Source organism: Peromyscus leucopus, chromosome 4 (assembly GCF_004664715.2).
Source record: "Peromyscus leucopus breed LL Stock chromosome 4, UCI_PerLeu_2.1, whole genome shotgun sequence".
In the NCBI taxonomy this organism is placed as follows: Eukaryota; Metazoa; Chordata; class Mammalia; order Rodentia; family Cricetidae; genus Peromyscus; species Peromyscus leucopus.
In genome coordinates this window covers 10948556-11088230 of record NC_051066.1, presented here as the reverse complement: position 1 = coordinate 11088230, position 139675 = coordinate 10948556, and the positions used below count along the sequence as shown (strand labels likewise).

Sequence of the window (139675 nt, the reverse complement as noted above, 5' to 3'; positions counted from 1 at the left end):
TTTCCATACAAATATAAAATATAAAAGCGCCTGCATTCTTTCCTGCCCAAAGCCAGACTCATCCCTCTTTCCTGAAAGGCCCATTTAAGGTAGAGGTTTCTGGCACTGCATGTCTGGCCTTGGTATTGGATAAACTGCTGGTCTCGGGGGACCATCTTGGCCACCTTGGGACCTTAGGCCATATCCCCGGCCTTCTAGATGCCAACAGCTCACCCCCCACGGTGAGAACTGCAAATATATAGGGTGAGGAGACATTCTGTTTGATTTTGTTGTTGTTTGTTTGGGGGGGTGGCTCTTTTAGGCAGGGTTTCACGTAGCCCAGGCTAGCCTCCACCTCCAGAGCTGAGATTATGAGTATGCACCACCACATCCAGCTTCTGGGGTAAAACATCTTCACATGGGTTTTCCAATAACAAATTCATATTCTTTCTTTCTCTCTCTATCTCTGCGTGTCTCTCTTTCATGCTGTTGTTTTGCCTTGTTGAGACAGGGTCTCATGTAACCCAGGCTAGCCTGTGTGATCTGAAGACGCCTTGAGCCTCTACTGGGCCACCACAACTAGCTTTTGTGGTACTAGAAATAAACCCCAGGGCTTCGGGCATGCTAAGCAAGCACTCGGCCAACTGAGCCATGGCCACAGCCCTTTATTTTGTTTGTTTGAGGCAGGGTCCCACTATGCAGCCCAAGCCTGGAACTCACAGAAATTCTCTGCCCCCAGGCTACCAAGTGTGACCACCCAACTCCAATGACTGGTTCTTGTGGACTCCCTCTGGGCCCCATGGAAGTCCTGCCTCACTCCTGGATCATCAGCGGCATCGGTTCAGGTTGCTGCTTTGGACTGAGTTTGTATTCCCCACACATATTCAGCAGCCTCTTCCACTAAACACGATATGAATGAATTTCCTGTGAGGCGAATTTTAACCCCGAGCCTTTCATCTAGACTATAACAGGAATAGATCGCTGCTATCAGAGGGAGCCGCTGCGAAAAGAGGCCGAGTGTAATTGCTTCAAAAGCAGCGGGCCCTGGAGGCCACATGCCAGCAGGTCCCCTCTGACACTCCGCTTGGATCCGGCTCAGCCCCATCTCTGCTCCTCTCGGTGAGATCTTGTCCCTCGTGGTCTCTCAGCCTCCCACTTGGCCCCAGTGGGATTTCCCCACATGCTCCCTTCACCAATGTAGACAGCACCTGAGGCGGGGCCCAGACCCTCAGTGGGAATGGGTAACCTCCGCACTTCCCAGTCCTTGAAGGATCAAAAACCAAAAATGGACACCTTCCTCGCATGGCTGCCAGACAAACAACAGGACACAGGCGGCAGGTGAGGAGGAGCAGTGTCCATTCCTTTTTCCTTTTTTAGAGGGAGGTCCTGATAAAACTTGTCCTTAGCTCAACTCAATAACTCCCAAGATGAACTTACTTCCTCTAGCATCATTGGCGTCCGTGGATGAGTGTGCAATATGGTGATTTGGTCTCCATATACTCTGTGAAACAATTACCACAATCCAGTAACTAACATACCCACCGCTATGGGTATGTGCATTTATACACATCTGAGCATGTGTGTGTGTGGTGCTTGTGAGTGTGTGTTGAGCATATGTGTGTGTGATGCTTATGAGTATGTACATGTGTGTGAGGGTGTATGTGCATGCATATGTGTAAACATATATATGTACTTATATGTAAGAATACAAGTGGTGCAGGCACATGCACAGGCATATGTGTACAATACGTGTGTGTACATATATGTGAACATATGACCATGTGTACAAACATGTATGTGTGCATGAGAAGGCAAGTGTTGCAAGCACAGTTAGACAATCAGAATCTACTCCACTACAAAATTCAAGTGAGTCTCAATACTGTCAACCACACTCATGTGGTATGTGGTAGAGGCCCAGAAATTATTTGTTTTATCACAAGAATCTGTACCCATGAAATTTGTCAGTTAAAATGGAATCATTTGTATCAACCCTCACCAATAAATAAATAAATAAGAAATAACACTTGTCGGTATGCACAAGGCCCTGGGTTCCATCTCCAGCACTGAAGAAAAAAAAACCATAAATAAAGCAAGAGGGATATGAGGGAGGAGTCTTATGTGTGTTTACCTATGACCACACAAAAGAATAGCACCTAAGTCCATCTGTGAGGACATCTGTCCAACATCTGCCAGTCCAGCAAGAGCTGAATTCAAGTTACACACACACACACACACACACACACACACACACACACACACACACACACGCTGTAATAGATCTATTTTTATAAACAAGAGTTGAATTCAAGTTACATACAAGCATGCAGTAGCAAATTAAGATTACCTGTGTAGGGCTCAGAGATTAAGAGCACCAACTGCTCTTCCAGAAGTCCTGAGTTCAATCCCCAGCACCCACATGGTGGCTCACAACCATCTGTAATGAGATCTGGCACCCTCTTCTGTGTACATAATAAATAAATCTGGAAAAAAAAAAATACCTGTGTAGCTGGGTGGTAGCGACACATGCTTTTAATTCCCAGCACTCAGGAGGCAGATCTCTGAGTTAAGAGGCCAGCCTGGTCTACAAAGTGAGTTCCAGGACAGCCAAGGCTACACAGAGAAACCTGTCTCAAACCAATAATAATAATAGTAATAATAATAATAATACCTATGTATCCATTTTTTTTTAACTATCAATCCTTTTCGTTACAAGGAGTCTATTTTATTCTGTTCTGTTTTGTTTTGTTTTCTTTTCTGAGACAGGGTTTCTCTGTGTAACAGCCTTGGCTGTCCTGGAACTCACTCTGTAGCCCAGGCTGGCCTCAAACTCACAGAGATCCGCCTGCGACTGCCTCCTGAGTGCTGGGACTAAAGGCGTTCGTGGGCCACCGCTGCCACCACCGCTGCCGGCTTCTTTCCAAGTTTTTTTTGTTTTGTTTTGTTTTGTTTTGTTTTTCGAGACAGGGTTTCTCTGCGTAGCTTTGCGCCTTCCCTGGAGCTCACTTGGTAGCCCAGGCTGGCCTCGAACTCACAGAGATCCGCCTGGCTCTGCCTCCCAAGTGCTGGGATTAAAGGCGTGTGCCACCACCGCCCGGCAAGTTTTAAGCTAACTTTTGTTACAGATGTTACAGATTTTAACCACACCCAGTAAGTAAAATCCTGAGATAAAGAGAGTTTAACCAGTGATCTTAAAAGTTTGTCAGGCAGAGCCAGGGGGATCTCTGTGAGTTCAAGGCCAGTCTGGGCTACCAAGTGAGTTCTAGGAAAGGCGCAAAGCTACACAGAGAAACGCTGTGTCTCAAAAAACCAAAAAAAAAAAAAAGTTTGTTTGTTTGTTTGTTTTTGTTTTGTTTTGTTTTTGAGAGCAGAGAGCAAAGTGTAGAGAGTGATAAGAGACTTGGAAAGCAGAGAAGGCTTAGAGCTAAGAGACTTGGTATCATTTGCTTATGAGGTGGCAGAAGTTGTTACAATCTGCAAGAATTTGGAAATCAAGTATGCTGTTTTGTGGCCATTGAGCTGTGTGAGGCCGAGCCATTTGCAGGAAAACATCTAGGCTCAACGGATTCCCTCTGAGGAGGAGAAGAGATTAGAGGAGGCAATGGGTCTCTAACAGGAACTCACCAGAGGGAGGATTCCAAGTAGAGGCCTGGAGGCCTAGGGAAGCTGCATGATGTACCTGGGGGACTTAAACTGCATGCTCCAGCAAGGTTAGCAGGACAAAGACGGAGCAGGCAGCTGGGAGGCAGGGGGAGGGGGGAGGCGGGAGGGGGGGGAGAGGGACGGGCGGGGGCGGCTCCAGGAGGGAGATGGAGCAGAAGCAGCAGAGTGAAGGGATGGGCACTAGAGACAGAGTAAATTCTAGGAGGGAGCTGAGGACATGGTGGGAGGGAGGCTCCCGAGCCAGGGAAAGTTTATAGGGGTGGCTGAGGAGAAAAGCTGAAAAGAGCCATGATACCAGCATGGACTCTGAAATGTGTAAGTACTTGTGACCCTGAGGGAGCCTGAGGCCAGCAGGAGCTTTGGTATGCTAATAGGAACCATAGATAACCATTTGTCCCTTCTGCCAGATAGGGGAATGACCTCCTTGGGTAGAGGGGAACCAGCTTCACCAGTTCTGAAGAATGCTGGCTTTTTTTTTTTTTTTTTTTTTTCTTATTATTATTTCGAGACAGGGTTTCTCCGTGTAGCTTTGCACCTTTCCTGGAACTCACTCTGTAGACCAGGCTGGCCTCGAACTCACAGAGATCCACCTGGCTCTGCCTCCCTGGTGCTGGGATTAAAGGCGTGTGTCACCGCGGCCCGGCTTGGCTTTTTTCTAACTGCCAGAAATGCTCCTGTAGTCCAGGTAGAGCCTATTTCTGGATATTTGGGCTGCCTTTGGAGTTTTTAGAACTGCAGTTTCCGTTGGACCTAACAGAGGTGAGCCCTTCATCTTAGCGGGCTGCAGGGTGGGTCTGAGGGACTCTGCCACTTTAAACAGGCCCCACCTCCTTAGCCAGTGGGGTGGCTCATGCCTTTGATCCCAGGACTTGCAAGTTCCAGGAGAGCCAGGGCAGCAAAGGGACCCTGTTAAAAAAAAAAAAAAAATTTAAAAATTAAAAAAACAAAAAACAAAAAACCTCCTCCCCGGCCCTGTAATCAGCATCTTTGAGCCCATAGTATTCTGACCTTTGAGTCTTCATTTCTGTGGGTTAGGAAACAGACACTGTAGCGAACTGTCAACACTTTTACAATTTTTATTGAAGCAGAATAGTCTTGGGCTCAGAGTGGGCATCTAGAATACCCCCTCTCTGTCACCAGCAACCCAAGGTCTCTGCCCCTGGCAGAGGCAGCCCGGCTTCAGTCTGGCCTCACACATTCCCCGGGGAAGACACCTCCCCTCCACACTAAGCCTCAGCTCTCCACCACTTTTTCAGCATCCTCCCAGGAGCGTGGGATCCACCACCAAGGAAGGGCCTTTGGGGTCCCAGCTGCTGCCCTCACCCTTCAGAAGGACTAGCTGCAAGAGTCACTAGGAGTACTGAGCCTGTGCAGTGAGGACTCGCTGTGTGCCCTTGACTTTGGGCCACAGCCTTGACTCTGTTGCAAATGTCTGCTCCCTCCTTCACTGAGCCTCAAAGACCAAGGCCTTTGACTCGGTGGGGTCTGGATTCCTCAAGACATTCTCTAAGCATTCCCTCCTCTCCTCTGTCTGTCCCAGAGATTCGTCCCTCAAGTCTCTGTCAACCTGGAGCCCAAAAGCCAGACCAGCTTCGGGCTAAGAAGGTCCAGCAGAGCCAAGTGCAGTGGTGAGCACTTCTCTTTTTTCTCTCCCTGAGACAGGGTTTCTCTGTGTAGCCCTGGCTGTCCTGGAACTCAGTCTGTAGACCTGGTTTGCCTTGAGATCCACCTGCCTCTGCCTCCCAAGTGCTGGCATTAAAAGTGTGTGCCACCACACCCAGCCTAGTGATAAACATTCTTAGACTCAGCCCTTGGGAGGTAAAGGAGGTTGAGACTACCAGGTCATCCTAGGTGTGTGGTGAGTCTCAAAATAGAATGAGGTAAGGAGAAGAGTAAGGATAGTGAAAAAGGGAAGGAGGAAAGAGGAGAGAGGGAAGAGCAAGAGAGGGAGGAGGAGGGGAAGGAGGACTGAGAAGAGGAGGAGAAGGAGACACCTGGCCAACTCACAGCAGGAAGAGCTCTTTTTTCTCTGGCTCCTAAATAAAGAATGTTTGGTTGGAACCTCCAGCTCGCCCCATTTCTGTCTCTCTCCAAACCCTGCCCACTCAGTCTCCAAACAAAGGAAAGGCACCGCAAAACCCATTTTGGCATTCTTGGTAGCTCCTCCCCTGAAGTTGCCTCCGCCCAAGTCCCCACATAAAGCGCTCAGTTTGGACCATACAACCCACCTTGTAGCAGACACTGTCACCACCCTTCACCTGCAACCTATAAAGTCTCCTGCTCTAGTTCAGGGGTACAGCTTCTCTGGCCTCCATCTCTGGGACTGGGGAACCCATCCGGGAGTCGCTTTGCTCAAATTAACCTCTTGTTATACCTTTTCAGTTCGGCTTGATCTGGCTTACTGCAACAGTGGAGAAACCTATTATGGGGGCTGGGGGGTGTGAAGGGGTAGAAAACCTATTAGAGGAGTTTGAACAAAGCTTTGCTGCCTCCAGCTAGGCCAGGTCAGGGGATCCCAAACCAAGCATCAGCTATGAAACTGGCTTCTCTCTTTGGCGTCACTTCCAAAGGCCCGGCTTTCTGCTTTGCAGTTTCGGATGGAGCAGCTGCTTCTTCAACAGGTCAGGAGTAGAGGGTAGCTAAGGCAAGTTTAAGGAGTGGATGAAAACAGGTACAGAAACACTCCAACACTCCATGGCCTTAGGCATCAGACTGAGCCAGGACATTCTCTCTGAAGAACAAAAGTATTTTGTTTTTTTTCCAGAGATAGTTTGCACCACATTCCTGTCCATTTCTGTCCTTGATGGCAGAGACTGCAAGTACTGTCAGTGCCGGGGGATGCATGAAGGTCTGAGCAGTGGGGGCCTCTTCCCCCTCTCCAGGCATCTGTCTCTGAGCCCTTGGTTGTTTCCATGGATGCTGAGATAAGCGGAGAGTTTCCACTGTGCTAGAGAGTACCGAAAACCCACAGCACCAGGAGGCTAATTGCTAGTGGACGGGGCAGAGTTCAGGAAAGCCACACCTCTACGGATGGAGTGCAGGGCTCCTACTGGTCCCGACTTGCCCATGACCACTAGGACACACACCAGGCTGGCTGGTCACCCTCATTGTGCTTCCCAGTGGTGACTGGGTGAACCTTCTTCACTGGGTTCAGAACACGGCTATGAAATGCAGCAGGTGCCACCACATCAGAAGATGTCCCCACTCAGTGAGCTTTAATTCTGAGCCCAAAGCCCTGCCAACACCTCCATGGCCCTCGGCCCTCATCCTGGGTGCCCCTGGCAACTTGGATATGTGGAGAACTATATAGTACCACCCAGTCTAAGAAGCCTTGGTTCTCCCTTAGAAGGGGACACACAACACCATGGAGCAAAACCTAAAAACCACTAGGTGTTGCTGGTTGCTTTTTACTCTTTCCTCATTGTTCTTTGGGGGGCCCGCCACCCAGCTCCCAAATAAATACTCGGAGGCTTATTCTTAATTATGACTGCCCAGCCTTAGCTTGGCTTAATTCTAGCCAGCTTTTCTTAAATTATCTTGTCTATCTTTTGCCTCTAGGCTTTTATCTTTCTCTCTTTCTGTATACCTTCCTTCACTTCTTTCTCCGTGGCTTGCTGTGTAGCTGTGTGGCTGTGTGGCTGTGTGGCTGTGTGGCTGGGTGGCTGGGTGGCTGGGTGGCTGGGTGGCTGGGTGGCTGGGTGGCTGGGTGGCTGGCCCCTGGAGTCTTCCTCCTTTTCTCTCGTGCCTCCTTTTTATTTTCTCTGCCTGCCAGCCCCACCTATCCTTTCTCCTGTCTAGCTATTGGCCGTTCAGCTCATTATTTCACCAATTAGGTGAACAGGCAAAGTAACACAGGTTCACAGAGTTAAACAAATGCAACATAAAAGAATGCAACACATCTTTGCATCATTAAACAAATGTTCACAGCATAAACAAATGTAACACATCTTAAAATAATACTCTACAACAGGGTGTGGTGGTGCGCACCTGTAATCCCCAGCAATCAGGAGGTAAAGGCAGGAAGAGGAGTTCAAGGCTTGCCCCAGCGACGTGGAGGCCAGCCTGGGCTACAGGAAATTCTGTCCCAAGAAACAAAGTGTGTGTGCAGGAGAGAGAAAGAAACTAGAAAGAAAAGGGAAGTAAGATAAGAAAAGAAACATGGAAGGAAGGGAGGCCCAGGCTGGCCCCCTTACACTCCTTGCCCTGAGATCCCTGCACCCTGATCCATAAAATTAAAATTAATTTCTCCCTCAGCGAATGCCTTCAGGCTTCCAGCTTCCAGCCTTGAGCTGAATAAGCTTCCTCTCTCTCTCTCTCAATTACCCCACACCAGATATTGTGTTATAATAATAGAAAAGAAGTCAGGCGACCTTCGGCTCCTTTTGTTCTGGAATGGCCCTGCAAGGATCAAGAGAGTACAGGCCTCCACCCGCCCTTCCTTGACCTCAAACTAATCGCTGCAAACTTCAGAGTCACTTTACCACCCCATGTTTCAGGGTGTAGATTTTTGTCTTATTTCTCTCATACATACACAAACAGTGCCTTTCCCAATAATCTTCCTCTTGAAGGAGCGTGGAAATAGGATCATCTTCATGCAGGGCGTGGGGGGAGTGTGTACTTTCTGCTTTTCCCCTCTGCACCCTGCTCACCCTCCGTGAGTGGAGAAGCATGCCTCTGGGAACTTTTCCTCATCACGTCTGCCATCGGCATAATCCTGCCGGTTACAATCCTATTTTGGGTTTTCATACGTAAGTCATACAGTCTTAGAATGCCTGACACATTTTCCACAGCCTCTTCCTCTGCATGGAGTTTCAGCAACGTGCCTCAGAGTTCTACAGAATTAACAAAATCTTTGCCTAAAATAGAGAGCGCGCCAGCTCCTGCCAGAAACTCGGAAGTCAAAGATCCGGCGGCGGCATCTGCTTCATGAAGCTGGGAGGGCAGTAGGGGACACAGCCCAGCTCAGCAGCCCTTGGTGGTCAGAACTTGGCCTGTCACCAGTGCCAGCACACACGTGAGACTGTCTCACTCCAACAGTCCTGGGCAAAGGGTCACTGCGTGTGGTGTAAAGGCCCAGTAACCTCAGTGGGGGGCTCTGAGGGGCTGCCATTAGCTCTGGAGTGCCAGGCATCTTCAGTGGAGGCCTCCATGGTGTCAGCATGACATCAGGGCTACATGCCTGATTGCTTTTGCCTGAGAGTACCCATACCCAGTCCCTCCTACTTCCCTCTCCCCTGTGTGGAGACCTCCTGTGGAAGCCTTCCCGTGTGCAGACTTGCTATATGGGACCGCATATATGTCCCAGAGGTTGTCTTGCTCTGAGAAATACCATTTCCTCTGACCTTCATCCCATTGGCTTACCCTGCACAACTCTCATGCCTCTGGAGAGGGACTACTGCTCCCTATTCTGACCCCTCCAGGCCCCCTGAGCTGCCTCACACCCAGATCTCAAAAGCCTAGCTGGGAGGGCAAGAACCACACTTCACAAATATCAGTTAATAAGAAGCAAGGCTGAGCCGGGCTGTGGTGGTGGCACACACCTTTAATACCAGCTCTCGGGAGGCAGAGGCAGGTGGATCTCTGTGAGTTCGAGGCCAGCCTGGCCTACAAAGCGAGATCCAGGGCAGGCACCAAAACTACCCAGAGAAAGCCTGTCTCAAAACAAACAAGCAAACAAACAAAAAAGGAAAAAAAGAAGCAAGGCTGGAGAGATGATCGGTGGCTAAGAGGGGCTTGCCGCTCTTCCAGAGGACCCTAGTTCAGTTCCCAGCACCCATGTCAGGCAGCTCATTACCGCCAGAGTTCCAGCTCCAGGAGCCTCTGAGGGCATCTGCACTTACATGCAAATACAAACACACACGTATACACAGAAATAAAAGTTTTTAAATATTTTTTTAAAGGAGAAGATGCAGCAGGGCCTTCATCCAATTTATTTTCTTCAAAGAGTCAATGAGCCAGGCGGTGGTGACGGACGCCTTTAATCCCAGCACTCGGGAGGCAGAGCCTGGCAGATCTCTGTGAGTTCGAGGCCAGCCTGGTCTACAGAGCGAGATCCAGGACAGGCACCAAAGCTACATGGAGAAACTCTTAAAAAAAAAAAAAAAAAAGAAAGAAAGAAAGAAAGAATCTTGCTTTCTTCAGTAGCTTGAAATGCTACTTATAAATAGACCATCTGAAAGTCAAGTTGTCTCCTAAAATTAAAAGTAATAAATTGGGTAAAATGCTGGTTAAAAAAAATCCCAAAATCCCAGGACTCGAGAAATAAAACTGAACAAAGGCCTACAAAGTCATTTCTAAAGTAAAAGTTCTTTAAAAAAAAAAAAAAAAAAAAAAAACATTTTGCAGTCTAGGGAGATAGCGCAGTAGGTACAATGCTTGCCTTGCAAGCATAAGGACCTGAGTTCCAGTCCCAGGACCCATGTAAACAAAGCAGGGTGTCGGGCTGGGGAGACGGCTCAGCAGTCAGGAGCACTGGCTGCCCTCCCAGAGGCAGTCCATGTGGATTAGTTCTTAGCACTCACAAGGTGGCTCAGAACTATCTGTAACTCCAGTTCAGAGGATCCAACAGTCTCTCTGGCCTCATCAGGCACTGTGCACATACGGTACACAGACACACATGCAGGCAAACACCCATACACATAAAATAATTAATTAAAATAAATCTATTTTTTAGTGGCAGGACATGATAGAACATACTTGTAATCCAAGTACTAAGGAGGTAGAGACAGGAGGATCCCCAGGGTTCCTTGGCCAGCCTGGTCTAATTGGTCAGCTTCTAGGCCAATGAGAGATCCTATCTCCAAAGGGGTGGAGGATGTTCCTGAGTTTGTCCTCTGGCTAACACATGCAAGCACACATACATGCACACGCAGGCATAAATCAAATTGAAACAACTAAAAATTATTTTGCAGGAACAGAATTTCCAGCCAGGGGTGGTGGTGCACACCCGTAGTCCCAGTGCTTGGGAAGTGGGGGCAGGGGGATCAGAAATGAAAGGCCATCCTTGGCTACATAGCAAGTTTGATGCTATGCTTGATCTTAGCCAAAATGCTAAAAAGCAATACATAACAGCCATAAGGGCTAACCTGGGCTCGATGAAACCCTCTCTTAAAGCACGCACGTGCACGCGCACGCACGCGCACGCGCGCGCGCGCACACACACACACACACACACACACACACACACACACACACACCACCGCAAGAAGAATAGATTTTCAAAATGAATCCAGTTGATGAGAAGCATCTCCAACCTGGGTAAAAACAGGCTGATCCCTTCTGTGGCATCAGAGAAAACAAGTGCCACCCCTACCAATTTCTCCCTCATAGGTGGATGCATCTGTATGCATGGCTATTCCCTTTCTTTCTCTCTCTCTCTCTCTCTCTCTCTCTCTCTCTCTCTCTCTCTTTCTTTTTTCATGGTTGCAGAATTGTTTACTAAGTATTTGAAAGAACAAAATAAAAATGGGTAGGAAAAGTATTTCTTTGCAAAACCTTTTAAAAGACTAAAGAAGTATACAAGCTGTATATCATGATGCATACCTGTAATCCTAGCATCTGGAGGCAAAAGCAGAAATGTTATGGCAAGTTCAAGATCAGCCTGGTTGACATAGTGAGTTCCAGGCCAGGACTATATGGTGACACTCTATTGAAAGAAAGAAAGAAAGAAAGAAAGAAAGAAAGAAAGAAAGGAAGGAAGGAAGGAAGGAAGGAAGGAAGGAAGGAAGGAAGGAAGGAAGGAAGGAAGGAAGAAGTAAATTAGACATTCAGTTAATTTTTCTCTAAAACTTTTTTTTGGTTTTTTGTTTGTTTTATTTTTTGAGACAAGGTTTCTCTGTGTAGCAGTCTTAGCCGTCCTGGATCTTGCTCTGTAGACCAGGCTGGCCTCCAACTCACAGAGATCTGCCTGGCTCTGCCTCCTGAGTGCTAGGATTAAAGGCTTGGGCCACCACCACCTGGCCTTTTTTTTTTATTTCTTGAGAATGGACTCTCCACAGAAGCCCACACAAAATCAAAATAAATAAATGAACATATAAAAAAAAACACATGATTTTTTCTTTTCTTTCTTTCTTTTTTTTTTTTTTTTTTTTTTTTTTTTTTGAGACAGGATCTCACTATGTAGCCCTAGCTGGACTGGAACTCAGTGATCTGCCTGCCTTTGGATAAATAATGAATACATACATAAATGTAATTATTTTTAATTAAAAGGGGTTGGAGAGAGGGCTCAATGGTCAAGAAGACTGGAGTTCAACTCCCAGCACCATCAGGTGACTTGCAACGGCCTGTTACCTGGGTCTGGAATGTTTGACACCCTCTCCTGGCCTCTTCCAGGACCTGCACATGTGTGCACATACTCATACACATGCATACGTAAATAAACAGAAAACCTTTAATTATTTTTTTCTTTAAGACAAGATCTCACTATGTAGCTCTGGCTGCCCTGGAACTCGTCATGTAGATCGACTAAGCTGACCTTAAACTCATAGAGATCCACCTGCCTTTACTCACCAAGCACTGGGATTGAAGGCGTGCACCACCATATCCAGCTCCTTTAACATTTTAAAATTGAAAATAAAGCATTTTTCCTGTTTATGGAAGCAATGCTGTTCACAAAAAAAACTACAAAACACAGACAAAAAAGCAATCACTCTTGACTTTGTTGCTATTGCGACTTAAATGCCTCTGCTATAGACGTGTTCAAGACTGAGATAGTTGTTTGGATCTTTTTTTTCTGTCGTGTTTTAACACACCAACTCTAGAGAACACCAGGTGCTTTTCAAATCACAGCCCACATACAGACTGTTACCATTTCCATTCCAGAGGTTTGGTTCCATGTTTGCATGTCTGTGATGGGGTAGAACACTGTTGAGGGACAGCATGACAGAACAGTCACTCAGCGTATGACGGTCAGGTAGAAAGGGGTGGGTGGGCAAGGCTCCACAGGTCAGAGCACATGCACACGGTGGAAGGAGAGATCCAATCCCTGCAGGTTGTCCTCTGACCCCTGCGTGCATGTCATGGCACATTCACACACACAAAACGGCATGTGGTGGTGGAGAGAAGTCTCAATGGAAAAGTCCTTAGTGTATGAACATGAGAACTGGTATTCGAGTCTCCAGCATGCAAGGAAAAGCCAGTGGGTGTGGAGGCCCCCCTCTAATCTCAGCACTTGGGAACAGGAGAGAGAGGGAACCAGGGCAAACCTGCTACCTAAACTAGCTGAATAGGTGAGTTCCGGGTTCAGTGAGAGGCCCTGCCTCAGTAAACAAAGTGGAGATCAATCCATGAAGATGCCAGATCCTACACACACCTACACACACTTGTGCCTGCATATGTGAACATGCATACAGATACATATCACACACATTTGTGCAGGGGGAAAAAATGGATTGAGAGTATAAATATTTTTTATTTGAAAAGGGTCCTGCTATGTTGCCCAGGATGGCCTTGAACTGGCAATCTTTCCTTAGTTTCTCTAAAGCTAGTATGAGCCTCCATGTCCATCTTGTATGCATGAATATTTATGTACTTTTTGCTGAGCGGTGGTGGTGCACACCTTTGATCCCAGCACTTGGGAGGCAGAGGTAGGGGTGTCTCTGAGTTCAAGGTCAGCCTGGGCTACAGAGTGAGTTCCAGGACAGCCAGGAACTGAGAACCCTGTCTCGGGGGGAAACTGTATTTGCATTAAATATTTTCATCTTTTAAGCTATCAGATATGAGATCACGGCTCCTGGTTTTAAGAGTTCATAGAGTATAAAAGACAACACAAACCCGCCCCCAATCTCATCCCACTCTCCACTGCAGGACACTGTCCGGAGCCCATCATGCCATTCACAGCAGACTGCACCCTAGGCCCTGGGATGAGGCTTCCCTTTTTCTGCCACACAGTTTTTGCACATGACTGTGACCCTGGAGCCTCTCATCCTGTCAGGGCCCAAGACAAGCCCCCTTCTTTAGAACAGAGTCACTGCAGCCAGAGTGAGTGCCACGTTTTTCCACCTTCTTCCCATCAGTCACCTCTTAGGGATATTTACACTGACAAGCAAGGAACAGCCTTTGCAGCTGTGTGCCTGGGCAGTGCTGTGTGCTCGGTCAGTGCTGTGTGCTTGGTCAGTGCTGTGTGCTTGGTCAGTGCTGTGTGCCTGGTCAGTTCTGTGTGCTCGGTCAGTGCTGTGTGCTTGGTCAGTGCTGTGTGCTCGGTCAGTGCTGTGTGCTTGGTCAGTGCTGTGTGCTCGGTCAGTGCTGTGGTCCTGGGCAGTGCTGTGGTCCTGGGCAGTGCTGTGTGCTCCGTCAGTGCTGTGTGCTCGGTCAGTGCTGTGGTCTTGGGCAGTGCTGTGGTCCTGGGCAGTGCTGTGTGCTTGGTCAGTGCTGTGTGCTTGGTCAGTGCTGTGTGCTTGGTCAGTGCTGTGTGCTTGGTCAGTGCTGTGTGCTCGGTCAGTACTGTGTGCCTGGTCAGTTCTGTGTGCTCGGTCAGTGCTGTGGTCCTGGGCAGTGCTGTGTGCTTGGTCAGTGCTGTGGTCCTGGGCAGTGCTGTGGTCCTGGGCAGTGCTGTGGTCCTGGGCAGTGCTGTGTGCTTGGTCAGTGCTGTGGTCCTGGGCAGTGCTGTGTGTTCGGTCAGTGCTGTGGTCCTGGGCAGTGCTGTGTGTTCGGTCAGTGCTGTGGTCCTGGGCAGTGCTGTGGTCCTGGGCAGTGCTGTGGTCCACCATGGAGACGGAATTCCGCATGTAAAAGCAAAGAGCCTTTATTATCTTCAAGCTCTGAGCTTGGTCTCTCTGTCTGTCCGAAGCAGCAGTTGAGAGCAGAGAGCCCAGAGCCCAGGCTGGGTGAGGTTTTATCATAGCAGAGGTTGGGGTGAGAGGATCCTCAGGGTTCAGGACCCTGATTGGCTGACATTTGTCTAGGTACAGGGAATGTTTGGAATGTCAGGTATTTCCTCTTAGATGCAGGCCCCACAGGGTGGGGTCAGCTTACGGCTCTTCCTGGGTCCAGGTGTTGCCTGCCGGAAGCTGTGTCTGGGCCTCAGGTATTTCCCCTCAGACGCAGGCCCCACTGGGTGGAGTTGGCCAGAAGCTGTGTCTGGGTCTCTAAGCCTGTCATGGCAGCTGTTGGTCAAGCTCTTTTGGGGCTCCCCACAGTGATGGCCCATGTCTTTAATGCAGGCACTCTGAAAACAGGCAAATGGGTCTCTGCACATTTGAGGCTAACCTGGTTTATATAACAAATCCCCGCCCCTCCCCCAGCAGAAGTGTCACCAGTGAGACCCAGGAAGGAAAGGGGGAGGGGCCAGAGAGATGGTTCGGCAGCTAAGAGCACTTGTTGCTCTCACAGAGGAACTGGGCTCAATTCCCAGCACCACATGCTCACAACCATCTGTAACTACAGTTCCAGAGGATCCCATGCCTTCTTCTGGTACTCCTCGAATACCAGGAAAGCAAGTAGTGTGCTTACACATATATGCAGGCAAAACACACATACATATAAAATAAAATAAATGAATCTTTAAAATCTTTAAAAGAAAGACAGAAAAGGAAAAACCCCGCTCGTGGAAGCATTAAAATGCCTTTGAGTTTCCTGAACCTCCAACCCCGCCCCAATTCCCCAAGCTTAGAAATATATTTTTGTTTGTTTTTCGAGATAAGATTTCTCTGTATAGCCCTGACTGTCCTGGAACTCACTCTGTAGACCAGGCTGGCCTTGAACTCATTGAGATCTGCCTGCCTCTGCCTCCCGGGTGCTCGGATTAAAAGTGTGTGTGTGTGTGTGTGTGTGTGTGTGTGTGTGTGTGTGTGTGTGTGTGGTGGCACACTTACTTGTACAAGGCATGGCAGCACTTACTTGTAATCCCAGTACCAAGGAGGTAGAGGCATGAGGATTAGGAGTTTAAAACCAGTCTAGGCTATTTTTAATCTCAAAAATAAAAAAACAAAAACAGAGTGGAGGTGAAGGGAGGGGTGAGGGGAAAGGGGGAAGGAGCCCTTCTCTGGAACAAAGTTTCTGGGGTTTTCTCCAGACAGATCCCTGGCACTCACTAATCATTTCATCTGCTCTATCAGATAGGTGGGTGCCCAGGGCCCAGGGTGGGCCTCGTTTGCTCCCTGAGATTGCCATAAACACAGTATCTCCAGACTTGTCTAAGCAAAAGAAAACTAGGAAGCTTTCTGAGTCACGTGGTCAGAGTGTGCCAGGGAGCCAAGGAATTCCACTCTATAATCCTGTGTTGGTAGAAGCTAGTTCTACCCCACCTGTTCCACCAGGCCACCAATGTGAATGTGGGGCAGGTCACCCTGCATGACCCCGGGGTGTTTATCACCTCCTCAGTCTCAGGGTCCCTATCTCTTAGTGTGGTGTGAGATCTCGCCAAGGTCGAGGTAGGGAGCATTGTGCACAAACATATAGAAGCAGTCTGCAAAGTTAGAGGACTTGGGCAGTCCAGAAGGCATGGACGACACAGGACCCTGGCAGAGGGCCCTAAGTGTCCAGCGCAGAAGTGTCTAGCGCAGGCGAGCTAAGCGCAGTCCGGAGCTGGATGCAAAACGTAGGCAGGAAAGCACACCTCGGCTGGCTTGAGGATAGGGAGGGTTGGGCTGAGCAGATGCCATGCACTCGGGGGGCCACTGGATCTGGACCAGCACAAGGCAGTTTAAGAGGTATGTGCCAGGGTCCAGCGGCCCTCCTCCTGCGGTTCACGGCCACGCCCCTCGCCGTGGCCAACTTGCCAACGCGCGCGACCTCCAGCACCCCTGGGCTGTGCGCGCTCTCGGCGCCGGGCGCTGCGCCAGGCCCGGGTGGGAGGACAGGAGGGTCCCCGCGCAGGCTCGGACTCCCGAGGGCTCCGCGGCCGCTTCCGCGCTGGCCCGTGCGCTCCTCCCGCGCGCTGTGCGTGTCCGAGCGCAGGCACTCGCGGTGCAGGTGGGCGCGCTCTCGCGGGCGGGGGTCCGGCCGGGCCGCGCGCCTCCCCCGGAACTCGGCCGTGCCATTCCCATGATGCCCAGCCACCGGGCACGGCTTCCGGAGCGCGGCCACCACCGCCGCCGCCGCCGCCGCGGGTAGGTGGCGGGAGGGACGGCCTGGGGGGAGGGGGTCGCCCCGCCCCTCGCCGCGCCGGCCCCGCCCTCCCCTCCCGCGCTTCCCACGGCGTGCGGGGCCCCGGGGTCCCCGCGGGACTCCGCGGTGGCTGCGGGCGCCAGACCGAGGGAGGGCGGGGCGCGTGTGTCCGCGCTTCCCCGCGCTCCGGGCCGGGCGCCTCCAGGGACGCGGGGCGCAAGGCGGGCAGCTGGGCCGGGTTCGCCGTGCAGGCCGCGGCGGGCGGGCTCCGGATCGGGTCGGTGGCTGGGGCTAGTCGCTGCCATGGGCGAGGGTCGCGGCCCCCGGGAGGCGCCTCCCGCGCGTGCCTGGCGCTTGTTGCGCCCTGCGTTCCTCGAGAGCCAGCGGGTGCAGGTCGGGCCCAGGTGAGGCTCAGGTGAGGGGCGGGCTCCGGGTCACCGAGGCCTGCCTGGCCTTCAAGGATTCCTTCTCACCCTGCCACGGGAAGCTTCGAGGCCCCCGGATGCCCTAAGCCTGGGATCCCAGAAAAGGACTTCGGGGATGGATAGGTGGGGGCACAGACCAGTCGGAGGCCCTGCCTCTGCCTGGAGAAGGGTTGGCATTAACCTGCTCAAGACCAGACTGCCACTCCAGCTGCCTCTCAGGCAGCGAGATGAGCAGTCAGTCAGTGCTCAGGCAGCCGTGGGAGTCTGTCTCGGCTTGCCTCCACTCCGCACAGGGATGGCAGACACAACAGTTTTACTGAGGGCTGAATCTTGTCAGCACCTCTGGCTCCCAAGGACCAAATATTACCTACACCTACTTCAAGTTGGAGTACAGGGCCCTCTGCATCATAACTTAAATGCCGAGGCCATGCTGGGGTGCTGGGGCTTATTGTACCTACAGTCACCCTGGAAACCTGATTCCCAGAGATGCCAGTTTAAAGCTCCAACCCTGGCTTCAGCTCATGTTTCTAACTCTCTGCAGTTCATGGTTCTCCAGAATGACAGCTCCCAAGATTGACGTAGACCAGGTAGTTGGACCAACAACCGTTAAGACTGTCGGAGAAGCCCAGCTCTGGGTCCATCGTTATAAGCTGTGAACAGGTGAGTGGAGATAAACTGATCTATCTCCCCAGCTCTGCACCTGGTATAGTGGTGGCCCTCTTGTTAAGACATTAATGTTACCCCCCACACACACACATCCTACCCCACCCTACCCCACCCCACCCCACCCAACGCACCTTTTGTTTCGTTTGCTTTGGTCTGTTGAGACGGGATCTCAATAGACCAGATGCTGTCTTTGAACTAGATAAGGAAACAATGCTAGCCTTGGACTCTGATCCTCCAGCCTTCACCTGGAATTACAGGCATGCACCACCACACCCTGCTTGATTCAGACCCTTCACAGTCAAGCTGCGCACAGGTTTCGTGATTTCCGTAGGACTGCTCTGGAAGGGAAAGGTGTAGCCAGTGAAGGAAGCCCTTTCCCCATTTGTTCCCACTGCCGTGTGCCTGTGGGGGTCTCGGGAAGGCAGTGTCCCCGGAGAGTAGGACTGTGGTAGACAGAGGCCAGGATGGGAGCTCTGGTAGCCACTACAGGAAAGCGCTCCCCACCCTGTGGCTCTCACCCAGAAGAGTGCTAAATCAGACACAGTAAATGTAAATGGTGTCCGAGCAGGCTTTCCTGAATTTGTTTTGAGCCTTTCTTTACATTAACAACATATCATGACAGGAAAGAAAAGAATAAGCTGTCACCAATTTCTAAACTAGATGCCACTGATTCTCTATGATACCAGCAGTAAAAGCTGATTTGTTTGTTTGTTTGTTTGTTTGTTTGTTTGGACAGTTGGTCTTACTATATATAGCCCTGGCTAGCCAGGAACTCACTATGTGTAGACCAAGCTGGCCTGGAACTCACAGAGATCAGCTTGCCTCAGCCTAGTGTAAGTGCTAGGATTAAAAGTGTGCATCACATGCCCAGCCCTCACAGCTGATTTTAAAAACTGGTGAGAGATGCTTTGAAATGTAAGAAGATCAGTGAAGACCTCATCCCTGAAATCCTGTGGAACATCAGCCTGCACTTGAGAATTTCAAGTAATTGCAGTAGATTTTGTATATTAGTTTAACCTTTGAAGCACACATTGTTAATCGCCCATGAGTTGCAGCTTCATTTGCAATGACCTCTAATTAGTTGCCTGTCCCTCTGAGCAGATTTTAGTCTGGATGGCCAGCCCCGCCTCTGTGGGAAGGGAATTCAGTATGTGTGCAGCACATCTTGGCCTGTCAGAAAGGCAAGTGCAGATGGATCAGCTGCTGGACAGGACAGAACATGGAAGCAAGGCCAACGACAGGCCAGGCCTACCATCCCGCTCTGGGTTAGGGGTGGAGACAACCTTCGATGCCTTCTCTCGGGAGCTCAGGTCTCTTTGTCCTTCAGCCTTGTAAGTGCTCTCCAATCTCAGGGAGGCAGAAAGGAGATCAAAGGAGCCTGAAAGAGATAGAGAGCAGGCTCAGAGGTTAAGAGCACTGGCTGCTCTTCCAGAGGTCCTGAATTCAATTCCCAGCAGCCACATGGTGGCTCACAACCATCTGTAATGGGATCTGGTGCCCTCTTCTGGCCTGCAAGGGTACATGCAGGCAGAACACCATATACAAAATAAATAAATAAATCTTAAAAAAAAAAAAAAAAAAAAAAAAAAAGGAGCCTGGAAGAATTAAGAGCTATTCAGAGCAGCTGGTATTTTTTCAAGTGACCCTGTGCCTCCTTCATTAGTCTCCTTTTTGCAGGGATTCTGAAAACTGGTCTTCAGTGTTCTTGACACCAGGCCACCTGACGTGTAGAGACCTGGCTCTGACCACACAGGCTTGTGTCACTTTGTTTCACAGCGTCCCCTCCATCCAAGCTGATGAGCCCATGATCTGTCTACATGTCACACAGTCCTTTCTCCAGACAGATGCAGCCTGCTCCTAGACCCAGACCCACCCATATGATGGAACCGCCAATTAGTTGTGACCACCCAAAAGTTAGGACAACTTTCATGCTGATTAGAGAAACTTGATGTCAGCCTATGACAATCTCTGTCACATGTTTGACATTTTCATACCAACAATGTAGTGAAGGCAACTCTGAAGAAAAGCTTGAGACAGTGCTTTTTTTTTTTTTTTTTAAGATTTATTTATTTATTATGTATACAGAAGAGGGCGCCAGATCTCATTACAGATGGTTGTGAGCCACCATGTGGTTGCTGGGAATTGAACTCAGGACCTCTGGAAGTGCAGTCGGTGCTCTTAACCTCTGAGCCATCTCTCCAGCCCGAGACAGTGCTTTTTGAGTCCTTCACAAGGCACAACTTTGGTTAAAGAACATATTGGTCATTTCCAGAAAGAATCTACCCACGAAGTCCAACTTAGCTAGGCATGTGGATAGTCATTCTTTTTAAAATACACAGAAGCATTTAGAGACTGCAGTGGCTTCTGGTGACACTGGGCGGTAAAGACACCTCTTCTGTCCTCTTAGAGAAAAGGTGCAAGCCTGGAGGGGAAAGGGAAGGGCCGCTGGAATTTGCAAACACTTTTTTTCCCCGAGTCTTCCACCCTACAGGATGGAAGTGACTCCTAGTACTGCTGGCGAAACAGGTCTGAGAGGCTTGCAGGAGCCCCCCAGCCAACGAGACATTCGGTTGTAGCCCCAGGTGTGTCATCTCTTGTGGTGGCGTGGGTGGTTGCTGGTGTTACCACTTAGCTACAGCCTTCATTACGTACGCTCTCTTTGCTTCCAGGATGTGACATGGGCTGACCCACAAGCCCTGCCTCCCAGCCCCCAGCCTGCCTGCTAGGATGTTCCTCATGAACGCCCCTCCAGTGGTGGCGCTCCAGTCCAGATGGGAGGCCTTCGGCCAGCCCAGGAGCTTCTGCTTTCCTGACTGCTTCTCCGAGTCTAAAGAGGACGCCTCCAGGGCCTCAGTGAGCGCCAGGGTACAGATGCTCATCAGCACACTGCAGAGAGACGAGGCTGCCCTGGGCATGAGCCATGAGCGTGTGACACAGAGAGGACAACGTGCAGAAAGGTGCCGGGACACCAGACTGGCCCCCAAACCTGCTGTGTGCAAAGAGCAGCCAGAGCTCCCTGCCTGTGGTCTTGTTGCAGACTGTAAACCCCTAGAGAAAGATGAAGCTGGGAAGCAGGGCCCCTTGGAGCTGGATTCTGACAGCGATGACTCCGTGGACCGGGACATCGAGGAGGCCATCCAGGAGTACCTGAAGGCCAAGGGTGGGGCTTCTGAGCCTGTGTCCCGAGCAGCCCCTTGTGTACCAGAGCCTTCCCACAGCTGCACCCTACCCATCCCATGTCCCCCACAACTCACTCCTGACTCAGGTAGTGTTCCTGTGGGAGCCAGTGAGGACCCGGGCTCCACCTCCCCAGCTAGCATGAGCAGCGAGGATTCCTTTGAACAGAGCATCCAAGCTGAGATAGAACAGTTTCTTAATGAGAAAAGACAGCATGAAAACCCAAAGTGTGATGGGTCTGTGGATAAAAAATCAGATCCAAATGAAAGCCCTGCCAGACTTAGAGGGAACCGAGAGACCACATCCAGGGCAGCTCTGATAGGAACCTGTAAGGAGTTCATCTTCCGCAAACCTCCCAGGTTAACAAAAATGAGCGTGCAGCCCAGAAACTTACGGCCGAAGGTCACCGCAGAGCCTGAGACCCTGGTGAGCACAAAGCTGACTGCCCACAGACCAGAGGCTCCCCAGAACAGGGGCGGGGTGAAAAGGGGCATGCCTGCCAGGCGAAGCAAGCGCATCAGAAACTTGGCCCCAGTGCACCAGGCATCTGACTCCAGCAGTGACGATGGCATCGAGGAGGCCATCCAGCTGTACCAGCTAGAGAAAACCAGGAACGAGGCCAGTGGGGACCCACCTCCGAGAACCCAGCTCAAAGAGGACAGCCCTGGCCGTGCTCAGCCAAGTGCCTTGCCTGAAGCCCACAGGAGGCCCCCAAGCAAGAAAAAGCTAGCAGCCCCAAAGGTTACGGACACCACCCTGGGGGGACTCCACCCTGACCCCCTCTCGAAGCTCCTAAAGGATTCGAGAGCCTCCGGACCTCCAGGACACACAGCTGCCAAGAGCGAAGCTGTGCACCAGGCTTCATCGTGCCTCGCGGACACGTCCACCGAGCTGATGTGCGCAGAAGCCATCCTGGACATTTCCAAGACCATCCTGCCAGCCCCGGTGGAAGGCAGTGACAGGCCTCCATCCGTGAACCCACTCTTCTGTCCCCCACCGGTACCTCCCCGCTCTGAAGGTGACAGCAGCAACATTGACAGTGATGACAGCATAGAGCAGGAGATCCGGACATTTTTGGCCCTCAAGGCACAAGTAGGGAGTCTGCAGCCAGCCCAGGGCCCACTGTCCCCACCCGGCCCCGGTGGCCAGACCGGCATCCCCAAGTCATCTCTTACTAAAACACCGGATCTTCCCCAGGGCTGCAAACGGAAGCGGAGAGGTGGCAGCAGCACTACAGTGCCCAAGAAAATAAGGGAGGGTAGAGAAAGTGCCCAGGACAGTGACCACATCCAGGGGAAGGGGCAGCCCGGCCATGATGGTTGGGACCCTCCCAGCCAGAGCAAAGTCACAGAGGCCCCAGGAGGAGAGGCTGAGGCCAGGGACCATCCTGTCCCTTCCAGGACAGCTGCACTCAGTGATGCACAAGGCCACGGGGGTCTCGGGAAAGCAGGCGAGGGGAAGAGTGCGGGTGAGAAAGAGAGCTCTGAGGATAAGAGCAGTTCTCTGGACAGCGATGAGGACCTGGACATGGCCATCAAGGACCTGTTGAGATCAAAGCGGAAGTTCAAGAGGAGGTGCCGAGACCCCCGGGCTGCGTGGAAGAAGGTCAGATTCGGCACCGCAGAGACTCGGTGCGGAGAGAGGCTGAGCAGCCTCCCTGGGGACGGGAAGGACCACGGGCAGCAGGCCCTACGGAGCTGTCTGTCCAAGTGCAGAGGGGACAACAAAGATGGCCTGGGAAGAGGCCCAGTCAGCATCTTCAGCAGCGTGGCAGAGAGGGTGAGGCTGGGTGGCACAGCGGGCGAGGATGCAGCCCCGGCCTTGCTTCCCAGGAAGAAGAGTCCAGAAGGGATTCCTGCCTCTAAGGACGCAGGAGCCAGTGGCCGCCCTCCTTCTGTCCCCAGCCGTCTGTCTGAGGACAGCTCAGTGGACAGTGATGACAGCATCGAGCTGGAGATCAGGCGGTTTTTGGCAGAAAAGGCCAAGGAGTCTGTACGCAGTTCAGAGCCTCAAGGGGGCCCTGCCAAGCCAGAGGTGCCCTGCAGGAAAGAGCCAACCCCAGGGCTGCAGCCTGGAGTGTGCACCCGGAGCCAGAAAGCCAGGGCAACCCCTCAGCTGGCCGAAGGAAGGAGAGGCCCAGAGAGAGCTCGGACCCAGGCAGCTGGCCTCTTAAGCCAGACTGGGAAGGGCACCTCTCGTGCTGAGCAGGCCCCTCGCCTCCCCACTGCCCTGGGCCGAAGTGAACCAGCGCTGCCCAAGAACACCAGCAGGAACAATTCTGCCAAAGTGTCTCCGCCAAGCAGGAAAAGTGCCGGTGTGCACAAGGACCAGAGCCCCCGGGGGGCGCACACTGCCATGGCAGAAAGTGTTTTCGGTCAGCTGTCCAGTTGTGCCAAAGTGGGTGCTGAGGCGGGAAGTGCTGGGGGGGCCTTTCACCTGAACTATGGCAGCCAGAACTTGCTGACCCCCAATCCTGGACCCCAGGCTGACCTCACCCTCCCCTGGAATGACTTTGCACACCAGAGCAGGCTGTCCAGCCCATGGGCACTGAATCCCGGACCAGGCACACTGTGGACAGGGGTCTTCGGGGCTGAGAAAGAAAAGGGGGCCACATCAGAGGCCGGGGGCCCATCTGGCCTCTCCTCAGGCCCCAGGAAGGGCCTGCCCTTCCTCTCCACCCAGCTCTTCCACTTCGGGAAGAGTGTCTCCTGGGGGAGCAAACAGGCTGGCCTCTTCAGCCCCAGCCTGGGCCTGCCTCTACAGGGTCCAGCCTTCTCGGCCTTCAGGGAGACCCCGCCTGGCCACAGCCCTGTGTTTGGAAGCTCACACTTGCTTATGAAGGACAGTGGGCACTGGCCAAGCCGGAAGGCTCAGGGGGCCCTGAGACAGCACGACAGGAGGAATTCTGGCTCTGAGGACAATGTCCTAGACCTGAGGTATCGACACAGGGTTGACAGGGAACACCAGGACCAGGAGGCCTTGGGCAGTGATGCCAGCGAATTCAGTGACACCTCTGTGGAGGATGGGGGCAGCATGACAGTGAGCAGTAAAGGCCTCAAGTTGTGACAGGCATGTCCTGACTCTCTTGTCATAGCTGTGGAAAGTTCTGTGTGTGTTGGCAGCATGGGGTGGAGGTAGGGGCTGCTGACCATTAAAGAGCAAAAAGAAGGGTCCCTTCTGCGCAGCCCCCTGTATAAATATGTACACTAATCTCAAATGACATTTTTATTTAATGGATGTGTCCTGGTACATATGGTTTTTGTAGGGTTTTTTTTGTAAATTATTTAAAGTAGTGTAAGAAATACTTTTTGAAAATGTCACTCGATCTTGCAGGGTGTTCTTAGCTGCAATTCTCTCTGGTCTCCATGCATGTGTGTAGATGAGCAAACACTTGGTTCTCACCATCCTGTGAGGGTCAGAGACAGAGGCTGGATCTGTGGGCCGTTTGCTGGTACAAATTTTCAGGCAGGCCTGGAGACGGCAGCAGCAGCTGTCTACCTCGGAAGTGTGTCAGGACGCCACTGGGACAAGGGTGCTTCCTGAAGACTCTAGCCCCTGGCCAGAGGCTGTCTCTGCTTCCTGTAGTTGTGGCCGGTAGCTAGAAAACACTTCAAAGCACAACAGCCAGCAGATAGCTAGCCAGTCATCCCCTGTCTAGTGTGGGAATCTGGCTGCTGGCTCTGCAGCTCAGCTGAGCCCAGATCGTCCAGTATCCAGTTGCTGGGACATTCTAGCATCCCTATAAACCTCTTTATACTGAGAGAGTTACTGGTTTGCTTTTATTTGTGGCTCTAAAAGGTGATTCCAAATGTTTGTTTTGACTGTCCTGTTCTTGATGTATGTGTGGGTGGAGGCCATGAGATGGTTTGGTCCCTGAACACCTTAGTCACCTGTGATGGAGAACCCCAGCCCTAGAAACAGTGGAGACAAACCCTCCCCACACCAGCCCTGTAGGACTCAAAACCCAGTTGTATGTGACCAACGATGACACCAGCAGCCTGCATGGCTTTTCTGCAAACCCTGCTTCTACACAGGAGAAAGAAGGGCCTGGCCAGTGCTGAGGCCAGGCTGCAGGCAGCAGCGTTGGGTCCTGGAAAGTTAGCCAGAGTGATACTGCCTTGGTGCTGAGGTGCCAGTGGCAACTTGGGGCTGAAGATGTGCTGGACCCCAGATGTGAGGGTTACATCTGTGTTGCGATTATCTCCCTGTCACCCCTGAGTCATGCAGCTCAGTGTACTGGGTTGCTGTGGCTCTACTTTGTGGCTGGATTCTGTTGGTGTTCTAACGTGGAAGTGAGTTTTCTATTTTATGCACCAATTCACTTCTGTGCCCAGATGCTGACACATACTCCCACCATCCTCAGTGTCTGCCATGTTGGAGCTGTGACGTGCACAGGGCTCTGTGGTCCTGTCTTGCCCCTGAACGGTCTGTGTATAATAAATTCCATGTGCATATTATATTTGTTCATGTGTTTCTGGGAGAAACAGCTTTGTGTCATCCGTGTTCCCACTTTAAATTTTTAAAGAGTGCTTTTAACCCTTGAAAACAAAAAGCATCTTGTTTTGTATGTAAGACCCATTGGGTTTTTGTTTTTGTTTTTCTAATGAATAAACCAAGTACTATCCACAAATTAGGTTGTCCTTGTTTTGGGGGTAATGACATCACCACCTAAGGAAAGGAGCTTCACCCCGCAACATAGCATCTCTCAGTCCTGTCCCTGCTCCCTACCTGTGGATGGCACTGGTCCAATCTCCTGAACTCAGGAGCAGTTGGCTGTGCTGTGTGCAGCAGAAGCTGTTCCCGGTTCTAGGGAGGACAACACCCTTGGGTTGAGGGCTGTGCCATCCATCAGCTGTGGCCAGCAAATCGCACGTGCACATTCATGTCTTAGTTTCTTGTCCTGTCCCTGTGACAAAAATACTCTTAACAACATGATAAAAATGCTCTTGACAAAAGCAGAACTTCAGGGTTGATTCTGGTTCAGTTCAAGATACAGTCCTTCACAGCAGGAACGGCCAGATGAGAAGAGCTGGTCACATCACGTGCACAGTCAGGAAGCGGGGGTAGGTGCCCCTATGGTGGCACGAGTGGTTTTGTGAGGAGGCTTGCTCTGCCTTGTTCTGTGTTGCCTCTGCATGTTCTCGTCCAAAGTGAGGGCCTTGCAGATGCCCAGGAGATACCAGGGCCTTGATATGGAATTCCTAGGCTCTAGAACCCTAAGCCAAATAAACCTCCATTCTCTATAAATTACAAGCCTAAGATAATTTGTTATACCAACAGAAAATGGAGTAAGCCTGTCAGGTGGCTTACATGAGAAGTATTTGGGCTTTTTGTCTTTCCAGACACTTCCTCTATTTAACACGCGCTGTCCACCTTTGTACTCTCATCAGCTCTCCCAGCAAAAGCACTTTATTGGACATGGCCAATTAAAGCAATTCAGTGCCTGGCCACAGTGCCAGAGTGAAACCCACACAGCCCACGGGCAAGCTTAGTCCCTGTGCCAACCCACATTTTGTTTGCCAGCTGGCAGTTCTGGCCCAGGCCCCACATTCCCCTGGGATTGGAAGTGGGGACTGTCCAGCACACAGGTTTTTTCAGATGTGCTGGTTGCTGAGACAAATCCTCCTCATCACACGGCAGGATGAGAGCTCAGTCACTCTGGGCTCCGCTCAGCCTCTGGCTTTATCTACTGTGGCACTGTCCACCTGCTCTTCAGGATGGTTGCTGTGAAGGCATTCCCTCTTTTCAGCACCTGGTTGGTGGGGCTTTTTTCTTTCAACAGAAGATAGAGAGGGGCTGAGGATGTAGCTTGGCTGAGTTTAACCCCCAACATCACATAAACCTAGTGTGGTGGCGCATACCTGTCATCCCAGCATTAAAGAGACGGATAAAGAGTCAGAAGTTCAAGGTCATTCTCAGCTATGTGGAATGGGGAGAGGCTAAATATAGCAAGGCCAGTGGCATTTAAAGAATACTTTTAATGATTGTTAACCTGTTTTCAGCAAGACATGGTGGCACACACCTTTAATCCCAGCACTTGGGAGGCAGAGTCAAGTGGATCTCTCTGAGTTCAGGGCCAGCCTGGTTTATACAGTGAGTTTCCAGGACAGCCGGGGCTACATAGTGAGACCCTGTCTCAACAAGCCACAGATTGATTAATTCAGGGGCTAGAGAGATGGCTCAGCAGTTAAGAACAATACAGTTCCTGCTGAGGAACCAGGTTCGGTTCCCAACACCCAAATCAGATGGCTCACAATCTCCTGTAACTCCATTTGCAGGGGCTCCTCTTCTGTGCTCTTCAGGCACCTGCACTCATGTGGCACATACAAACTCAGAAAGGCACACGCGTGTACACAAAGAATAAGTTTAAAATTTTTTTTATTTATGATGTGGTGGCTATTCTTGTCAACTTAAGTGAACTACAATCCAGAAACGGCAGGCACACTTATGAGAGACTATTTTTGCTCAGTTTAAAGTAAGTGAATCCACTTCTAGTCTGGACCTTTGAGGTAGGAAAACACACATCTTTGATCAGGATCTTGAGGGAGGAAGACACACCTTTAATCTGGGTCACACCTTCTGCTGGAAGCCTATATAAGGACATGGAAGAAGGAAGCTCTTGCTCTTGACCTGCTTGCTCTCGCCAGGCACATCCATCCCTTCACTGGCATTGGCACCTACTTCTTCAGGACGCCAGCATATACAGAAGACCAGCTGAGACACCCAGCTTCGTGGGACTGAGCAGCTGCTAGATTCTTGGACTTTCCCTTTCACAACTAGCCATTGTTGGATTAGCTGGACTGCAGCCTGTAAGTCATTCCAATAAATCCCTTTTTACATATGGAGAAATTCATCGCATAAGTTCTGTGACTCTAGAGAACCCTGACTAATGCACATATGTATAGGTTTTGTCTGCATGTATGTCTGTGCACCACAATGGTGCCCTCGGAGGCCCTAGAGCTGGAGTTACAATTGTAACTCACTGTGTAGGTGCTGAGAATTGAATCAGGTACTCTGGAAAAGCAGCCAGTTCCCTTAAGTACTGAGCTCTCTCTCCAAACCCTAAATAAAAATAGTTTCTTTTTGGAGACAGAGTCTCTCTGTGTACCCTGACCATCCTAGAACTGGATACATAGACCAGGCTAGACCTGCCTGACTCTACCTCAGCCTCCCTAGTGCTGGGATTAAAGGCATGGACCACTACTGCTGATATCCCTAAATAAATCTTACAAAATATGCCAGATGTGGTGGTGCATGCCTTTAGTCCCGGCATTCAGGAGGCAGAGGCAGGTGGATCTACATGTATTTGAGGACCGCCTGCTCTACAGAGTGTGTTCCAGGACAGCCAGGGCGACACAAAGAAACCTTGTCAAAAACAAAAAACAACAACAACAATAACAACAAAAAAACCAAACCAACAACAACAACAACAAAACCCTTTTCAGCTGGACACCCAGCAGCCTGTTGGTTTTCTACCTCAGAAGTCTGTAGATTCTGGCTTTAGTCTTGGCTCATAGCCTTTTAATTAAACTAATCAATTTTTTTTCTAGAAAGCATTTCCATTCCAAATTAGACATTAAGACTGTTGCGAAATGTTTACTTTATGCATTAATAATACTGAAGGAAAAAACAGGGTGTTTAATTTCTGTGAATAAAGCATTAATGACAGTGTGTAAGGATTTCTTCTTTCTGATGGCCAAATTTCTTGTAGTAAGAAAACCTTATACATGGGAATGAAGTTTAAAAAAAAATTCAGGAGTAGAGAGATGGCTCAGTGGATAAAATATTTGTCGCCCAAACCTGAGGACCTGAGTTGGGAGCTAGGCACGGGGACATGCACCGTTTTTTTTTTTCCTAAAACACCAACATCAAAGACTTTATGAGCTTTACCTTGACAAACTTTGGACTTGGGGAACCTGTGGTCTCATGTCCTCAGTTCTCCCTTGGTCTTTGGAGGCAGGGTCTCATGCAGCAGAGGAGGCTGGCCTGGAAGTAACTCCTGACCCTCCTGCCTCCTTCTGGGATGTTAGGGGGCACCACTGTGCCCCATTTATGAGGTGCTGGGGATGAAGCCCGGGCCTTTAGCATGCTAGGCAAGGGACATGCACCTTTAACTCTGGCACTAAAGGACAGATGCCAGTGGATCCCCAGGGTTCATTGGCCAGTCAGTCTAAGCAAAACATCAGACTCCAGGTTCAGTGAGGGAACCCCATCCCAAAACACATAGTGGAGAGCAATAAAGACATCTGATGTCAGCCTCTGGCATCCACACATCCACACATGGCACAGTCCAGCCACATATATGTATACTCAGGTGCAGGAGCACACACACATAAAAAAAAAAAAATCTGCATCAACAAGATGGCCAGCATGTATTTGCTGTCAAGCCTGAGCAAAAAAAGAAATTGAGAACTGTAGAGATGGCTCAGTGGCTAAGAGCACATACTACTCTTGTGAAGGACCCAAGTTCAGGTCCCAGTACCCAGATAGAACACAGTTCATACCTCCTGTAACTCCAGAAAATCTGACAGCCTCTTCTGGACTCCCCCCTACACACACACACACACACACACACACACACACACACACACACACACAATTTAAAAATAAAATCTTAAAAGAAAAAAATAAAATGATCAGAGAGGGCCTTTGTGTAAACCAGTATTTCCAATCTGGGAAGCTAAGTGAGGTCATGCCTGAATGGTACTTGGATGGGAGATTTCTGACCTCCACAGTTATTAACATTGGCTATCATTGCCAACCTTGGTGCGTGGCATATGTCCTGCCCCTTACCCTCATTGTGACTGGAGAATGCTCACTTGACATTTGTACTACCAGTTGGGGCACCCCAGACTCACTGGGGACCTTCTAGGGTCTGTGCAGATGTTAGCCTAGTATAGTCACACACACACACACACACACACACACACACACACACACACACACACACGGCAACAGCTCACAAATAAAGACACTTTGTGGCACTAGCTGTCACACCCTGCATTTCAGACCAAGATCTGAGTTCCAAGATGTGCAGTTGCCTGCTGCTCCAGGGCAAAGATGAGACAAGCCAGAAATTGAGGCTGTGGCAACTGTTTTAATAGCAAATCCTGCCATCAGCATCTTTCCTGTGTAAAATACAGAACGAAGGACATTATGGCCCTATTTGCATATTTTTCTCCTCCTGGAAGGAAAAGCATTTTCTGAGAAGGCAGTGAGATCTGTGCCTTTAGAACCGGGCACTTGTTAAGGATCAGGGGCAGCAGTGATCCTCCCCACAGCAGCACTGAGTCAGGAGACACCTCCCCCGCCCCCCCCCCATGGGCAGCCAACTCCCTTAGTCACAGATGGATGGCCTGTTGACATTGTAACTGGGGTGAAAGTTAAGGCGGTCATAGTGGGTGATGTAATTGTCAGGGCCTGTCACCACGCTCTTCTCCAAGCCGACATTAAAAGTATTATTCAAGAACATTCCAGTAGCTGAACATTCTCTGGAAAACTTATTTGAAGATGGATAAAATACAGTCTAGAAGTGAAAAGAAACAAGAGAATTAGTGGTGCGTGACAATACTCAAGCAGCTAGACTGGTATTTTGGAAGAAGAGTAATTTATTCAAAAATACAGCCTCTGTTCCTAGGAAGCACAGAAATCTGAGTGGGCAAGATGGCCTCTTTTGCTCCAGTCATCCCAATTTGTGCTTAATATGTCTACTATAAGTAGCAATGCCTTGTTTGCATACCGCATGGACAGCAAGAGAAGTTACAGGATCGCCTGTGTGCAACACCTCCACACCTAGGTGTGACAACAAGCGTTAACCTGGGCTCAGGCCAGAGGGACACCCCTCCCCACACACACACCAAGGTCTACTCTGCCATCTGTGCCACACTGGGCAAGTCACAGGGCCTCTGTAAGTTTCAGCTTTTTCTTCTATGAGTAAAGTCACATTGCAATACTCAAATAAAATACTTAAAATTAACTTAGGAAGAGAAAAAGTTAGGGATGTGGTGGCCCATACCTTTAATCTCAGCATTCAAGAGGCAGATCTCTGTGAGTTCAAGGCCAGCCTGGTCTATATAAAGAGTTTTAGGACAGTCATGACTATATAGAAAAACTGTGTCTCAAAGTGTGTGTGTGTGTGTGTGTGTGTGTGTGTGTGTGAGAGAGAGAGAGAGAGAGAGAGAGAGAGAGAGAGAGAGAGAGAGAGAGAGAGAGAGAGAGAATATATATATATGTATGTATTCTGAGCCTCACTCCTGGAGTTCCAGTCCCATGAAGGACAATGGACAATTCCGAGGCCTTGGCCCTTGGCTGGGGGTGCTGGGTAACAGTGGTCAAAGCAAATTGCTCCAGTCAGGAGCCATGATGGAAGAGAGGGCTGACTGGATCTCAGGATCCCTCTCAAGGGTGTACCTCCAATGCCCTGAAAACTCCCATAAAGTCCCACATCCCAGGAGCACACACTAGTAACCCTGCCTTTAACACACAGACCTTTGGGGTCACTCCTCCGAGCCATAGCAGTGGGTTCCTGTCCTGGCTGTGAGTGGAAACCCTCTGTAAAGTGCTTTAAAGAGTCCAGAGCATGCACCACCGTCCCAGTGTAGGGGAAGGGGCTGCTCTTCAGAGGCCTGAAGCACTCAGCGCTTGCTGAGAGTGTAGTGAGGCCACTGTGAGAAGAGGAACCGGAGTGAGAATCAGCCTAGCTAGACAGAATCATTAGAGATAGGGAGATGTCTGACATGTGCAAACTAACCTCCACCATGCAAAGAGAAATGATTTCAGAACATTTTTCTTCTTCCTCTCTTCCTGCCTTCCTTTCTTTTTCTCTCTTTCTTTTTTTCTTTTCTTTCTTTCTTTTTTTTTGTTTTTTTGTTTTTTGTTTTTTTGAGACAGTGTTTCTTTGTGTAGCCCTGGCTGTCCTAAAACTTGTAGCAGGAATCTTAAAAGTTCTTATTAATAAAATCAAACCTGAAGCTGGGAGGTAGTGGCTCACACCTTTAATCCCAGCACTTGGGAGGCAGAGCCAGGTGGAACTTTGTGAGTTCGAGGCCAGCCTGGTCTACAGAGCGAGATCCAGGAAAGGCGCAAAGCTACACAGAGAAGCCCTGTTTCGAAAAACCAAAAAATCAAACCTGAGGCCAGTTATTGGGGTGAATGCTGGAAGATCAGAGAAGCAGAACAAGCCACAGCTACCTCACCCTTGCCAGTTCCTCAGCTGATCCTGTTTCCTGAGACTGGAAGCTTCTGAGTCCTCATCCAAATGGATCTCAGCTGAACTGCTGCTAGAAGCCTAAAAGCTTAACCAGCCAAATGCTTCTAGTTCCTGGTCTTCATGCCTTATATACCTTTCTGCTATCTGCCATCACTCCCTGGGATTAAAGGCTCACTTCTTGGGATTAAAGGCATGTGTCACCATGCCTGGCTGTTTCCAATGTAGCCTTGAACTCACAGGATTTCTACCTCTGGAATGCTAGGATTAAAGGTCTGTGAGTGCCACCATTTTCTAGCCTTTTTATCTAGTGGCTGTTCTGTCTCTGACCCCAGATAAGTTTATTAGGGTGCACAATATTTTGGGGAACACAATACCACCACAGAAACTAGCTCTGTAGACCAGGCTAGCCTCGAATTCACAGAGATCCACCTGCCTCTGCCTCCCGTGTGCTGGGATTAAAGGCGTGCACCACTACCGCCCAGCTCAGAGCATTTTTCAAAAGGCAAGTTTGAGATCTCCAGGAAAACTGAACATAAAGTGTTCAGATCCCATCCCAATGTACACAGCTCCCCCATTGTTAGCACGTTGTATTGCAGGTGTACCTGCATCAGAGCCAATACTGCTGCTTGGCTGTTCACTAACAGCACCAAGAACTCAGGGCCCCCCTCTTGGCCCTTCATATTCAGTACCTTTTGACAAGTGTACAATGACACATATCCATCACTGCCGTATCGTAGAGAATAATACTGAGAGCTGCTCACAGCGTGCAGTGTACTCAGTCAGGAAGCTGAGCAGCCAACCCCAGAGAACAGGACTGTAAGAGGCAGGGAACAGCCACCTCCAGACTTGCCCGATACCCTTGGCTTGTGGTCCATTGCCTGCTAATCTGAGTGTAAAACGCCATTGTTGACCAGAGCAGCATTTTCTTAGTGGCCTTTTAGTAAAGCTAAAGCAGAAACTGGGGGTGTAGCTTAGCTGATAGAACACTATGTCTAACATAAGCAAAGCCCCAGGCCTTCATAAAACAGGGTGTGGTAGAGCACATCTTTTTTTTTTTTTTTTTTTTTTTTTTTTTTTTTTTTTTTTGGTTTTTCGAGACAGGGTTTCTCTGTGTAGTTTTGGTGCCTGTCCTGGATCTCACTCTGTAGACCAGGTTGGCTTCGAATTCACAGAGATCCACCTGCCTCTGCCTCCCAAGTGCTGAGATTAAAGGTGTGCACCACCACCGCCCGGCTAGTAGAGCACATCTTTAACCCAGCACTTGGGAGAGGGAGGCAAGAAGTTTAGGAGTTCAAAGCTATCTTCAGCTACATGGTGAGTTCAAAACTATCTGGGACTAATTTGAGACCCTGTCTCAAAGGAAAAGATAACGGCACTTATTGCCAACCTTGATGACTTGAATTGGATCCCTACTCACGAGGAGACAGAAGAACCAACTCCTACAAGTTGTCCTTCGACCTGCGTACATGTGCCATGGTGCATCACACACAAAAATGAGTAGAATGAAATTTAAGAGTGCAGAAGTGGCCAGGCGTGGTTGTGCACACCTTTAATCCCAGCACTCGGGAGGTAGAGCCAGGCAGATCTCTGTGAGTTCGAGGCCAGCCTGGGCTACAGAGCGAGTTCCAGCACAGCCAGGGCTACACAGTAAAACCCTATTTCAAAAAAAACAAAACAACAACAACGGAAAGCAACTGCTTGGGAAAATGACCTCCAACATCCTCATTCCAAGTGGGAGCCCTGGTGATCTGGGGATGCTCACTGACTCCTTTAGTGCTTTCCCTGGATCTAAGTGACTTCAGTCACAGTGACATCATCTTGCAAACTCAGCTCTGACCAGTCCTGCACCCGAATGCAAAAAGCACACCTCACAGCACAAAACAAATCTCAGAGAACACTTGGTTTCATTGACTTGCCTCTGGGTGCCCATGTGAAGAAGTGCCCGCCTGTCTGAGGGTGGGAGTGACTGTAGAGCAGGAGAAGGACAATGCAGACGCAAGTTTACTTGGACTTCTCTCTTTCTACAGTTTTGCTTCTAAATGTACTCTATGGTCTCTCTGCCCTGCCCTGTTCTAACATGATTTGAGGTGCCCCGAATTTCTAACGGGGTCCCAACCTCACAATTCTGTTCTTCTAGATGGCACCTCATCCTGGCATGTCTGGCTTGCACGTACCGGCATCTCATGCACTGTGGGTGCTCTGCTCCCATAGGTTTGGTTACTGGTCCTGTACATGGAGACAAGCTCATTGGTCCTGGAGAAAAAGAGACACTCTGTTTCTCACTCATACTCATTCTAAGCCAGCAAGTCATAACCTGGAAGAATCTTTGGTTGATGGAGCTTTTTTTTTTTTTTTTTTTTTTTTTTTTTTTTTTTTTTTTTTTTTTTTTTTTGGTGATATCCCCAGAGGCAATATCAATACCAATAGGGCACCCACTGTGGGCGCTTTCTCCCAGCAGGCCTGACCCCGCCCCCCGCCCCCAGCCATGGCTCCTGCCCTTCCAAAATAAACCCCAGAGCACCCAGCCAGCAAATGCTGGAGGTAGAGGCTTCGGTGGAGCCTTGGTCCAGACTGCCACTGCCAGGTGTATAGCTACCTGGGGAACAGCATCTCAGCTTCCAGACCCTGTCACCCAGCAGTCCCTCCGCTTCTGAGCCCCAACCCTTACAGAGGCCAAGCTTCAGTCAGGTGGAGAGGAGGAAGGAAATCCGGTTTGTGGAGCTGTGGTCTGTGACACAGAGGCCACCAACTGGACACCACTCTACTTCTCAGTCTGAGGCCCCAGCAAGCTGTCCTCTTGCTTGTGGGGAGGGGTTGGTAGTGTGCCTGCACACTTCACAGAAGTCAAGAAAGCTTCCATCACTCGCAAGGGCACCAGGCTGCCCTGTGAGGTGTACAACTTTCAGAGGAGCCTCGAAAGCGAAGAGACACCCCCCCACACACACACACACACACACAACCTCATAGCCACACACATTCACTCTTACGGTTGCTCAGACAGCAGGTCCACGACTCGCCTAGTAATGGTGACACAAGAAACAAGGTCCACTTCTGGCTTCTTTTGACCTCAGCGGCCAGGCACTTGGGAGTTCACACGCATGGCCAAAGCTAGGGCCACCTGCGGCCCCCTACTGCTTGGAGGAGGTAACCTCAGTCCTCACCTGTAGCCACGAAACCACCCCGGGTTGTTGAACCTGACTGGGAGCTGCTCGCTCACGCGGTAGTAGTCGCTCGTCTTCTCTGGGGCGGGCTTAGCCTTGGGCTCCACGGGCTCCGTGCACTCTTGGGGGTTTTCTTCAGACATTTGACCTCCACAGGAAAGTAGCCCCCGACTAGTAGTCAAAGCTGCGGCGGCGGCAGCAGCGTCCTGTTGCTAGGCAACAATGTCACCTGACCGGGAGGAGGGGCCGTCCTTTGTAGGCTGCTTGCCCCTGGAGCTATAAGCAAATCTAGAATCTTCCAGAGGGCGAATAACAAAGGGGACAGTGAGGAGTTCTAAGCGAGGCTGTTGCGCGAAGGAATCCCAGGCTTCATGGTACAGCCCCTCTGGGAGTTCCCCTGGCCTTTTTCTGGGACTGTTGAACATCCTGGGATCATCTCAAAATGCAATAGGAAGCATATCCTGGGCAAATGAAACCTTAGGACCTGGGACTTAACCAGCAAATATGCAGGAATTAGGTGCTTCCAAACTCTACCTGAGCAAGCACTTACTGGTCTGTGGTTTACTGTACTTGCCAGGACTTCTCCTTGGCCTCCGTCACCCTATGCTCCCCACAACTCAGCCTAAATTTAGACGTGAAATGTTGCTAAATTTAGGAAATTCTCCCAGGCCAAACACTATTGAAATATAAAAAATGATCTTGTGAGCGGTGCACGTATTTATGGCATAGTAGTAGTGCATTCCGGGAGGCAGATCTCTGAGTTCAAGGCCAGGCTGATCTACATAGAGAGTTCTAAGTCAGCCAAGGGTACATAGTGAGTCCCTGTCTCCAATAATAATAATAATAATAATAATAAATAATAGTAATAATAATAATAATAATACTTTTGAAACAAACGATAAAAGCCACTCGGGTCATAGTGTGGTGCACACTAATAATCCCAGCACTCCAGACAGAGGCAAGCAGATCTCTGTGTCAGGCCAGTCAGGGAGACTTTGGTTCATTGTTATTGTCATTCTTTAAAGTAATTTGGGGCTGGAGAGATGGCTCAGCAGTTAGGGGCATTTGCTCTTGCAGGAGACCTGGTTCAACTCCCAGCGCCTACAAGGTGACTCACAAACATCCTTAACTTTAGTTCCTGGGGATCAGACACCATCTTAGGATCTCCACGGGCAACAGGCACTCACAGGGTGCGTTTACATACATGTAGGCAAAGTACTCACACACAGAATAAAAAAACCTGAAGCAAATTTTAAAGAAAAAAAATGCAATTAAAAACCAAACAATAAGCTAGGCGGTGGTGGCGCAAGCCTTTAATCTCAGCACTCGAGAGGCAGAGGCAAGCGGATCTCTGTGAGTTCAAGGCCAGCCTGGTCTACAGAGCTCCAGGACAGCCAAGGCTTCACAGAGAAACACTGTCTCGGAAAAACAATAAAAACCATTTTGAACTAGAAGGTCGCCTCCTCCTGACCGGTTCTGAGAGGACACTGTAATTTCACCAGGAGGAACGAGCAGCAGGTAAGTGTCCACTGGTCCTGGTTTAGTACCACCTCCCAGCCCGGCACTGGTGGCCAGGTTCAGCACAGACTTCTACAAGGTCGCGCGCAGCGGGAGCCGGCGGCTGTCCTCCACGCCTGCAGGCGGCGCTGCGGCCCCGCGCGCTCCGCGGAGGAGGCGCTCTGTTCGGCAGGAAGAGTCTCTGCGGCAGCTCTGTCCACGCGCCAGCTATGGCCCCTGCTCCGGCCGTGCTGACCCGGCTGCTGTGTGCAGGTGAGCACAGAGGATCTCCGAGACGGGAGGGACCCTGGGATCCGAGGGAGGAGGACAGGGACATGAAAAGGGCGTGGCCCCACCGGCTCTCTCCCCGCAGGTGTATGGCGCCGGCCAGATTTCCTGCAGAAGGCGGCCCCGGGCCTGGCCGGGCTAAATGGCAGAATGGTGACGGTAGCCCAAGTCCCCGTGGTCAGCGAGCCCCAGGACGGCGACGGTAAAGGCCAGCGGCTGGAGCTGGGCGGGGGGTGCAGAATCGTGGAGGGGGTGTCATTGCGGGATCCCCGAAGGAACCCTGTGCTAATCTCTCTAAGTGCGGTGGGAGGGCGCATGGCCCCCTTGTGGCCTAGTAGCTCCCGAGACCAGTGAAGACTAGTTTTGGATCTGTCTACCTTGCTGGTCTCCTGGCGGGGCATTTGAGGGCACCAGAAGTCAACGAGGCTCGTGTCTCTTTCTCTTCTATCTGTGGAGACTAAGGGAAGAGGGATGACCCACACAGAATCTTCGGTTGATGGTGGTGGTCCACAGTGCCTCTCTTCCCTCCCTTTTCAGATCCCCAGAGCAGGATCCTAGATGTGCCACTGCAGCATTCGGACTTCTTCAATGTCAAGGAGCTGTTTTCTGTGAAGAGCCTCTTCGACGCCCGAGTACACCTGGGCCATAAAGCTGGTTGCCGTCATAGGTAGCTGGCACGGGCAGTGTGGGCAGAGCGGTGGGATCGGGTCCAGGTTGGAAGTGAGGACTGATGGGAGCATTGACAGCAACGCCAAGTGCAGTGCTAGTATTGATGCTGTTCCTAGACATGGTGAAAATTGAGGGTCATTACAGGCTGGGGACCCCTGAGTTTTGGCCACCCCAGCGGAGAGGTCTTGCTACATAGAAATGAAGAGAATAGTACTAGACAGAGTGCCCTGCCTGAGGTCCTGTTTAATATGTGGTTGGTCCTCACACCATAGGGGAAAGGTGAGACAGGTTGAGCCACACACCCGATGCTCACTGCCCAACTCCACAACACTGTCCTCATCTCTCACTCACCAGACAAGGTGTAGTGGGGAGCAGTTGAGTGTAAATAGTGCCTCCTAGCCTGTAGTGCCCTCATAGATGATCCTGAATTGCTGATGGGGGTCTGTGGAAGGAGAACAGTAGCTCTCTGAACATTGTCCCACTCACCTTGGGTTTTTTTTCTGGCAGGTTTATGGAGCCATACATCTTTGGTAACCGCCTGGGCCAAGACATCATCGACTTGGAGCAGACAGCCTCGAATCTACAGCTGGCCTTGAACTTCACGGCCCATGTGGCCTACCGCAAGGGCATCATCCTGTTTGTGAGCCGGAACCGGCAGTTCTCTCACTTGATTGAGAAGACAGCCCAGGACTGCGGGGAGTATGCCCATACCCGCTACTTCAAGGGTGGTTTGCTGACTAATGCACACCTCCTCTTTGGGCCCTCAGTCCGGCTGCCGGACCTCATCATTTTCCTGCACACGCTCAACAATGTCTTTGAACCCCATGTGGCTGTGAGGGATGCTGCCAAGATGAACATCCCCACAGTGGGCATTGTGGACACCAACTGCAACCCATGCCTCATCACGTACCCTGTCCCTGGCAATGATGACTCACCTCAAGCTATCCATCTCTTCTGTAAGCTCTTCCGGACAACCATCAACCGAGCCAAGGAGAAGAGGAGGCAGATGGAGGCACTACATCGGCTGCAGAGTTCCAAGGGGTCCGAGGGCAGTGGGACGTCTTCTGTACCTGATAAGAGCCATTCCCCATGACAGGAACCCCTGCTCCCACAGTAGATAGCCAAGCCTATTCTGAGCGGGAAGTTCCTTATTCAGCCCTGGCCCATTCCCCATCTTTAGCACCAGAGTCCTATTATTTCCAAGATTTGACCACCCCAGAGTCCTGAATTAAACCTTGTCTGCCTCTTTTCTGGGAACAAACACAAGTAAAGTATATATCCAGATCCATTAAGACTTGGGCATAGCCAGCCAAGTGGAAGGCACTGTTTCTTTTGTCAGGAAGCTCTTGTGTCCACCTTAGAAGTAGGTCTATATCAGGTGGGTTCCATTTGGTCTCTCTTTTCAGTTAAAATTAATACTTCATTCTCTGAAGGAAATTCTAAGACAATCCTGATGTCGCTTGGGGCCCCCAATAGTTGCCTCTAGATCTGTGACCAGACTTGAAGGCTAAGCAGGCTCCTAGAGGGGAGAGAGAGAGTGTGGCCCATGAGGTGGTGTACAAGGACTAGAAAGTATAGTCCCCAAGGAGGTGCGTTCCACTACTAAAGAACTTAATGGGTTTGCTAAACCAGTCAAGCAGAAGTCTGGGGAATATATGTGGGGGTGGATTTTAAGGGCGTGGGATAGTGGTGGCAGGAACATAGAACTGAATCGGGCTGAGCTGATTGATATGGGCCCTCTGGAGAAGATCTAGGTTTATATGGAAACTTACACAGTTAAAGAAGGTGTCAAGTTTGCTTGAAAGTCACTGTTGGGAACACAAAGGTCCTTGTGCCCACAGATCACTGGGGGAACCAGGAATCTTAATCACACAGGGTTATCTTCTCAAAGAAGGGAATGAATACCTGTTTCCCATGCAGAAGGAAGGCTGCGAGTGGATATTGTGATGATTGGTGACCTTCGCTCCCTGTAGAGCCAGACCTCACCCAAATCCCTCAGAACGTTTATCCCAGACTCTCCCTCCCTAGACCTTTATTTTTAGCTTTTTTTTTTCCCTTCTGGTTTGGTTTGGTTTTTTCAAGACAGGGTTTCTCTGTGTAGCCTTGGCTGTCCTGGAACTCACTCTGTAGACCAGGCTGGCCTCAAACTCAGAGATCCACCTGTCTCTGCCTCCCAGAGTGCTGGGGTTAAAGGCGTGCACCACCACTGCCCAGTTAGCTTTGTTTATCAGTCAATAGAACTCATCTTTAGGGGAGATGTCAGGTACTTTATAGCCTGGCAACCTCTGTGCTGTGTGGGTCAGAGCCCACACCAGATCTAGGCCCTCAAGCTATAGAAGCCATCTTCACAGTCACGTGTACTTTGGAGTTTCGATGTAATTATGACTCCTTGTGCATTGGGGATTGTATTACACCAGGAGGCCTTTTTCCAACATTGTACCATGTTTAAATATGCCTACAATAAACCACCTGCTGTCAGACTATCTAGAAGTTTAAGCCAGCCACAGCTAAGTCGGGCTGAGCTGAGTTTCCCTTCTTGCCTTTTAATGTTTGTTTCTCTGCAGGTCACGACACTTGCAGGGGCCCCCACAGTGTACTGAAAAGGAGTTGGAGTTGCCTGATATCCCTTGGTTTAGTGTTGATAAAGGGGTTTTCAGGTTCGGGGAGATTGCAATGCTAGAGTGGGTGTGCTGTGTAAAATCTAATCCTCCCCAATGGGAAGGCCCAGAAGACATGCCCTTCACTAATCCTACAAGACAAAATGGTGAGAGGGGCACCCGCACATTTAAAGAGCTTTGCTGTCTCACTTTTCCTTGTGCCCGACCTTAGGAGATGCTGCCACTCGGTTGGATGAAGTAAATGCAATAGGTTTGCTGGGTGGTCTGCCTTTAATCCCAGGACGTGGGAGGCAGAGGCAGGCAGATCTCTTGAGTTCAAGGCCAGCCTACAGAGCAAGTTTCAGGACAGCCAGGGATACACAAAGAAACCCTGTCTTGAAAAAAGAAAAGAACAGAAAAAAAAAAAAAAAAAAAAAAAACGAGTTTAATTGGGCCCCGAAGTAGCATGGGCCAGTGGCAGCACTTAGTCGCCAAAGGCAAAGTGATCATAGTTATCTTAAAGAGCAGAACAGACAAAACATTGTCTAAGGGGTTGGGGATTTAGCTCAGTGGTAGAGCGCTTGCCTAGCAAGTAAAAAAAAAAAAAAAAAAAAAAAAAAAAAAAAAACATTGTCTGACCATAATGGCCTGACCTGTATGGTCAGCACAGGCCCAGTGAACTTTATGGTGGCATGATTTGGATGGCTCTTTGGTACTAGCTAATCAATCATGGTGCTTCCAAGCATTAAATAGATAGGAAACCTACTGGATTTTTGTTTAATCTGCATAAGCAGAAAAACTCTCAAATGAAAAGAAAGGCTACATTGGATCATGGCAAAAGTGATTCGTGGCCCATGAACCAATTTCCAGACTTGAGCCAGTTTGGAGACCCAGAATGAAGGGATGGCCAATTTCTTTTGAGGAAGGACCTTGGTAAAATACATAAAGGTTTTACTTGTAGCCTTTCCCCGTTCCTCCCTGCACAGGGTACTGCAGCCTTTGACAGGGTAACTGCGCTGGGGGCAGGAAACAGGCTTTCTAGGGTCTGTTGGATACTGGTTCTGAACTGACTGCAGGGGTGGTTATCTGTGCTTCACCCCTGAAGCACTGCCCCTAGTAGGCAGCAACGACGAGGAACTGCTTCATTAATTGCCACTATAATTGACAGTGACCCCAGTAGATCCCAAGAAATACTGTGGTCCTCCAGTTAAAGTAGGGGCTTATGGAGGTCAGGTGATTAATGGAGTTTTGGATGAAGTCCAACTCACAATAAGTCCAAACTAAACTCATCCTGTGGGGTTTTTTTTTTTTCTTTTTCCCCCCCAGTCCCAGATGGTATAACTGGGATAGATACACTTAGAAGTTGGCAGAATTCTTACATTGGTTCCCTGACCTGTGGGGTGAGGGCTATTATGGTTAGAAAGGCTAAATAGAAACTTTTAGAGTTGCCTCTTGTAGGGAAAATAGTGAATAAAAAACAGTATTACATCCCTGGAGGAACTGCAGAAATTAGTGCCACCATCAAGGACTTTAAAGATGCAGGGGTGGTGGTCCCCAACACATGTCCCTTTAACTCTCCCTCCAGACAGTGCAGAGGACAGATGGATCATGGAGAATGACAGTTGACTATGGAAAACTCAATCCAATAACTTAATTTCATTTGCTGTACCAGATGCAGAGTCCTTACTTGAGCAGATTAACATATCTCCCAGTACCTGGTATGCAGCTATTGATTCAGCAAATGCCAGCAATTTGCTCTCCATTAGCAAGGCCAACAGTGTACCTTTACATTTTACCTCAAGGATATATTAACTCCCCAGCCCTGTGACATAACTTAGTTAGAAGGGAACTTGATCATTCTCTTCCACAGAAATCACATGGGTGCACTAAATTGATGACGATATGCTGATTGGACCGAGCAAGCCGGGGGTAGCAACCACTTTGGACTCATTGGTAGCACATATGCACATCAGAGGATGGGCAACAAATCCAACCAAAATTCAAGGTCCTACCTCTGTGAAAGGAGTCTAGTGGTGGGGTACATTCGGAGATATTCCTTCTAAAATAAAGAATAAGTCATTGCGCCTGGTCCCACCCACCACCCAGAAAGAAGCACAACATTTAATGGGCCTATTTGTATTCCGGAGACGGCACATTCTGCACTTGGGTGTGTTACTCCAGCCAATATACTAAGTGACTCAGAAAGCTACTAGCTTTGTGTGGGGCCTGGAACGGGGAAGGCTCTTCAACGGTCCAGGGTGCTGTGTAGGCTGCTCTTTCACTTGGACCATATGATCTAACAGACCTGATGGTACTTGAAATGTCAGTGGAAATAGGGATGCTGTTTGGAACCTTTGGCAGGCCCCTATAGGTGAATCACAAAAGACCATTGGCATTTTGAAGCAAGGCTACTATCATCTTCAGACAATTGTTCTCCCTTTGAAAGACAGTTCTTGGTCTGCTATTGAGCCTTAGTGGAAACTGAATGTGGTAGTTTGAATGAAAATAACCCCATAGCTCATAGGGTTTGGCACTATTAGGAGGTGAGGCCTTGTTGGAGTAGGTGTGGTTTTGTTGGAGGAAGTATGTCACTAGGAGATGGATGGGCTTTGAGATCTCACAATGCTCAAGCCAGAGATGGGACATTCTCTGCCTGCTGCCTACAGATCCAGATGTATAACTCTCACACTGCCATGCTTCCCACCATGACAACAATGGATTAAACCTCTGAAACTGTAAGCTAGCCTTAATTAAATGTTTTCCTTTATAAGAGTTGCCACAGTCATGGTGTCTTTTCACAGCAATAAAACCCAAACTAAGATATCCCTTTGAAAGACAGCTCTTGGTCTACTATGAGGCCTTAGTGGAAACTGAACTTTTGACAATGAGCCACCAAGTTGCCTTGGGACCTGAACTGCCCATCATGGGCTGAGTGTTATCTAGCCCACCAAGTCATAAAGTAGGATCACAGGGCAGCAATATATCATCAAATGGAAGTGGCATATATATGATAAGGCCCAAGCAGGTCCTGAAGGAACAAGCAAGTTACATGAAGTTGCTCAAATGTCTAGAGTTTCTACTTCCATTACAATACTGTCTGCTGCCAAGCATGCACCTCATGGGGTGTTGTTCCCTATGATCAGCTGACTGAGGAAGAGAAGACTAGGGCCTGGTTTACTGATGGTTCTGCACATTATGCAGGCACCACCCAGAGGTGGACAGCTGCAGCATTACAACCCTTTCTGACACAACCCTGAAAGATACTGGTGAAGGGAAATCTTCACAATGGTCAGAACTTTGGGCAGTGCACATAGCCACACATTTGTGAAAGGAGAAATGACCAGGTGTGTGATTGTTCAGATTCATGGGTGGTAGCCAATAGATTGGCTTGATGGTCAGGGACTTGGAAAGAGCATGATTGGAAAAATGGTGAGAAAGACATCTGGGGAAGAAGTTGTAGATAGATCTCTCCAAATGGGTAAAGGATGTGAAGATACTTGTGCCCCATTTAAATGCTCATCAAGAGGTGACTTCAGCTGAGGAGGAGTTCAGTAATCAAGTAGATAGGATGACCCATTCTGTGGACAATCAGCCTCTTTCCCTGGCCATCCCTGTCATTACCCAATGGTGGCAGAGATGGGGGTTATGCATGGGCTCAACAGCATGGACTTCCACTCACCAAGGCTGACCTGGCTACAGCTTCTGCTGAGTGCCAGATCTGCCAACAGCAGAGACCAACACTGAGCCACAGATATGACATCATTCCTGGGGTGACCAGCCAGCGACCTGGTGGTAGGATGATTATATGGGACCACTTCCTCTGTGGAAAGGACAGTGCTTTGTGCTAACTGGAGTAGATACTTATTCTACTTATGGATCTGCCTTTCTTGTATATAATGCTTCTGCCAAACCACCATCCGTGGACTTACAGAATGTCTTACCCACTGTCATGGTATTCCACACATTATTGCTTCTGACCAGGAACTCACTTTACAGCCAAAGAAGTGCAAGAGTAGACCTACAATCATGGAACCCACTGGTCTCACCATGTTCCCCACCATATTGGTGCAGCTGGCCTGATAGAAAGATGGAATGTGCTTTTGAAGACACAATTACTTTACCAATTAGGTGGCAGCAGCCTGGAGGGCTGGGGCAGAGTTCTGCAGAAGGCGGTATATGCTTTGACTCACCGTCCAAAATATAGTGGAGTTTCTCCCATAGCCAGAATCCATGGGTCCAGGAACCAAGGAGTAGAAAGGGGAATAGTTCCACTATCACCTCTAGTGACCCACTAGGAAATTTTTCCCTTCCTGTTCCCACCACCTTAACTTCTGCTGGCCTAGAAGTTTAGTTCCAGTGGTGTGGTGCTCCTGCCAGGAACCACAATGAACATTCCACTGAAGTAGAAGCTCAGATGCCCCGCCAGGTGTTCAGAGTTGCATGGGCTGCTCAAAGAAGGAGGGTCACCCCAGAATATAATTTTAGGCTCTCTGGCAGCAGAGAAGAACAGTTTCTGTGAACTGAACATTGAACTTCCATTCAGAAACATATTTATTGATTGTAGACAAAGGCTGTGTTTGGGGTACAAGTTCCTCAGACCAAAGCCCCTTTGATCAATTCTGTATGTTCTCTGAAGGAAATCATCACACCCCTGCAACCTTTAGTCCTTACTGGGCACTGTTTGCAGTACCAATAATTCAAGACCTCTGAATAGTCTTGTGACCAAGGTCATGCATGGATGGAAAACCCCTTCAGAAAAACAACTCTTTAAATCATAGAAAACAATCACTGTTCTCTACTATGATTTCTTCAAGGTCTAGGTACCTTCAACAAACACTAATACATTCAACTGTTACCCTAGATACAGTGAGAAACAACTGTTTTTTTTAATTTTTTAAATTTATTTATTTATTTATTGCTGAATGCCGTTTATTGAAGGAGGGAGGAGGTCTTAAATACAGGCTTACAGCACAATGGGAGAACCCCAGAGGGCAGAAGTTTGCTACCGATGTTTTACAATCTTGCATCTAAGCTGTTAATGCCCATTATGCAGGATACACAGACAAGGAACTTCCCTTAAGCATTCAGGAGGGTGGAACCCAACAGGGAATTAGCATAGGGAGGATATCAAGGTCAAGGTCAGCAAGCAAGGCAACAGTTACCCAAAACGGGGCCAGGGGCCTACAGGTCCCCCTTTTACTAGAAAATGAGCTTCTGACTTAGGTTGTGTGGGACATCAGCAGGTCACCTTACCCGTCATGGAGATGCCTGTCCAGGCCACACAGGTGCTGTCTTAAATTGGTGAGTGCCCCCCAGGCATTACCCATCTCTGAATACTCATTATCATACAGGCTCAATCGTGTGTGAGCTGCAGAGTTAACTTCTGCCAAAGATCTCAAAGTGGTGCTGGGCTTGCTGGGCTTGCAATCTGTGTGTTCGACACAGAAAAGACAGAGGTCCTAACCCACCCATAGCCAGTAGGCTAAAGGCAATTGAGCCATTCCCTTCCTTAATGAACCTTATTGCAAATTGGAGTCCTTGTAAGATGGTATCCCAAAAGCAAATGGATCTTGAGTTTATAAATTTATAATTTTCAAAGCCAATCAAACTGTATATAACTATTGAATTAAATTTATCATGCCCAATAGAATGAAAATTAACTAACTGTGGTAGCTACTTTTGCTGCCAGGGTCTCCACTGTGCTAACTGTAGTAACCAATTATGAAATGGTAATCCCAGAAACAGTAGCAGCGGTGGCCGCCACTGTTATAACAGCAACAACGGCAGCAGCGATGTCAAATTCTCTTCTGGAGCGTGTGGGCAGGAACTCCAGGAACACAAAACCGCCAAGGCCCAATTTTCTTGATCCCAGCATGACTTAAGCTGGTAGCTCTGCAAAAGAACAACTAAGAACCATAAAGAAAAACAGGCAGCTCACAGGGAGCATAACTAATGGTCTTATAATGTTTACATTTAGACTCATAACTTTTAAGGTATCTTCAAAGGGGGCTAAATGAATTTCAGGAGGCCAATAAATGTTGCACAGAGCCACTCCTGAAAAGTAGGTACTACACCAGCTTGAAGAAGATGAAAAGGCTTAGCTAGCATGCTACTGTTAACAAATGGAGGTCAGTGACCTTCAGGGTTATCCTTATTCTCTAAGGTGTCTGGGTAACACATTCTCAAACATACTTGAAAAAGCAGTTACCATACATTACCTTCTGTAGAATCAAACTGCATGGCTATAGTTCCTAGGTTTATGTTAATTCTTGCCAAGGCTGGCCATATTGGGCTCTCAAATCCCATTGGCATCAGAAGGGGGAGAGTTTTTCACAAAGGCCCAATAGGTCTCTGCCATGTTGGGCTTCAGCAGCAGCCACAGAGAACACACAGCACTCAGGAACCCAAAGAGGAACCTCATTGTCCTGTGGAAAGACATAAACAGAACCCCGGGCCCACACCAACACCAGATCAGGTATCCTCCAAGTGCCAGTAGAAAGATCCTTCCATCACTCCAGGGGGTGATTTGCAACAGGAGCCCTCCAGTGCTTATCTGCAGCGGATACTCCAGCAGAACCCATCGATAAAAATTTTAAAATATAGCCGGGGCGGTGGTGTCGCACGCCTTTAATCCCAGCACTCGGGAAGCAGAGGCAGGCAGATCTCTGTGAGTTCGAGGCCAGCCTGGTCTACCAAGTGAGTTCCAGGAAAGGTGCAAAGCTACACAGAAACCCTGTCTCGAAAAACCAAAAAAAAAATAAATTTTAAAATATATAAAACAAGGGAAAGAATAGAATGTGGAGAGGAATGATGAGTCCCTAGCTCCCCTTTTTACTTTAGCAAAATGTGTTTGTTTGGTTTTTTTTAATAGTTCAAATTTTTCTTTCATTTTTTAATTAATTAATTAATTATTCTATTATTAGCTTGATGCAGTATAAATTCTTATCTTAATAGTGAAATGTTTCATTGAGGCTTGCTCAGTAATTGAGTAAAACTAAAACTTATTATAAGCCATAGTCATCCTAGGGTCCCCTATGCTATATATAGCCTCCATGGTTCTGAGGGCTGCAGTCTGATTATTCTTTATTTTATATCTAGAATCCACTTATGAGTGAGTACTTACTATGTTTGTCCTTCTGGGTTTAGGTTACCTCACTCAGGATGATTTTTTTTCTAGTTCCATCCATTTGCCTGTAAATTTCATGCTGTCATTGTTTTTCTCTGCTGAGTAGTACTCCATTGTGTATATGTACCACATTTTCTTTTTTTTAAAAATATTTATTTATTTATTTATTATGCATACAATGTTCTGTTTGCATGTATCCCTGCAGGCCAGAAGAGGGAGCCAGATCTCATTACAGATGGTTGTGAGCCACCATGTGGGTGCTGGGAATTGAACTCAGGACCTCTGGAAGAACAGCCAGTGTTCTTAACCTCTGAACCATCTCTCCAGCCCTGTACCACATTTTCTTAATCCATTCTTCAGTTGACGGGCATCTAGGTTGTTTCCAGGTTCTGGCTATTACAAATAGTGTTGCTATGAACATAGTTGAGCATGTATCTTTGTGGTATGAATCAGCATTCCTTGGGTATATGCCCAAGAGTAGTATGGCTGGGTCTTGAGGTAGTTCGATTCCTAATTTTCTGAGAAACCTCCATACTGATTTCCACAGTGGTTGTACAAGCTTGCATTCCCACCAACAGTGGAGGAGTGTTCCCTTTGCTCCACATCCTCTTCAACATTGACTGTCATTGGTGTTTTTGATCGTAGCCATTCTGACAGGTGTAAGGTGGTATCTAAGAGTCATTTTGATTTGTATTTCTCTGATGATTAAGGATGTTGAGCATTTCTTTAAATGTCTTTCAGCCATTTGTGATTCTTGTTTTGTGAATTCTCTGTTTAGCTCTTTAGCCCATTTTTTAATTGGATTGTTCAGTATTTTGATGTCTAGTTTCTTGAGTTCTTTATATACTGTGGAGATCAATCCTCTGTCAGATGTGGGGTTGGTGAAGATCTTTTCCCATTCTGTAGGCTGTCTTTTTATCTTATTAACCATGTCTTTTGCCCTGCAAAAGCTTCTCAGTTTCAAGAGGTCCCATTTATTAATTGTTGTGTTCAGTGTCTGTGCTGTTGGTGTGATATTTAGGAAGTGGTCTCTGGTGCCAATGCGTTCAAGAGTACTTCCTACTTTCTCTTCTGTTAACTTTAGTGTAACTGGATTTATGTTGAGGTTTTTGATCCACTTGGACTTGAGTTTTGTGCATGGTGACAGATATGGATCTATTTGTAATCTTTTACATATTGACATCCAGTTATGCCAGCACCATTTGTTGAAGATACTTTCTTTGTTCCATTGTATAGTTTTGGCTTCTTTGTCAAAAATCAGGTGTTCATATGTGCATGGATTAATGTCAGGGTCTTCAATTCGATTCCATTGGTCTGTATGTCAGTTTTTATACCAGTACCAAGCTGTTTTTGTTACTATAACTCTATAGTAGAGCTTGAGGTCAGGGATGGTGATGCCTCCAGTGGTTGTTTTATCATACAGGATTCTTTTAGCTATCCTGGGTCTTTTGTTTTTCCATATGAAGTTGAGTATTTTTCTTTCCAAGTCGGTGAAGAATTGTGTTGGGATTTTGATGGGGATTGCATTGAATCTGTAGATTGCTTTTGGTAAGAGTGCCATTTTTACTATGTTAATCCTACCTATCCATGAGCATGGGAGATCCTTCCATTTTCTGATATCTTCTTCAATTTCTTTCTTTAGAGATTTAAAGTTCTTATCAAAAAGGTCCTTCACTTGTTTAGTTAGTGTTATCCCAAGGTATTTTATATTATTTGTGGCTATTGTAAATGGTAATGTTTCTCTGACTTCTTTCTCAGCCCTTTTATCATTTGTGTATAGAAGGGCTACTGATTTTTTTGAGTTGATCTTGTATCCTGCCACTTTATTGAAGGAGTTTATCAGCTGTAGGAGTTCCCTGGTAGAATTTTTGGGGTCACTTATGTATACTATCATATCATCTGCAAATAGTGAAAGTTTGACTTCTTCCTTGCCAATTTGTATCCCTTTGATCTCCTTTTGTTGTCTTATTGCTCTAGCTAGAACTTCTAGTACTATATTGAATAAATATGAGGAGAGTGAACAGCCTTGTCTTGTTCCTGATTTTAGTGGTATTGCTTTGAGTTTCTCTCTGTTTAATTTAATGTTGGCTGTTGGTTTGCTGTAAATTGCCTTTATTATGTTTAGGAATGTTCCTTGTATTCCTGATCTCTCTAAGACCATTATCATGAAGGGGTGTTGGATTTTGTCAAAGGCTTTTTTAGCATCTAATGAGATGATCATGTGGTTTTTTTCTTTCAGTTTGTTTATATGGTGTATTACATTGACAGATTTCCGTATGTTGAACCATCCTTGCATCTCTGGGATGAAACCTACTTGGTTGTGATGGATAATTGTTTTGATGTATTCTTGGATTCAGTTTGCCAATATTTTGTTGAGTATTTTTGCATCAATGTTCATGAGGGAGATTGGTCTGTAATTCTCTTTCTTTGCTGCATCTTTGTGTGGTTTGGGTATCAGCATAATTGTAGCCTCATAAAAAGAGTTTGGTAGTGTTCCTTCTGTTTCTATTGTGTGGGACAATTTGAAGAGTATTGGTATTAATTCTTCTTTGAAAGTCGGGTAGAATTCTGCACTGAAACCATCTGGTCCTGGGCTTTTTTTGGTTGGGAGACTTTTGATGACTGTTTCTATTTCTTTAGGGGTTATTGGTCTATTTAAATGTTTTATCTGGTCTTGATTTAATTTTGGAATGTGGTATCTATCCAGAAAATTGTCCATTTCTTCCAGATTTTCCATTTTTGTGGAGTACAGGTTTTTGAAGTATGACCTGATGATTCTCTGGATTTCCTTGTTGTCTGTTATTATGTCTCCCTTTTCATTTCTGATTTTGTTAATTTGGGTGCTCTCTCTTTACCTTTTGGTTAATTTGGCTAGGGGTTTGTCTATCTTGTTGATTTTTTTCAAAGAACCAACTCTTTGTTTTGTGAGACTTCCTCCAGCCTCCACTGCATTGGATGTATTGGACAAAGTCCCTGCCTAGGCTTGTATATCCAGAATTAAACCTTGCTTTTGCTAGGCATGCTAGTCTTTGGTGGTCTCTCTGGGGGTCACGATCTGGGCACAACATTTTCGTTAATTTTTTTTTTATTGTTCTCTATTTCGTTGATTCCACCCCTCAATTTAATTATTTCCTGGCGTCTATTTCTCCTGAGTGAGTTTGTTTCTTTTTGTTCTAGAGCTTTCAGTTGTGCTGTTAATTTATTGGTATGGGATTGCTCCATCTTCTTTATGTGTGCATTTAGAGCTATGAATTTTCCTCTTAGCACTGCTTTCATAATGTCCCATAAGTTTGGGTATGTTGTACTTTCATTTTCATTGAATTCTAGGAAATCTTTAATTTCTTTCTTTATTTCTTCCTTGACCCATTGATGTTTCAGGTGGGTATTATTCAGTTTCCATGACATTGTAGTCTTTCTATAATTTTGTTGTTGTTGTTGAAGTCTAACTTTAAGGCATGGTGGTCCGATAAGATACAGGAGGTTATTCCAATTTTTTTTTTTTTTTTTTTTTTTTTTTTTGGTTTTTCGAGACAGGGTTTCTCTGTGTAGCTTTGCGCCTTTCCTGGAACTCACTTGGTAGTCCAGGCTGGCCTTGAACTCACAGAGATCCACCTGCCTCTGCCTCCCGAGTGCTGGGATTAAAGGTGTGCGCCACCACCGCCCGGCCCAATTTTTTTGTATCTGTTGAGATTTGCTTTGTGACCAAGCATGTGGTCAATTCTTGAGAAGGTTCCATGGGGTGCTGAGAAGAAGGTATAGTCTTTTCTTTTGTGTTAGGATGGAATGTTCTGTTAAGTCCATTTGAGTCATAACATCTGTTAGGTCCTTTGTTTCTTTGTTAAGTTTCAGTCTGGTAGACCTGTCTTTCGGTAAGAGTGGTGTGTTGAAATCTTCTACTACTAATGTGTGGGGTTTGATGTGCAATTTAAGTTTTAGTAATGTTTCTTTTATGAATGTGGGTGCCTTTGTATTTGGGGCATAAATGTTCAGAATTGAGACTTCATCCTGGTGGATTTTTCCTGTGATAAATATGTAATGTCCTTCCTGATCTCCTTTGATTGATTTTAGTTTGAAGTCTATTTTATTAGATATTAGGATAGCTGCACCAGCTTGGAGAAACAACTGTTATATTCTACTGTTTAGCCTAGATACAGTGATTCTACTAGATTCCCACTACATTCCCCTAGCCACTTTGGGCTTCTGATGCCCTTAAGCCAACAGGTTAAGAAAGGCCTAACAGTGTTAGGAAATATGATTGATCCACATTGTCATGGGGATATTGAATTGCTTTTCCACAATGGATGTAAAAAGGATTATGTCTGGAATGCAGGAGATCCTTTAGGGCATTTCTTTGTGCTACCATGTCCTGTGATTAAAGTCAATGGTTAAAGTCAAACTAGAACAGGCAGGCTGACAAGGGGCACAGACACCTCAGGAGTGAAGGTATGGGTCACTCCAGGAAAAGAGTCAAAACCTGCTAAGGTTCTTGTCAAGGGTGGAGGAATACAGAATGGATAGTAGAGGAAGGTAATTATAAATACTAGATAAGACCATGTGACCACTTGCAGAAACAAGGGATATAATTGACATGAGTATTTCTGTTGTAGTTTGTTAAAATGTGTTTGTGGGCTGGAGAGATGGCTCAAAGGTTAAGAGCACTGACTGTTCTTCCAGAGGTCCTGAGTTCAATTCCCAGCAACCACAGGGTGGCTCACAACCATCTGTAATGGGATCTGATGCCCTCTTCTGGCCTGTAGTCATATATGCTGTATACATAATAAATAAATCTTAAAAAAAAGAATGTGTTTGTATAGATATTTTTGTTTTCTTTCTTTGATTAATCATTTAATGTAACATCAATTAAGAGAATATCAGTGGTTAATGTAGGGTAAAAGGGGCCAAGAAAAGAACACCCTGCCCCTGACTTGACCCCAGGACCAGGGCTTGAAATCCCACCACGTGGAATCATACCAATCCCTGAGATCCCTGAGCATGAAATCCCACCAAACCCTGAGCTTGCCCTAGAATCAAGGCTACAAAACTCCACTAATCCCAAGCCACCCTGGAAAAGCTCTTACCCCCTCCCCACCTACCCCCAGAAATCCTATAAAAGCTCTGTACCCTGTTCAGTTTGCTGCTGCTTCTTACCCTAGAGGCAGCCACCCTCCTGGATTTTTCCTTCCCAAAAAATCTTGAATGAGGGTTGGTGTGCAGTGTGACCCTTTTGTCAGAGCAGAGCCCAGCTGTAACAACTTTGCCAGAGCTGAAGCCTGAGCAGAGCTGTAACACTTTCTACTCTGCAAACTTTCCCCTAGTGAAGCAGAGCTGTAACACTTTCTACTCTGCAAACTTTCCCCTAGTGAAGCAGAGCTGTAACACTTCTCCAGAGCAGACAGAGCTGTAACAACTTCACCAGGGAAACCCTCCCCTGCTGGAGCAGAGTTGTTACACTTGTATTAGAGAAACCTCCCTGTCCCCTATCCCCCAACAGAGCTGTAAGTTGTTACACTTACAGTGACTTTGTGGTAATCCTTGATTCCCAAATGCCAGAATCAGATAGTTTCCATCCAAGCTGCAACAATTACAGTTATCATATTTAGTTTTTGAGATACAAAAGAATGTTCCTCAAGGTATATTGCTACCTATTCTAAATTTTTGTTGTTGTTTTGTTTTTCTTTTTCTTTCCTTTTTTTTTGTTTGTTGTTTTTGAGACAGGGTCTCTCTGTGTAGCTCTGCCTGTCCTAGAACTCACACTGTAGACCAGGCTTGACTCAAATTCACAGAGATCCACCTGCCTCTGCCTCCTAAGTGCTGGGATTAAAGCCACCACCACTGGCTATTCTAAAATTTATAATGTGTTTGCAGTTATATGAAGGATAGTTATATCATATTAAGTTTAATTATGATACAAATTTAAGGTCAATTTTATTGTACTGTATGTATATTTCTACTCTTGTTTAAAGTATTATGTTTATGCTACTCATTTAAAATTGTAATATATAATTAAGAAACACAGATTAATAGTCATCTATGATAATCAAACTTATACTCATGTTAGTCAAGTTTTCTAGGTATACATAGATGCATTTCAGTTAGGTAGGTAATCTTCAAACACTTCAAAGACCTACAGAATATGGCATTTAAAATGTTTTAAAAACTTAGGCAGGGCAGCAATGGTGCACACCTTTAATCCCAGCACTTTGGAGGCAAAGCCAGGTAGATCTCTGTGAGTTTGAGGCCAGCCTGGTCTACATAGCAAGATCCAGGACAGGCACCAAAACTACACAGAGAAACCCTGTCTTGCAAAAAAAAAAAAAAAAATTTAGACTGTGGGTGCCATGGGCCCTGGCCCCCGACTATGAGTGGCTGCTGCCTTGCTTGCTGACTTTTACCAGGTGTCCTCCCTATTCAGATTCCCTGCCGGTGTCCTTCTCACCTAAGCATCACCGGAGAGCTTACCGGAGGTTCTTTGTTCCTACATCCTGCTTGTGGTGTAAACAACTTAGGTGCATCCTGTATTTGGTGTAAACAACTTAGATGCAAGAATGTAGAACATTGGGTCTAGAATGTAGACCATTAGTAGCGAACTTCTGCCCTCCGGGGATCCTCCATTTGTGTTGTAAGCCTGTATTTAAGGTTTCTTCCCTCTTTCAATAAACGGCATTCAGCATTCAGTCGTGGCGAATGACTCGCTGTCTCTTGTCTCTATTTTTAATCCGTAGCCCTTCGCTCGGACATGGTGAACGAGTATCGGTAATGCGGGCGTTACCGCTACAAATGAAGGTTCCTACCGAGATCTGAGAAAGAAGGACCAGCTGACGGACACTCTTGGAAGGCCGGCTGGCATTTTAAAGAAAAAAGGAAACAAAGGTAAGAGTGAATTGAAATGGGTGCGGCTAGCTCACAGTCACTCCTCGTGGAACAATTAATTGGACTGTTGAGGCGGCAAGGCACTATCATTAAGAGCAAGATGGCTAAAGATTTTGTTCAAATCCTCCAGAATGCTAGTCCTTGGTTTCTGGTCTCCGGAGGATTTAATATACCAGATTGGGAACAGGTCAAGGTTGACTTACAGAAATATTTGCATAAAGAAGGGCCTGATTCCGTATCCTTAGCTACTTTTTCTTTGTGGCGCTTGGTTAAGGATGCATTGCTTAGTGATGATATTGAAGTCCAAGAACACTTAAATGAAGCTAAAGCTGTGTTGGAGGAGTCTCAGATAGAGGAGGCTCTCAGAACCCTTCAAACTTCTGATGTTTCTGATTCGGCAGAGTCGTCTTCCGATTCTGCAGAGTCATCTTCAGAGGGTGATGATGTAGAAGTCAGATCAGAAAAGGATGCTAGATGCCTAAGAGGGAAATCACAGATTTCTAACAAGGATAGACCTCCAACCCATAACCTTGACTTTTGCAACACGGAGGTCCTTCCTTTCGCATCCATGGAGGGATTGACGGGGGGAGTTGCTTACCCGGTTATAGAGACTCAAAATGCTCAAGGGCAGAGACAAAGGGAGCACAATCCTCTAGATTTTAAAAGCATCAAACAGCTCAAGGAAGCTGTAATGTCATATGGGCCCCATGCTCCTTTTACCACCGCTATACTTGAATCTTTTTCTGCCTTAAATTGCACCCCTAGCGATTGGATGCAGTTGTGTCGCACTGCTCTCTCTGGGGGGGGATTATTTAATTTGGAGGAGTGAGTTTCAAGAACATTGTCAAACTACAGCTAATAGAAATGCTGCTGCAGGCTTCCTGGCTCGTAATCTTGAGATGCTCACGGGTACAGGGCAGTATGCCACTTTACAAGCACAGATTTTGTATGATCCCTCAGTTTATGCACAGATTAGTGTGGCCGCTCCCAGAGCGTGGAAAGGGCTGCCTAATAAAGCTGCTGGTGAACAACTATCTAAAGTCATTCAAGGGCCGTCAGAACCATTTGCAGAATTTGTAGATCGCCTGCTTCAACTAGCAGGGAGAGTATTTGGGGATGTTGATCAAGCCATGACCATAGTAAAGCAACTGGCCTTTGAAAATGCCAATAAATATTGCAAGGAGGCCATTAGGCCTCATAAAAATAAGAGCTTAAATGATTATCTTAAACTATGTAGAGATATAGATGGGCATCACATCATGGGACAGGTAATGGCCTCAGCCATGAAGGGGATTAATTCTGGAGGAAACCGCCCAAAAACCTGTTTTGGATACAGCCAGCAAGGTCATGTTAAGAAAAATTGTCCTGGAGCCCAAGCAACGGCAAAGACACCTGGACTTTGCCCGCGATGTAAAAAGGGGCATCACTGGAGTAATGAGTGCTGATCTAAGGTTGATGCTCAGGGAAATATGTTACCGCCGTCGGGAAACGGGCAGCGGGGTCCGCTCCGGAGCCCCCGAAGCCAGGTGTACGGAGCCCTGGATACACCTGTCCCATCCCCAGTTTCCCACCATCCCATCCAGTTAATTCCTCGAAGGAATCCGTTTTTGTCCAAGACCTTATCAGAGGCACCCCTGGAAGTGCAGGATTGGACCTCTGCTCCTCCACCAGAACAGTATTAACACCTCAGATGGGTCCCCAGGCTCTCGGTACTGGAGTTATGGGTCCACTACCTACAGGGTCTTTAGGACTGATTCTGGGCAGGAGTAGTGCTCTTATGCAAGGTATTAGAGTAATTCCAGGAGTGATAGATGAAGACTCTGAAGGAGAAATTAGAATTATGGTTGAGGCTGGTAAAGGGGTGACAATTATTCCCCAGGGTGCTCGCATAGCACAACTGCTTTTGATGCCCTGCTTTCATACTAATAATCCTCTTCTTAAACCACACAGAGGTGAGGGTGGATTTGGCTCTACGGGCCCTCTAGCATGCTGGGTTTCTACCTTAGAACAAAGACCCATGCTAAATTTAAAAGTTAATGATCACAGTTTTCGGGGTCTTTTAGATACTGGCGCTGACACTTCAGTTATTTCTTTAAAACATTGGCCCGAAGCTTGGCCCCTTAAAGATTTTACCTCTCACCTACAAGGTATCGGCACAGCTCAGACGCCATTACAGAGCAAGCTACTTTTAAATTGGAAGGATGAGGAAGGTCATGCAGGAACTTTTCAACCATTTGTGCTACCTGACATTCCAGTGAACTTGTGGGGACGGGATGTGTTGGATGGCATGGGAGCGGTACTTACTACACAGCATGTACAACAGATGCTGAAGAGTCAGGGCTACTGCCCGGGCAAAGGCTTAGGGAAAATGTTGCAAGGAGACCCGCTCCCTGCAGCAGACAAAAACTGTATCACTAGGGGTCCTGGCGATACTAGAGGATTAGGGTCTTTTCCATAGGGGTCACTGCACAGCAGCCTTCAATAATACAACTGATAAAAATCACTTGGAAGAGTGATGACCCTGTATGGGTGGAGCAGTGGCCCCTTACTAAGGAAAAATTGGAGGCTGCGTATGCATTGGTTAAGGAGCAGTTAGATGCTGGACATATCATTCCTTCCATTTCACCTTGGAACTCACCTATTTTTGCTATTAAAAAGAAATCAGGAAAATGGAGGCTATTACAGGATCTTAGAGCTGTAAATAAAACCATGCTTCTCATGGGAGCAACACAGCCTGGCTTGCCTGCCCCTGTGGCAATTCCTAAGCATTGGCACTTAATTGTGGTTGACTTGAGGGATTGTTTCTTCACCATTCCTTTGCATCCTGAGGACAGTCCTCGCTTTGCTTTCAGTGTTCCTTCAGAAAATCTTAAGGAACCTTATCAGAGATATCAGTGGGTGGTATTGCCTCAAGGAATGGCCAATAGCCCTACTATATGTCAAATTTATGTGTCTTTGGCCCTAGCTCCAGTTCGAAAAGCTTTTCCAGGTGTTTATATAATTCACTATATGGATGATATATTAATGGCTGCTAAAGATAAAAAAACTTGTTTTTGATGCCTTTTCTTATTTACAAGAGGTTCTTAGCTTGGCTAATTTACAGATAGCCCCAGAAAAGGTACAGGTATCTTTTCCCTATCATTATTTAGGTCATGAATTGTTACGCACGGGCATACGCCCACAAAAGATTACTCTGCGTATGGATCAGCTACGCACACTTAATGATTTCCAAACCTTTCTGGGAGATATTCAATGGCTTCGGCCCACTTTAAAAATTCCAACAGGTCAGCTTCGCCCCTTGTATGATGTCTTAAAGGGCGACCCTGACCCTTCATCTCCCCGTAAATTAACAGCTGAAGGACGTGTAGCCCTACAACGTGTGCAAGAGGCCCTGGAACAGGCTCACGTGCAGTATATAGATCTTAATTCTCCCTTATTGTATTTGATATTTTGTTTTACTCATTCACCTACTGGAGTGTTTTGGCAAACAGGTCCTATTTTATGGGTACATTCCCCAGCTTCTCCAGCAAAAATCATCACTCCTTATCCACAGGCTGTCGCTCAGATTATATTTAAGGGAATCAAGATCAGTGTTCAAACTTTTGGTAAGGAGCCAGATATTGTGGTGACCCCATACACCCAGTCTCAAGTAGCATGGTTGCAAGCTAATGATAATGATTGGGCCATATTGACATGCTCCATGCAGGGTCAGTTTGATACTCACTACCCCTCCAATGATGTGTGTCAATTTTTTAAATTGCATCCTGTTATATTTCCCAAGATAGTACAAATGACTCCTATTCCTCAGGCCCGTGTGGTATTTACTGATGGCACTTCACGTGGTTTTGCTGTGGTGGTTTCTGGTAACATAGTAAAGAGAATAAAAGTCCAGGGCACTTCTGCCCAGGTGGCAGAGGTACAGGCGCTGTTGCTTGCTTTACAGATGTTTTCTGATGAGAGTGTAAATATTTATACTGATAGTCAATATGTGGCACATGCCATTATGCCTTTGGAAACAACAGCCTACATACCATCCATTTCTTCCATTCATGAATACTTATTGCAAGTGCAAGGACTTATATGGTCTCGCTCACATAACCTTTATGTGGGCCATATCAGAGCCCATACTCAATTGCCTAGACCTCTAAGTGAAAGTAATCAGAGGGCTGACGCCATTACTCGTATGGCTGTCACATTAGTCTGTTCTGCCTTTGATAAGGCTACTTCAGTTGCATCAGCGTTATCATCTTAATGCTGGATCTCTCCGTTATCATACAGGCATAACCCGGGAACAAGCCATCCAGATAGTTAAATCATGCCCTATTTGTGTGGAATTTTTACCCGTTCCTCATTTGGGAGTTAATCCTCAAGGACTTTTACCTAATCATGTGTGGCAGATGGACGTCACACACGTGCCTTCCTTTGGAAAATTACAATATGTCCATGTGTCTATTGATACATATTCTTCTCTAATTTTTGCTTCTGTCCATTCAGGGGAAAAGGTTAAGGATGTAAAGAATCATTGTCTTCATGCTTTTGCTTACATGGGAGTGCCAAAATGCATAAAGACTGATAATGGTCCCACCTACAGTAGTACGGGATTTTCAAAATTCTGCCAAGATTTTTCTATTGTTAATAAGACTGGTATTCCTTATAATCCTCAAGGGCAGGTTATAGTAGAACGCTGCCATCATACCTTAAAAACTTATATTGCTAAAGTAAAAAGGGGGAAGCTAGGGGCTCATCTCTCCTCTCCACATTCTATTCTTTCCCTTGTTTTATATATTTTAAATTTTTTATCGGTGGATTCTGCTGAGTATCTGCTGCAGATAAGCACTGGAGGGCTCCTGTTGCAAATCATCCTCTGGTGCGATGGAATGATCTTTCTACTGGCACTTGGAGGGGACCCGATCCGGTGTTGGTGTGGGCCCGGGGATCTGTTTGTGTCTTTCCGCAGGACAATGAAGTTCCTCTTTGGGTTCCTGAACGCTGTGTGCACCCTGTGGCTGCTGCTGAATCCCAACATGGCAGAGACCTATTGGGCCTTCGTAAAAAACTCTCCCCTTCTGATGCCAATGGGGATTGAGAGCCGAATACGGCCAGCCTTGGCAAACATTATTGCAAGCCTAGGAACTGTAGCCATGTGGTTGGATTCTTCAGAAGGTAATGTATGGTAACTTTTTCTAAAACGTTGAGAATGTATCACACCTTGAAGATTAAGGATAAATCTGAAGGTCAATGAACTTCATTTGCTAATAGTAGCATGCCAGCTAAGCCTTTTTTGCATTTTGCAACCCCCCTCAAGCTGGTGTAGTACTTACTTTTCAGGAATGGCTCTGTGCAACATTTATTTGCCTCCTGAAATTCATCTAGCCTTTTTGAAGATACCTCAAAATTTGTGAGCCTGAATGTAGCCATTATTGAGGCCATTAGTTCTGCTCCTTGTTTGCTGTTTTTGTTTTCTGTTTTCTTTATGTTTCTCAGTTGTTCTCTTGCAGACCCGCCAGCCTAAGTAGTGCTGGGATCAAGAAAAATGGGCCTTGGTGGTTCGTGTTCCTGGAGCCGTGTCCATGCCAATGGACCATGGCAGCTAGACACAGATGATGCTCACACGCTCCAGAAGAGACTCTGACATCGCTGTTGCCGTTGTTGCTGTTATAGCAGTGGTGGCCACTGCTGCTATTGTTTCTTTGATTGCTATTTCATAATTGGTTACTACAGCTAGCACAATGGAGACCCTGGCAGCAAAAGTAGCTACCACAGTTAGTTAATCTTTCTTCTTATTGGGCATGATAAATTTAATTCCACTTTTATATGTTATAATTGGCTTTGTAAGTTGTAAATTATTAATACTCAAGTTCCATTTGCTCGGGATACCACCTTACAGGACTCCAATTTGCGGTAAGGCTCGTTTAAATAGGGAATGGTTCAATTGCCTTTAGCCTCCTGGCTATGGGTGGGTTAGGACTTCTGTTGGTCTTTTCAGTGTCGCACAGATTGCAAGCCCAGTGCCACTTTGAGATCTTTGGCAGCAGTCACTCTACAGCTCACGTGGTTGAGTCTGTATGATAATGAGTATTCAGAGACGGGTAATGCTTCAGGGGCGGCCATCAACCTAAGACAGAGCACTTGTGTGGCCTTGGCAGGTGTCTCTATGACGGGTATGGTGGTCTGCTGACGTCCCACGCAACCTAAGTCAGAAGCTCATTTAATAAAAAGGGGGGACCTGTGGGCGCCATGGGCCCTGGCCCCCGACTGTGAGTGGCTGCTGCCTTGCTTGCTGACCTTTACCAGGTGTCCTCCCTATTCAGATTTCCTGCCGGTGTCCTTCTCACCTAAGGATCACCGGAGAGCTTACCGGAGGTTCTTTGTTCCTACATCCTGCTTGTGGTGTAAACAACTTAGGTGCATCCTGTATTTGGTGTAAACAACTTAGATGCAAGAATGTAGAACATTGGATCTAGAATGTAGACCATTAGTAGCGAACTTCTGCCCTCCGGGGATCCTCCATTTGTGTTGTAAGCCTGTATTTAAGGTTTCTTCCCTCTTTCAATAAACAGCATTCGACATTCAGTCGTGGCAAATGACTCGCTGTCTCTTGTCTCTATTTTTAATCCGTAGCCCTTCGCTCGGACATGGTGAATGGGTATCGGTAATGCGGGTGTTACTGCTACATTAGACTTTCCTGGAAAATGAGACACACCTGCTCCTGGCAGCATCGATTTGCTTCAAAGAGGAAGATGGGCATTGAAGATACTCCATATGGAGTTTATCTTCTTCTTGGCAGAACTGGCATTTGAGCAAGAAGCTGTTCTTGCCTAGACTGATTGACAAAATGTATAGACTGAACAAGCAGGACCCATGGAGAAACGACCACTAAATTTTGCCAAAACAAGGCAAGATGGTCCTTCAGGTTCCTGCTTCACAGAAGAGACTGCCAGACATTCTGCAAAACACAGGGAGAAGCAACTGTAAAACCCTAAGGCTATAGGTTGAAGAAGGATACCCCAATGTTGCAGAGGAACTTTGAGTGACTATCCAGGCTGCCAGCTATCTCTGTCATTTCAGATTTTTGGAAGTTGCTTACAACGCTCTTCCTGTTTACTTTAGGTAATATTATATTTTTCTGGAGTCTTTGATGTAGTTGAAGACTAGATAGTTATAATTATAATTTTCCTTGGTTATAATAAAAGATCAGTTATATATGAAACTTTACACTCACAAATATAGGATAGATGATAGAATATTTTCCTTAATTTTGCCAAATACAAATGAACTAGATATTGTAACTGTAATTATTGCTTGATAACTGTTCTATTATATGTAATTTTACTATGTTAAAGTTAAAACCTTCCTTTTTGACTAGACAGAAAAGGGGAAGTGCTGTAGGATGTCTTTCTGTATGCTGTGAATATGTGTTGCTGTGACTGGTTAATAAAGAAGCTGCTCTGGTCTATAGTGAGCCAGGTGATAGCCAGGAAGGAAATCCAAGGAGAGAGATAGGAAAGAGGAGAACGGTGGAATGAGAGAGATGCCAGCCCGCCACCCAAGGAGCAGCATGCCAGCTCACTGGTAACGCCACAGCCGTGTAGCAAAACATAGATTAATAGAAATGGGTCAATTTAAGATGATAGAGCAATCTAGCAAGAAACTTAAGCCACTGGACATACAGTTTGAAATTAATATAAGCCTCTGAGTGATTATTTTATAAGCGGCTTTGGGACCACAGGGCTGGGTGGGGACTGGAGAAACTTCTGACTACAGATTGGCATGGTCACAGTCTGTAAGTCTGAAAGAGAGGGATAACTGGTTAATATACTTAGGTATAGCCAAAGGGACATGTCCAGGTCAACAGCAGCAAGGTCACTTGAGGTTTCCTTTATACAATTTTGCTTATCAACCTCTCTTATTAAAGTAAGAGGACCTACCTTCATGACTCTTCAAAGCAACAGTGATCATATAAGAGACTATGCCTCAATTTATAAAGTGGAGTGCAATGGAGAAAGACTCCTCATGTTAACTTTGGGTTTCCACATGCGCGCGTGTGCGCGCGCGCACACACACACACACACACACACACACACACAACCTATACATGTAAAACACATACACATGCACACTACACACACATACATATACTAAGATATAAAAGGTACACATGCATATGTATATTTCTATATTCCAAGAGAGAGAAGCAGAGCAGGAATTTTAAACACATCCACTTGCTCATGGTAGATATGTTCCCTTCATCCTGTATCTTGTTTAGTTCTTTTTGGCCCTCATGCTGGTTACCTTGAACACTTCCATATCTTCCCAAGTACCAGTTTAGGTCACACATGTGCTCCAACGAGAAGTCCAAACGCACCTGGAATTTCTCCCTCCCACTTCCTAAATGCACCTGCACTTTCTCCTTCCCACTTCCTAAATGCACCTGCACTTTTCCCCATAGCCTTTCCTTTTCCTCTCAGTGTAGATATATTTTTAAGTTATGGGAGTCTCCTTTATCTTTCCTCTCTCTTGTTTGTCTTCAGCCCTCTCCAGGCCTGTAAGTGTATAGCACTGAGGGGAAATGTTAGAGCTCTGAGGGGAAAGGCAGTCAGGAGCCAAGGAATACCACAAAGTCACAGCAAACCTCACACAAGAAATTTATTGGGAAAGCCACAAGATGGTGTGCTGCGGGCTGCAGGAATATATCATAAGAACTCAGCTGGTTATGGCAAAGTCACTACCTGGAGGGATCAAGGAATTCCTCCAGAGGAAGCCAAATTCCAAGGAGCTTTTGGTGTTATTTGGCTTGCTATATATCAGCTGTCTTCTGTTATGAAAATCATGTGTGCCTTCATAGTTTTCCCAACTGACTTTTCCCTAAGAAGGGCTAACAGTGTGGACTGATCACTCTCTGGATATATACCTTCCAGGTATTTGGAGAACAGCCTCAGGAAAGGCTTTCTCTAGAATCAGATATCACCACTCTCAAGGACTAGCAGTAATAACAGTCCACATGAAAGTCTCCTGATTTAAGGCAAATTCCACAAGGAGACACTTCCTAGGTCAGGTGGACGTTAAGTAATAGCTTTACACAATTTAGCTCAGACCCTCCTTTCTTACAACCTTACTAACTTTATAGACCTTTAAATCCTTACCTAACCACTTCTAGAAATATTTAGATAACTTTCTGTGCTGACAGCTATGCTCAGCCAGAACCCCAGTTCAAGCCTCCCTGTAATTATCATCATGGGCAGCATTTGGCCAGGTCCATCCCCAGATGGAGTAAAATGCCTTATCAGAGATACCTCTGTACTCTCTAAGAACAGACTTAAGCATCCAGGCTACCTGTTTGAGAAGGCCTGATGGATATGCCAATTAAGCCTTACTTCCTCCTTTCCCAAATCTTACCTCCAGTTCCAGCTCTTCCTTTAACTATCACCAGAGGCATCTAGCTGTACACAGGTTGCCTAGCAACTGAGCACACTTTCCCCCACTGTGCAGAAAAAAAATGGCAGATAGCTCGGACAGATAGGAGCCACAGGAAAAAAGAAGACAGTTTTGTTTTCTCCCATTGACCTAGCAACTTATAGATTCTTAACATTTTCTATCAATCACATTTAAGATTATAGTTGAGCACATAAAATTCCTCTTCTTAGATATTACCTGAATTTAGCCTTTAGTTAATTCATTTCCCCATTGGTCACTTCCCTTTTGGGTTGCAAATGATAATTAACGGTTATTGCCTCCCTGTGTGATTCTTATCACCCCTCCATTTGACCCTGGAAGCCTGGCTTTGCACTGCTAAGGGAATACTGCTTGTAAAGGTATATATACCAGGACTTCCAGGGCACGGGAAGGACAGAGAAGAAAAAAAAAGAATGGAAGAACTAGATGGGTAAGAACTTGAGAGGAACAAACTGAGACGGGGAAGAACTAGGTTGAAGGGCTAGAAGAGAGGACTAGAGGAACGAGATGGAAGATGAGGAAGAGCCAGATGGGGAAGAACAAGATGAGGAAGAAGGAGATGGGAGAGAAGGAGATGGGAGAGGAACTGATATGGGAAAGAACAAGATGGATGAGAACCTAGAAAGGACAGAACTAGATGAAGGAATTAAGATAGAAACTAGAGGGGACAGTAGATAAATATAGAGAGAAATCAGGCAAGAAAGGAGATAAAAATGAGAGCAGATTATAAGCTTGTAGAGAGAAAACTGACAGAATAAAATGTATGAACTAAGGAATTTCATGTACATAGATTAATTTCTTTTCTTCAAAGATTAATTATCAGCTGGTTGTAGATTCTTCCCAGACCCTGGGAGGGGACTATCGAGGGGCTGGACTCCCATAGTCCCCGATAAGGGTGGCTGCTTCTGCTTAAGAGAAAAGCAGCAAGAATGAGGGAGAGGCTGGGCCATGGTGGTGCATGCCTTTAATCCCAGCCTGGTCTACAAAGCAAGATCCAGGATGGGCACCCAAACACCACAGAGAAACCAAACAACCAAAAAAAAAAAAAAAAAAAACCAACCAACCAAACAAACAAACAAAAAAAACCCACACACAAAACAAAAAAAGAACTGAGGGAGAGGCAGGCTTTATATAGGATTTCTTGGGGGTGCAGTTTTCAAGGGTAGCAATTTCCAGGGTGGAGATTGGTGGGTTTTCAAGTCCTAAGCTTGGGCTTTTTACTCTGTATGGCGGAGCTTGGCAGTCTGCGTCTCAAGGGGCTGGGTTCGGTGGGCGGAGCCCAGCAGTTGGAGGTCCTCAGGGGCAGGGCCTGGCCACTCCTGTGCCTCAAGGGGCTTCCATTCCCCCTTTTTGGTTTACTGTTGATAAACAATCGGGGGCCAGGAAGGGAGCAATGTTATCTTTAGATGACTTCTTGCTGAATGGGGGAATCAAAGTTCTAGGAGCAAGCTTGATCTACTGTAAGGGTATAATTATGAGTTGCAGGCCTCTGGCTCCTTATCTAGCAGCCGGTAATCCTGTAATAGCAACTGCTTAGAAATCTGGTTAGAAATCTTTTGGATCTGTTGTTGAAGAAACCTAAACAAGAAGTTTAAATATTAAAGTTTAAATAAGAAGTTTAAAACAACTTTAGGGGACTGGAGAGATGGCTCAGAGATTAAGAGCACTGACTGCTCTTCCAGAGGTCCTGAGTTCAATTCCCAGCAACCACATGGTGGCTCACAACCATCTGTAATGACATCTGGTGCCCTCTTCTGGCCTACAGACATACACGCAGGCAGAACACTGTATACATAATAAAAAATAAATCTTTAAAAAAAATAAAATAAGCCGGGCGGTGGTGGCGCACGCCTTTAATCCCAGCACTCGGGAGGCAGAGCCAGGCGGATCTCTGTGAGTTCGAGGCCAGCCTGGTCTACCAAGTGAGTTCCAGGAAAGGCGCAAAGCTACACAGAGAAACCCTGTCTCAAAAAACCAAAAAAAAAAAAAAATAAATAAAATAAAATAAAACAACTTTAATATTATCCACACTCAAAAGACATTGAATCTCTGCTAAACTGAATCTGGTGACCAGGAAGCCCTGAGATGAATTTCGAGCCCTGCCCATCAAAGCAGCCATGGCAAGCTGTGTTAGTAGTAGTGGCTGGTGGCAGAGAAAGCAAAAATAAAACCAATAAACACAGAACACAAAAGCTCACAGGCTCAGAGGAGCCCAGTCAGAAACAAAACATGTGCTGGCCGCCATCACTCACACCATCAACTGAGCCTGGCCCATTTCTGTCTCAGCTCCCACATTTGCCCCAAGACTCATGGACACAACAGAGAACACAAACGCATCCACACAGACGAAACTCTCCAAACAACAGGACCAGGAGGGCAGGGAAGGTATGCTTTTGCCCTGGATGGGAGTGAAGGGGTTTTGTAAAGGTTGGATGATGAGAGGAGGATTATGTTTGGCTAGAGGGAGTTTTGCCTTAGATAGGAAACATCTAATCCAGTTGCTTTAGGGTGAAATTCTGTCCTTCCTCAGGATGGCTGGCTTCTTATGCTCTTGGATTCCTTCTTCCTCTCTTCTCGACCACCCCTTATACGAGCCTTATGAGACTCATCTTCCAGATTTAATTTGTCCTTCTTTCTCTATGCTACAGAAAAGGGATATGTCCTCGGGGTCCTGGGTCACCAACTGGGACCTTCCTTCGGTCCATTGCATACTTACAGAAAAAAATTAGACCACACTATCCAAGGATGGGCACCTTGCCTACGTGATGTGGCCACAGCTGAGCTTCTTCTTTTTTAAAGATTTATTTATTTTTATTTTATGTACATTGGTGTTTTATCTGCATGTATGTTTGTATGAGGATGCCAGATTTCCTGGAACTGGAGTTACTACAGACAGTCCTGTGTCACCATGTGGGTGCTGGGAAATGAACCCAGGTCCTCTGGCAGAATAGCCAGTGCTCTTAATTGCATCCCCTTCCCGAGTTCTCTCTCTTCAGGTAGCATTGGTAGAGGATATTGCCCTTACCTTTATGCCCACATCTCAACATTTCTTTCTTTCGGTTTTCTGGGAATTTTTTTTTTTTTTTTTTTTTTTTTTTTTTTTTGGTTTTTGGTTTTTTTGGGGGACAGGGTTTCTTTATATAGTTTTGGTATCTGTCTTGGAACTCACTCTGTAGACCAGGCTGGCCTCGATCTCACAGAGATCTGCCTGCCTCTGCCTCCCGAGTGCTGGGACTAAAGGCATGTGCCACCACCTCCTGAGGTCTCAACATTTAAAACTGACTCAAGCTGCTGATTTGACTTTCTTAAGGAATGTATGGATCATTTCTTACTGCTACCCATCATATTTGGCTCCAAGTTCTAGAGTCCCTCTGCTCTTCAGCTGCTTCTTCTCTCCACCTGCTCTAACCATCCACCTCTCCTTGCCTACTTGGTAAGTGTCCTCTCTGGCTCCTGGAGCCTGCTACCCCTCCAGACCCCCACTACATGGCTGACTCTCCAGTTACTAAGACACTTGCTCCTCTCCCTCTATTGGAACTTCCCTGTTTCCCCGGCCTCCTCCCCCTAGGAGCTGCCTGCTAAGTCCTGCAGCTGCCTTTAGCTCTTCCTGTTTTCTGTAACCCTGTCCCTTCCGTCTCTCAGCTCTGTTCTGGAGTCTCACAGCTTCTCTATGCCCTCCTGGGCTTCTCTCTTGCCTCTCAGCTCCCACTTGGAGCTTATAAAACTCCCTCCGGTGGAGTTCATTTTACCACTCTTCTGCTCTTCCTCCACAGACTCAGATTTTATTTAAGCCTCACTGTTACTATAAATGGCTTGGCCTCAGTACAGTTCAATGGCCAAAAGCGGCCTGCTCAGTTTTCAACGGTGGCAACTTGTGCCACCACACAAACTATTTCTTCCTATCTACACCTGTCTGGGGTAGCACTTACAGATGGATGTTTCTCATCCACGAGAGCTCCTCCCCTCTAACCAGCAGCCTGTCCTAATAGGGATGGGAAAAAACTCTACAGCAGGCTGTCAAAGGCTGATCCAGGGGGGCTGGAGAGATGGCTCAGCATTTAAGGTCACTGACTGTTCTTCCAGGGGACCTGGGTTCAATTCCCAGCACCCATATGGCAACTAACAAACTGTCTGTAGCTCCAGTTCCAGGGTCTGACACCCTCAGACATACATGCAGGTAAAACACCAAAGCACATGAAATAAAAATAAATAACTTTTTTAAGACAGGCTGATCCAGGTTCCTATAGCGCCCTTATTCATCTCTTCTTCGTCTGGGCTTACTCCCCTGCCTGTTTTCTCTATTTTTGTGATAATTCCTGTCTTGAAAACAAAAATCATAAAAGCAGGGCTTATTAAAGGTAGGATTTAAAAAACAATGCTTCTTTAATAAGGTATTAAAGCTGAACCTCCATGTACTCATATACAAAAACATACCTTGTGCTGATGGCCGAACTTGGTAACATAAGAGTCACCTAGGAGCCGGGCAGTGGTGGCGTACCCCTTTAATCCCAGCCCTCGGGAGGCAGAGGCAGGCCGATCTCTGTGTGTTTGAGACCAGCCTGGTCTACAGAGCGAGATCCAGGACAGGCACCAAAACTACACAGAGAAACCCTGTCTTGAAAAACCAAATAAATAAATAAATGAAAGAAAGAGTCACCTAGGTGCTATCAGTTTAAAAAGGGTCATGAAGAGTCAGGGGGAGCAACTGAGACTTGGCATCGAGTGGTAGGACTGAAGTTCCTCAAGAGATCCCAGGAGAGGTTATTGGTAAAAATGCAGCCCAGTTGCAATGAGAGTCTGGAAAAGTGTGTAAAGGTCTGAGGATGTGAACGCTTAAGGAAGTTCTGAAGGTATAAGCCGTTATCCTTTCAAAAGTGATTTAAGGTAATGAAAAAATGTTTCAGATTTTTCCCCTCTATGCTATTGTTATATTAAGATTTCAAAGTTCAGGAAACCCACCAGGCACGATCAAAATACAGAGGGTACACACACACCCCACTCTCTCAACCCCTAGGTATAGACACAGTAGACGAAGTGGTCCAACATTCATCAAAGGTTCTTACCTCCCTACTGTCTCCCTTCTTCTATGACACTGATCCTACCTCTATGCTCAATGGTCACTCCATCTCTTGTATCAGACCTTAATCTCCGCATATCAGCTACTAAATAACACCCTGCCTTGGTCGTTTTGGAGAATGCTGGTCCTGGTCGTGTGTCTTTCCCCGGGTCAAACTCACGACCTCCATTCCTAGCTTCACACATTGAACTATTAGAGTCTCTCACTTCGCTGCTCATTAGCGGCTCTGAGCTTCAGGGCTGAGGCACAGGTGCCAGCGCTTGAAGCTGCTTTGTGACTCTGAGCAAATCCATAACCTCTCTGGAATCCGATCTTCCCGCGCATGGTTTCTCCCCTCCTGCGCTCCCTCCTAGCAGAGTCCTCTGTATCCACCGTGCTTGGCCGATACTTGATCAGACGTGTCAGTGGGTCCTTCCTGGGACCCTGGGGTGGACAAGGGAGGCCTTTGCCGGAACCGAGAGGCCGAAGAAGGGAGCATGGCCACTCGACGGAACCGAGGAACAGACAGGGCCTCCGGGAGATTCTGAGAGCCGCGGTCAGGTTCAGAGTCCCTGGTTCTCCCCTTCTTGACTACCTGGAAGTAAATTTTCCTCCAAAATCGTGTCTCACATCTCTGCCTACACGCCGCCCTGTGTTCCAGGAGCTGCGATCCCTGCCTATGATCTGGTGCTCTGCATTCTCGGCCGGGATTTAGAAGGCTAGAGAAGACACCGCGGGGGTCCATGAACTCTCCCCTTTCGGCGAGTGCCGGGCTGAGGCCAGTGGGCGGGGCTCGAGTGTAGCTCAGCAAGCAGAGGGAGGGCGTGGGAGGGGCGTGGATGGGTGGGTGTCAGGCTTTGCTCCGCCCCAGAGACTAGGCGCTCAACAGTGTTTGCTTTGCCGGGCTCCACCCTGTGTAAGCACGCAGCGAGCTCCGGGCAGTCACCCAGTTCCTGGTTTCCGGGTTGGGATATGTTCCTCCTTCCGTCCTAACGGCAGTCTGCCCAAAGAGAGTGATTCTGTACCTCCAAGGACAGTCTCGCTGAGCCCTGCTCTGCCCCACCCGGTCCTCGCACCGCACCCTGCCGCCGCCGCTGAGGAGGAGGTGGAGGCCCTGGAGCCAGCCCAGGGCAAAGTTCAGGTGCGCGTCTCAACCCCAGTCTCGTGGAATTGAATCGCCTCTTGGACTTGCAGGGTTTGCACCTGGACTTAGGTCTGCGAAGCAGTTCTGTCCAGCTTGAGCCCGAGGCTAGTAAGGCGAGATAGGGAAACAGGTCCCAGAGGGCGAGAGAGGGGACGGGTTTGCAGGGACAATGAAGTGCGCAGAGCCCTAACCCCCAGGACCCCAGACCTGGGAGCTTTCTCCGATGTCGGGTCCACCACACTCTGTGGCCCGTAGCTTCCTCATATCTTCCCCTAACCCTTTGGCGGTGGATAACCACTAGGCACGAGATCTTTGAGAGGAAGAGGCTGAGTGCTTTTTGCTGTATCCTACAGAACCCAGGCCCCGCCTCCCCCAGATGGCCAGGAATTGTTTCAGGAAAAATTACAAGAACTGAGGTTGTACCCGCCTCTCGAAACCCCCAGAGACCACCAAGGAGCGGGTTTCTGATGCAAGCACCCAAGGGTCTCTTTATTGTCAGGTTCATACCTGGGCTGTAGACCTATGCTCCAAGGCATCGGATGGAGGGAAGATGTGGCGGCCCAGGCTCAGGGGTTGGGGGATTTTAAAGGAAAAAAAAACACACACAAGCCGGAATTACATGCCTTGGTGGTTTTTGGGATTAGGTAGAAGGGATATGGGGCAAGGTGATTTTTTTTTTTTAAACTATTGGTCTAGACTTTCCATGTGAAACCATATTTGAAACTATTGGGTTGGACTTTCGGTGGGAAATCCAGCAGGATTATTTGGGCTGCTCAGCAGGATTATCTAGATACCTTCAAGGGTCATAAATCTCAGACAAAATGTCTACAGGAGCATCTGGATCTTGTTAAACTTTACTGCCCTATATCTGTTCGAGTTGTCATAGCACGTTCCTGAGATTATTCCTGGAACTGAGTACAGCAGGCAGTCTAAGATGGTGGCCCTTCCCTAAGATGGAGCCTGTAGAGTCAAGTCTAGGCCTACACAAGGTCACTGGGGATGCTGTCCCAGTCTGATCCTAGGTGGCCCTTTACTTACTTTTGCTGATGGGATAGAGCCTACGTACAGACCACGGCCTGGGGAGACATCCCAGCTGCCACTGAGCACTGAGGTATTGTCCCTTAGCCTGTGGTCAACTGAAGGAGGAAAATAATTGGAGAATTTCTTTGCAGGAGTTTCTGAGAGGCAGACTTGGAGCCTGAGCGACCTGGGAGGGAAGTGTCTGATTGGCCAAGGTCCTAGGGCTCACTAAAGTTTCAGCACCCGGTGATGGCCCGCCGAAGACTGGCCCTGGGCCTGGCATTCTGCCTGCTCACTAGCACAGGTCTCTGGATCTTGTGGTGAGTTTCCTTTTGGAGTCTCTTCCCTGCCCTTCACAGCTTTCCTCACTGCCTCTGCATGTCACCCCTAAACCTTGATACTCACACAGGTCCCATCAATCTCTTGGGACTCAGGATCCTCCAGCCCCCACCAGTCTAGTTTTGGCTTTTGTGTTTTGCCTTGATTTAGCTTCCTGGCCTTTAACTTACCATGTTTTCTGCCTAGACAGTTCAACCATGTTGCTAAGGAACCCTGCTCACGCTCCTAAGTCACCCCTCCTGATGGCCTTGTGGGGGGCATCTGCATGTCTCCTTACTGTTTGTGTGTGTGGGACCTGGCATCAAGGACATAGCCGTGCCATGAGTGAATGCCCACATGGACAGAAGGACAACTACACACGAAGCCCTGTGCTAGGTACAGGCTGTCAACAGCCCTAGGGTGACAGGGCTTCCTCCCACATGCACCACTGAAGGTCTGTGCTCCTGATAAAGCGCACCATGGCAGCCTCTAAGACAGAGTGGCATTAACAGGCACTTTCTCTTTCTAGGGGATATGTCAGGGACTGGCTGCTGGTCTCCTACGTGCCTTATTACCTCCCCTGCCCAGAGTTGTTGTAAGTATGGGGTAGAGGATTTGGGGGCTGTTGTTTAAATCTTAGATGGTCTTTTAATAAAAAAAAAAAAAAAAAAAAAAAAAAAAAAAAAAAAAAAAAAAAACCAAACAAACAAAAAAAACAACCCAGGACCATATATCAGAGCGAAAGCTGAAAGATCACAGAATCAGAACAGCCAGCCACTATTCTTACCTCTACGAAATCCTCAGCCTAAATAAAGTGAGTTCCTGTTTCCTCATGCCTTATATACCTTTCTCTGCCCTGCCATATTGCTTCCTGGGATTAAAGGTGTGTGCCACCACTGCCTGGCTCTGTTTCTCTCCTATACAGGATCCATCTCATGTAGCCCAATGTGGCCTTGAACTCACAGAGATCCAGACGGATCTCTGCCTCCCAAGTGATAGGATTAAAGGTGTGTGTGCCACCACTGCCTGACTTATATCTAATCTAGTGGCTGGCTTTGTCCCCTGATCCTCAGGCAAGTTTATTAGGGTACACAATGTATCACCACAGGGGGCAGTGTGGGCTGACCATATTTGAAGAGGCAGGAAAGCTGCTAGGATGACATTGTCTGAGGGCTTCTTACAGCTGCCACAGACATTCAGGGAACCTGAGATTTCAGCCTTCAAGCCCCCTGCTGCCCTCAGCATGCTGCAGCTTTAGACATGCTTGCACAGCAATGGGTCTTGCGTGTTGCTTGCTGTGCCTGTGAGATGGGATGGTAGAGATGCCTTTCCTGACTGCTGCGTATGATAGGTTGGTGTCCTGGTGCACAGACGGTGGTCCTAAACAGTCCTGTTAGAAAGGAACCTCTTGCTCCATTTTGTGTGGCTGAAGGGGCCTGAGTGGCATCGGGCTAAAGCCTCCCCCACTTGGTGAACCTGTTTGCCAGCTCAGAGTGAAAAGATGGGCCTTGTGAACTTTTGTTTCCTAGCAGCTAAAGACAAGTTAAGCATCGGGACTATAGGCTATTTGATAACACGCATGTTTTATTTTATTTGTTTATTCACTGGGTTTTTTGTTTTGTTTTGTTTTTGTTTTTGTTTTTGTTTTTGAGACTAGAACTTGCTCTGTAGACTAGACTGGCCTTGAACTCAAAGATCCACTTGCCTCTGCCTCCTGAGTGCTGGAATTAAAGGTCTGCAGCCACCACCACCTGCCATAACACATTTTTTATTAAAAACAAAATATAGTAGTGTTTTAGTCCTTATTCAGATGTTTATAACAGGATACCACAATTCTGGCCCAAGGTCAAGAAGCTGCCTGTGCTGGATTTGTTGACTTTCTTGCTGGCAAGGTTCCAGGACAGACAGGGCATTGTATGGTGAGAGCCAGAGTATATGTGTGTGTATTTTTGGTCTCTTTGTCTTAATTCCTACCTATCCTAGAACTCTCTAAACCAACCTGGCTGGCCTTGAATTTACAGAGATCCAGCCTCCTGAATGTTGGGATTAAAAGTGTGTACTACCAAATCTGGCTTTTATTATTATAATAATTATAATTATTTATTTTTGTTTTTTGAGACAGGGTTTCTCTATGTATTCCTAGCTGTCCTGGAACTTACTTTGTAGACCAGCTGGTCTCAAACTCACCAGGCTGTCTCAGTCTCACAGAGATCCACCTGACTCTGCTTCCCAAGTGCTGGGATTAAAAGCATGCACCACTACTGTCCAGCTATTATTATTTTTTAATGTGTATGGGTGTTCTGCCTACATGCATGTCTATGTACCATGTGCTTGGTGCCCGCACCCGCAGACCAGAAGAAGGTGTCAGATCCCCTGGAACTGGAGTTGCAGGTGGTTGTGAACCACCATTGAACCCAGGTCCTCTAGAAGAGCAGCCAATTCTCTTAACCACTGAGCCGTCTCTCTAGCTCCTATACAGGGTCTTATGTAGCTAGAGTGTCTGTCTTAGTCACTGTTCTGTGGCTGTGAAGAGACACCGTGACCAAGGCAAAAAAAGAAAGTATGTAATTGGGGTTCTTGCTTACAGCTTCAGAGGTGAGTTCATTACCATCATGGTGGGGAGTACGGCAGAGTCCAAGTAGACACAGTGCTAAGAGTTCTGCATCTTGATCTGTAGGAAGAGAGACTGGGCCTAGCATGGGATTTTGAAACCTCAAAGCCCCCCCCCCACACACACACTTCCTCCAACAAGGCCACACTTATATGACCCCATAGGGGCCATTCTTATTCAAACCACCACACTGTCCTACTTAGGTTTCTATCTATTCCTGTAATAAAACCAGCCAGGAGGTGGTGGTGCACACCTTTAATCCCGGCACTCAGGAGGCAGAGGCAGGAGGATCTCTTTGAGTTCGAGGCCAGCTTGGTCTACAAAGCAAGTTGCAGGACAACCAGAGCTGTCACCCAGAGAAACTCTGTCTTGAAAAACCAAAACATCATGACCAAAAGCAGCTTGGGGAGGAAAGGGTTTATTGGCTTGCATGTCCTCATCATAGTCCATCATGAAAGGGAAGGCAGGAACCTGGAGTCAGGAACTGAACCGGAGGCCGTAGAGGAACGCTGTTGACTGGCTTGTTCCTCATGGCTTGCTCAACCTGCTTGCTTGCTTGCTTTTTCCTTTCTTTTTTTTTTTCAATTAATTTTTTTTCCATCTTACATACCAACCACAGTTCTCCTTCCCTCCTCTCCTCCCATCCTTTCCCATTCCCCCCCACTCCATTCCTCAGAGAGAGTAGGGCCTCCCATGGGAGTCAACAAAGCCTGGCACATCAAGTTGAGGCAGGACCAAGCCCCTCCTCCCTGCATCCAGTCTGAGCAAGGTGTCCCGCCATAGGGAATGGGCTCCAAAAAGGCATTTCATGCACCTGGGATAAATTCTGGTCCCACCGCCAGGGCCTTTTCTTTCTTTTTTCAAGACCGAGTCTCACTATGTCGTCCTGGCTGTCCTGTGACTCAGTAGACCAGGCTGGCCTCAGATTCAGAGAGATCCACCTGCCTCTGCCTCTCAAGTGCTGAGACTAAAAGTGTGTGCCACCACTGTTCATCCTGCTTTCCTGTACCATCCAGGGCCATCTGCCCAGGGATTAATCAGTCATTAATCAGGAAAAAGCCCCCTTAGACTTACCTATAGACCAATCTGATCGAGGCATTCTCTCAGGTGAGGTTCCCTGTTCCAAGACAACCTAGATTGTGTTAAGATGACCAAAAAACTAACCACATTAGCCCTGAACTCTATACATCTGAGGATGGCTCTGAGCTCCTGATTTTTTGCCTTTACTCCTGAGTGCTGAGATCATAGAGCTGTGCCACCATGCCAGGCTCATCTTTACCTCCATTTTATTGCCTTTAGATGCTTAGAAATAGGAAGTTCTCTTTTGACAAATGTGGCTAGGCTGACGGCCTGTGTGGTAGACAGGCCGTCTCTCCCTGAACTGTACTCCCAGCCTCAGAGTCTGTATTCTGTGGGGATTGTCATTCCCCACTGTAGCTAGAGCATGTCTGGACTTGTAGGAAAAATGAAATCACTGTCAGGCTGCACAGTATGCTGGGTTCTGGTGCAGCGTCCTCTTCCTGATTCTGACCGACGCCTCAGAACCCCTTCATTTTCTGAGCAGGGACCCAGCAAACGGAGTTCAAAGAATGGCAATTAAAGAGTAGAGGCAAGCCGGGCGGTGGTGGCGCACGCCTTTAATCCCAGCACTCGGGAGGCAGAGCCAGGTGGATCTCTGTGAGTTCGAGGCCAGCCTGGGCTACCAAGTGAGCTCCAGGAAAGGCGCAAAGCTACGCAGGGAAACCCTGTCTCGAAAAACCAAAAAAAAAAAAAAAAAAAAGAGTAGAGGCAAATCATGAAGGGACAGATACTATGCGAGTTCACTCAAGAGTGTTTTGAAGATCTTTCTGGAATAAGCGCTCCAACACCAATGAGAGTGGAAGAGAGGAGAAGCCTCCAGGGGACCGAAGCCAGGACAGCCCCTGAAACGCTTCTGCCCCAGACCCACTTTATATTCTCATTGTATACTCCAAAACCACAAGGCAGGCTGGGCAAGCAAGCAGGATTTTATAGAAGCATGTGTGGCAGTCAGCAGGTGGTTAAGGCCACGGCCCAGTGTTCTGATTATTTCTCCAGGTCATTGTGTTTCAGGTAGCCTTTCAGGTAGCGAGTGAAGTCATGCCCGGCAAATAGACGGTACAAGCAGGTACTTTAAGTAAATCGCTAAATAAATCTATAAATCAGAATCTAATAACTGGTCTTTTCCACCTTACTCTACTCAGGAGGAAGTACCAAATAGAGGCAGAAGCAGAGCGATGGCTGGGCCTCCATGGGCAGGCCCCCAGGCAGCTATTGTTTGACGGATCCAAGTTTAGAGTGACAAAGAAAACGATCTTTTTGTTCTAGAGCTTTCAGGTGTGCTGTTAAGTCACTAGTGTGAGATTTCTCCAACTTCTTTTTTTTTTTAAAAAGATTTATTTATTATGTATACAGTATTCTGCCTGTATGTGTCCCTGCAGGCCAGAAGAGGGCACCAGATCTCATTACAGATGGTTGTGAGCCACCATGTGGTTGCTGGGAATTGAACTCAGGACCTCTGGAAGAACAGTCAGTGCTCTTAACCACTGAGCCATCTCTCCAGCCCTCTCCAACTTCTTTATGTGTGCATTTAGAGCTATGAATTTTCCTCTTACCACTGCTTTCATAGTGTCCCATAAGTCTGGGTATGCTGTACTTTCATTTTCATTGAATTCTAGGAAATCTTTAATTTATTTATTTATTTCTTCATTGACCCATTGGTGCTTCAGGTGGGCATGATTCGGTTTCCATGAAATTGTAGGCTTTCTATAGTTTTTGTTGTTGTTGAAATCTAACTTTAAGTCATAGTGGTCTGATAAGATACAGGTGGTTATTCTAATGTTTTTGTATCTGTTGAGATTTGCTTTGTGACCAAGCATGTGGTCAATTTTTGAGAAGGTTCCATGGGGTGCTGAGAAGAAGGTATATTCTTTTGTGTTAGGATGGAATGTTCTGTAATTATCTATTAAGTCCATTTGAGTCATAACATCTGTTAGGTCCTTTATTTCTCTGTTAAGTTTCAGTCTGGTAGACCTGTCCTTTGGTGAGAGTGATGTGTTGAAATCTCCCACTACTAGTGTCGGGGTTTGATGTGCAATTTAAGCTTTAGTAATGTTTCTTTTACAAATGTGGGTGCCTTTGTATTTGGGGCATAAATGTTCAGAATTGAGACTTCATCTTGGTGGATTTTCCCTGTAATAAATATGTAATGTCCTTCCTGATCTCTTTTGATTGATTTTATCGTGAAATCTATTTTATTAGATATTAGGATAACTACACCAGCTTGCTTCTTAAGTCCATTTGATTGGAAAGCCTTTCCCCAGCCTTTTACTCTGAGGTAGTGTCTGTCTTTGAAGTTAAGGTGTGTTTCTTGTATGCAGTAGAAGGATGGATCCTGTTTTCTTATCCATTCTGTTAACCTGTGTCTTTTTATAGGTGAGTTGAGACCATTGATATTGATGGCTATTAATGACCAGTGATTGTTAATTCCTGTTATTTTTTTGTGGTAGTGTTGTGTTTCCCTTCTTTGGTATTTGTTGGTGTGGGATTATCTATTGCCTGAGTTTTCATGGGTGTGTTTAATTTCTTTAGGTTGGATTTTTCCTTCTAGTGCTTTCTGTAGGGCTGGATTTGTGGATAGGTATTGTTTAAATCTGGTTTTGTCATGGAATATTTTGTTTACTCCGTCTATGGTGATTGAGAGTTTTGCTGGGTATAATAGTCTGGGTTGGCATCTGTGGTCTCTTAGTGTCTACATAACATTTGTCCAGGACCTTCTCGCTTTCATAGTCTCTATTGAGAAGTCAGATGTTATTCTGAGGTGTCTGTCTTTATATGTTACTTGGCCTTTTTCCTTTGCAGCTCTTAATATTTTTTCTTTGTTCTGTATGTTTAGTGTTTTGATTATTATGTGGCAAGGGGATTTTTTTTTTGATCCAACCTATTTGGTGTTCTATAAGCTTCTTGTATCTTCATAGGTATTTCTTTCTTTAGGTTAGGAAAGTTTTCTTTTATGATTTTTTTTTTTTAAGATTTATTTATTTTGTATACAGCATATATGACTGCAGGCCAGAAGAGGGCGCCAGATCTCATTACGGATGGTTGTGAGCCACCATGTGGTTGCTGGGAATTGAACTCAGGACCTCTGGAAGAGCAGTCAGTGCTCTTAACCTCTGAGCCATCTCTCCAGCCCTCTTCTATGATTTTTGTTGAATATATTTTCTGTGCCTTTGAGTTGGTATTCTCCTTCTTCTATTCCTATTATTCTTAGGTTTGGTCTTTTCACGGTGTCCCAAATTTCTTGGAAGTTTAGTGTTATGACTTTTTTGGTTTTGGTGTTTTCTTTTTTCTTTTTTTTTTTTTTTTCGAGACAGAGTTTCTCTGTGTAGCTTTGCGCCTTTCCTGGAGCTCACTTGGTAGCCCAGGCTGGCCTCAAACTCACTGAGATCCGCCTGGCTCTGCCTCCCGAGTGCTGGGATTAAAGGCGTGCGCCACCACCGCCCAGCTGGTTTTGGTGTTTTCTTTGACTGATGAATCTATTTTCTCTATTGTGTCTTCAACATCAGAGATTCTCTGTTCCATCTCTTGCATTCGGTTGGTTATGCTTGCATCTGTAGTTCCTGTTCGTTTAGTAAGAAATTCTATTTCCAGCATTCCCTCAGTTTGTCTCTTGATTGTCTCGATTTCAATTTTCAAATCTTGAACTGTTTCCTTCATCTGTTTAATTACTTTTTCTTGGCTTTCTTTGATTTCTTCCAATTTTTTGTTTGTTTTTTTCTTCCATTTCTTTAAGGGAATTTTTTTTTTCCTCTTTAGGGGAGTTTTTCATTTACTCTTTAAGAGTCTCTATCATCTTCTCAAAGTCATTTTTAGGATTGATTTTTTTTTTCCTGCTGCTTCTGCATTGGTATGTTCATGTCTTGCAGGTGTAGAAACACTAGGTTCTGATGTTGCCATATAGGTCTTTGTTGTGCCTGTATTTTTGCACTGGCGTCTACTCATCTCTTCCTCCGCTTGGTGTAGGCGGTGTCTGTGTCTGAAGGTGCCTCTCTTGTTCTAATTGATAGTCTTCGTCCACTAGGAGTTCTTGGTCGAATTGGTGCTGTTGGGCTCTGTTTCTCCAGGAGCAGCTTAGTCCAATCAGTGTTAGTGGGTTCTGTCTCAGGGAGCAGTTGTTCCCAGTTGGTGTGGGGTGGGCTTATGGCTCCAGTGGTTATTGGTGTCGCATGGAATGGTTTTCTTGGTGAGGGGGCAGGGAAAGAGGCCGATGTCTGGTCCCTGGGGCTCCAATGGCTGTTTCCTGTTGGTGTAGGGTGGGCTTATGACTCCAGTCGTTGTTGGGTTCACAGGGGCTGTTTGTTTGTTTGTTTGGGTGTTTTGTGTGTGTGTGTGTGTGAGGGGGCAGGGAAAGGTAGCTGCCTGGGTGCTGGGGCTCTCTCTGATGGTTGGGGCCTAGGGGCTAGAGACCTGGTCTGCTGGTCTGGAGATGGGCCTTTCCTGTTCCCTGTTGGTGTAGGATGGGCTTATGACTCTGGTGACCTGGTTCGGTGACTGGACGGCTCCTTCTCTTGTGTTCTCGGGTCGAGTTTTGCTTGCTCACCAGCTCCTCAGCTGATCTTGTTTCCTCAGACTGCAGGCTGCAGGCTCCTCAAACCTCTCCCAAATGGGTCTCAGCTGAACAGGTTGATCAGTAGGGCAATTTCACCAATGCCTCCAAGTTGTTGGGCTTAACAGGATCGGCCACTGGGCCCCGGATTGGCCTTGGGCAGAATGTACAGGTCCGTTCTGGCCAAGTCCCACAGAGACGGCTCCTTCTCCGAGTGAGCTTCAGAGGTTTAGTCCATCATCATCATAGTGGGAAGCATGGTGCTGGAGGGGCTGAGAGTTCTACAATTTGATCCACAGGCGGCAGCAGCAGGAGTCTCTGGAGTGACAATTCATTGATCCAAATCTTGAGGCAAGGAGTAAGAAAACATTCCTTTTTTTTTTTTTTTTTTTTTTTTTTTTTTTTGGTTTTTCAAAACAGGGTTTCTCTGTGTAGCTTTACACCTTTCCTGGAACTCACTCTGTAGCCCAGGCTGGCCTCGAACTCACAGAGATCCGCCTGCCTCTGCCTCCCGAGTGCTGGGATTAAAGGCGTGTGCCACCAGTGCCCGGCTGAAGAAAACATTCTTGACACAGGTAATAGTGCTGGCTGTGCCACCATGCCAGTGAGCTGTGCACTTGAAAATGATTACAATAGGGCCGGTGAGAGCTCAGTCAGTCAGGTGCTCTCCTTGCAAGTTTGATCTCCAGAATCTGAAAAGAGCGGCTTTGGTGGTATATACTCCCTTATAGTCCCCATGCCGAGGAGGCGGAGACAGGTAGATCTCTAGGGCTTGCTGCTAGCCAGCCTAACCTATTAGGCAAGTTCCAAGCCAGCAAGAGACCCTGTCTCAAAGAAAAGGTAAGGTAACCTTCCCTTGAGCCCACATGCATCATCTCTGGTGTGTTTTACTTTTTCCCCCCCCAGTGCCTTTTTTGCTTAATCTTCATGTTTAAGCCTCAATGTCCTGAACAAATCCCACTCTCTCCCGTCTTTGTCACCAGCAACATGAAACTGCGGTTCAGGCAGGAGAAGTTGTTCCAGCCCGTGACACAGTAAGTATACCATTTCTCCCTAGATCCTGGCTCCAGGAGTGGGGGCCGCCTTCCTCACACGGGCCCTTCTTGATTACAGGTTGCAGTACCCTCAGCCTAAGCTGCTAAAACACAGGTAGGTGTCAGGGAGTGACCTGGTAGCGGCAGGGAGGGGAACCAGAGAGATTCCGTGAGGCTAGAGGATGGTGGAGGTACCAGTAGTAAAGGGGCCTTGGGCCCCAGAGTGTCAGGGAGCTGAGCTCCACCTGCCGCTAGCCATGTGACCTTAGGCAGTGGCCATCTGCTCTGAGCTTTACCTTTTGAGGAGGTCATAATATTACCTACTTTGTAGGAGGCTGGAATAGTAGACAGTGATACTGTGGTGCATGCCTTGGATAGGAACTTGTCCCCAGTGGCATATTCTGTCACCTTCTGGGTACCCCCTGGTCTGCAGTGGGAGAGCTAGGACCCTCTAGAGCAGTGGTTCTCAACTTTACTAATGCTACAGCCCTTTACTACAGTTCCTCATGGTGTGGTGACCCCAAACCATATAATTATTTCGTTGCTACTTCATAACTGTAATTTTGTTACTGTTAGGAATCATAATGTAAATATCTGATATGTAACCCCCCAACCCCAAAGGGGTCGCGACCCACAGGTTGAGAATTGCTGCTCTAAACATGTGCCCATGCCAACTCCTAGACTTCCCAGTCCTAGCAGGAGATAGCTATTATCCCCACTTTCATATGGGGAAACTGAGGCCCAGCAACATGGCCAAGATGCTACCTAGGCTTCTGAACAGGGAGGCTTCCATGGCCTGAGCCTCCCTCATGCCAGACCCACAGAGCTGCTGACACTTACTCCCTGGTTGGCACCCATCATCTCCGAGGGAACCTTCGACCCAGAGCTTCTGCAGAATATGTACCGGCCATTGAACCTGACCATTGGAGTCACCGTGTTCGCTGTGGGAAAGTGAGTAGTGGATTAGATCGGTGGGGCTGGGTCCCCTGGAGCCACTGGGGTTTCTGGTCTAGGGAGAGGCCGGCCTGGCCAAGTGCTGTGCAGTGTTGTGGGAGAGCTTTCTGATGTAAGGCCTCACCTACCATGGGAAAGGAGGAACGAGAAGCCTAGGTGAGGAGGATGGAGAGAGACTTTGTCCCCCCTGTCTCCCCTGGTTCCTACCTGACCTTCTCTTTAAGCCCACCTGGGACCGTGATTGGGCCCCAGGACTTAAAGTATTGGCCAGATAACAACTGGACCTCAGAGGTCAGGTGACTCCTTGTCTTTGGGATGGAGCCATGTCATCCACTGTGCTATCTGTCCCCAGCATCACCTTCCCTGGATTCTGTCCCATCTTTGCTTCTCAGCGACTTTCATCCTCCTGGTATTCAGTATTTGTGCATATAAAACGGTCACCTTTCTAAGCAGATCGCTAATGGTAAGATCAAAGATCACAGGATACCTACAACACTGTCTGGCATTAGTAAATGCTCTTACCTCTAAGCCGGTTGACCTCAGTTTGATCCCTGGAACCCGTTCATGGTGGAAGGAGAGAACTGACTTCTAAAAATTGTTCTCTGACCTCTGCAGGCACATCGCATGGCATGCACACATACAAATCAATAAATAAACAAATAAATAAATGTTTTTAAAAAAATGTTAAGGAAGCACATTAGTGTTATAGAATATTATTTTAAGATGTGATACTTTTGTTTATGTTGCATTTGTTTAGCTGTGTTACTGGGCCTGTCTAAAACACCTGATAGTCTAATAAAGAACAGGCCAATAGCAAGACAGGAGAAAGGATAGGTGGGACCGGCAGGCAGAGAGAATATATAGAGGGAGAAATCTAGGAAGGGGGAGAAGAAAAGAGATGGAGGAGTGAAGAGAGCTAGGAGCAAGAGAAGGAGGGGGACTCCAGGGGACAGCCACTCAGCTACACAGCCAGCTACGGAGTAAGAAAGAAAGTTGTTTATGAATAGAAAAGGAAAAGCTCAGAGGCAAAAGGTAGTCAGGCTAAGTTAAGAAAAGCTGGCTAGAAACTAAGCCAAGCTAAGGGTGGTCGTGCATAATTAAGAATAAGCCTCCATGTGTGATTTATTTGGGAGTTGGGTGGCGGGCCCCCCAAAGAGAAAAAAAAAAAAAGAGCAAAAACAAACAACCACATTCTTTTTTGACTTCTTAAAAGTTAAGGCATTCCTAAAGTATATAGGCTGATTTATTTCAACAGTCCCTCTTTCAATTCCAGGTCTCTTAGCAGCTGTCCTTTTCAAAAATCAGAAAATTCAAAATTAACACAATAACATACAGGACCCAGACTTCCTGTGTATTTCCCATCTTATGTGGCTTTTTTCTTTTACTGTCTTTAAAAACTTTGTTATTTTTAAACTATTTCTATTTATGACTATCCAGACCCTTTTTCTTAAGCCTACACACATTGTAAAACACACTGGAACCCGTTTAGAGGTTTTTCCGCCCCGATCTCTTTTTGCATATCGTTTAGCCTTTTTTGACTGCACAAGCCAACTTTTAAACTGATAAGGTACACCCGGATGGTACACCATGAGCGTCTCTCAGCTGGCTCCGCCCACTTCTGGGGTTGTGAAAGACAAGCATAAAAACTTGCTACCAGGCCGAGGTTTGTCTGACCAGGAACTGCATTCAACCTTGAGTTCTGAATGCCTATGCTTGTACTGTGGCAGGCGTTTTTACTTAGCTTCTTGTTCCTGCTTAACGTACTAGCTGCTCAAGGGTCCGATAACCAGCAGAAACTGTCTGGCGGTATACTTTTTTTCAAGCCCTTCATGGAAATAAGGTCCCACATTGGGTGCCAGAATGTTGTTTGTTGTTTGTTTTTTTTTTTTTTGTTTTTTTTTTTTTTCTCTTTGGGGGAGTCTGCCACCTAGCTCCCAAATAAATCACACATGGAGGCTTATTCTTAATTATGAATGTCCAGCCTTAGCTTGGCTTAGTTTCTAGCCAGCTTTTTGTTGTTGTTGTTTTTGTTTTTTGTGTTGTTGGTTTGTTTTAAGGTTTATTTATTTATTATGTATACAGTGTACTGCCTGCATGTATTCCTGCGCACCAGAAGAGGGGACCAGAACACATTATAGGTGGTTGTGAGTCACCATGTGGGTGCTGGGAATTGAACTCAGGACCTCTGGAAGAGCAACTAGTGCTCTTAACCTCTGAGCCATCTCTCCAGCCTCCCTAGCCAGCTTTTCTTAACTTAGCCTGACTACCTTTTGCCTCTGGGCTTTTCCTTTTCTATTCCTAAACATCTATGTTTCTTAAACCATTGCTGGCTGTGTAGCTGGATGCCTGGCCCCTGGAGTCCTCCTGCTTCTCTGGCTGCTCGATCTCTTCACTCCTTCATCCCTTTTCTTCTCCCCTTTCCCAGATTTCTCCCTCTATATACTCTGTCTGCCGGCCCCGCCTATCCTTTCTCCTGTCTTGCTATTAGCCAGTTCTTTATTAGACCACCAGGTGTTTTAGACAGGCATGGTAACACAGCTTTACAGAGTTAAACAAAATGCAACATAAACAAAAGTATCACACCTTAAATCTTCTACTCCACATTAGACACCAGGGAAGACAGCTCAGTTGGTAAGGTGCTCTCCATGCAAACATGAAGGCCTGTGTTCCATCCCCAGCACCCACACGAAAAAGCCAGACCCCATAGCCCACGCCTGTCATCCCAACCCCAGGGATGCAGACAGAAACGTCACTGAGGCTTGCTGCCTGGCCAGCATTGCCAGATTGGTAAGGTCCAGATTCATTAAGGCCCTATCTCAGTGACATTTTCTTTTCTTTTCTTTTTTTCCAGTCCCCCCACCCCCCAGCTGAGGACGGAACCCAGGGCCTTATGATTGCTAGGCAAACACTCTACCACTGAGCTAAATCTCCAACCCCTAAGGCCCTGTCTCAAAAAAAATAAGGTGGCAAGCAACTGAGGAAGATGTTTAACCTCTGGTACACACACACACACACACACACACACACACACACACACATACGATAAAGGATCTGTCTCATGGTTGTCACACACTGAGTATCCCTGATGAGAAACACTTCAGCCCGAGGTGTCTCCCAGTATAGATTTTAGAATTTGTGTTGACTTTAACAATTATGAATCTTAATCCAAAACTCTGAAGCAGGGCTTTCAGATGAGGCGTATTCAACTTTAACAAGGATTGTGGGAGGTTGACAGATGAGGACCCTAAGGTAAGACCTGAGTGACTTCTTGAGGTAGGGAAGTGAGATGTAGACTCCAGCACATACTGGGGACGCGGACAGTGATGGACAGCAGTGGTTGACAGAACTGTCATCCGCAGGTACACCTGCTTCATCCGGTCCTTCCTGGAGTCAGCTGAAGAGTTCTTTATGCGTGGGTACCAAGTACACTACTACCTCTTTACCCATGACCCTTCAGCTGTTCCCAGAGTCCTGCTGGGCCCTGGTCGGCTCCTCAGCATCATCCCCATCCAGGGTCACTCCCAATGGGAGGAGATCTCCATGCGCCGGATGGAGACCATCAGCAAACACATTGCCCAGAGGGCCCACCAAGAGGTGGATTACCTCTTCTGTCTCGATGTGGATATGGTCTTCCGCAACCCTTGGGGTCCCGAGACCTTGGGGGACCTAGTGGCTGCCATTCACCCAGGCTATTTTGCAGTACCTCGCCAGCAATTCCCTTATGAACGCAGGCAAGTTTCTGCTGCCTTTGTTGCAGACAATGAGGGGGACTTCTATTATGGTGGGGCAGTCTTTGGGGGGCGGGTGGCCAAGGTGTATGAGTTTACCAGAGGCTGCCACATGGCCATCCTGGCGGACAAAGCAAACGGCATCATGGCAGCTTGGCAGGAGGAGAGCCACCTGAACCGCCGCTTCATCTGGCACAAGCCGTCTAAGGTGCTGTCCCCGGAGTACCTCTGGGATGACAGGAAGCCTCGGCCCCCAAGCCTGAAGCTGATCCGATTCTCCACAGTGGACAAGGACACCCACTGGCTGAGGAACTGACAGTGGAGCTGAGACCCACCCCATGCCAAGCCCAGCCCTGCCCGCCTCAGTCTCCCAGGGGAGTCCAGCCAGGAGAATGGGTGGAGAGAAGGTGTAAACTATGAGGGGCTGTGCACCCACCGTCATTGAGTGTTCCGGCATGAGCGGGTGGGCAAGAGGGAGGCCAGAGCTTCAAAAGAGACAGGGCCTGGCAGGCCTCCTCACACCCACCCGAAGAACGGATGTGCCTTCCCAGGAGAGGCCTGGACTCCAGCCCTTTTCACAGCGCCTGGAGGCCTGCTGCCGTCACTTGTTTCTTACTGCTTTTTAATTTCGTTTTGATCTGCAGTGTTGGGGATCAAACCCAGGGCCGTGCAGGTTGAAGGGAAGTGCTCTGCCCCAAGCCATCCCCAGCTTGGCCTGCTGCCTTTCACCTGCACTCTAATATCCTCATCCCAAGTACCGCGCCATTCCCCTAGCCACGTGTGTTCTTCATGCAGGATCCCGGAGCTAGCTCCGAAGCAGGCCAGCCTTAGGTTCCTTCTGGCCACCTGCATCCCATGATGTGCCTCACTCTCAGGGACTAGATGTCTTCTTTGTGACACAGTTTGTGGAAGCTTTCAATAAAGATGGTGTGTACTAGGTCCCGGTCATAGTTTCACCTGCACAGTGGACTACTGTTTTGCTAGTCAGGATAGTTCTGGGGGACACAAGCAGATGACTTCAAACAGTTCATGTTGAGAGGGTTGGTTAATGTTTATTCTGGGAGACTGAGCCAAAGCTGGCTGCTCCCACAGACCTTGCTCACTCCGGTTCTGGGAACCTGGGTGAGGTGGGGTCCTGTGGACAGATGTGCCACACCTAGAGGGCAGCTGTGCTCATCAGCTTTATTGTGCGCTCTGTCCCCTCTGTATCCATGGCCACTATGCCCACCTCATGGGTATGGGGCTCCAGGGTGGTGGGATAGACAGGCTAGGTTCAAAGGGTGCTAACAGCCTGGGCCCAGAGGAACCTCAGAACATGGAAGCCAGGCAGAGATGGAATTGGACATGGTTGAGAGCTTGGTTACCTAATACATACTTCCCTAGGCAGGAGTATCTTGTCAATGGAAGGAAGTAACATAATGGTTTGAGTGTACACCCTGAAGTCATGCAGGTACCCCATAACCCGCCCGTCCCTGGCAAAGCTGGGGGCTCAACCTGAGCCTGTCTTTTTATACCTTGTTATTGACCTGCCAGGCAGGGGTGGTCATAAGAGTGGGCAGGCAGAGTCTCCAGTACAAGGGCACAGCCTGGCAGAGAGGTCTAGAGTCCAGAAAAACCCTTAGGGCTTCTAGACAGAGGCTCTGGAACAGACCCTAGCTCTGTCCTCGGTAGGGAGCACCTCCTTTAAGGAGTTGCTCTTTGGAACAGGGGGTTCTGGAAATAGAGGCCAGAAAAGGCCTCTGGAAGACAGGCCTGAGGCAGCACTGGCCAGCAGGGGAGATGAGGGAACCTTTATCTCTCCAAGGCTAGCTTTGCGCCCATGTCCAGCCAGTGTGGTACTGCCTTTCCCGGGGCCAGCTGAGACCTTCATCCAGTTCTTAAATCTAGATTTATTTATTTATGTATACAGAAGAGGTTGCCAGATCTCATCATAGATGGTTGTGAGCCACCATATGGGTGCTGGGAATTGAACTCAGGACCTCTTGAAGAGCAGTCGGTGCTCTTAACCTCTGAGCCATCTCTTTCGGTTCTTATTCAGGGCATGGTCCCACACACCAGCTAAGAGACTGAACCTAACTTATAGGAGCAACCCACCATCCAGAATGGGAGCTGCTCCAGACAGAGCTTGGCCCACTCTCTGAGGGTGGCCAGGGAGAGCTCCAGCGAGGAGTCCTCAGCCTCTGTGAAGAAGACACAGCTTTGAGGTTTGTAGAGTGGTAGGTACCACAGTTCCAGGACAGAGTGAGGTTCTGTGGGCCCAGAAGCTTTAAAATCACAAGAAACAGGTGAGCAGGCCAGTGGTGGATTAAGCACGTGCCTTAATCCCGGCACTCGGGAAGCAGAAGTAGGCGGATCTCTGTGAGTTCAAGGCCAGCCTGGTCTAACCAGGGCTACACAAAGAAACCCTATCTCAAGAAAGAAAGAAACCAGTGAGCAGCTTGGTGATAGCTCAAGGTTAGGTAAAGTTCTTCCATGTAAGCACAGGACCTGAGTTCAATACCCACAACCCATTTGTCCTAGTCAGGGGTAGTATTGCTGTGGTGAAACACCATGGCCAAGGCAACTTGGGAGGAAAGGGTTTATTTAGCTCACACTCCTGTATCACTGGTCATCATGAAGGAAGTCAGGACAGGAACTCAAGCAGGGCAGAAACCTGGAGGCAGGAGCTGATGCGGAGGCCATGGGAGGGTTCTGCTTACTGGCTGTGGTGGTTTGAAATAAAATGGCCCCCAAAGGCACTATTAGGAGATGTGGCCTTGGAGGGGGTGGGTTTTGAGGTCTCATATATGCTTAAGCCAAGCTCAGTGTGACACACAGTCCACTTCCCGTTGCCTGCATATCGACATGCAGCAGCTCCTTCTCCAGCACCATGTCTGCATGCTCCCCTCCATGATGATAATGGACTAAGCCTCTGAAAATGTAAGCCACTCTCATTAAACATTTTTCTTTTATAAGAGTTGCTGTGTCAGGGCTGGAGAGATGGCTCAGCAGTTAAGAGCACTGGCTGTTCTTCCTGAGGTCCTGAGCTCAATTCCCAGCAACCACATGGTGGCTCACAACCATCTGTAATAGGGTCTGGTGCCCTCTTCTGGCCTGCAGGGATACATGCAGACAGAACACTATATACATAATAAATATTTTTTTTAAAGATTTATATGTTTATTATGTATATAGTGTTCTGCCTGCATATATCCCTGCAGGCCAGAAGAGGGAGCCAGATCTCATTACAGATGGTTGTGAGCCACTATGTGGTTGCTGGGAATTGAACTCAGGACCTCTGGAAGAGCAGCCAGTGCTCTTAACCTCTGAGCCATCTCTCCTGCCCCAATAAATAATCTTTAATTAAAAAAAAAAAAGAATTGCTGTGGTCATGGTGTGTCTTCCCAGCAATAGAAACCATAACCAAGACACTGGTCTTCTCCTAATGGCTTGTTCATCCTGCTTTCGTATAGAACTCAGGACCACCAGCCCAGGAATGGCCCTACTCACAATGGTCTGGACCCTCCCCCATTAATCACTAATTAAGAAAATGCCTTACAGGCTTGCCTACAGCCAAATCTTATGGAGGCATTTTCTTAATTGAGGTTCCTTCCTCTTAGGTTGATTGTGTCAAGTTGGCATAAAACTATCTAGCACACCATGTTTTGCTTTGTTTAAAACAACAACAAACAAGAAAAAGCTGGCCCATTATGTGTGACTGCTGAGGCCATTTCATTAAACCAATAACATTTCTGACTGAATTCTAAAGACTTAGCCGTATACCCAAAGGTAAGTGTGGCTCTCACCCCTCACCAAGGCAGCTTCTTTCTGCAGCGGATGAAAAGCACCACAGAAAACCATGGCTGGTCAAAATGCAGAGAACTGATCATGGGGTGCCCAGCCCCAGTTGATATATCTAAAACACAGCCTCTCCACCTAAGGCTCAGGGAGCATCACAAAGAGGGCACGGAAAGCCTGGAAGAGCCAGAAGGCCAGACCAGCACATGGGTCGGGATGGAGGTCTGCTTCCAGAGAGTGTCTTTTCTGTTGGACAGAGAAGCAGCACCCAGAAGAATCTCAACAATATTGTTGTCTAGATGAGACCTAAAAAATGCCACCACCTATTGGCATGCCCACAGGGATGGGAAATTCTCACAGGCTTCACCCCTAGAAAGAGAACTACAGGTGATTGACAGTTGCTGGGGGAGGGCAAACCAGTCTTCTTCATGGACAAACTCCTTGATAAGGCAGCCAGTCTGAGAGATTAGCCCTAAACACCTGTGAGCAATATTATATGAACTCAGCAGACTATTTATAAACTGTGTGTCTGTGTGTGTAATAATTATAATGAAAGAATAAGCTATGGCTTTGAGGAGTGGGACAGACATGGGAAGGATCAGAGGAAGAAGAGGGAGGGAGAAAATGATATAAATATAGTGCTCATATGAAATTCCCAAAAAGCAAAATTTAAAAGGCCAGCTGTGGTTGAACACGTGTAATCCTAGCACAGGGAAGCTGGAGATGATCTCTACTCTGGAACCCACCAGCCTAATTGGCAAGCTGCAGGCCAATACAAGAAACTATCTTTAAAAAGGTGGATAGTAGCTGGGTATGGTAGGGAACACCTTTAATCCCAGCACTCAAGAGGCAGAGGCAGGTAGATCTCTGTGAGTTCGAAGCCAGCCTGGTCTACAGAGAGGGTACCAGAACAGCCAGGGCTGTTACACAGAGAAACACTCTCTGGAAAAACCAAAGTGGGATGGGGACATTGGATAGTGCCTGAGGAACAACACCTGAGGTTGTCCTGTGCACTCCCCTTCACCCTCCCCAAAACAGACAAAATGACAAATGCTTACAAAGTTTAACCACAGAGCCCCTGCTCCAGGTTCAAACACTCTGTCCCTTCGTGGCCAGCAGCATCCATCATCATGGCTGAGCTTAAGGGACCCGATCACACAACTCTGCTCATGCTGCTCCCAGGCCAGGCCTGCTAGTGGACAGACAATTTCCTGGGAATTGTTCCTGATGGCACATCTTCCTGGAATCCTGCCTTGATTTCTGCTACTCTCCAGAGTGGGTGCTTTTCTGCTTCCCCATAAATTGTCACCATGCAGCATCATTTGCAGGCTTTTATGCCCCTTCCCAAGCACTGACCCCTCCCTAGGCAGTGAGCTCCAAGACATCAGCTGAGCTTCCCCTGGTACCTGACATCCAGCACTCAACGGTCCGAGTGAGATGAGAGGCAGCAGAATAAAAACCAGTTTAGGAGTTTGTTTTAGGACCCGGGCAATGTTGGGCAGGTCACCCACCTCTCAGAACCCCATCAAATGGGGTGAGGGCTAGGAGACTTGGCACCTGCCCTTCTTGGACTTTGACTGCTCCGGCCCTGGGCCATCCAGGCAGTAGACTGCACTTTGGAGGAGGCACAACTGCTTATATCTCCATGAGCCACTGGAGGGCAATGAGGCAGGTGCTTGGGATCCACACTGGGGTAACAGTGCCCATTCAACCCCTCCGGCCATCTTCTCCAGGATGCCTTGGGTCTGAGGAGACTGGACAGGGTTCCTGGTTCCTGGACAAGGCTCTGGACCTATAGCCTGCAGTAACCCTCAACTGCTTGCCTGAAATCACCAGGCACTCCAAGCCCTAGCTCCTCAGAGTCCCCATCACATCTCTGTGGTTGCTATACAGCATGGCTTGGGGGGCCTGTCGACCTGGGTTCAAAACCATAGTTGGACTTCACTATGACCTGTGACAGGTAGGGTCATGGGTGACTTCTGAAAGTCTTTTTCTTTCATTGAAAGTTGGTTAGTGGGCAGGAATAATGGCTCAGAGGTTGAGATCACTGGCTGCTGTTCCAGAGGACCCAGGGTCAATTCCCAGCACCCACATGGCCGCTCACTACTGCCTGTAATTCCAGTTCTAGGGGACCAGACACCCTCTTTTGGCTTCCTTGAGTACTGCATGCACAGCGGGAAATGTATCAAGCACATAAAAAATAGTAAAACAAATTTAAAAAGAAAGTGGATTAGTAATTGCCCCTGTGTGTTTTAAAATAAAACAGGGATATGGAGGGCCTCCAAAGGCTCACACAGAAGATACCCTAGCTGGGGAGAGGCCAACACGGAACGGAGCGATGAATGATGCTTCTAAGTCTCCCAGGCACAGTTGGATGTGGTTACGAAGGCTGATTAGCTGTGAATGTTGTTGCTGCTGCTCATTATATTGAGGCTTTTTGTTTGTTTAAATATTTTATTTATCTATTTTGAGACACTGACTCACTCCGTAACTCTGGCTGGCATGAAACTCTCTATGTAGACTACGATGGCCTCCAACTCAGAGAGATCTGCCTGCTTCTGCCTCCCAGAGCTGGCATTTAAGGTGTACACGCCACATCCAGCAAGATTTCTTCTTATTTAGGTGTATGTGTGTATGTGTCTGTGTGAATGTGTGCTGGTGCCTATGGAGGCCAGAAGAGTGTTAGAGCCCCAGCAGGGGTCCTGGAAACTGAACTCGGATTCTCTGAAAGAACAGCAAGTGTTCTTACCAGCTCAACTATCTCTCCAACTCCTAAAATGAGGCTTAATCCTGATTGCCCAAGGGCTCCTTAGTAGCAATGACTCCCCACACCCCAACACCTGCTTACCCCCAGATACAAGGACCTCGTTTTAGGCTCTCTCCTAACCCTCGCACAAGCGAGGGACATGGAAGGGAAGGGATAGGAAAGATGGAGGTCCGGGGAGGGACCTGATCTTCCGGCTAGTCTCAGAATCTTATTTGACACCAGCCATCCACCAAGCTGAGTCCTGCAGGTGGCGTAGGGATACCTGGGTGACAAAGTGTCCAGGCTCTCCATGTCCACTCAGCCTCAGCACCCGTGACGGTGATTCTAAACCCTGCCAGGGTGGCTGAGGGACACAAGAGACCAGTCCAGCGGAGCACACGGTGCGCGGCGCGTGCGCGCGGCGAGGCGGGGTCACGTGCGCGCGCCGGCCGGCACCGCGCGCGCGCCAGACCGACCTCCCTGCGCCCTGGTCCCTTCGCGTGCGCCCCGCGGGAAGGCAGGCCGAGCGCGTCCCCGAGCTCGCGCGCCGTGGCCCGCCCCTCGCACCTGCGGGCGGCTGGGCGGGGCCGGGGCGGGGTCGCGCTGTCCCCGCCCACCCGTCCGAGCCCCGGGAGCTCCGGCGGAACCGAGCAGCGAGGCCTCAACGGCCGGGAGCGCGGCGAGGCGAGGAGCGGCGCAGACAATGGGAGCGGCATTGGCGAGGGCCACGGAGCCCCGGGCCTGGCGGGGACCGGAGGCCGCGCCATGAGCTCCGCAGCCGGACGCCCCGCTGCGCCGCGCGCGGGCCGAGGCGAGCGGCCTCTGCGAGCCCTGGGCCGCGCCCTGGGACTGGCGATGAGCTGCCGAGGCTGAGGATGATGGTAGATTGCCAGGTGAGTCGGCGTGGGGCCCTGCAGCCGTGGGTGTGAACGAGGCCCGCGCACACCCGGAGAGAAAGCGGGGCCGCGTCCACGCAGAGCGTGCATTTACGCTGTCCCGCGTCCAACCTGTCTTAGTACAATCGGGAAACTGAGGTCTGGAAAGAGGCACGCCAGGTGGGCGGAGACGAGCGGAGAAGGGAAGGCTTCCGGCCTCTTGGGTCAGAGCTCCACCGCAGCGTGGGGTTTGCTTTGGGAATGAGATCTCCTGAGGTCCTGGGGAACACTGGCCACCCCCTCCATGTGGAGCCCACCCAGGCACAAGCGCACACCGCTACTCACTCTAGAAAGATCCTACAGACTTCCTAGGTTTCAGAGGAGGGCGGGACAGTGAAGAGGTGGTGAGATGGAAGAAGGAAGAGGCAGGAGGCAGCTCTGTCTTGGGGCTGAGGCGTCCAGTCTCCTAGCAACATTGGGGGTGCCCATTGTACGGGAGGCGCTGGTGGACAGAACGACGCTAGGATTCCCAGGGTCTGCTTGACAGAGGCCATCTTCAGACCAGCCTGTAGGGCAGGGCGGAGGTCCTTAGTGTAGAGGGGGCTGCAGAGAAGACCTCGGTTTCCTCCTTTGCAGATCGGGGTGTTTGGTTTTTGTGATTCCCCCAGGATCCCACGGGCTTGTGGAGTGTCTGTTGGCTTTGGCTTTCCTTCGGTGACCCATTACCCATAAAGGTTCTAGGAAAATGCCTTCCCCCTGGTGGACTTGCTGAGCAGAGAACAAGCAGCCTGAGGGTTTGAGTGACTTAAAGGCCCGAGTAATGCAGAGGGCGGCAAAAATCTAGACCATTCCTCCAGGGTCCAGGGACAAGACCACCCTCGTTGGAGTACGTGGTCCTTATTTGAAATTGGGGTCAAGTTATTGCTTAGATTGAAAGAAGAGGCCTCCTGACTGAGCCAGAGCCATCAGAGGGAAAGAGGGGCAAAGTGAGGCTTCTGAGGTCTTTGTGGTAACTCCTGGAACCTACAGGTCCTGTTCCTTCGCCCAGCTGGGGCCTGGGAGACCTGCTACCTTGACAACATGCAAACAAAAGGTTGTGTTTTGTTTTCTGGGTTTCTTGCCTGGGGCTGTAGTGCTGGTACTGGCCACCGGGCGGCAGCAGTGTCCGTGTCCTCAATGGAGTGACGGGAGCCTGGGGACAGGGTTCCCAGTCATACTTGTGTGTGTTGTCTGTTCCACTCTTCCAGGCCTCCCATCAGTAGCACCCCTGTCCTCAGGGTGAGCTGAGGGGAAAGGCTCCAGCTTCCCCTTGTCTACTCACTTAGCGCCTTGCATACCTGAACTCCGACCAGTGCTTGCCTTGCTCCTGGGCGTGGCTCTAAGAGTGATGGCTGTAGGCCCTGCCCCCTGGGAACTCCTAAGTGCGTAGGAGGAGAAAGAAGCAGAGGTTCTGCTTATCCTCCACGGCGTGACAGCCTGCCCCTAACTCAGAGCTAACAGCTCCCAGACCTTGGTAGTAGTAATCCCTCCGGGTTTTAGGTTACTGGACCCAGGCTGGTTCAGCTGGGAAAAGCCACCTCGGAGCTCATTCTAATGTGATTGTCGGGATGCCATAGGGCCTCAGTTCTATGTCGGCCATGAGAGCCCTCTGTGGGTTCTTTGCCATGTGGGCCTGCCTTTCCGTAGGACAGCCCATAACATCGGAACCCGCTTCCTCGGAGTCCGGCAGGGAAGATGGAGGACCAGGAGGAAGCACAAGAGAAAGCCAGTGAGTCAGAAGTCACGTTCTAAAGAGAATATTGGTAGTGACCTTGCAGTTGCAGTATTTGTTGGTAGAGGTCTACCTGATATGTAGGTGGAGCAGAAGACCTAGCATGCAGGCCACTGGGAGGTTTGTGCCAGGTTATGGCATTATCTTATTTTGCTTACTTGCCAACCACCCAGTGAGTAGACTAGGAAATGAGCCTGTCCTTAGAACCCTACCCCAGAACCAGGCTTGTTTGGGTTTGTGTTCCTTGGCATTTCCCATCCCCACCCATACTTCTTCTACCTCTTCAGTCTGTGCTCTAGTCACAGATGGCATCAACCCCCAATTGTCACGGGCGTCATCTTACCTGTATACAGTCAGGTTGATGCCAGAATGAGCCCCCACTGCTCACAGAGGGACTAGAGAGGCCCTGGGAGGCACAATGGCTACCCCAGGAAAACACAAGGGTGACCCACAAGGCCCTAAACCTCCTGAGCTTCAAGGACTAGGGATATGGAAACACAGAGGTTGATTGGCCCAGCATCCAGGGTGGCTGTGAGCAGCAGGAAGCTCCTACCTTCACCTGCCATTGCTTTCCTGTTTCCCATCACCGCCTGCCACACAAACACACACACACACATACACACACACACACACACACACATACACACATACACACACACACATACACACATACACACACTCACACGCTGCTGTCACTTGATTTTCTTTTTCTAGTTTTCATGTATGTGTGTTATGCATGTATTTTATTTGTTTGGTTTTGGCGAGGGGTTTTGTTTGTTTGGTTTTGAGACAGGGTCTCTCTACATAGCCATGACTGTCCCGGAACTCACTATGTAGACCCCAGGCTGGCCTCGAACTCAGAGATTTTCCTTCTGAGTGCTGGGATTAAAGGTGTGCGCCAATACACGTGTGTTTGCATGTGTGTAGATTTATTTCTTATGTATGCAGTATTCTGTCTGCATGTATGCCTGCGTTTATTCCTGCAGGCCAGAAGAGGGCGCCAGATCTCATTTCATATGGTTGTAAGGTTGTGGGAATTGAACTCAGGACCTCTGGAAGAGCAGTCAGTGCTCTGCTGTTTTCACTGAGGCAGGGTCTCAGTTACTATGGCTGGTCTTGCTAGCCAGCTTGCACTGGAGATGCCATCTCCACCTTTAGAGGCTAGATCTATATAGATAGGTAGTCACACCCTTTAACATTTGCCTGGGTCCTGGAGATCCAATCCCGTCTGGTACTCTAACCTCCGAGCCATGTCCCCAGCTTCTGACTTCTATGGACGTCTGAACTTGAAGTATCAGAGATGCGTTCATCCATTTGACCTCTCCCAGGCCAGGACACACCAGAGAAGACAGGAAGAGTAGTGCAGCAGGCTGTCCCCCATCTGGGAGCTGTCCCGAAGGCAGGTGGTGTAGAGGGTAGGTGTGACAGTGAGGTGAAGGTGACAGGCCTGGTATGTTGTGTTAGTGTCCTGCGGCTGCTCCGGCAAGATGCCATGTACTGGGTGACCCTGCACAACAGAAACCTGACCTCCTGGGTCTAGAGGCCAGAAGCTTAAAATCAAGGCATCCGCACACAGAGTCTTCTCTTAAGGCTCCAGGAGCCCTTCTTGCCTCTTCAGCTTCTGGCATGGCTGTAGTCCTTAGCTTTAGATCCTCCTAAACATGTCACTCCAAACTCTCTGCCCCCATAAGGCTGCCTCTGTGTATCTCTGTCTAGTGGTCTCCATGACTGGAAGGATATTGGGGTAGGATGGGCTCCAGCCCATCCCAGTCTAGCCTGATGTTGACTGTATCTACAGGACCCACGGTCTTTGGGAAGGACAGAGCTTAACCTGTGATGAGGGCATAGTGAAGGCCAGATTCCCTCAGGTATTGGGAGCAGCTGGACGCCTGAGGATGTGGCAGGAAGGCTTGAGGCATGAGGCTTGGAGGCTACCAATGGTAGCACCAGCAGGCGGCGCTGTGACTTCTGGACTCCAGAAGTGCAGCATGTCCATCCGGCATTGTGTTGCATTGCATTGCACTGCCCTGAGTTTCCATAAAGGGCTCACCTGGTTGCCAGGAGACAAAGGCAAACTATAAAAAGGTCAGGAGTCATATCGTTGGTGACACACACGGAGGAACCCGGAATCAACCAGATAGGCAGCCGTGTATTTCTGGTAACTGTTGAGGAGGACACCTGAGCTCACCCACCCACATACACACACCTTCAGGCCAGGACTTTGCTCCCCTCTTCACCAGCAAGTTGCCCTGGCCTACCTGGTTTCCAGACAACTCTCCCGTTACCACAGACCACAAGACCCAGGTCTGGAAGGCTTCGGAAAGTAGCCTTAGGAGAGGTGGGCTGCCTGTGCAGTGCGTGACTGGAAGGGACCTTGCGGCAGCAAGTCCACTGTCCCACAGGAGGCATGGCTGCCTGCCTAGCTTGCCCTGCTGCCCCTGGCAGGTTACAGCGCACGCAGCCTTCTCAAATGCCCTTTGGTATGCAGGGTGGTTAAGACATGTGGAATGGGCTCCAGTAGACAGGTGGGGTAGGGCGGAATATCTGGAGTGGAGGCCACTGCTCACTGTCACCCTTCTTTGCCTGCACCCCCGTATAAGTGCTACTGGGGACCGTCTTAGCCCTGAGCTCATGGCAAGTGGTCCACTGACCCAGTCAGTTAACAGAGCAGTTAGTGGAGAACTGTGTGCATGTGGCCTCAGGTGGAGAGCGCCTCAGCTTGTTACCCAGCAAGCCATCACACAGGGCAGGAATACGGGGCCAACGGCTGGTGTGACGGGAGAGGGTGTGGCGGGAGAGGGTGTGACTGAGGCCGCAGTGCCTGGGCTCAGCTTCAGTTCTGTCATCCTAAAGTGTGGCGGGCGAGGCTCCCGTGCCAGGGAGGAATGCTCCGCAGGGGAGTGCTGGGAGCCCTGACAGCCCCCCCCCCCCCCCCCCCCCGACACCATTGGTCCCCCGACTCCGCACTGTAGCAGCTCCGAGCTCTCTGAGGGGAGGGCTTGACCGGGTGTGGGGACAACCCTAGCTGGGAAATGGCAAGCCCAGGTGGCAAGCCTTTGCAGACAAGCCAGGGAGGGGTCAGGCGCCAGGGCCGGGGCCAAGAATGCCTTCCAATTACACTGGCCTTCCAGTGGTCAGAGCCCTGGCGAGGCCGCGGGAAGGCCCTGAGGTGGTGATTAGCAGGAATGGAGATGTAAACAAACCTAAACAGTTTTTTCATCCCTCTAACTCTAATGAGGGCCTCAACTCTGCTGTCTGTGTTTTGTTGGGGTTCTTGGGTTGCAGGCCTCAAAAGAATCCTCTCTCAGAGGGTCACAGGGGCCCACTCCTGTAATCCCAGCTGAGGCAGGAGAATTATGAGTTCAAAGAAGATCATCCTGAGGTACATTGTGAGACCTGTGTCTCAAAATAAATAAACGAATAAACAAACTCTGAGGAGTCTTTGCTTAGAGGTATGGATAGGTGGCTTCCTTGTAGGTGGGGTGCGTTTGGCGGGGCCTCCAGGTCCGTTTACAGGTCGCTAAGCCCGCCTGAGGAGGTAGAGATGAAGGATTGTGGCATTCCCCCTAAAAGTGACAAGCCCCAGAATGAGAGAGAGTTCCCATGGCAACCTAGCACAGTTGCTTGGCAACTGCAGTCCCCCAAAATACCTGCAGGAAGGCTCCCAGCTAGGGGCTTTCCCACAGCCTGTGTGTGGCCCTTGGTTCTGAATTTGCTTGGGTACCTCTCATGGTTGATCCACCCACACCCTCTGCATAGGACCTAGCAGCCCTCGCCCCCTGGATCCTTCTTGAGGGAAACCCCAAGCCTACTCCCCCTGCCCATCACCCCAAGCTGCAGCTAGCCAGGGAGATCAGGCCATCCCCTAGCAACAGAGGCCATTTCCTGGATACCTGAGTGACAGCTGGGCAGTGGTAGAACGGCAGAAAAATTAGAATCAAAGGTAAAGTTGTAGCCTAGTGCCAGCCATACAGGAAGGGCATATACCCCGTAGCCCTGGATTCCCCGGACCTGGGGCTAGGTGGCGCAGCAGGCGTGGCAAGGACTGAGAGCCCCCTGGAGCCCCTGGAATACAAGACTGTGATTCTAAACCAGCTAACTATCCAGATGAGCCCAGCATATCCCTCCTTACTGATCACTTCTGCATCTGTGGTTCATCAGCTCCCTTGCCTGTGAGCTCGTTCTATACATAAGCGCTACTACCCTGTGAGTTATGTCACATGCTGGGGACTTAGATGGGAAGTGAGACGTTGGGCCCACGGCCTCCACTTGCCTGAGTCCATCTCAGCTGGCAGATTTCAGGACTTCAGGTGAGGCTTTGGGTACACTGGCTGTGGAGCTGGACCCCAGGCTTGAATCCCAGCTAGAGGTGTCGTCCTGGATCTCCTGAAATGATTGCTAAGCCTGTCTGTTTTTTGTTTGTTTGTTTGTTTGTGTGTGTGTGTGTGTATCTATATCTATCTATCTATATATATATATATTTCTTTTTTTTTTTTTTTTTGAGAAAGGTATGTCCATGTAGACCAGGCTGCCCTTGAACTCACAGAGATCTGCCCGCCTCAACCTCCTGACTGCTGGGACTAAAGGTGTGTGCCGCCATCCTTCACACCTGTCTGTGTCCTCTCTCCTTCTCCTTCCCTTTCTGCAAGAAAATTCCTCCTCCCGCCTTCCCTGCAAGGGGGTCTATGTTCCCTTAGGTGCTGTGTTCCCTTGTGGAACCCAACCCTGTGCTTGAAGAAGGCGCCCGAGGACAGTCAAAGGGGTACAGGCTGGCATAGCTGGAAGAGAGGAGGCCTCCGCCACCTGGGGTGCAGAGGGCTGGATGGGGCCGGATGCAGAGGGTGGACTTTAGAACAGCATAGATAGTGAAATGACCTCCAGACATGCTGGCTGGGTGTGGCAGCAGGCAGCGAGACGGTGGTGACTCCTTGCCCCAGGAGGGAGCCGGACTTGCCCATTTTTCCTACTGGATAACCGTAGGCTACAGCCTGTCCTCTGATCTGAGCTATGCTGGCCTGATCTGTCAGACCAGAGGGTGTGCACACCTCCTGAGTTGGGAGGCTCCTGTGGCATCCTCTGGTGTGCTGGGCACACTCGCTGTATTCACATGAGGGGCAGAAGCAGGATTTGGGCAAGCCCTTGTTGGGGGGTTGACCAAGGGAGAAGCAAGAACAGGGTAAGCACTGACCAAGACTGTCCGTGTTCATGCAACGCCAGCATGGAGGGAATGGAACCCAGAGCATGCAGCCCCAAACCCCCTCTGCCTGGGCACCTACCCTCTGCACGGCTCTGCCTGCTTGGCCTTATAGCCCTGCCCCTTACAGAGGCTTCTCACTCTCCCAGCGGGAGGAGTGGGCCCCCTCCCTGCTCTTCCCCTCTACCTGGCATGGAACCTGGAGTCTGCTCTCCTGGAGAGGGCAGAGCCATATCTCTTGAGTGCCACCTGCACTATCTTATTACCAAAGGAGATGGGGAGAGGTGGCCCTCACAGGCACACCACGTCTCTTAAGTGTGCAGAAGAGGTCATGGAGGCCTGGGGTCCTGCTCAGGTCCACTTAGAAACGTGGCGTTGGGGGGGGGGCGCTCTACCAGTCACCACACAAGCAGGCCTTCCAAAGGTGCAGGGTGTGTCTGTTCAGCACTGAAGACAGATGGCTACAGGATTCTCCAGAAGTGACTGCCCTTGGAGCAGGCAACAGGCAGGGACACCTGCAGGCCCTGATGGACTTTCCCACAGATTTTCCCAGATGGACCCTGAGAAGTTGAGTCTATTGTCTGAGCCACTTGAGGTGGCCTTGTCATCATCCACCGCCTCCCCCAGGCCCATTCCAGGCCCCTGAACATCCATGCTCCAGGTTAGACTTTAAGAGTGAGGCAACGGTTCACCTGGCTTGAAGCCCTGAGGGCCAGAGAGCTGGCAGCTGGAGGCCGGAGGGAACATGTGGGCAGGTGGTGTCCAGCGGGAAGGGGCTAAGACTCAGTCTCAAAATCTGTGGGATTCTTGTGTCCTTCTGAGCAGCCAGGGCCAGGAAATCCTTTCACAGAGTGCTTGCTGCGTTACTGTAGCTCCCAGCAGCCCTGCCAGGACCAGGTGCTGGGCACAGAAGCCAGATGTAGGGGCCAAGGGGTGAGCCACCGGGTCCCACTCTCTCCTGTGGGGAAGATGCTGTACCTCCCAGGCCCCTGGGCCTTCAGGATGGAGCAGCTGTGTCTTTGGCTGCCTTGTGGGGGGTGTGGATCAGTGTGTGCTCGGTGTGCACGGGAATGGCTGAGGATCATCTCCCTGCCTTCAGACGCCCAGGCCCACAGTTGAGTAAATACAGGCCCTTGTCATTGTTCTCAGCTGGTGTGTGTGTCCCCGGACATGACAGAACTACAGGTGGCTGAGCCAGTGCGTATGTCAAGGGACAGGAGTGTACGTGGGGGCCAGTGCTGAAGGGGAGAGGGAGAATACTTGATCACATCCTAGCTGTGGGGTGTGGATCTGAGCCTTTGCCCTCCGCTGCCCCAGTGTCCATTTTCTGATCTGTTCATCTGTTGATAATCATTCCTAGATACCCGGCATTTCAGAGGCTAGAAAATGCCCTGCATAGTGCCGTGCATGCCTAGTCATTCTTTTACCAGATTGGGGCGTGGAGACCCAGGCAGCCCCTGGCAGGCCCCAGCAGGAGGGGGTGCCTGGCCCTCTGCTGTTCCCTTGTTAGGTTCCCAGATACGAACAAATGGAAGCGGAACATCTGAGAGTCTTGTCTTTGGGAAAAGCACCAATGCAGGAACAGAGCCTAAGTGTTGGCCGAGAGCCAGCAGGTAGCAGGAGGGTAGGACAAGGCAGTGTCACCCGCCCCCAGGCTCAGGGAACTGCCTTGTTGGCAAAGTTCTGTGGGAAAGAGGGCAGTGGGCACTAGCCCCGCCATCTCCCGGCAGCCAGCGGGAGTCTCGAGCCCTCTTCAGGCCAGGGCAACTCGGGAGGTCCTTCTGAAAGTGCTTCCCAGCCCTGGGCTGCAGGCTGGTGGCAGCTCTGGGCACACAGTGTCCCTGGCACGACAAACAGTCCCCTGCACCACAAGGGCCCGTTTGTCCTGACTCCTGTGGTTCCTGAGCCCTGGATAACCATGGCCTGCTGGGCACAAGGGCCTAGCTGTGGGCTCCCCTCATCTGTCGCCTCTTCAGGCTGTCTAGCTGTCCCTTGGTGCGGGCTTCTCTGCTCAGGCCAAGCCGCACCAGAACAACCTCTACTTAGCCAGTGGCCAGAGACCCACTCCCCAAAACTGTTTCTGGCCAGCCAGGAAGGAGGAAGACCCGGCACTGAACCAGGGCTGACTTGGCATCCCAGGGCAGGCTGATTTCTGGGAAGTGCCCTGCTCTTGTTCTAAGGAAAAGTGTGCCTGCTTCCCAGAAAGCCCGGCTGCCGCCTCCTCTCCCTTCCTCTGCTGGCCCACAGGCAGCCTCAGCGCTGTGCCTCACTCTCCTCTGGGGCAGGATAACACCTCCATGGGAGTAGGTGGGAGGACAGCGTGCCCTCCCTCCTCCATGAAGCCTTCCTGATCCCGAGGGGTTCTGAATAGCCAGGAACTTGAAAGCCCAGGAGCCGTCAGATCACCTGTTCATGCAGGTACTCATGCGTCAGTGCCGTGCCGGGAGATGCCAGGAGCCCTGCCGGGTGCCGTGCTGGCGAACAGAGCCCCAGCTCCCATCCCTTCCAGTTCTGGGCGGAGGGAAGGCTGCAGGTGTGCATCCCTTTACCTGCTGACACTCAGGGGAGGTCTCCACCTTCAAGCACACTCTAGCTGTGGGTATAGATGAGAGACAGGACACTGGTAGCTGCCGTGCCCAGGAAGCGTAGGGCTCCCTGGCTGGTTCAGAATTGCAGTGACTTCCTCTGTCCCCACCCCGTTCTGTTGTTGTTGTTGTTTATTTGTTTGTTTCCCTATAACATTCTTTCTTTTAAACATGTATTTTGCTCATAATGCCCTAGGGTTGCAGGGGCAGAGGTGGATTTGGGGAAGAAATTGTGAATTTGTTTTTGTTTTGAAACAGGGTCTCATATAGCCCAGGCTGGCCTCCAACTTCATATGTAGCCAGAGATGCCCTTGAATTCCTGATGCTCCCGTCCTCCAACTCCCAAGTGCTAGGATGATAGGTGTACACCACCCTCTCCAGTTTATGCTTTGCTGGGGATCGAACCGGGGCCGTATGCTTGCCAGGCAGCACTCTACCAACAGAGCCATGTCCCCCAGCTCCTAAGCAGCTGTTCCGTTGTTGGCTTATCACCAGCTCTTGAACAGGCACCCAGTAGGTGCCAGGAGACGTCACGAGGCTGATGTGGGTAAGCTGCTGTGTGGGCCAGGGCCCCTGTGATCTCAGATGGCCAGGCCTCGCCCCAGATCCTGCTGCCTTCCTACTTAGGGAGAGAAACTGAAGAGGTTTAGAAACTGTGGCATTTGTCACCAAAGCCACGTTCAGATCACGTTTTACAATGTAGGTGTCATAGCTCTGAATTAGCAAAAATGCCTGGTTCTTCCCAGGGAGGACCAACCCTGGGCAGCTTTGGGGCACCATTTTTCTGAACAAGTGGCCCATGTGAGGCCCTGTCCTAAGTGTTTCCATTGAGTATTCGTTTTGAACATACACTGTGTTTGAGGCAGAGATTAGCTCTTTTTGTGGGCCAAGGCCAACAAGGAAAAGAGACCTAACAGCTATCTATCATCAGGTGGTTTGGAATTTTGTCCTGACCCCAGCTCAAAGCTGCCACTCGGATCTTTCCAATTGGACAGAGGCTACTTGCAGGACATCCTGGGGGCAGGAGGCAGAGCTAGCTAGCTCTATCTGCCATGGGGAGGAGCTTCAAGCTCTTGGCAGTACTGAGTCTTGCTGGGCCCAAAGCCAGTGGGAGTGGCCAGGGCAGGGCACAGATTCTCAGGCCCTCCCCTTCTTGGCAACCCACATGACTCAGTGGTCTGGAAGAAGGGCCAGCCAGTGGGCAGGCAGCCAGAGCAGGGGAGCCCTGCAGTGAGCCAGTCTCCCTAGGCTTTTCCCAGGTTTCCTATGCTGGTGTGGGCAGGTGTGGCCTGTGCTTGCTGTTACCCGAACCTTCCCAGGCAGAGCAGAAGGCAACACCCCACGGCTCTATGAAACTTCCTGTAAGTCACTTGGAGGCTCCGTGGCCCTTCAAACAACACAGGAGCCCCTGAGATGCTCACCCTGCCCACAGATGGCTCTTTGAGGACAAAGGCACCCTTGGCGTTTTAAGAAAGGCAGGGACCGTGGGAGGGAGCGGCTGGGAGCACCAGCTACAGCCGGCAGCAGCCTTGGATGACTCTCTCTGCTGTGTGGCTGTGAGGGAGCCTTTCTGCCTGACACATTGTGGTGATTCAGTGGTGTCCGCACTGGGTGGTTTTTGTAAGTAAGGGCACCCTGAAATCACCGAACTGAACTGCTGTGGGAGTGGGAAAGATTTCTCCTTGGGACCTAACAATTGTGACTCCAGGCTAGGCACCAATCAGGTTAGGGGCAGTGGTGAGGGCTAATGGAAGTTAGAATCCCAACCCAGGCCTCATCCACATGACAGTCCACCCTCCCAGTGACACTGACCTGCAGCCTTACACCTGTCACGGCCACCAGGCAGAAGTATTCTGTGATCTTTAACTTGATTCAAAGTAGAGGCAAGTGGGCAGTCCTGGGAACTGAATGGGTCTGGGATCCCCTTGGACTTGGTACTGATATACTGTGTGACCTCGGGCAGATTGTTTGCCCTCTTAGGGCTTCCCTGTTCCCAGCTTTCCAGTGGAGATCATGGCTGTGGTTCAAGTTGGGCCCAGGCTGGGTAGGAAATGTTTTGTGTTCACTGAGAAGTGCTAAAGGCAGGGCCTGACAGGGCACGGGGCGTCAGCTCTACCCCCATCTCCAAAACCTCTCTGGGTAAACGTTGTGTTTGGGCTGCAGGGTGCGGATGTTGGTAGTGCCACTGTCTCAGGGCCTTTTGGTCAGAGCGGAGGGGTATAGGTACAGCCCAAGACCTACACGCTCCCTGGTCTCAGCAAAACCAGTGCAGCGTGAACCATAGGAACATGTGTTGAGTGACTTGTGGATGGGCCCAGTTCCTGGTGTGTGTGATGGAGGTGGTTGTGGGGGAGGGGGTGGAGGAGCTGTCCCACCCTCCCCCACAGGACCCTGAGTGTCAGGTCCGTGGGCAGCGGGAAAGAAGAGGAGCAGAGCCAGGGCCCCAGTCAGCCTCCTGGACAGGATGTTGTACGGAGTAAACAGCTTCTGGAGGAGTCACCACTCCGCTGAGTCACAGCTCCTAGCGACAGCCCCTATCTGTTTATAAACAATGGGCTGTCACCCTTCAGGGCCTGCCCTCAACTGTGAAGGGTAGGAAGACACCCCCCACCCCCCCCCACCCCCCGCACGTGGTGGCATCCCCAGAAAACGCTAGCGCTTGGGCCGGGCGACACCACAGGCTTACGTGAGCGGTCGTGTACCTCGTCCAGGGCCACTGGTGTGCAGAACAAAGCAGGTGACAGAGTTGTCCCTGGAGAGTGGGCTTGAGCCGCCTGCACGTGCAGGCAGGGGCGGTGCGCTGTCCCCGTGGCAGGGGCTGAGGGGGCACTGCCTGTCCTCACAGCCCCCAGGGCTCACTCATGTGGCCATCCTCGTTCCAGGCAGTGACAGTGACAGCCAAGTGTCACGTGGTTTCCCGAGGGCCTGGAACAAAGGGCCTGCTCTCCCAGGCCAGCCTGTGGAAGGGCGGGGCTGGGAGCACGTGGGTGGGAGGAGGGGCAGGAGGCCTGCTGGCCCCTCCCTCCCTCCCTCCGGTCCCTCCTCCTAGAACCCCAGCTTCAGGAGTGGCAGCTGGTCCTTCGGGTCCTGTTCTTTGACCTGGCTCTGACTCAGACCCTCCAGCCCTCTCAGCTAGCTCAGAGCTGCTGCCCCAGGCAGCCCTGCCCTGTGAGAATAGGAATAGCCCCAGGATCAAGCCCTGCAGCTCAAGCTAGAGGCTCCCGCAGGGTGGGGAGAGGGGGTACCAGGCCGGGGATGCTGGGAGGGACGGAGTACGGGGTTGGGCCATAGGAAGTGCGCATCAGAGGCAGGCATTGTGTCTTGCCCAGGCCTCGTTGTCGGGAAGTCCATATAAATGCTTGTCCGTCAAAGGCACCAGCACAATGCCCCTGCTCTCCTGTCCCTTCCCACTTCTTCCACAGGCCTCTGTGAACCCTGAACAGGTTCACGTCATAGGAAACTCCTGTCTTACTGGTGAACCTGTACCAGCCAAGGCCAGTGGCTAGGTGGGCAGTACAGGAGAGAGAGAGGCCAACATGGAGGACAACCAAGCAAAGGGGAGGGGAGGGGAGGGGAGGAGGGGCATGGAGCAAGAGCCATGCCGGGGACTCCAGAAGAAGAGGACCAGAGCCTGGGGGCGTCAGCCCGCTCTCCCCCTCAGCTGCTCTCTCCCAGGGAACAGGTTTTCCTGGAGACACCCATTCTTCAAGTGAAAAGTTCAGCGTTATTGCTGGAGGCCCAGGTACAAGGCCATTCTGAGTGCTAGACAGACCCCAGACTCGTCTGGAGCTCCTCCCTCTGCAGAGTGGAGCCCAGCTGTGTGCTGGGGTTGTCCAGGCATTGTCCGCTCCCATCTGCTCTCTCGTGTCCGATGCCACAGCATCCCCCGGAGAATTAGTGCATCTTACACCGAGAGCTTAGTGCTCCAAGCCGGTCCCTGCCAAGTTCTTGTGGCATTTACCAGGGCCGCCGGCGTGTGCGGCAAAGCAGATGGCACAGGTGTCCTGGGAGAGTGAGGAGCTGCCGAGAGCCTAACCCACAGTAGGTGTGTGGTACCTGTGATATGGGCCCATTTTACGTGTGAGAAAATGAGGCCCAAAGATGCTAAGTCATGGGCTCAGGGTCCCAGAGTCCTGAGCTGGCAGATTTACAGCCTTTGGGCACTGCTGTTTCTCAAAGGTCAGGGCTGAGTGTCAGAATTTGCCAGAAGCCAGAGCTGACCCCTGGCTTCCCAGGGGACAGTGACAAGGAGCAGGAAGTGTGCCTGGCACACAGCGTCGAGGCAGCTGGGATTGGTGGTGTGTCACAGTGGTCTAAGAAGCCTGCTCTGAGTGGTGGGCTGCTGAGGACATGAGGAGGAGGTGACTGAGGCCCCACACAGAGCATGTCCAGGCAGATGCGGGCTTGGGAGCCTCTTCTGGGTGGGACAGAAACCAACTAGTAGAAGGATTTTAGTGGAGACATGAGAATGGGGAAAGGAGGCATGGGCATGTCAGCTGCAGGGCCCCTGCATCCTTTGGCTTTGGTTCTTACATGCCTGCTCAGTCTGGCCTGCCCCCTCGCTCTCCCCAAGGTCCCTGAAATCCTTTCTTCATGAAAGAGCCCTCTGGGTGAGTTCAGGGTGAAGATCTTGCATGAGGCTGGGGTGGGGTGAGAGGGAGCAGCAAGAGGTTGGATTCAAGTTTGAAAGTTTCTGTATATGTCTTTCCTTCTTCCATCACAGAGGAGGAAACTGAGGCCCAGAAACAGATGTGTGCCTGCAAGTCCTGCAGGGACAGGAACCAAGGCTTGACAACCCCTCCCCAAGTCCTTGAGCCTTCTGGCCAGTCAGTGACCCTGCACACCAGGGCCACTGGAAGAGGATGTGAATTGCTCGAAGGGCAGAGCTATGGTGTTGGTGGGGCTCATCCTGGATGCTGGGTCTCAGCCATCCCCACTGGGGATAGACGTGCCTCTGGGGAAGCTGTAGGTTCACTGGACACCACCCTCCTTGCTTCCTGTCTCTGAAAGTGCTGGGTGCCCAGCCAGGGTCCCAGGAGGACGAGGATGCAGTCTGGCCTCCACCTGGCCTTCATCCTGGTATTGGTAGGCCTTGGGTCAGGTCTGTGGATGCAGATGGAAGCAGCCTGTGGGCTTAGGTGATGGGAGCCAGCGAGACCTTGGGCAAGTCTCTTCCCTGGGCCCCAGTTCCTGTGTGTGTGTCAGATGGGTGTGTGGAGCTTGTTTAGTGGCTCCCAGTGTTTGTGGTAAAACCAGGGAGAAGGTGGTGAGCGCTGTCAAAGCCTAGCACACCAACTTCGCTGCTGCCCCTTTCCTGACGGGTGCCCCACCTCGTTCTCCTGGGGTCTCTTTCTGAAATGCTGGCAGTGGCAGTGCCTGGTTTTACTACCCTACTGGATGACAGGAGCAGCTGGCAACCCTGGTTTAAATTGAAGTACTGTGCCTAGTGTGGTGGCAGCACCTGTGATCCCAGCATTAGGAGTTCAAGGTCATCCTTGGTCTCATGGTAAATTAGAGGTCAGCCTGGGCTACATGACACCATCCCCCGGGCAAAAAAAAAAAATCCCTATCAGGGGCAGAGGAGCTATGAGTTTGGTGGTTAGGAAAGGGGTGTGTGTGTGTATGTGTGTGTGTGTGTGTGTGTGTGTGTGTGTGTGTGTGTGAGAAGCCTTGGTTCCTGCCCCTGCTTGGTGTGTGTGTGTTGTGTTGTGTGTTGTGGTGTATGTGTGTGTGTGTGTGCATGCATGATGCCTTGATTCCTGCCCCTATTTGTGGGGTGTGTGTGTGTGTGTGTGTGTGTGTGTGTGTGTGTGTGTGTGTGTGAAGCCTTGGTTCCTGCCTCTGCTTGGTGCTGTCTCCTGCAGGGCTTACAAGCACACACCTGCACCACACTTGTCTGTGGGCTTCAGTTCTGAGTGAGTAAGCATGGCTTCCATGCTGCCTCCCATAGACCTGGCTGTGCTTACTTGGGGACTCTGCCCCTCCTGACAGGGCTGATTTGATCCCAGTGTGGAGACTTCAGGCCCCCAAGGGAGATCAGTAGGAATGAGGTCTTGGGGGAGGGGGGTTGAGGAGAGATCTGGTCCACCTAAGGGGTGTAGGTTCAGGCTAGAGCTACTGGGCCAGCCCAGAACAGAGAGCCTTGGCCACTCATCCTTGCTTGCCCTGTGGCCTGGTACAAGCGGGAATTCCTGGCCCTGCCCGTCACAGCAGCAGGTATGACAGCCATGCAGGTGACAGCAGGCCTTGGCACTCCTGGTGCTCAGCTCCACTGGGGCAGGCAGGCAGCAGGCACACTATCCAGAAGCCTGCCAAAGAGCCCACTCCCCCACTGGGTTCCCACCCTGCCATGGCCCGGGAAGCAGACCGGGTCCATGCCAGGCCTACTCTGCCCAGGGGGAGGAAGGGCTCAGTGTTCTTTGCCTGTGTCTCAGTGGTGACTGCCAGGCGGTGGGCTGTTGCCCGCCACACCACTGTCCGCACCCCCGCTCCGACACCTTGGCCGACACCCCTGCTGGCACCCACTACCGAGGTGAGTGTTTGGGAAAGGCTGTCAGGTCACAGCCAAGGCCTGGGCCGGGCTGTGGGAGATGGCACCTCAGGGCTCCTTACGCTCCTTGTCAGAACTGGTTGAAGGAGTTTGGTGAGAAGCACAGGGAGGCTCTGTCTCCTTACCCAGTGTCAGCACAGAGGTTGGGGTGCTGTGCCCACGGTACCTGTGTGAGCTCTGGCCGGCCACCTGTCCCCGGCCACAGCGGACGGCATGTCTGGGACCTGTCCCGGCAGCTTGTATGGGATGGTGCTTCTTGGATTACATGGGCTCTGGTGTCTCACCGTCTGTGCTCCCGGGACTCTGAACGCCGGCTGGTCTGTTGGTTCCACTGTTTGCTTAGTGTCTCCGTTTTCTGGGAGAAAAACTGAGGCTCGGAGAGGTGACTCAAGACCTAGAGCAGGCAGTGGGGCCCAGAGCTGGTTCCAGTTCCTCAAGACACTTCCCACTTGGCATTTGGCTGAGTGTGTAAGAGGAGGGCAGGCTGGCAGCCTGCTGACCACCCTCCAGGGAAGGGGGGAGAGTGGGTGTCTGATGGCAGGGCCTCTCTGGACTGTGATGGGCACTTCTCTGCTATGGGACAGACGTCACTGCCTCCTGGTTACCAGGCTGGGGGACCGATGAGGCTGTGGGACACATGGGACAGTTAGAGCCTTCATCTGCCGTGCGTGCTCAGTGGCTCCCCTGACTGCTCCAAGCAGCTCACACAGAGGGCCCGAGAGCTTATCCCTCGGTCTTCCCTCTGACTGTCCCTCTCTCCGGCTCTCTGTCTGGGGCTCAGCTTTGAGTCTCGACTCCGTTTCTGCGTGTTTATGTCCCCCCCCAGCTCTCTCCTCTGCCTCCATCTACCTCAGGTGGCACATGCAGAGTTAGTGTTGTTGATGACTCCTCAGGGGTGGTCTGCAGTGGGCATTTTGTGACTGGGGGCAGTCATCAGGGTGGCCTTGGTTCTTGCTCCAAGAATAACACTCCTCATGGTACCAAGCAGACTGCTCTTTGCTACCCTGAGTGCTCCCAAATTGGAATTGAATTGTTGGGACAGAGAGCCACAGTCTAGAGCACCCACTTGCAGGGCCCAGTGAGACCCAGTGAGGCTGATTCAGAACTCATGTGTCCTTATGTGGGCCATTTCCAATGCCCCAGATTTGGAGAACTTCTTTTTTTTTTAACATTTGTTTAGTTAACATTTGTTTTGTTTAACATTTGTTTAGTGTGTGTGTGTGTGTGTGTGTGTGTGTGTGTGTGTGTGCATGTGTGCACAAACAATTTTTTTTTATTATTTTTAATTATAGTTAGATGTGTGTGTCTGCATGTGGGTATGTCCATTTGACATCACAGGTGTCAGATTCCCTGTAGTCAGAGTTTCAGCTGGTTGTGGATACAGAGAACTGAACTCAGGTCCTCTGCCAGAGTTTAACAATTGAGCCCTCTCTTCAGTCCCCCTTATTGTTATTGTATGTGCGCATGTGTGTATGATGTGTGTGGGCCGCATACCGCAGTGCATGTGTAGAGGTGAGGGGACAGCTTGCTGGAGTTGGGCTCTCCTCCAGGGATCACACTCAGATGATCATGTTTGCACTGTCTGGCAGCAAGCCCTGCATCCACTGAACATCAGGCCGGCCTTGTTCCGGTTTTCCTTGAGCGGTTACTCGGCGTGAGGTCAGAGATGTGTAGGAACGATGTCGCATCCTTCCATCCAGTGAGACCTCCTGTGGAGGTAGATACTGAAGTTACCACCTCCATGTGTGGGGAGGCCCCTGGAGGCTACAGGGGGCACAGGATAGAGGCAGGCCTGTCCCCCTGTGCTAGCTGCACCCACTCTGGCCCAGGTGCGTCACTTCCCGCCAAGGTGTGTGCTCACACACCCACACAGGGCCACCCCAGAACCCAGGCAGGCCAGGAATGATGATGCTCTAGTCTAGTCGGGAAATGACAGAGGACCTGGGCCTGGCCACACCCTCGCTGTGTCCTTCCTCCATGGACTCTAATGTAGAACAAGAGATGGGCAGGCAAGTTTTTACCTGCCAGCCAGGGGTGAAGTTTTCTGTTGTTTTGAGGCAGGGTCTTGCTCTGTAGCCTAGGCTGGTCCCAAAGCCAGAGTTTTCTAGCCTCAGCCTCCCCAGTGCTGGGATTACAGGCGTGTGTCACTGTGCCTAGACAAGAGACAAAAGGATTTCCACCAGGGCCCAGCCTGGCTGCTGCCCTCACTGGCTGTGGCCCAGTCCAGGTGTGAAGAGGTGTTGGCTCATGTCTGTGGTTGCCCTGACATTGTCTGGTGTCCAGTCTGGCTTTGGCCTGTCTGCTGCTCAGCAGTCACGGACCTGCGCCCCCGGGAGCCAGTGCAGGGGCAGCCTAGGTGCTGAAAGGCACGAGTGACTGCTCCCCAACACTGGGTGAGGAGGACTCATGTTTGTCCTAGGGAGGGGAAGCCCTGACCCTGGGACCCTAGGCAGTTGTGCAGATGGGAACTTGGAGAGGCTCATTTATCAGGGAATCAGGGATGGTGTGGGGGCAGGGAGAAAAGAGACCACAACAATTTGGCCTGGACACACCTTTCTCATAAACCAGGGATGGTGTCCAGGGGTCTGTGGCAAGCTCGGAGTGCATGCCTCTGATCACAGCTGGTGTGGGTGGGTCACCCAGAGCTACAGGAGAAGCCTGAAATTTGGATTTTTATGTGAAATCACCTGACCTTTTACTGTTGGCTCAAAACTGTAAAAACACTTTGCAGTCCAAACAAAACACACATGTGAGCCACACTTGGCTTGCTTCTAGTCTCCGTCAGTTCAAAGCCTTTCTCTCTGAGGAGCATCCGACAGTGGAAGGTCAGCATTGTTCTCGAGGAGCTTTTTGTGCCCCCAGCGGGGGGCAGATGCATTTCCAGGAAGACTGGGAGCAGGGTGAGGAAGGGGGAGAGATACCAGTTCCACATACGCCTCCTTTCAGAGGAGGGGAATGTTCTCTAATACCCCAAGTGTTAAGACTCACCCAGGGTCACTGGGGCTGCCCCAGCCTTTCTGACGGACATGTGGGCATCGGGACTCAGTTTCTCAGGTGCCCACTGCCTGAGTCCAAAGCAGGATCTCCATCCAGTTCTACTGTAAGGATTGTGTAAGTGACTGGGCAGAATGAATGAAGCATGTAGGAAATGGCTCAAACCTAGCCCAGGGTCACTATCACCAGTTCTAAAGCTTGTGGCCTTCCCTCAGTGGCTGCTAGGAACCCCAGGAACCTTAGAGAGTGATTCTCCACCCAAGCCCCTTTTGTTCTTTTAACTTACACTATGGAAAATCCCAAATAGACGCAGGGTAGAGAAAATGGCATAAAGCTTTAACAAGATCAGTTCACCCACAAATCCCAGGTACATGGATCCAGCCATACAACTCATATGGTGACCCACCATAGCATAGTGGCAGCTAAGAAATGATGTCCATGTCCAGCCATGTGGTGGTGGCGCACGCCTTTAATCCCAGCACTCAGGAGGCAGAGGCAGGCAGATCTCTTGAGTTCCAGGCCAGCCAGAGCTGTCTCATAGCCCCCCCCCCAAGAAAAAGAAAAAGAAAAAAAGAAACAATTCCAATGCCATCAATATCCAGTAGTCTTCAGCTACCTGAGATCAACCCTGCTCTGAAAAATATTAAGTGGACAATTCTAGAAATAAAATTAAATCTCTTGGTGCTCTGAGTACCATAATGAAGTTGAGCCTTTCATCTCCACACCCCAACCCCAGTGAGAAATTACCCCTTTGCCCACTGTAGCCACACTAGATACTCTGTCAGTCAGCCACTTGGCTGTCTGGGTCACTGCACCAGCCATTGTGGTCTCAAACACAGTTCACTGTTATCCTTGTTTAAGGATCCTGCTGGGCATCTTAGAATACATCGCCCTCAAGTAAGAGGGGAGCCTTGGGTACTTAACAGCCGCTTTGTTTTTTTTTTTTTTTTTTGTTTTTTGTTTTTTTGTTTTTTTGTTTTTTTGTTTTTCGAGACAGGGTTTCTCTGTGTAGCTTTGCGCCTTTCCTGGAACTCACTTGGTAGCCCAGGCTGGCCTCGAACTCACAGAGATCCGCCTGGCTCTGCCTCCCAAGTGCTGGGATTAAAGGTGTGCGCCACCACCGCCCGGCTTTAACAGCCGCTTTGTTCGCAAAGCTGGCCTCTCTTCTTTTTGTATACCCCCAACCCTCAGATTTGTTGGAAAAACAAAAGCCCATCTTACCTGTCCTACAGGCTGTATTTCCATAGGTTGTAGGCTGGTGGTCTGTCCAGTGTGTCCTTCTGACCCCTGTTCCCCCAATGGCGGTTAGGTTTAGGTAGGGGTTGCTCACTTTGTGTCTTGTGTTCTCTAGTCTCACGTCACATGCTGTCCTTATCCCTCTCCTAGGCCTGCCCTTGGTAAAGGAGCTACCCTGTAGCTTGGGGCTGATCATGAGGGAAAGCTTATGAGGCCCTGGGGAGGGCTTTGCTTGCTGGGAAGCATCTAGAAAGTCACAGCCGGTGCTGAGGATGCTAAGGGTATGAGCCCTGCAGGGTCTAGGGCACCAGGCAGAGTGTGCCGTCTGCCAGCCTTCTTCTCTTCCCAAAGGACAGGAGGACGCATAGGTGAAAGGGGGTCAGGGCTGTTGGACCATGGGCCCTAGGGGTTTCTGTGCGTCTGTATGTCTGTCTGTGTGGCTATGTCTCTGTGTGTCTGCCTGTACATGTGTATGTCTGTATATCTGTATCTACATGTGTGGTATCCATGAACAGGCTTTCCAAGAGGAAAGATGCAGCGGTGCAGAACAAGACAGGAAAGGAACTTGGTAAAACAGGTGAGCGCCAACCAAAAGACGAATGGGACCTCCACTGCTCTGCCAGTGTCCATCCCAAGTAATAGTGAGACAGAAGGCGGCCCATCTGCCACAGGAGGCTGCAGTGGGATTAACCCCCTGAGGCTGGAGGGGTGGTGCCTCAGAAGTAAGAATCGGAGAGAAGCTGCCCTTAGAAAAAGATAAGCCAGGCAGTGGATGGCTCATGCCTTTAATGCTAGCACTCAGGAGGCAGGCTACACAGAGAAACCCTGTCTCAAAAAGCCAGTGGGAGAGAGAGATCAGAACAGAAGAGAGCAGGAACAGGCAACAAAGCTCAACTGGTGCTGGGTCCTTGGGGCAGCATTGGGGTTTGGGAGAAGCCCACAGGAAGTATGGAAGCCACTACCCTCCTGTGATACACCAGGGCAGTTGGCCTTCCCTGGAGGCAAGGCAGGGCCCCTGAGGCTTCTGAGCAGCCTTAGGGGATCTCCACCCCAAGCCAAACCTGTCTATCTTTTTCTTAAACCATATTTATCACTGGAGCTTGCTCATAAAAATACTTTAGGACAATTTGAAAATTCAGAGAAAATTTAAGCCTTGGGGCTGGAGAGACGGCTCAGGAGTTAAGAGCACTTACTGTTCTTCCTGGGGACCTGGGTTCAGTTACCAGCACCCACATGGCTCACAGTGCCTTCTCTTGTTCCACTCAGGCACCAGGCACTCCTGCACTGTACACACATGCATGAAAAATGATCATACACATAAAGTAAACAAGCCTTTTAAAAGCATGCAGCCTCAGCCGGGTGTGGTGGTCCACGCTTTTACTTCCAGCACTCAAGAGTTAGAAGCAGGTGGATCTCTGTGAGTTCCAGGACAGCCAGGGCTACACAGAGACTCTGTCTTGGAAAAGCAAAACGGTATACAGCCTCACCCAGAGGTAGCAATTTCTTTTATACAGTAGGTCCCATCTAGTTTGCACATGGCTGTGGTGGTTGGTGCTGAGGCTGAAAGCTGTCTCCTCTCCCAGTGGGGCTTGTGCTGGACGCCAGCCCCTCCCGGACACTCAGCCCAGTACTCAGGGTTACCCTTCCCCGTGCTCTGGTGTATGAGCACATAGCCAGTGACCTCATGACATCCTCACGGTCATACTCTTGCAGGAAGTCATTTTCATTACCCATACTTTCCAGTTGAAGAAACTGAGGCTACAGTAGAGCTAGGGGGTGTGGTAACTGAAATTCTTGGGAATTCCAGTTCTGGCACGCCCACACAACACTCTGACTGCACGTGCTTGCCATAGTCACCCAGCTGGCCAACAACTTAGAGGAGGCTTGTGATGACACGCCCCTCGGAGACCACGCCCCTTCCTCGGACCCCGCCCCCAGCTGACATCAGCGGGGCCGGGCAGCGGGCAGCGGGTGCAAAGCGGCAGGCAGCGCCGAGCCGCGCTGGGCCGGCCCCGCGCCCGCGCCGCCCCGGGTCTCGCGGCCCACTGGCCGCCCTCGCCGCCGAGAGCCATCCATGGTGCAGCGCATGTGGGCCGAGACGGCCGGGCCCGTAGGGGGCGCCGAGCCGTTGTTTCCCGGCTCCCGGCGCAGCCGCAGCGTGTGGGATGCCGTACGCCTGGAGGTGGGCGTCCCGGACAGCTGTCCCGTGGTGTTGCATAGCTTCACTCAGCTAGACCCGGATCTGCCGCGCCTAGAGGTGGGTGAGCGAGGGGTAGGGGTGGGGGTGTGGTTCCTTTCGCAGAAATCTTCCTGCTGCACGAGCCCCAGGGCAGCAAGTTGGGCATCACAACTTACAGCACACCCTGAGCTGGATTTCCGTGTCCCCCTCAATTTATCCCAGTGCCTGATCCCACCCATCCCAAGTGTGACAGCCCCAATCTCTGCAATCAGGCAGACTTTTAAACCTTGTGGCGCTGTCACTGTTTACATCCGTGGTGCGTGAATGCTCTAACCACAAGGGCCTGGCCTCCTTTCACACCCCTGTTAATGGGGCTTGCAGACACGAGGAGGACACATAATACAAAGGGACCAGCACTAGTTGGCACAGTCCTAGACTCCCCAGAGGTGAGTGGGACCTCTGGGGCCTCTGGATAGCCATCACTGAGTCAGACATAGGTCTGATGATCCGGGAACGTCAAGGCTACTCAGAGAGGGCAATGGAAGGAAGAGGGGTCGGGATGGAGACTGATCTCCACCTTGTGGAACCAGGTGTCCAGGCAGTGAGAGGACAGGGCTTCTTCACTGTGACCTGTGATTCATTTCTGCCTGATTAGAAAATGTGCCGACACCCTGACTTTGTAAGAGTTTGGATAGATTCAGAGAAGGGAGCCCATTTGCCTTTAGGCGCGGCAGAGGTGGGAGTGATAGGTGAGGGTAGGGGCCTGTTTCAGTGCGTCGTGGCCAGGGCCTCTGCCTCCCACCTTCGTGTGCACCTGCCACCGTGCCCCGGAGGTAGTGGAATCCTGAGGCAGTCCCTAATCCTGCTCTGCCTAGAGAAGGCCTGAACAAAGCATACTTTCTGTGCCCAACTTGGGAACTTTTGGTCAGGGAACCCCCAGGCCTGGGAGGCCTCCCAAGCTTGGCAGGTGTCCAGGCCAGGCATCTCATTCACCCAGTGGTCTCATCCTCATGGCGGCTGGGGAGGGACTCCAGGGAGCATGGTGGTGGGCGGCCTGCCACCAGCCCTGCGCTCAGCTGGCTTTCATTATGTCTGGCAGAGCCTCGGGCTTTGTGTGCTGGAAGGGTCTGGCCTGATCACTCATGGGGGGAGGGGGCTCAGGCTTCTCTCTGGCTCTGTCCGTCGTCGACACCCCTGAGAAGCCAGCGCTTGGAGGAAGGTTGTGCCCTGCGCAGGTTGCTGCTGTAGCTGCCCCCTGGGCCCTCCCCTCCAGGCCTCTGTGCTGTCCGTCCTGCAGCCTCGGCACTGTTTAGAAATCAGAAGGGAAGCTTCTGGCTGGGGCAGGAAAACCAGGGTCCTGGCAGGAGAGGAGGCCACGGCCGGAAACTAAACACAATGACCACTTAGCATTTGTCTGGGGGAGGGGGCAGGGAAGTCCCTGTCTGTTTTGCCAATAATTCCCTCCCATCCCCATCCTGGGGCTGATTTCCTGGTGGCAGTCCCAGGTCCAGAAGTGAAGCTGACCCTGCTTGAGGTCCCTGCGTTCTCTGGAAAACACCAGCCTCTGTCTTTCCTCTTCTATCATTGTTTCCACCAGCCCTGGGCTTGCCAGATGTCCTCATACATCTGGGCATCTGCCTGTCATCTCAACTCTAAGTCAAGCCACCACTGACCTAGCTTGACCTGACCCAGTCTGTGCTTTTTGGAGGTCATGAGGTCTATGCTTCTGTGACAGGCAGGTTTCAGCTTTAACCTGGCGAGGGTGATTTGCGGAACTGTAGCATTTACAGGCAGCAGGCACCAGTACCGGGTTCTTCCTGGCTTACACAGGCCTCCAGTTTAGATGCCAACACTATCTGCTAAGAGGCTGGAGGACAGAGAGGTGAAGTCCTTGACCTAGATAAATTCGCTGTCAGGAAGGGTCACAGACAGGACTTGAGCACAAGCTGGGCTGCCTGAGGTTTGTGGGTGGGGTGCCTGCTGCCTGTAAGAGCTGGAAGCAGGACAAGGCAGAGACAGCTAGTGGACAGTGGAAGCCAGCAGAAGCTGGGGTGGGGCTTGGCCCTGGCCAGGTGAGATGGGAAGGCTTAGAGTCTAGGGGAAGGTGGAAGTGCCTCACATTTGGAGACCCTGGGGACAGTGGGACCAGGAGCTTAGCATAACAGCTAGCAGCCGGGGGCTTGGTAGAAGGGCCTGGGCTAAATAATTTGCATGTATTTTGTCCTTGGGGAGGTGGTCAGGGCTATTAATAGCCCATTTGACAGATGAAACAACTAATTAGATTGCACAGAGTCAATAGGCTGGTGAACTGCAGAGGCCAGGCCGGCTTCTCACTTTGGCAGCTAGCCTGTGAAGCCTGAAGGCTGTGTGGGTTAGGCACAGTGAAGCGAGGACTTCTCCCTCTGGGCTGTCTGGTCTCTTGATCACACAGTGTGCAGCTCTTAGCTTACCCCAGGGCGCTTTTGTTCCCTTGACTCTGAAGACCCAGAGACATAGGGGTGTGTGTGTGTGTGTGTGTGTGTGTGTGTGTGTGTGTGTGTGTGTGTACAAGATAATCTTTCAGAGGAACTTCCTGGCTAACTCTGAAAGGGCAGCCTCCAGGAACTTTAGGGACTGGCCGTCACTGCTAGGCCCCCAGGACCCCCTTGCCCCTCTGTTGCTTTACTGAGAGGCACAGTAGAAGAGGATGAGGAGGCCCAGGCCAGGCTGGTACTGGTCCTCTGTCTCCAGTCCGGGACATTGAGAGAGACCTGCTGGCCCATTTCCTGGGAGCCTCAGGGCGGCTCTGGAGCAGGAGGAACCTGATTGCTAGCAGGGCAAGAACAGGGGCTGACTCTCCGTGAGGCGGCCAGACAGTTTTCAGGCCTGTGGGTTGTGGAGGGGGTTCCAGAAGACTGCACTCTGAAGGTCTTAGTTTGGCACCTGCCCTGGGATTGGACTTCTGATGCACTCACAAGTGCTATGTTATCAGGCATACACCCCAAGGAACCCAGCCTCCCCAGCCCAGTGAGAGTGAGAGATTGAGATTGGTTGCTTTCTAATATAGGAACTGAGGCCCCGAGCAGATTCAGTTCTCTGGAGAAAGGACGGCCTGAGGGCCGCTCACAGAGCAGGGCACAGGGACCAGAACTGCCGGGCCATGGGTATTCTGTTGGCACTGTCCCTCCCCTGCAGATGTTCTTCCCTTTGGAACCCAGAGGTGCAGAGCCTGAGCTCGGTGGGGAAGGCAGCTGTGCTGGAATGCCAGCGTGGCTCCTCTGAGCCCCAGAGTTTTCTTCATCTGTAAAATGGGCACGATGCTGGGTACTCTTTGGGTTCTGGAGTGGACCGAGTGGAGACCGACAGCCTGACAGGTGCAGTCCACAGAGCCCGGCCGGGGCCATAGCTAGTTTTTCTGACCTGGTGACAAAGCCCAAGCCTCCTGACTGTCTGGGCTCCTGGGACATGTGGCCTGGCACTTGCAGCTGGCCTCAGCGTGGCATCACAGGCGTTTCCCCCAGGACATGTCCTTAAGCCTTTGCTCAGAGATGCAGGTGTGAAACCACTGGCTGCCTGGCTCTCTCCCCACTTGCTGTGTAGCCTGAGGAATTTATCTCTGTCTCCAGCCCCTCCCCTGCATCTGTGTGACCAGGCTGGACCTTGCCCTGGTGGTGTGCCTCTTGTAGAAGCAGCAACCAGGCTGGGTGTGCCCCTCCAGGCCAGGGATCAAATCCTTTCCTGACTCTACCTGAGTCGGCCTCTGCCTGTCCCTCCCTCCCTGGCTGTTCCCTCACCCGCCAGGCAGCGTACTGGAGAGTCACACGCACTAAGTGGACAAAGGACCTGGTACAAGAAGTGCCCGAGTAACCGGGGTGGCATGGTCATGGTCAGTGGTGTGGGTCTGAACATTTATGCCCTGTGAGGACCAGGCCATGCCCCCTCCCAGGCCTGGCCAACAGTGGCCATTTTGTGATAAGAGCCAGTTGCAAATGGACAGCAGGACCAGGTGGACAGAGCTATGGGTTTACTGGGCTGAAGGAGTGGGTCTCCCCTCCCCCGGCTGAGCTCAGTTTTCCTTCCTGAAATGCTAACTTAGCCAATAGCTGGACTCAGGCTGACAGGGAGGGTTCCTGGGGACCTGAATCTGACTCTGTGAGAGCTCTGCACAGGCTGAACCCAAGACTTGACTTTCTGAGGTCTTGGTGCTCCCTCGCTGCCACGGCAATCAGGCACCTTGGGTAGTCCCCAGCTGAGGCCGCCTCTGTAGGCTGTGGGCTTGGGGATTACCTAGGGATGCTAGGAGGGCTTAGCATCCAGGCTGTCCACCCAGTGCTGGACCTGGGATGGGAGACTTACGGTCTCAGAGCTGAACCAGGGCCTGGGCTTGAGTCCTGGGCACTGTTTGGCTCCTCCCCTGGGCCCAGGTTTCTACCTCTAAAGTGGGAAGTGTGCTCTCCCACCATGGAGAGGACACCCTGAGATTGGCAGCCAGTATGCGGACTGCTCCCTCCCTCTTCTGGAAGCTCCATTCAAGGTCCAGGACTCTGAGTGAGCTGCCATCTGGGTCCAGTAGTCCCAGGTGGGCGGGCCTCTGACAGGTGTGGCTCTCATGGGTCACTAGCTCGTATGGTGTACTAGGTACCGTCGGCTGCTCTTACTCCTCTGCAGCCCTACCCTGTCCCCTGTCACCTGTCAGCTGTTGCTGCTCTCCCGGCCCATGGCTAGCTCACTGAGCCAAGCTTGGGCTTGAGACCCTTCCTAAGATACAGTACATGTGTCTGATCCTGTGGGCTCAGTGTGTCCAGAGCTGTAGGGGGCCTGCTAGAGCCCTGGGGTGGCCTAGTGCCTCGGTGGCCCCGGGCAGTAGTACAGGCGGGTTTGGAAATCACCCTGAAGGTTCAGAGTCACCCTGCGCCACCAAGTAGACTGAGCCTCTGCACATACAGAGAGAAGCTGTGATCCTGTGCTCTGATCTATCATGTCTGCCAAGGCCTGCTGAAGCAGAGGCAGCCAGTGTTTGACTGGACACTCACCCCACCACCACCACCACCACCACCACCACCACCCCCACCACCCCAGTGCTCTTCAGGGAGAGATGACAGGCCTGGAGTCCCCATGGGCCCCTTGCTACTTACTGATGTGGGCTTGGCCTGCAGCTCTCTCTTTTAGCTGGGAGCACACATCTTGCTGGGCCTGCTACCCTGAGAACATTAATCAGGTGATACCACCCAGGCCATGTTTTCTGTCCCCATTCTGGGAGCTCTGGGCTATGTTCAAGAGACAGAGATGGGGGGAAGGAGTTGCTCACAGGACCCCCAGGGACACTGCCACCCCCAAGTGACTAACCCAAGTGTGTGAGCCACAGCTGCCAACTTCATCCCAGAGCCTGGGGGGGGGGTGGAGGGGCTTGCACATACATGCTGGGGGCAGGGATGATCCTCCCTAAGGACACAGCCAACCATGTGGCGTTCTTCCCTTGGAGCTCAGAGGCTCCTGGATGCTTGCCCCAGGCAGGCGGGCAGGCAGGCAGACACTTCTGCTGTTTCAGCTGTTCACTAGGCCAGCTTACCCCCTCCTCTCCCTGGTCTGCTTGAGTTTTCCTGGGAGCATGGTACTGCCCACATGGGCTGTGTGCTACAAAGGTAGCCCAAGGTGGCCTTAGGTGACATGGTCCCTGCCCTTCCAGCCTCGGAGGGACGTGAGGGCAGATCCTTAGGCTGGGGAGAGGGGCTCTTCACTGCTGCTTTCTAACTAGGCCTAGGGCATCTCCGTCCTCTCTGGATATCTGGTGCAATGGTGCCCACACTCGGCATCGTAGGGTGGTCTGGTTCGTTCCTGCTGTGGTTGCTTGAAGGAAATGGAGTACTGTGCAACCGGGTGTCGACTCCCCAGAGTAAGGCATGTGTGGCTCTCAGTGCCTGTTGGCACCCCCCACACACACACACAAGCTGGCAGAATGCCCCCCCTCAGGTGGGGGAAGGGTGCAGGGATCACATGACATTCCCACAGGGCCCAGGCCAGCTGCTGGGCTGTCAGCCGAAGCCCAGGGCTGAGAAAGGGCTTGCTTTTGAGCCCTGCTCAGGAATGGCCGCTGCCCTGCTTGCATCCAGCTCCTCCTGTGGGTTTGCCTGGCCAGGCAGGACGCATTTCTGTCCATTGAGCACCAATGAAAACCTGTTGCAAGCCGGCACTGTACTGGGCACCTGGGGCTGGAATCCAGTGTTGTGTGGTGGGAGAGGGAGGTTCGTGTGTGACTGACTCCCTGACTCCCTGATGCTGACCACGTGGGTGTTTGCAACACTGACGCCAGATGTGGTCAGACTCCTTGGGAAAGGAAGGCTCTTCCAGCCTTGACTTCCAAGAGAGCCTCTGAGGAGGCAGAGGGTGGTCCAGGGCCATGGTCTCCTTTATCTCTTCTGAAAGACTTTCTAGATTCAGGCCAGGGGTGAGCTGATGAGAGTGTCACTGGTCTCTCTCTGAAGGGAAGTTCCCCAGGCTGTGGGCCAGGATTGCTTAGGGTGCGTGAGCCTTCTTGTTATTGACTGACTTTCAGGAAACAGGCCTGGCCTTGTCTCCAGAGAAGGCAGACAGTGGTGAGCCCAGTGTGGTGCCTACAGCTTCACCCTTGGTTCAAAGCCCAGAGTGGGTGGAAGTGGACTTCCAAAAGTTGTTTCCAGAGCCCTATAGGGTAGATAGCAGACGCGAGAGCTTGGGTACAGCCCACATCACACTGGCCTCCAGAGGAGGGTCTGCAGTGGGGCTCCGGGTAGGTGAGCACTTTGACCGGAGTCCCCTGGGCCCCACAGTGATCCTTAGGGTTCCTGCAGGGTGTATGGGGGCAATAGCCCTGGGCTAGGCTCGCACCTGCTGGCCCCTCGCTGAGCTGTGAGAGGGGTTTCTTTACCCTCCATCTCAGGTTAGCCCTTCCCCAGATGGCGGGAGCCAGAGAGATCCTGGGGTGCCAGGGGAGGCGTATTGACTTTCTGCTTTGGGCTCTGAGAAGCAGCCACATGACCCCCTCCTTTGTCAATTAGGCCTCATGATTTGGGCTTTTGTGGAACCTCAGCATTATTGCTGTTCCCCACTCACATGAGGAAGAACAGCCAGCCGGGAAATCCCGTGTTGCCCAAGAGGTCTCAGAAGCATGAATGAGCAGAAGGGGAAGGAAGTGGCCTCAGATGCGGCCTGCGTCTGCACCTGCCCTAGACCCGTGATGCTGCCTGCTTGCTGCTGCTGGGCCAGCCAGAAGCCTCCGACTGGACGGGCAGAGAGTTGAGGGCGTGGGTGACCCCGGGCCTCGGGCTCTGGGGACTAGGTTTTCCTGAGGGCCAGTGCCACCTGTGACCGTGTTGGCAACTTCGAGATGGGGGCTCTGCCATATACGCAATATACAGTTTGACTTGGGTCAGTTACTCCTGCCTCGATCTCCACTTACCCTTCTGCAAAATGGCTGAATAACAGTACCTGTCTTGGAGGGAGAATGGCGTGGGGCGGTCCAGTACTAGGCAGGGGCAGGTTCCTGAGGTGCTGGCCTTTCGGCCATAAGGAGTCCTGGGTTCTCCATTTACCTTACCTTGGAGGTCTAGGAGCCACTTGTCTCTGCCATCCCCCTGCATCAGACCCCTGATATCCTGGCCCGGCTGCTGGGCCCTGTCTTTCCAGAGCTCTACGCAGGAGATTGGGGAGGAGCTGATCAACGGGGTCATCTACTCCATCTCCCTGCGCAAGGTTCAGCTACACCAGGGAGCCACCAAGGGCCAGCGCTGGCTGGGGGTGAGTATAGAGAGGAGACCTGGGGGGTGACCCTGCCAGACTCCTTACCTCCCTTTCTCCCTCCCCCACCCCAAAGTCCAGCCCATGCACAAAGGCGCTGCCGACTTGCCTACCTACAAGTGAGAGGAGACACCATTGACTTTGTTTCTCATTTCCCATAAGGCCATGCATACTGGAATATTTTGCTGGGTTTAAAGACTGTCTCCAGATATCAGTTCTCCTAGTCTTACAAATCCTCTCACATAGTAGGGCTGCCCTTTATCCCCAGAGAACAGAAGTTCAGGCCTGTACACGGTCTTAGTCAGGGTTACTATTGCTGTGAAGAAACACCATGACCAAAAGCAAGCTGGGGAGGAAAGGGTTTGTTTGCCTCACACTTCTACATCCATAGTCTGTTATTCAAGGAAGTCAGGACAGCAACTCAAACGGGGCAGGAACCTCACATCAGGAGCTGATGCAGAGGCCACAGAGGGGTACTGGTTACTGGCTTGCTCACTGTGCTTTCTTCTAGAACCCAGGACCACCAGCCCAGGGATGGCACCACCCACAGTGGGCTGGGCCCTCCCACATTAGTCACTAATTAAGAAAATGCTCTACAGGCTTATCTCCAGCAGTCTTAGGGAAACATTGTCTCAGTTGGGGTTCCCTCCTCTACGATGATCCTAGCCTGTGTCAAGCTGACAAAATTAGCAAGCATGTATATACTTCTCTGTAACTGCTGTCTCTGAGCACATCTCTGGGGCCCCTGGAGCTAAGAAGCTGGGCCTGACTCAGCCACTTAATATTTCAGAAGAGAAACCTTTTGCAACAGCTGTTGAGCTTTGTTGCTGTTGGATCCCAACATGATTCTTCTCTGTGGTCATTGAGCTTGTTCAGGGAATGTTCTAGGTCCTGATTGGCCAACTCCCTGACTCTGGAGTAAGCCTGTCTTTCCACCTCTAGGATTGGCTATTCGGTTTGGAACACTCCCCACCCCCCCCCCCAGTATGTTACAATACTCTTGTCACTCACCTCAGAAACCACCCTGAAGGGTTCCACACCTCAAATTTGGCTTTAAAATCTGAGACCCTTGCTGGGTGGTGGTGGTGGCTCATGCCTTTAATCCCAGCACTCTGGAGGCAGAAGCAGGTGTGAGTTTGAGGCCAGCCTGGTCTACATAGTGAGTTCCAGGAGAGCCAAAGATATACAAAGAAACCCTGTCTGGAAAAAAAAAAAAAGTAAGAAAGGAAGAAAGAAAAGAAGAAGAAGAAAATGAGAGACCCTTTACCAGAGACCCTCTTTTCCCAGCGTTGGCCACATTGTGCTGAGTGTGTGTAGGAGATGATCTGAGCTTCACCTTCCTGAGACCACAGCCCTGCCACTGACTGTGCCTTTCCCTCGTTCACGCAGTGTGAGAATGAGTCGGCCCTGAACCTCTATGAGACCTGCAAAGTGCGCACAGTGAAGGCCGGCACTCTGGAGAAGCTGGTGGAGCACCTGGTGCCTGCCTTCCAGGGCAGTGACCTTTCCTACGTCACCATCTTCCTGTGCACCTACAGAGCCTTCACCACCACTCAGCAGGTGCTAGACCTGCTCTTCAAGAGGTGAGCACCAGCTCCGGACCCAGGGACGCCCTTCCCCTTGGCTGGGTCTTGGGCTTGCCTTGTGTCTCTGTGAGCCCCAGTTTGATGATAAGCCGCCTCAGAGGCTGTGGTCAGGAACAGATTACCCGGTCCCTGGCAGTGCCACCCGTCTGGGCTGTCAAGACCTGTGGGGTCTTATATGACTGTCCCTTCTTCCATGGAGAAGCCATTTCACCTGATCTCGGGTTCAACAGTTCCCCACTTAAAAGGAGGGGGACCTTGACCTAGATACATGCAGGCCCTGTGGTAGATGACTGAGAGGCCCAGGTCTGCTGAGGTGTCTGAGTGTATAAACATCTGCTGTGTACAGCTGTGTTGCCAGGCACTTCTCTGTGACAAGAGCAGAGAGTCCCTGCCTCCCTGGGCTCCATTCCCATCAGGGAGTCGGCCAGTAACACTAGACATCATAAGCAGGTACGGTAGATGTGACGCCCTCACGGCCTCCTCTAGATATGGCTGCATCCTCCCATACTCCAGTGAGGACGGTGGACCACAGGACCAACTCAAAAAGTAAGTGGGCTTTGGGTCAAGAGGGGAGGTTTGGGGAACCAGGGCTGAGCAAACTATAGGTCCCACACTTCTGGTTCCTGCTGGCGGGCTGAGGTCTAAGGGTCCTCCTGTAGCCAGAGGAAGACAGAGTTCAGGGTGATACTAAGCATTCAAGGAGTTTGTGTGTGTGTGTGTGTGTGTGTGTGTGTGTGTGTGTGTGTGTGTGTGTGTGTTGCGCATATGGGGTGTCATTCAGATCCAGCCACTATGACACCCCTACCCTAGCACAGCCTATCTCGATAGACACTCAGCCTCACTCCTTGGTAATGTCATTTAGCTGGCGCCCAAGGGGTTCAAAGAACAAACCATGTGCCTGAGGAAAACACACCCCACACCTGACTCACAAAGTATAGATCCTGGGGTAGTCCCAGCCACTGACTGAGGGTCCTTGAGTGCCAGGCAGGAGGATAAGCCCTCCCTGCATTTGCATTCCAGTGGTGTTGGGCAGGAGGGGGTGTTCTCCTCCAGAGCCCGGGGAACTGCCATTCCATTGACGAGCCTCTGCCTGGTTACCCGGCCTGCGGGTCAGGACAGCCGAAGGAGACTTAGGGGAGGAAGCACACCCCAGAGGTGCTGTGGGAGGGTGGGAGGAGAGGCCAGGCCTCTGACTCTGTGGCCTGTCCCCAGTGCCATCTCCTCCATCCTGGGCACCTGGCTGGACCAATACTCCGAGGATTTCTGCCAGCCTCCGGACTTCCCCTGCCTCAAGCAGCTGGTGGCTTACGTGCAGCTCAACATGCCTGGCTCGGACCTCGAGCGCCGTGCTCACCTTCTTCTGGCCCAGCTGGAGGACCTGGAGCCCAGTGAGGCTGAGCCTGAGGGTGAGGAGCCAGGGGAAGCTACGCAGAGAGAGCCCGGTAGGAGGGGTCAGTACTAGCTCCCACCACAAAGAGGCTCCAGGGCTGCCACTGGGCCAGCAGCAAGAATGAACCTGGGACCCAGCAGGCAGTACACCGTGGTCTGGGTCAGCATCTTGTGCGGGGGCAGGGGCTTGCTTCTCTGGCAGGCAGTGGTTCTCTGTCTCTGGAAAGGCTCGGGCACGGCAGCCATGTTGGACATCTTTCCTCCTGCAGCCCTGTCTCCAGCTCCAGTCCTCTCTCTGAAACCAGCTTCACAGCTAGAGCCAGCTCCAGCCCTGCTTCTGACATCCAGCCCGGTGGCGGCATCAGCCCGGGAGCCAGAGCCAGCACCAGCCTCTGAGCCGGATCCAGTCCCAGAACCACCAGCACGGGCATCCAGCCCAGTGGCGGCACCGGCTTCTGAGCCGGAGCCAGCTCCAGCGCCACCTCCAGAGCCTGAGCCGTCCCTAGCACCGGCTCCGGAGCTGGAGCCGCCTCTCTTGCAGACTCTAGAGCTTGAGCCCGCTCCTGTGCCAGCTCCTGCACTAGAGCCGTCCTGGCCTCTGCCTGGAGCCACGGAGAATGGACTGGATGTGAAGCCTCACCTCCTGCTCTTCCCTCCAGACCTGGTGGCCGAGCAGTTTACACTGATGGACGCCGTGAGTAGCTCGAGGGTGGGCCGAGACTGACTTTCTTTTGTATTCCACCGTCTAGACCTGTTTTCTGGCTCAGAGCCTGTGTCCCCCAGGGTGAGTCCCAGCTCCACTGCTAGCTAACATGTGACTAGGGAACACCGCTTAACCCCAAGGCCTTGAGTCCCCCTGGATGGTGGTCACGGAGTGCACACATGTGCTTGTCCATGTGTGCTCGCCTGTGCACACACACACACACACACACACACACACACACACACTACAGAATTGAGGATTTGGAGCAGATAGGAAGTGTAGTGGGCCTTTACCTCCTCTTAGGGATGGAGCTGTGCTCACCAAGGTACCCTTAGGCCCCTGGGTCACCCCCCTCCATTCTGCCCTAGAGGCCTATCTAGCCTCAGCACTTATGAAGTGCTTACTGTGTACTGGAGACTACCAGACACGGGACAGGATTGCGTAGCCAGTGTGCTCACTGGGAAGGGGGCAGCAGATGCTTTCTGAGATGAGCAGGCAGGAGCCACTGATATGTGGATCTTCCCCGTCACCATCGTTTGTCCTGGCTTACCCACGCACTGTGCTCCCAGAGGTCGGGTGGAGAGGTAGGAGTCCCACAGGGCTCAGCCACATCCTCACTCTCTGAGCTCTATCTTGGGCCAGTGGGCTGTGCAGAACCCAGTGACACTTCTCCTCCTCCCTAGGAACTATTCAAGAAAGTGGTGCCCTACCACTGCCTGGGCTCCATCTGGTCCCAGCGGGACAAGAAGGGCAAGGAGCACCTCGCGCCTACCATCCGTGCCACCGTCGCCCAGTTCAACAACGTGGCCAACTGTGTCATTACTACCTGCCTTGGGGACCAGAGCATGAAGGCCCCGGACAGGGCCCGGGTGGTGGAACACTGGATCGAGGTGGCCAGGGTAGGCTGCAGGAGAGGCCTGGGGACCTCTTCTTTTCCCTCACAAACCTCAGGGCCACACAGCCCGCTGCCAGGCGCACACTCCTTCCTGGCACTGTACATCTGAGCTGCTTGCTGTGTGAGCATGTGTCCCTGGCATGCCCTCTGGGAGCTGCCTGGCATTCTTAAGGAGGGCCTCAGCCTGGGGCTCCACTCACAGACTCCTTGTCCCCAGGAGTGCAGAGTGCTCAAGAATTTCTCCTCCCTCTACGCCATCCTCTCTGCTCTACAGAGCAATGCCATCCACCGCCTAAAGAAGACATGGGAAGAGGTCTCCAGGTAGGCCTCCCTGTCCCCTGCCCTACTCTACCCCAGGAGGGTCTACTTCCAGTGAGCCCCAGCAGCACAGTCCAAGGGGCGGGTCCACTGGTGGGCACAGTGCCGTGGGCACACCTGATTAGAGCCAGGTGAGAGTTGGATGCTTGTGCACAGCACAGAACTGGCCGGCTACTCCCATCCATAGTCCGCAGCGGAACCATGTTTAGAACGGCCGCTTAGGATCCTTGTTCTAGAAGAAAGTGGGTTCTCCACCCCAGTGCTCTCCTCCCAACCACGGCCTTCTCTCTGCGCCATCTCCAGGGACAGTTTTCGAGTGTTCCAGAAACTGTCGGAGATTTTCTCTGATGAGAACAACTACTCACTGAGCAGAGAGCTACTCATCAAGGTGAGGACGCCACAGTGATGGGGGGCAGGGGGGACAAGGGTCCGGCCAACTTCCAGTCCTGACAAGGCTGGACAAAGCGGGGAGGGATGTCTTTGGCCCTCGGGCAGGTGGCAAGCATTTGGAGGAACAGGAGGCCCCTGGTAATCTGATGTAGTGGGGAGAGCCAGCCAGGCTGCTGCAGGAGGATGAGCCAGCCGGATTAGCAGGTCCAGCCTCCTGCTGGGATTTAGCCACTGGCTGACTGACTGATGGGCAGGCGATGGACGGGGTGCTACTGCCTCCTTTCCTGAGCCAGCCCACTCTGTCTCTGTGATACCAGGCCTGTCCTGAGCCAGCCCACTCTGTCTCTGTGATGCCAGGCCTGTCCCAGGGATGGGATCCACCCTCCATTTCAAACATCTAGTCCCAGGGTGCAGATATGCCCACATGGGTGACTTTCTCCTCTGCCCTGAAGCAGAAGCTCCTGACCAGCATGAGGAACAGTGGCAGGCTGCCTTGTTCCTTGAAGCCACAGGATGCCCAGGCAGCTTAGACATACCAGGGACTGATAGACACACCTTTCTGTCTCATCCCAGAAGCTTCTATACCACCTCAAAAAAAAAAAAAAAAAAAAAAAAAAGCAGCATTATCAGTGGGCCCCGCCCGCCCTGTCATATTGGTCAGGCTGAGGCAGCCCTTGAGCTCTGTGTCTTCTGCTGAGGGCCCTGTGGAAGCTTTGGTCTTGGAACAAGGAACTTGAGATTCCTTGTCCCTCTCCCATTATGACTGAGCTCAGTTAGAGATCCTGCAACACTCCACAGGGCCCGAGGACAGGACCCCAGTCAGTGGACTGCACTCTCTGAGTCCCTGTGGGCTTCTGCACAAGTTGCTGCCAGCCTCTCCAGCCTCTAGGCCTGTTATCTTGTCTGGCAGATGGAGGGTCCTGAGATTACAGGAGGCATGTGCAAGAGGTCGCCGGTATTTAGCTGCGGGAAGCGAGTCAGGATGGCACTGGGGGCTGAGCATTGGGCCCTCCTGTCCCCAGGAGGCAGGTACAGGGTCCTCTGAACTTGGAAGGTGAGGACTTGGGTGCAGGAAGGCCAAGTCCGAGCCCTCCCTTCTCCTCCAGTGAATGTTAGGACAGGAGACTGATGTAGAAGCGTCAAACGTGGCAGCAGGCATGCTGGCCAGCCCGTGCAGGGACCTCCAGGCCCAGGGTCAGAGCACAGGTTGGGATTAGGAGGGAGAAAATCTCATGTACTCTGCCTTCACCCCTGGCAGGAGGGGACCTCCAAGTTTGCCACACTAGAAATGAACCCTAGGAGAGCCCAGAGGCGGCAGAAGGAGACGGTGAGTGACCTGGAGGTTGGGAGATTCAGGGTTCCCTTGGCCCCTATCTGCCATGCAAGATGACCAGCTACATCTTGGGGGTCAGGAACAGGCTGTACCATCAGAGTCAGGGCCCAGCAGCTCTTTGGGGAGGATATGAGCAGGGGCCATGTGTTGATGAGCTGCCCATTGCCAGCCTGGGATGGGAGCGAGGGTGGGGGTTGGGGGGACCTGGGAGAGAGGGGGCACAGGTTCAGGGCCTGGTGGGGCTGCTGCCTGCGGTCAGGTGAGTAGGGGAGAGGAGCACCAAGCCTTGCCTATTTCCCACCTGATGCTCCAGGGTGTCATCCAGGGCACTGTCCCCTACCTGGGCACATTCCTCACTGACCTGGTGATGCTGGACACTGCCATGAAGGACTATCTGTATGTGAGTGAACCTGGGGCTGAGGCTGGGGCTGAGGGTGGTGTCCTGAGGCCTGGGAGAACGGGACCCCTGCTGACCTCCCTGGTGACCCCTCCAGAGCTGACTGACAACAGAGCTAAGGAGTGGGTTGGTCCAGACTAGACATGCATGACCCTCAGACGGCGGCTGTGGGCAAGAGGGCAAAGCCCCACACTCCAGGATCAGACAGCGCGTGGGCCAAGCAGGGCCTTCTAACTCAGCATAGGCTGAACCGGAATGTCTCCAAACCTGCCCTCAGAGTTCCCTGCCATGGGGCCTAGGGCCAGGTGCGGGTGCTCCCTGCCCCCTGCTGGGTGCCTATAGTAGTGCAGAACAGAGCCGGCAGGACTTGAATGGTGGCGGGGCTGCTTTCTTATGGATGTTGGCTGTCTCTTCTAGGGAAGACTCATCAACTTCGAAAAGAGAAGGAAGGTGAGGATCTGCCATTCTCAAGGAGTGGGGAGGGGACATGGACTGGGCAAGACGTGTGTTCCCTCCTTGTGTTGATTTATGGTGACATTTGGTATGCCCTTCAAGGGCTGTCCCACAGAAAGGGGCTGGGAGATGGCTTCCAGGATAGCTTCCCTAGGAGTGACTGTTTGGACTGTGAACACAGAAATGAGCCTGAGGGGTGTGAGTGGGGGAGAAGACAGAGACCCAGCGGCTAGCCCCTGCCCCACTCTGATGGGTCCATCCCCACCCTGTCCTCCCTTGACCCAGGAGTTCGAAGTGATCGCCCAGATCAAGCTGCTGCAGTCCGCCTGCAACAATTACAGCATTGCTCCTGAGGAGCACTTTGGAGCCTGGTTCCGAGCCATGGAACGGCTCAGTGAGGCTGAGAGGTGAGGCTGTAGGCCCTGGGTTACCACATCACGCTGTTGTCTGGGGATGCCTGTGCACCCAGGCTCCAACTTCTGGGCTAGCCCTGGTTGGGAGCTCCGGTTTAGCTTCTGGTAGCCTCACATCCACCTCTGCCTTAGCTACAACCTTTCGTGTGAGCTGGAGCCCCCGTCCGAGTCAGCCAGCAACACCCTCAGGAGCAAGAAAAGCACGGCCATCGTCAAGCGCTGGAGCGAGTAAGTGCCTGGGCCCGGGCGGGGCACACGGGGACCAGAGAAGCCTCAGGGCTGTGGGCTGGGAGAGCCAGCTAAGCTGACGCTGGAGTCTCCCCCTGACGCCGACCAGCCTGTCAGTCACAGAGTGAGTGGAATCAGCCGAATCCCTGGGACTCGGTCTCCACCTCTCTGAAATGGGGTGATCCCACAAATAGCCAGGGGAAACAGAGCACTGGTAGACCAAGACTCTGCACATTCAAGGGCAGTGTCCCTGGGAAGACCCCTGAAGTAAGCCAACCTTTTCATCCAGCCGCCAGGCTCCCAGCACGGAGCTCAGTACCAGTAGCAGTGCCCACTCCAAGTCCTGTGACCAGCTCCGGTGCGGCCCCTACCTCGGCAGCGGGGACATCACTGACGCCCTCAGTGTGCACTCAGCTGGTTCTTCTAGCTCTGACGTGGAAGAAATCAACATGAGCTTTGTCCCAGAGTCTCCTGATGGCCAGGAAAAGAAGGTGACCACCCCTGCCCCCACCCCCTCCTTATTGTTGGTCTCACACGATGTCCAGCACGGGGCCCAGAAAGTCCCCAGAGCTGACCTCCAGCCTTCAGGGCCTTCTTGATTCAGGCCGCTGTTGACATTGCTGTCATCCACAGTTCTGGGAGTCAGCCTCCCAGTCATCCCCAGAGACCTCTGGCATCAGCTCAGCCTCCAGCAGCACCTCCTCTTCATCAGCCTCCACCACACCCGTGTCTACCACACGTACCCACAAGCGCTCCGTCTCAGGGGTCTGCAGCTACAGCTCCTCACTGCCACTCTATAACCAGCAGGTGGGCGACTGCTGCATCATTCGGGTCAGCCTGGATGTGGACAACGGCAACATGTACAAGAGCATCCTGGTGAGCCGGCAGCAGGGCCGCCCCATGGGGTCCACTGGGCCAGGCGGTGGACATGCGCAGACACCTGTGTGCTGCTGTCTTTGACCTCTGAGCACTGACTTTCTAGGTTTGACAACAGAGAAATGACTGGGGACCTTAGTCAGCACTCAGGGCCTGAGAGGCAGGAGAGGAGCAGTGTGCCCACGCCCCCAGGGAACTGGCCTGGGGGTCATCAGGTCTGAGGCAGTGCGACAGGGGTTGAGGGAGCGGTGGTGGTCAGGGCTATAAAGCCCTTGACTTTCTCTGGAGGCTGAAACAGAGAGCGGTGATGACGTGGTGTGTCCGTAAGGATGGGCTGTGGACCAACGTGGAGGCAGGCGGCTTAGGAGGCTGCTGTTGCCATCCACGCTCGGGGAGAGGGAGGCTGAAGCAGGCTGGTGGCTCTGGGGAGAGCCAGTAGTGTTAAAATATAGATGTTATTTGAACGTGGAGCCGATGGGATTGCTCACAGATTGTGGGTGGGCACACAGGAAGGACTTTCTCACCTGTCAGGGCTCCAGCTTCAGGTGACCCCCGACACCACCCCAGCCTCAGCCCCTCTGCCAGGAGCTGCAGTGGCTCTTACTCACATTCCCCTGGGTGACCCCATGACTGAGTCCTCTGAGCTAGCCTGTGCTGCCTACCATCCCAGCCTCGGGGCAGGGCAAGATGTAGGCGGCCAGTGGGCCTTGGCTGGTTCCTCCTTGGGGTTGGGGTGGAAATTATTGGTTCCCAAGGCTTGTGATCTTGCCTTCAAGGGACACATGGCCTCCCAAGTCAGTGTGGGAGTTGGTGGCAGGCTGTGGTAGGCAATTGGGGCTGGGAGCAGTTGAGAAACAGCCACCCTCATACTATGGAGGCAGAAGGTGAGAAGTGCCCTGATGGGTCTCTGGCCACTATGCCCTGTGGAAGCATTTATGACCCTTGTCCTGATAGCCTGTCCCCCATTCCAGGTGACCAGCCAGGATAAGGCCCCGACCGTCATCCGAAAAGCCATGGACAAACACAACCTGGATGAGGACGAGCCAGAGGACTACGAGCTGGTACAGATCATCTCAGAAGATCACAGTAAGTCAGACAGCCGGACTCCAGGCCAAGGGCAGAGGGGCAGGTCAACACCGTCCTGTGCTCCAGGCCCAAGGCCCGAGGCCCTAGAAAGCACCGTAGTGGGTAAATGGGACATGGCACCCACAGCAACCTGTCTTGGGGCAGCCCTGGACGGACACCCAGGGTCTCCTCATTGCCCCAGCATCTGCTGGGCCTCCCCATCCAAGATGCAAGAGTTGAGAGAGGCTCATTGGGGGCTGCTGGAGGGGACATTGTCTGGCTAAAATAAGGAAGCAGGTGCTTCAGGAAGAATTTTGACATGTTAGCATCTACACATGAACACAATAAGCATATATGCTGAGTCCATGTTCTAGAAACCAGGAGAAGGATGGAATCAAGAACAAGCCTGGGCTGGAGAGTTGGCTCAGTGTTTTAGAGTGTGTACTGTGTGCTGGAAAGATTGCTCAGTGGTTAGGAGCACTTGCTGCTCTTCCAGAGGACCTGGGTTCAGTTACTAGCACCCGCATGATGACTCACAACCACCTGTAATTCTAGTTCTAAGGGATCCAGTACCCCCTTATAATCTCCTTGGGTCCCAGGCTCACATGTGTTGCACACACATATATGCAGGCGAATACTCATTCATAAAATTAAATCTTAAAAAAAAATAAGTGTGTGCTGCCCTTGCAGAGTACCTGAGTTCAGTTCCCTGCACACTTACCAGCTGGCTGACCACCTCTTGTAACCCTAGTTCTAGGGGATCTGATGCCCTCTTTGGGCCTCCATAGACAACATGCACATAATTAAAAAGATAAATATAAGAACCAGCCCGCCCGGCAGTGGTGGGACAACGTCTTTAATCCCAGCACTTGGTGGCAGAGGCAAGCAGATCCCTGGTCTACAAAGCAATTCCTAGACAGCCAGAGCTGTCACAAGAGAAACTCTGTCTCAAAACAAACAAAAAGAACCAGCCCATTCTCTAGGACCTCGGAGAATTCCAGGCACTGTGTGCCTGTGTCGTTTTCCCCATAAGGAGGCTCTGACCAGCAGGGGAATGCTAGAGAGAGAATCACCACAGGGGTCACCCATGCATGCTGTCTTCACACTGCTGGTATGAGCCGAACACCCACATGCCACCATGTGCCCCAGTCAGCAGTGATTCCTTGTGACATCTAGATGTGTATTGCAAACCTTTTCTTAACTTCTACCATTTTGGTGATATGGACAGAGTGGGGGACCCCCTCCACCCCCGCCTTTCAGAAAGCAGACCTACAGAGGCTCAGGAACTAGAGTCAGGCACAAGGTCAGCAGGAGCAGCAAGTCCAGCATGGGAATGGTGGACAGATAGAGGCCAGAGGAGAGTGGTGGGAACTGGACCCAGAGCAAGGGTCTGCCCTCTGTTGGTCCTTGGAGCCTCCGTGAGTAGCAGGGAGCGTCAAGGAAGGCAGTCTGACTTCCAGGAAGTCTGCTCTGGGTGGAAGTCCCAACCAGCAGAGACAGCCATGTGGGTGGATGGGGGGACTCTTGGCTGCAGTGGGTTCGTTCTCCTATTCTCAGCATCCTCTGCCCCCTGGTGGGAGCCACAGGAGAGGTCCTTGTTGTTGGAGCTGGATTGGAGGCTCTTAGGACCTCAGTGTGGCCTGGCCTGGAGGAGGCTCTCAAGTGGTGGGGGTACCCCAACCCCATGAGCACCACTGATTGTCACCCTGCCCCTCTCCCTCCAGAGCTGAAGATTCCAGAAAACGCCAACGTGTTCTATGCCATGAACTCTACCGCCAACTATGACTTTATCCTAAAGAAGCGGACCTTCACCAAGGGGGTTAAGGTCAAGCATGGAGCCAGCTCCACTCTCCCTCGTATGAAGCAGAAAGGACTCAAGATTGCCAAAGGCATCTTCTAAGGACGTCTCCCGGGCTCTGGCTGCCTGGGGACTAAGCACTTAGAGACTAGAGTGGCCCAGGCCACACAGGTACCTCGGCCCACCTGCCAGCCCAGGCTACCCCCAGACTCCAATTTCACCCTAAACTCTCCTGCTGCCGGGATTGACACCTGCCGCTGACAGGCTGACCTGGCCTCCGGGGACCACTCGCCGCCTTAGGTGCCTTCTGCTCTCTGGAACCAGAGGACTAGCTGACTTTGCCAAGGAGTGCTGCCAACTGGGCATGGTACCTTGCCTGCCCTGGACACTACCCTCCACACTTTCCTGACACCTCCCCAGATGCAGATCACTGCCACCCCGTGCCCCCAGATGCTCCAGGGCACCCACACATCCAGCAGGGCTGACCACTGCATTCTCTCCTTGTGCCCACAGGCACTGGCCTGGGACCTTCAAGAAGTCCCAGCCTTTCCTCCCACACTCTAGCCTTTCTCAGGCTGCACCAAAGATTCCACCTTCAGGGCCTACAAAGTAAGGGAGTCTCGCCCACCACGAGCCCCAGCCCTCCCTTGGATCAGAGAGAGAAGCCCTCTCACGGACCACCTGGTTGGTATCGAATCCCATACCACTGAAAGTGCCATTCAACACCGCCACATCCTGGGTTGTACGAGACTACGTGAAATGGGAGGCTGGGGGTAAGGAGATTTGCGGGGAGGGGAAGACGACTGAATATTTGTATAAAAAGTAAAAAAGTTTACTGATTGGGGTGGGGCAATATTTATTTGTTGTAAATAGAAAATGCTAGACTTGAATATTATATTAAAATCCAGTTTCTACTACGGCCTGCTCACCGTGGATTTTGTTCTTTGGGTTTCCTTGCTGCTAGAAGGGCCCTCTGACTCTTTGATGGAGGATTCTCAGTTGGTTTCACAGAAGAGCCAGCTGCCCTTCCCAGGCATGCTAAAGGAAGCACTCCTCCGCCTCTCGTGCGGCACACACTGGCTAAACAGGTGCTGTGCTCGGTGCTGACGGCCTCAGCGCCTGGGGGTGTTCTCAGGAAGCATGGCACAGCCTCTGGATTGCTGGTGTCTGAAAACGGAAACTCCAGGGTGCAGTCTCTATAGAGATGGGAGAGTGGGGGTCTGTGCTCACCAGAGAAGAGCACATGTGCCTGGAGAGGTTTCGGGGAAGTGTGTGGAGGGCAGTGCCCAGAGGCAGGCTTCTGTTCTTGGAGAGGACCTGGTGTAGTTGCCAGCATCCATATCAGGCAGCTCACAACCACCTATAATTCCAGCCCCAGAGGATCTGACACTCTTTTCTGGTCTCCTGGGACACCAGAACATGTACTACACACATGCAGCAAACACTCATACACAAACAAACAAACAAACAAAATATTTTAAAAAAAATACAAAAGGAGAAATGGCAGATTGTGAGCCCCAAGATGGCTCAGGAGGTAAAAGCCCTCGTCACTGGACCTGACATCCCAAGCCTGCTCCCTGGGAGCCACATGGTGGGAAAGGACCGAGTCCTGTAAACTGTTCTCTGGTCTTCACAAACACCATGAGCACGCAAACACAAAATGAATGCACAAATACATACAGTTTTAATAAATAAGCCTGGAGAGAGTTCCGTTGTTAGAGCACTTGTTTGTTGGTCTTGTAGGGGGTGCAGATTGGTTCCACGTGGTGGCTCACCACCACCTGTAACTTCTAGGAAACCTGATACCCTCTTCTGGCCCCCAGGCACGCATGTGGCATACAAACACATGTAGGGAAAACTTCAAATACATAAAGATAAATCAGTCTTTAAAAACAACCAGGATCTGGGTTCTGTAGGCATAGCTTGTCTACCATGGGGAAAGGTTCTGGGACTACAGAAGAAAGTCCAGGATGATTACTGACATCACCTTTGGGCCTCCACATGCACGCTCTGTTACAGGAATTCCCTCACTGGTCTGCTAGCCAACTGAGAGGAGCATTTTGGTCTAAGAGGTGGGGTTTTCACTGGGAATGGATGTGACCGAAAGGCAGAGGAATGAGTGGGCTTTTGGAATGAGGAACAGAGCAGGGCAGCAACAGCTGGTGACTCGTTCAGATTCCCCGTCCTGTATTGTGATATTTGTGCACAAATTTTACTGATAATAAACAGTAGTCTTTTGACTTCCATTTTATCTATTTCCCCCTTACTGGACATTCTGTATGTCCAGTCCATAAGTAATCGGCAAATTTATAGAGATTATTCCAATGGCTGTCCTCTCCTGAAGAGTCCAAAGTTTTATACCTAATATGTCTTTTGCCAAAATTTGGGAAAACTGTTAACTGTAACTGTCTAGTCTTCAACCCCATCAAAGACCTGAAAAGGAAAATAATATTACCTGAGTGAGCAAGAAGTGCAAGCAAGCGACTTCCAAAAAATGTTAAGAAATGACAGGAACACCTGGCTACCTAGACAGTCACCCAAGGTTCCTCTGCAACGTTGGGGCATCCGTCTTTGGCCTATAGGCACAGAATATCTGACAGACCTTTTTCAGAAGCAGGAAATTTTGAAGGATTGTCCTACCCTGTCTTGAAAATGTTTGGCAGTCACCTTTCTTTGTGTCCTGATTGTCCAGTTTGAACAGCATACTTACTGTCAGCAGCTGAGGCAAGGGCAGTTTCTTGCCTTAAAGGCCAGCTTGTGCCACAAAGAAAGCAAACTCCATATGGAGTGTCTTCGATGCCCATCATCCTCTTTAGAAATAGATTGGTACTACCAGGAGCAGATGCATCTCATGTCAAGAAAAGTCCAAGTTATTAAAACATTTTAAATGTCATATTCTGTAGGACTTTGAAGTGTTTGAAGATTACCTATCTATTTGAAACATGTCTTTGTATACTTAGAAAGCCTAACTAATATGACTTTAAGTTTGATAGATATGGGTGACTATTAACCTGTATTTATTATCCTATATAGCTTTTAAGGACTAAAACTTCACATTGCATAAATAAACAAGCTGTATAGGTAAACATGCCTTAAGCAAAAGTAGAAACAGATGTACAGTAAAAGGACAATAACCTCAAAATTGTAATAATATGTCGTGCAGTGGTGGCACATGCCTTTAATCCCAACACTCAGGAGGCAGATCCAGGCAGATCTCTGTGGGTTCGAGGCCAGCCTTGTCTACAGAGTGAGATCCAGAACAGGCACCAAAACTACACAGAAAAGTCCTGTCTCGAAAAACAAAAAAAATTGTAACAATATATAAAAATATCTTAAACAGTAGTAGAAACATATATACAGTATGACAAAAATAACCTTAAATTGGTATCAATATACAAAAATAGCTTATACAGAAGTAGAAACGTATATACAGCATAACAAAATAACTTTAAATTTGCATCAGTATACAAGAATTACCAATGTACATTATTTAAAACTAATAGTTGCTCTTTTAGTTTGAAAGTAGATTTAGTAATCTGCCTTTTTATCCTATCATATCTATCCCTCATTTTTCTTTTCTGAACAAGATCCCTGAATCTAATCTCTTTTGTTCAGCTCTATACCCGTAACAACTTGTAACCAACTCCTTCATAAGATGACAGATATCCATAACCCTGAGAAAGACCAAAAACCATCCATCCCACCTCTTGAGAAAGTGGATGTCGTGGTCTTAAATTACTTTCTGCTGTCTGGGGTGGGGGCGGGGTGATGGCATCTCTAGAGGACCCTGAAAAAACCGAAACAATGGTCAAGTCCTCTGAGAACTAGCTGTATCATTTGATCTTAGTTAGCCACCTTGGAGCTGTCCTGAGCAGTTTGTAGCCCAAAGCCGATCTTTGGGTGGTGTTTATCGGCTTAATGGCATTATTACAATCCAGGTAGAATCGTTGTTGTGGGGCCCCATCATCTTTTTGGAGACTTCAGAGATTGTTATTAGGAAATTTATTGTTCATTGTAGAAAACTTAAACATATTAAATGTCTTATGCTGTAAATCTCATGTAGGTTAAAGGATCATGATCTATTAAATACAACCAGGACTTATAATATCATCAATATCAAAACAGAAACTTTACACTTTGAAATAGTACTTATACCTAACTTTTTTTTTTTCAAAGAGTCAAGGTAAATTCAAGAGGAATGAGATTAGTGACAGTAATAGTCCCTAGATTTTGAGTTTCTTCTGTCCCATACCAGGTGGCTCTTCTGATATGAGACAGAGGTTTTGAATTTTCTTTTAACAAACACTTTGGGTTTAGAGAAGGAGAAAGCCACACTCCAACTCCAAAGCCAGCTTTAGTTTTTAGCTAAGTCAGGACTGCATAAAGACCACCTAATTAACATGACTGTAGAGACCAGAAAAAACAGACATTTCAAAAGGTTTGTGACATTTTACACTGTTCAAAGTCTATTATACCATTAGGCCAGATTACTCCCTTTCCTGGTAATTTTTTTCCAGATGGTTCTCCCTTCTTGTTTAGGTGCTTTATTTGTCCAAAGGTCTTTATATTCCTCAGTTGGATGTTTTTATTTTCCAGGAAAGACAAAAACAGAACCCTGCCCTGACCCTAATTTGGGGAGTTTTCCCTTTGGACATGTTGACTCGCCGCATCAGTTGATGGACAGTTGATGGACGCCTCTATCACCTCCCCTCACCAAGAGATCTCTCATGTTCGAATCTAATCTTTATCAAGATTAGATTTTGATGGTATCCATAGTTTTTCTTCTCCTGGGAAAACAAAAGCAAAACCGCTTCCCCAACATGACACATTATCCTGGTTTCCATTCTGAAGTCAGCACATCTT

The 139675-nt window shown here is 50.1% G+C and overlaps 5 protein-coding genes across 17 annotated transcripts; 4 read left to right on the top strand and 1 right to left on the bottom strand.

Moving 5' to 3' along the window:
- The first annotated feature begins 16513 nt into the window (after positions 1–16513).
- Ppp1r26 (protein phosphatase 1 regulatory subunit 26) lies at positions 16514–25581 on the top strand. 2 transcript variants are annotated; one of them, XM_028883359.2, is made up of 3 exons: positions 16514–16685; positions 17650–17768; positions 20444–25581. In XM_028883359.2, exon 3 carries the CDS (start codon positions 20502–20504, stop codon positions 24015–24017), a length of 3516 nt encoding a protein of 1171 aa, XP_028739192.1. In that variant the 5' UTR covers positions 16514–16685; positions 17650–17768; positions 20444–20501; the 3' UTR covers positions 24018–25581. The 2 variants fall into 2 exon arrangements, with proteins under 2 accessions (XP_028739192.1, XP_028739191.1); XM_028883358.2 differs by lacking the exon at positions 16514–16685 and adding an exon at positions 16784–17087.
- Positions 25582–30028: 4447 nt separating this feature from the next.
- On the bottom strand, positions 30029–35557 carry C4H9orf116 (chromosome 4 C9orf116 homolog). Its single transcript, XM_028883373.2, has 3 exons — positions 35322–35557; positions 34335–34413; positions 30029–30477 (listed from the first exon to the last, which is right to left on the bottom strand). Exons 1-3 carry the CDS (start codon positions 35462–35464, stop codon positions 30289–30291), a joined length of 411 nt encoding a protein of 136 aa, XP_028739206.1. The 5' UTR covers positions 35465–35557; the 3' UTR covers positions 30029–30288.
- A 1426-nt stretch (positions 35558–36983) lies between these two features.
- Positions 36984–39059, top strand: Mrps2 (mitochondrial ribosomal protein S2). The gene is made up of 4 exons (XM_028883357.2): positions 36984–37091; positions 37192–37308; positions 37644–37773; positions 38283–39059. The coding sequence occupies exons 1-4, from the start codon at positions 37049–37051 to the stop codon at positions 38866–38868; spliced, it is 876 nt and encodes a 291-aa protein (XP_028739190.1). The 5' UTR covers positions 36984–37048; the 3' UTR covers positions 38869–39059.
- Positions 39060–69759: 30700 nt separating this feature from the next.
- Gbgt1 (globoside alpha-1,3-N-acetylgalactosaminyltransferase 1 (FORS blood group)) lies at positions 69760–86248 on the top strand. 3 transcript variants are annotated; one of them, XM_037204638.1, is made up of 8 exons: positions 69761–70018; positions 71194–71361; positions 71567–71755; positions 71889–71954; positions 80577–80627; positions 80707–80742; positions 81444–81578; positions 84941–86248. In XM_037204638.1, the coding sequence occupies exons 3-8, from the start codon at positions 71709–71711 to the stop codon at positions 85623–85625; spliced, it is 1020 nt and encodes a 339-aa protein (XP_037060533.1). In that variant the 5' UTR covers positions 69761–70018; positions 71194–71361; positions 71567–71708; the 3' UTR covers positions 85626–86248. The 3 variants fall into 3 exon arrangements, with proteins under 3 accessions (XP_028739188.1, XP_037060533.1, XP_028739189.1); XM_028883355.2 differs by lacking the exon at positions 71567–71755 and having other exon boundaries at positions 69760–70018; XM_028883356.2 differs by lacking the exons at positions 69761–70018; positions 71194–71361; positions 71567–71755; positions 71889–71954 and having other exon boundaries at positions 80098–80627; positions 81409–81578.
- A 6111-nt stretch (positions 86249–92359) lies between these two features.
- Positions 92360–135729, top strand: Ralgds (ral guanine nucleotide dissociation stimulator). 10 transcript variants are annotated; one of them, XM_028883353.2, is made up of 18 exons: positions 92360–92725; positions 122858–122968; positions 124358–124551; positions 125041–125100; positions 125767–125960; positions 126213–126637; positions 127330–127545; positions 127759–127862; positions 128163–128247; positions 129508–129576; positions 129896–129982; positions 130397–130429; positions 130718–130839; positions 130978–131073; positions 131363–131564; positions 131707–131949; positions 132921–133035; positions 134739–135729. In XM_028883353.2, the coding sequence occupies exons 1-18, from the start codon at positions 92708–92710 to the stop codon at positions 134912–134914; spliced, it is 2550 nt and encodes an 849-aa protein (XP_028739186.1). In that variant the 5' UTR covers positions 92360–92707; the 3' UTR covers positions 134915–135729. The 10 variants fall into 10 exon arrangements, with proteins under 10 accessions (XP_028739186.1, XP_028739181.1, XP_028739180.1 ...); XM_028883348.2 differs by having other exon boundaries at positions 125005–125100; XM_028883347.2 differs by having other exon boundaries at positions 92607–92725; positions 125002–125100.
- The last annotated feature ends 3946 nt before the right edge of the window (positions 135730–139675 follow it).

What these genes read in the sequence shown, in the direction of transcription:
- Ppp1r26 (XM_028883359.2), top strand. Translation starts at nt 20,502, where the DNA reads ATGTTCCTCATGAACGCCCCTCCAGTGGTGGCGCTCCAGTCCAGATGG.
- C4H9orf116 (XM_028883373.2), bottom strand. Translation starts at nt 35,464, where the DNA reads ATGTCTGAAGAAAACCCCCAAGAGTGCACGGAGCCCGTGGAGCCCAAG. An exon ending in GGGTGGTTTCGTGGCTACAG is followed by an intron (nt 34,414 to 35,321) that starts GTGAGGACTGAG and finishes CTTTTTCTCCAG; the next exon opens with GACCAATGAGCTTGTCTCCA. An exon ending in CCACAGTGCATGAGATGCCG is followed by an intron (nt 30,478 to 34,334) that starts GTACGTGCAAGC and finishes TTTCACTTCTAG; the next exon opens with ACTGTATTTTATCCATCTTC.
- Mrps2 (XM_028883357.2), top strand. Translation starts at nt 37,049, where the DNA reads ATGGCCCCTGCTCCGGCCGTGCTGACCCGGCTGCTGTGTGCAG. An exon ending in GACCCGGCTGCTGTGTGCAG is followed by an intron (nt 37,092 to 37,191) that starts GTGAGCACAGAG and finishes CTCTCCCCGCAG; the next exon opens with GTGTATGGCGCCGGCCAGAT. An exon ending in CGAGCCCCAGGACGGCGACG is followed by an intron (nt 37,309 to 37,643) that starts GTAAAGGCCAGC and finishes CTCCCTTTTCAG; the next exon opens with ATCCCCAGAGCAGGATCCTA.
- Gbgt1 (XM_028883355.2), top strand. Translation starts at nt 71,291, where the DNA reads ATGGCCCGCCGAAGACTGGCCCTGGGCCTGGCATTCTGCCTGCTCACT. An exon ending in ACAGGTCTCTGGATCTTGTG is followed by an intron (nt 71,362 to 71,888) that starts GTGAGTTTCCTT and finishes TTCTCTTTCTAG; the next exon opens with GGGATATGTCAGGGACTGGC. An exon ending in CCTAAGCTGCTAAAACACAG is followed by an intron (nt 80,743 to 81,443) that starts GTAGGTGTCAGG and finishes CCCTCATGCCAG; the next exon opens with ACCCACAGAGCTGCTGACAC.
- Ralgds (XM_028883344.2), top strand. Translation starts at nt 115,112, where the DNA reads ATGGTGCAGCGCATGTGGGCCGAGACGGCCGGGCCCGTAGGGGGCGCC. An exon ending in AGTTTACACTGATGGACGCC is followed by an intron (nt 126,638 to 127,329) that starts GTGAGTAGCTCG and finishes CCTCCTCCCTAG; the next exon opens with GAACTATTCAAGAAAGTGGT. An exon ending in ACTGGATCGAGGTGGCCAGG is followed by an intron (nt 127,546 to 127,758) that starts GTAGGCTGCAGG and finishes CCTTGTCCCCAG; the next exon opens with GAGTGCAGAGTGCTCAAGAA.